Source organism: Siphateles boraxobius, unplaced genomic scaffold (genome assembly GCF_051911475.1).
Source record: "Siphateles boraxobius isolate OS27281-9 unplaced genomic scaffold, OSU_SipBor_1 26, whole genome shotgun sequence".
Taxonomy (NCBI): domain Eukaryota; kingdom Metazoa; phylum Chordata; class Actinopteri; order Cypriniformes; family Leuciscidae; genus Siphateles; species Siphateles boraxobius.
In genome coordinates, this window is record NW_027508876.1 from 7,020,713 (window position 1) to 7,164,891 (window position 144,179).

The following is a 144,179-nucleotide window of genomic DNA, read 5'->3' on the forward strand; positions in this document are numbered from 1 at the left end:
AAAGATGCTTTTTGTCCAAATTTCAATCTTGACCATTCTATTTCATCAGAAACGAGTGTAAAATACCGAACTTGTCCTTTAAACAAGACTGGACAATGAGGGAAGCCAAGGTGAGTGTTCTTGTATTGCTGTTGATGAGAGTGATCGCTGATAGGTGTGGGTGATAGTGAAAGTCGGGTAGGTGGGAGCCAAGGTCGGTGACGGGAGATGTAGTGCAGAGGTGCAGACTAGGCTGGTATCCGTGACAGAGTGTTTACACTATGAAAGCAAATCCGGTCTAATGCGTTTTCGACTACATCTAGAAATGTCAGAAAGTGGACAAGCGCAAACGTTTTAGACCCCATTTACACATGTACTTAGCGTCTTCCACTTGTGATCCGATCAGCCAAAATGCAACAGGGCCTCTGATGTTTAAATTTATGTTTTACTGAGCTCATTTTTGGAGTCACTCCAAATCCACAAAACCATTTTTCCATTCCACTGGAAAGGAAATACAGCAATGTTATCGTCATTCAATCGCCACTGAATATTACATTATATATAAAATTAGTATAGCATTTTATCAGTGTCACGGATTAAGCTAGTTTGAACTTTGTTTTCGTTTGCACCGTTTCTCCCTGCCTTGTTTGTTGTCATAGTTACTAATTTGATTTCATCATCTCCTTCAGCTGTGTTCCCCTCATTATCCTGTGTACATAAATTATTGTCCTTCATTCTTTGGTTCTTGAGTTTTGTCTAAGGTTGGTTATGTTTCCCTGCCAGTCACTGTCTGGATTACCTGTGGATTAAAGACTGCTTTGAACTTTCCTCTTCCTTGTCCACTAGAGTTGTGACAATCAGTGAGGGATGAGATGGAATAATACACCCACTCGCACATGCATACACACGCAGGGCCCACACGCATAGCTTGAGTATATTCTTTGGATAGCCTTTTTTACGTGCTGTATGGGAAAAATAGTCCTTTAGGGAACTGAAAAACCCTGCAGGTCTGGATGACATTCCAGCTCTTGCTGTGTCTGTGCCTGTCTAATACTGTTACACTCTCCAGAACCTCATGTTATCTTCACACATATACAGCACTTTCCCAGAGGGAAATTTTATTACTCAAGAGTTTGCTAAAAGATATTACGAGTTTGGAGTTTGGAAATTGTTTCATATAAGTATTACCTTTTTCCTAAGTCATCAGGAGGTAAAAAAATAGACACAGATGATATACAGTATAATGTACAACTACAGTATACAATTATTGTGATTATATCATTTGACTGTGGTAGAATTTACCAAGAAATATTTGAATTCACCCTTGTGAAAAAGAAATACACTCTAGAAATACTACTTACTGCAGAAATAATATACTTAAAAAGAATAAGTGCAAACTGATGTTTTCAGACAGTTAATTGCATGTTATTTACAATTAAAATTAAAATGTATTATAGTTTAAATTTATATTAAATACAATTCTAAAGTTGAACTTTAGAGTGAATTTTTGACCCTAGGAATTTCAGAATGATTTCTATTGCCTTTGAAATTAGTGTACTGCCACATGTACTGGTGCTGTATGTCGTTTCTGTTGAAATTTGTAAATTGCACTTAATTGTAAACTTCAAATCTAAAAAATTATATATAAAAAACTGTATTTGGAGGTAATATAAAATTAATAAAATAAGGCCAGTAAAGAGCCCCATAAAGAGAGTACGCTTTCATGGTTGTTTCTTAGCATTCATGTACACCTTAAGTACATTTTAAATCATGTTTTAATAACCTTTTGTGGTGCTGTTTATGTCCCATTATTTCAGGGGTGTAGTATTTGTCATGGTCATGTGATCATGGCAGCCACAAGGTGGACCATCCTTATGTAGAATAAAGGTGAACATGATTTCACCAAGTACAACATGTTCCTTGATCAACATCTTTGTTGATCCTGACACAACATTGCGATCAACAATCAATCAAATCAGATTTGAGGGACAAAATATTCCCCTCTGATTTCAGGCACAAGTTATGGGAAGGGTTAGGTTTAGTGGTAGGGATGGGAATAGGACTACATTTTTGGATTGGAATGACGTTCCAGGATTGACTAAATATGATGTTCCAGGAACATGTCTTAATTGGCAAAATCACAGTGAGCATAGAATAAAACATTTTTTTCTAGAGTAGACCATGGACTCTTAATCTTTAAATGTAGACTGTTTAAACATTGGAAAAAGGTAAGATCTTATTTAAGAATTGTTTTTATTTATTTTTTACTATGGGCTCCCATTGCAGGCCACAGGGTGGAGCACTGCTCTCCAACACACACACAAACACACACACACACACACAGACACACACACACACACACACACACACATACACACACACACACACATATAGAGCTACACACCGTGCAGGGGGAGTGTCAGTGGGTAAGAGGAAGGCAGCTGGCACGCAGCTGATTTGTCTGGAGGGTTTCACAGGAAAGTGTGGCATTCACGACCCAGCGCTCATGCAGTACAGACCGTCCATAGCCTACTTGCCAGCCTCTTCTGCTCTGGCCAGATCCCAAACACACAGAGAGAGAGAGAGAGAGAGAGAGAGAGAGAGAGAGAGAGAGAGAGAGAGAGAGAGAGAGAGAGAGAGAGAGAGAGAGAGAGGAGAGCAGATGTGGTTAGTGTGACAGAGGAGGGAACAGTTAGGTGAACTCTAGAGGGGAATCCTGAGAGCAGAAAGAAAGGCGAGTAAGGACACAGAACTTTCCACTGCTTTTATCCTTTCGCATTCCATTGATTTTACTAGATATTTAAGCTTTTCAACATGGAAGTGATTCAAGACAGCCATCTGCACCTGGAAGTGCCTGAGCTGCACAAATCCCTTACTGAGATCTCAGAAGATGAAATTAACCTCCCAGCCTCTGATGATGAAGATGAAGCCAACATTGAGAACAAAACAAGAGATGCCAGTGAGAAAGAAGAGGCAGGTGAGGGAGAGAAAGGTGAGATGAATGGAGTCATGGTCTTGGCGCTGCTGGACAAAATCATCGGAGCCGTGGACCAGATCCAGCAGACGCAGGCCGGGCTGGAAGCCCGTCAAAAGGAGATGGAGAGATCAGTGATGGGCATCCAGGGGGAACTCACCAAACTGTCCAAGAGCCACACCACCACGGCAAACACGGTCAATAAGATGCTGGAGAAGGTGCGTAAGGTGAGCGTGAACGTGAAGTCGGTGCGGGGGAACATGGAGAAACAGGCCGGGCAGATCAAACGCCTGGAGAGCAACGAGAACGAACTTCTGAAGAGAAGAAACTTCAAAGTCATGATTTACCAGGTGAGGGGTGTGCACACAGACGAAACGTAGGATTGCTCAGGATTCAGTTCTCAGTAACATTTCAATGAAGCATTAACATTGTCTTAAATGTTTCTCTTGAGATTTTCTATGATAAATAAAAGTGGAGACAAATGACAATTGTTGACATGCAATAAGAGTAAAGACCTAATGAATGCACAACAGATAGCTCATAGCTGAGATCTTGGAGGAAATTGATAAGCAACATTATTGTTATCTCTTCATTGTTGAGATCTCTTCTCAAACTATAGATTAGACGCGAGATTCCTGTTGTGTTTCTTTTTTTTTTTTTTAAAGAGAAACAAAGTAAAAGTCTCTATTTGCTCTCTATTTAATGGTAGTGGTGTCTGGGAGAAAAGATTGGGATATTGACAAGATCTCGTTTGTGTTTTTTCTTTCCATTATTTCCAAAGATATTTTGTAGAAGACATCACAACTGTGTTTTTTTAAATGAGATTTGCATTATAGACCTACCAGTGTAATGTAAAATGCAGGGTACATCACATGTCACAGTTAGTTGGTAGGGTGTGGCTTTTGGTAATGAGTATACCGGTAACACTTTAGTTTAGTTTAGTCCAACTCTCATTATTAACTTTAGTTGATTATAAACATGGATATTACTAGGATATAGGCTGTTTATTAGTACTTTAAGCATGTATTAATGCCTTATTCTGCATGACCATATTCTAAATCCCTTAATCTTACCCAGTACCTAAACTTAACAACTACCCTAATTATTAATAAGCAGTAATTAGGAGTTTATTGAGGAAAATGTCATAGTTGTTAGTTTATAGTGACCCTAAACTAAAGTTTGACCAGGATGTCTTACTATTTTTAAATAGTACCATTTTTATAGTGGCACTAAAAAGTGTTTGCATACTTAAAATGTATGAATGCCATTGCATTAAAACAAAATATCAAACCAAATGTTATTTGTTTTACAGAATAATAGTATAAGCAAACTTTTCAAGCACAACATATAACAAGACGTTTAAGTCACATATACGGTTACACTATAAGAAAACAATCTGTACAAAAAATTACCAATACCCTTTTCATTAAGTTTACAGACATTTCATTCAAACCTAATGTGTGCTTCACAATACGAGTAAAACACTTGTGAAAGATCTGTTTATTTGTTTATCTGTTTCAAAATCTTCCTATTAGTGCAGTACACTCTTTTTTACAGACTTTTCTTGTGTAAAATTAAGTGTAATAATTGAGTGTAAATTTAAGATTATAAAGATATTTGGTCATGTTTATAGTGAAATGTTGGTAGTTAATGCTTAAAACAACACCTGGTTACTCTATAGGAGTCTATAGAACTGTGAACTGACCTCATACTAAAGATCACCACATGATTAAAGACATTGGGCAAAACATAATGAAGAAAAGACTTCTGAGAAGAAGCAACTTCTTTTATACGTGACATTTTGTTATTTGATATTCAGACATTAAGGTGTGGCTTAAAGATAGTTCACCCAAAAATGAAAAAATGTGTCATCAGTATACTCACAATCAAGTTGTCCCAAATCTTTTTGAGTTTCTTTCTTATGTTGAACACAAAAGAAGCTATTTAGAAGAATGTTGGTAACTAGACAGTTGATAGTATCCACTAACTACCATAGTAAAAAAAAAATACAAAAAAATACGGATGTCAATGGCTACCATCAACTGTCTGGCTACCAACATTCTTCAGAATTTTTTTTAGGTGTTCAAAAGAAGAAAGCAACTTATGCAGGTTTGGAACAACATGAGGGTGAGTAAATGATGACAGAATTTTCATTTTTGGGTGAACTGTCCCTTTAAGTAAAAAAAACAAAAACATTTTAAATGTATTTTTTTATGTATTCTGATTTCTAAAGGAAAAACCTGTGTTAGTGTACACTGACGGCCACACATACTGTGTGTGTTAAGAGCTGGGCTACCTGCTGCTTTATAAAAGCAGGATTCTGTTTGATGGCCGCAGAATAAACGAACACTGACATGTTTTTACATGCATTCTCTTCCCAACATGGCAGTCATGCTGGATTAATGTAGAGAAGGTCTCTTTCTTTTTCTCAGAGATGGAAAATACCACAAGCAAAATTCAGAGACTATTTTAAAAGGGTGGGAGTGGTTTGTTAGGGAAAGAGGGAATGGAAGAACATGAACAGAGGGTAAAGACAGAGTAGAGGGGAGTGGGAAAAGCTAAAAAAATGGTAGCCTCTTGCAAAAATAGTCAGAGAGATTTACTCAGACAGTCTGTCTGTAGTTAGAGGTTTTTTTTCGGCTGTATAATGCGATATGTAATAGCTTGCAGCTTTGCACAGTGGCGCAAGAACATTCAGAGTTTCCACACAGTGAGTCAGAAGAGGCTGCTGCCAGCCCCACGCACACACACTTCACTTATTACTCTTCCCAATATCCTTCCTTCGCTCATCAGAGAGGGAGGGTGTGTCGCTCACAATTCCACCCTGTTATTTTGCAAGTTTAGGAAGATCAAATTCCTCTCTTTTCATTAATTTGTTCCTTCATTTTCTTCTATAGAGAAACAAAGTCAAATATGCAAATGGATGTGAATACTTGGTCGATGTATTGTGGGCATCACATTATAGAACTGTAGCCTTTGTGATGATAATTTTCTGTACATCCAAAATTACAGATTATTACACAGACATAACTCAAAACGAAAAATACATTTCTGCTAGTGGATTTCTCATTTACTTTAATCAAAGCCTTAATTAAAGTCCCCCTAGTCAATCATTGTATCCCTTAAAACTCATCTTTGATCACCAAAATTACATATTTTCCTTGAAAAAAAAGCCTTAAAATAGCTTGAATGTAACTCTACACCCTTGCCTCATTTAGTATACACTGTTCTATTAATATGCAAATTAGCCATGCCTCCACTCGCTTATACCAGCTCAGAGATCAATTCGTTGACGATTACACTTTGGCATGATTGGTTACAAGGTAGTTTGTGACATCAGAAACACCAGCGATTTCAAACCGCGATTTTGAGACTGTCTCTGGTTCACTGCAGTTTTAAGGAGAAAATACTCAGATGGTGTTGACTTACGAATTTGCACATGGTTTGTCTTAAAGCATATTAAAAACACCACATAGACATATAAACAACATTAAAAGCTAGATCTTCACCAGATGGAGACTTTATAACTAAATTTGTAACATCTTTCAAAGATTTGATGTTTATATATATAGCCTATATATATATATATATATATATATGATAAAGCAGTTCAAATGTTGACATTCATTAATAAGATGCGATTTTATATAGTTTATACTCTTTATTATGTACATAAATGGTACACCAAGGTGAGCATATTTGGACCCTGTTTTGTTTTTAGGCAATTAGAAAGAATATAACTTTTAAAAAAGTCTTGTACACACGTTACTGCCGCTCGTCAATGGCAGCTGTTGCAGTTGCTAGGCGACGAGAGCAGTCCCCCATAGGCTAGACCATAGACTGAAAAAAATGGACGACGCCCCTTCACTCTTTTCCATTGGTGAAAAGTGAAGCCGCCAAAGTTCTAATATGGCGCTGACATCTTGCGCTGATTTGGGAATTGATTCTGCGCAGTAGTGAGCGTGAAGGGGAGTCTCGATATCAAGGTCGCGACCCTCACTCCCACAGAAACGGTTAGTACAGTTTACTGCAAAACAACTCATTGTGTCAGTGTGAAATAAACAACTATAGGCATGTAAAAAATTCAAGTTGAAGCTCCAATCTCCTTCCGAAAATCCCCCAAAAAAGTCAGTTCGTGCCTCAGTGACTACTTTGTTTAGAGAAGCTGTCAATCACAGCTGTCAATCATGAAATCAAATAAAGACCAAACTTATTTTAAAAAACTGACACTTTTTGTTGTGTAATTTGATTGTTTAGTTTCCATCGCATCCCATTAGACTTAAGGCCATTGCACACTGAGTCCGAAATTCGCATCTGAAATTTTCGCACGTTAAAAAAAAAAATCGACCTCACGTTATGTCAATCACGCTTGCACACTGAACACGAAGCTTTCGTCCGTCATAAAAAAAATCGGATCGGGTTCGATTTTCTGCGTTTTTTGCATCCGTAGCAAGCAGTTTGAATGGTGTTTTGACAATTCAGAGCCACCGAATCATGAATACGAAAAAACGCAAACGAAAATTTCGGACTCAGTGTGCAATGACCTTTAATGGGGAGATGGGTTTATGACCTATACTGGGACCAACCACCTCGGGGCAATCGAGATGCTTTGGCTTCACTTTTCAGGACTTGTGCGGTATGCTTGGGCTAGACAGTCCCATTTAACAACGCTCAGTTCAAACTTCGGGGTCTTCTAAGGTATCACCTTTAAAGTTTGATTAATTTGAAGGATGTAGCCTTTGAATTGGGACACAACCATTGTATATCCGCAGTCCTTGCTCTTCCAGTTTACCTCTTTGAAAGACAGATACAAACTACTGCCACCTGCTGATATGGAGAGTTATTTCCTCTCACGCATGCACGAATGTACATGGTAGTTGGCCGTTTTCCGTTAGTCTTTGTGGTGCGTTCAGATGTAACATTTTAGCCCAGATACAAACGACGCGAGGTGAGGTTGGCACTAGATCTTTGATGTCGTTTTGAAAAACTGACAATAGAAGATATTTGTATATCTTTGATATTTCTATATAAAAAGACACCCTTTGTATAGCAATGCTTGTGTTGTGTTGTAAATTGCCTTCTGGTGCACTTTAGAGTGCAGCGTTGCTTGACATTAAGCTTCAGTACCGTAGAAGCGTTTACATTCAAACACATGCATATGTTTCAGGCGTAATGCACGTCATATGGAGAGTACTGAACTCATCAGAGCCAAGACGTTTCAGCAATGGCATGCAAATCTAACCATTAGATAATTACATACACATCTGATTTGCATGTTCCACGGGTGTGTTGCAATGGTTTAAAGGACAAAGAGCAATCTAATCGTTTGTCTCCTTTAGCACAGTAGGCCAACTTTCCATATTTCATAATTTGTGAAATGTGTGTCAGACACTCCAGAGTCACGAGTTAGAATTTGTTTAGGGGAGTTTTTGTGTCCCTGCCCAAAGGAGAGGCCTCTCTCTTCCCAACCTTTAGCTCTTCTGTTCTGTGTGAAATGATAATCCCCAGGGACTCTCATGTAATGTTGTGGAAGCTAGTTGGCAAGCTACTGGAAGCTAGTCGTAATGTAATGTACACTGTTAACCCTCGCTGTAAAAAAAAGGCCAAATTCTGACGGCATCATACCATTTTACATTAATATCCCGTATAAAAACAATGCATTCTGGGTTATATTTGTCGTTTTCGAAAAAATAGCCTACAGGCATAGGCTATACTGTGAATTAACAGCGCTCAAAGTTAACACTCAGAGGCTGTGTTCCAAAGCACACCATATATCCTCATTCACTATTCCCTACATTAGCTCACTAATATATTCCAGTTGAATGAAAAGAAGTGAGTAAATTGAGACACTGATAAACACCTGAGAAAGCAGAATCACCGGAGGACAGAGAAACAAGAACAGAAAAAAGAGAAACACAAGAACTAAAACTGACTTCCAGCAACACTGAGTGTGAAACCAGTTTACAAACCTGTTTAACATTATTTATTTCAAAAAAGTTAACTGATATCTAGTTGTTGATATTTTATTGAATATAATACAGTTTGTAGTCACCATGATGGAGATCAGGGTTTGCTTTAGTTGAGCTCTTGACCCTTGACTTTATAACATAAGTTTCTCTCTGGCTGCTGTAAATGTGTGTTTATAAAACACATTAGCTATTGCAAGAACAAGTCAAGAAGTTGATCAGATGTTTTTGGCTGTTGTGATGATGCCTGTAACGAGTTTAGATGTTACGGGAAGAAGGAGATGGGAACTGGAGAACATTTAAACAATTTAATAACAAAATAAAACAAATACAAAACAAAAGAAAAAGTAAAAGAAATATAACCAAACAAACACAACACAAGTCTAGGCCTGGCCTCTCTCGATCTCCACTGTCGACGCTCTTCCTTTTATGCTTCCGCTCCTCCGTGAGAGATCCGAGACCGGTGCGCAGATGGCACTCATCAGTAATCATGCCATCGGCCTCGTGCTGCTCTCTCACGGCCCTCGGCATGGTCCCGCTCACCACAATATCATAATCATATTGGACATGTCTGATTCTCTGATCTCTGTGTATAAGCTTTAAATTTATAGGTATTTCATAATTATCATATATCTGTGAATCTACAACATGAGACAAGCAACATTTCTATAATCAGTTACTCTAAAGGATATAGAAATCATATAGTGCATTAAAACATTTTGAACTGCTTGACTCAGACACACACAGACATCAACAATGAATCTCAACAATGGTGACAATCAAACGTTTTATGTCCCGATGCATGCTGGGTACCAGGATAGTATAAAACTCCCAGCATGCACTGCAGTATGGGTTAATAAAGACAAAATGATTGCCACCATTGTTGAGATTCATGTGCTATTTTTTTATATTTGTGCTAATTTTTGTTTCTACAAGACAGCGTAGCTCTGTTTCTTTTGTTGTGCATGACGTGTTAAAAAAAAATCGCCGTTGCTGTCAAAACTCATTGCTGTAGTTTTACAGTGGTGTTAATGTAACACTTTTGATACAGGGTTAAACTCTGAATGAGATTAGTGAATGAACAGGTTATATCATTTTGTCATCATAATCAATATAACAAACTGCATTCACAAAATCATGTGTGTGCAAAAGTGTTGCTGGCATAAACGCAGCAAGAGAAAAACGAATGTTTAAAAGTCAAGGGTCAGCATCCCAACTAAAGCAACGGATCCCCATCATAGTAACTTCAAACCAAACATTTTCAATTAAACATCTCAATAACAACTTCTGTAGATGTATGACATAAATAAAGTCATACTGGTTGAATAATAAGTGTAATAATGTGTACTGGCTGGAAGGCAGTTGTAGTTCTTGTGTTTCTCTATTTTCTGTTCTTGTATTCCCTTTTTCCTTCAGTGATTCTGCTTGTTAATAGCCGGTGTTCATCACTAATGCTCAACAATCACATACATCTTCCCTTAATAATATCACCGCAACACTGTGTCAATTTTTCTTTTTACTCTTTGTAGTGTGGATTATCCTGTGGGGTTGAAATGGTTAACAGTGTAAGATAAAAAGACACACCCACAAAATGTATTTTAACAGTAATAAACTTTAAGTTATAAAACGGGTATATACTGACAACACTGTTGCCAGTAGTTTACTGTAAAATGTTGTTTTTTTGGGACACCATTGTGCTGAAGAGTAGAGCTTGTCCTTCAGTCCAGGAGAAGATCTAGAAACATTGATGATATGCTGCATGTTGCTTTATTTAATTTTTATATAATTTATTATATAAATAGATTTCACCGCCTGTATAGGCGTGACTGTATAGTTGCTGGTCCAGTGGAAATATATTTTTTTGCAATAGTTTTTTAGTGGTCTCAAATGAAAAAAGTTCACAGTAATACTTTTCTCACATTATTAGTGCATTATAAATGTTAGTTAATACATATACTGTAAATGACATTTGGTCAATTTAAGGCAGTCAGTTTCTGCAAGTGAAATTAGTTAACTTGAGTTTTAATTAGTGCATTTTTACAGTAACATACTGTAGATTACAGTAAAGAACTATACAATAAACAGTAAATTACTCGCAACAGTGTTGCCAGTATTTTACAGTTAAAAAGCCTGGTAAGGTCTAAACATGTAGATAGACTACAGCAGAGATAGTAGTAAGAGGAGACAGGACACTTAAAGAAAAAGCAATAGGATCGATCAAAATGGTCAATAATGCAACTTTGTTTTTTTTCTCTTATAAGCAGATAGAAGCTGTAATCGTAGTCCTAGAAACTAGATGCCTGGGGATGTCACCAGTTAGTACAGAGTCTTTGCCTTTCTGAACCCTCTATATCATCACAAGCGTTCATCCTGTCATCTTCTGCTGCTACAACTGACTGTCTCGATCTCAGCTATACATCTTGTAGTAACATGCTTTTGACATAATTGAATATCAAACATATAATGAAAAGTGAGAATGAATTGAGTCGGACAAAAGTAGTTTTTTTTTTCGATCAGTTGGCATCAGCTAAGCATCATAGTTGCTAATGTAGAAAAAACACAGCAGTCTATTACAATTTGAGAAAACATTACAAATTATTTGTTGGGATAACATCCGTAGAATTGTTCAAAACTAGGACCGTGTATTAGGAAAGTAGGTAGACTACATATATAAATAATATGATTCAAATGTTTATTCCCTCCCCCCAAAAAATAAAAATAAATAAATGCTTGGATAACACTATTAATAACACAATTATTATTGTTATATTAGCTCATATGTAAAGAGTAAGATAATGTTTTTTATGCTTTTGAACAACTTATTAACTGTAAAGAGTTATCACTTTAGATTAGGTCTTGGAAAATGGAAAAATGTAATTGCACCACTTAATTGTGCTTAAAGTATTTGTGAACATTTTAAGGAACACTAAATATGAATGCAATTAATGTCTAATAAAGATTGGTTTAAAGCACTTAATGAAATTTCCCATTTTCCGTGAACTAATCTAAAGTGAGAACTATTTACTTCTAACCAATAAACAATTCCTTTACTATGAGCTAATTAAACAATAATAATTGTGTACAGGGACAGTGAATGAATAACTCTTCACTATAGCCTATAGCCTTTTAATATATTAACAGTGTAGAAACTACAATATATTAACTATGAATTAACTCAACAAATAGTTTGGTAATGATTTGTAAGTTGACTTATTATAAAGTTTTACCAATGCTTGATTACAATATACTCCTTACCCTTTAATAACATTCATTGTTGTTTCTTGGGCCCTCTGGGCATGGATTTAGAGGTGTATTCCAGTTCTTATTCTTCTATTCAGTGAAAGCAGGAAAGGGAATAAGAGAGAAGGGTTTTGTGGCAGGGTGTGGTGTTTTAACAAAATGGAGCTCATATTTACCGTGCTGATTCATTCTTCAGGCATCCTGACTCCTAAAACTCCCCTGTCTCCATCCAGCTCTCTAGCTTCTCATCCCATTTTGCAACCACCCTGACAGTATATCACACATTTATAAACCTGCCAGTACCTTTCACACCATGATACTCCCTGCCTCCAAAATCCTGACGGCTCATTGGCCTGAACTTTATCTCAAACTGTTCAATAAATTTGCTATGACTGTTACTGATAGCTGTTATGTGAGTAGTTTAATAATATAATAATAATAAGGTATGCAAGCTAATTAATTTCACAATAAACGTAAAAAGAAACACACACACACACACTGTGTATTAAAAATCATTCTAATAGGCTGATTTGCTGCTCATGAAGCATTTTATTCTTATCAATTATGAAAACTCGGTTCTCGGTTACTAATGTAACCCTCGTTCCCTGAAGGAGGGAACGGGAGACATAACGTCGACGTGGCGACGTAATTGGGATCACTTCAGGGAGCCCTATCATCTTCGAGTGTCTACAGAACGAGCCAATGTACGTTGGTTCACCCGCCCCGCATCGCGGGTATAAACAGGAAGCGGGCGCACGCAGTCATTGTTTTTCGCTGAAGAGCCGAGATTAATAACCGCGGGAATGGCTGCAGAAATAAGCTTGCTGTGAAAACAGCAGTTGTGTGATCCTAAACTCGCGGCCACTCGCTGATCTCGCCGTCACACCAACACTCAAGAGAGACTCTGAAGGAGTCTCCAACACAGTAGCAGTCTTGTAGATTTCAGAAGACAAACAGAAGCTCGGCTCCGAAGTGAAAGACAATGAGTGCATGCGGTGCGCCCGGTTCCTGTTTATACCCGCGCTGCAGGGCGGGGCGCGTGATGCGATTCGTGCACGCCAACGTTCATTGGCTCGTTCTGTAGACACTCGAAGATGATAGGGGTCCCTGAAGTGATCGTAAATTACGTCATCATGTCGACGTTACGTCGAACGTGAGCGGCTGATTGGGAACAGTTGTGCTGCTAAATATTTTTGTGGAAAATATGATAAATGTTTTCCTCCAGAATTCTCTGATGAATAAAACATCAAATACAAATAATATAAATATAGAATAAATTGCATAATTAAAACATTTAAGATTTTTGTTAGTAGCTGTTTATAGTGTATAAAATAGATCCTTCAGCACACCTTTGTTAGTTGTTAGTAGTTTCAATCTCTTCCTGTCTAAGTAAGTGGATCTTGTTCAGAATAGGCTGCAATATGAAAATAAATTCTCAAAAGTGCATGAGCTAAAATCATTGTGATTATGGTGAGAAATCTTTAGTAATGTTTATTAATTTAAGTAGAGATAAGTGAGAAATTAGAAGGAAAAACTTGGATCATGTCCACCTTATAGAGACTGGAAGTGTATCATATAACTTAGATAAAGAAGACTGATCACATACTGGAGTAATTTTATAACTAATGTATTTTATCTGCCTGTTACACTGGTAGACCATATATGGCAAAGTCAGAGAAATACTCCCGTTGTCTGCGTCATGTAGAAAAGCCCATTTGCCTTGTGTCACTTTGGAAGCAATTTCAGAGAGGCAGGGGCTTTCTCTACTGGCCGAAGAGAGAGAGAGAGAGAGAGAGAGAGAGAGAGAGAGAGAGAGAGAGAGAGAGAGAGAGAGAGAGAGAGAGAGAGAGAGAGAGAGAGAGAGAGAGAGAGAGAGAGAAGAGACACAGCGTATGAGACCAGGAAAACAAGAGCATTAGAGGAAAGGTTTGTGAAACAGACAGACAGTGAGAAACATGCAGGGTGAAGCTATGAGAACAGAATGACATCTGGGCTTCTACAACACAGCTAGCACACACACACACATCTGTGAGAAGGGAAGGAAAGGCACTAGTGGTTGCTATAAATAGGATCCGCTGCATAGTTGTTTGATTATGAGAGGGGAAGAGGACCAATGGATGAGGTTGGGTTATTCTCTGTAATTGATCAGAAAGCATCATGTCCAGATAAAGGGAATGGCAGAATGGATGGCTATATCCACCGCTGGCACGGCCCAGTGCTGTGTGTCTTTTTTGATTTATTTCTGTGCAGTTTATCTTCAGACGGGCATGAGGCATAGCAGCATGACTCTGGCTTTTGGCCCATGTTTTTCAGTTTGGCATAGGCTTTATCTCGTTTGCTCTCTATCTCCTACCCTTCATCTTTCACTGTGTCCTTTTCATGATTCTTTGAAACCGTGTATGAGCTACAAGCTACTTGTAATTTAAAGAAGTTAAACTACAGTTTAGATACCCTTTGTTAACTTAATTACAAAAAATAATAAAAACAAGCAACATAACGATTATGCATTTGGCAGACACTTTTATCCAAAGCGACTTACATTGCATTTCAAGGTACACATATACATTCTTATCAGTTCTTGCTGTTCCTGGGAATCAAACCCATGACCTTGGCATTGTAAGCGCCAATGGTCTACTGTTTGAGCTACATAAAAACAACTTTTAAAAACAGTACACTTCAGCAAACTTTAACTTATTAAATGTACTTGGTACAGAAATAATGTAATGTCTTTAAAAGAAAGACATTTTAATTGCATTTTAATTCAGAGTAATTAATTAAGTGTGTTAAAGGGGTCATATTTTACATATTTTAATATGTTCATTGAGGTTCACTTATAATGTTCACTTTTTTGCACAAAAACCACACATGTATGTGGAAAAATGATTATTTTCAACTCTCATTCTGAACCTATGTCTGAAATTATCAGTTTTTAGAAGAGGGCTGCCAGTAAACAGCCACTGTTATGATAGGCTAACATTACAAACATAATCAATCTCACTGACGCTATCCATATAAATCTGTAATTTCCAGACAAAGCTTTATGAAATTGTTTACTAACGGTTTGCGATGTAGCTGCTGTCAGATTCAATACAGTTGACTGCTGTCAACAAAGGCGTCTTTGCGAACTCTCCATTAGGCACGATAGCCATAACAGCAGATTTAAGTGCGTGGTGTATGTCAGAAAGTGAATGCACATCTGTATACAGTATCCAGTGTAGACAGCATCAGTGATTATAATGGGTTCTATTTGCTTTTGATGTAACTCAACACTCACATCAGGTGTAGGCAAGTGTCAACTGTTAAGCAACTGAACGCCAGTGGGCGGGGGCTATAATGCGATGATGTAGAAGTATTTGTTGATGTCTTGCTCTTGAGGCAGTCATATGCAAATGTATTTGCCCATGTGAAGTAACAAATCCCATGGTATCAAAACGAGCCATTTATGGAGCTTGATTAAATAAATGCTTGGTTTATAATCAGGAGAACGTTTTAAGCTATGAAATGGTACAAAATCCTTTTATATGTTAAAATATCAAGGGAAATTTAATTTCTCATATCATGACCCTTTTAAGAAATATAGTCAATGAAAGTGTTCTCTCTTTAAGTGGCCTTTTATTTTATTAAAGTATTTAATCGCAGTTACAGTATAAAAATGACCAAATGGATTTATGCTACATATAATTAAATGTATAAACTACTCTATACAAAGTACATGTAAAATGTTGCACATACTTAATTTGAATGAACTGAATCACTAACATGAAAACGATCTTCATTTGTGTACCAAAAATGAATGAAAGTCTTATGGGTTTGGAACGACATCATGGTGAGTAATTAATGACAAAGTTTTCATTTTTGGGTGAACTAACCCAAAGTTCTGGGAGTCAAAATATGTATTTAAATCCCGAACATGGCAGGTTTTCACAATGGTTGCTTTAAACCATTTGGTATTTCCTTCTTTTTTTCCTTTTTTTATTTTTTTTTACAAAAGAAATAGTAATGATTGGATAATGTATTATTATTTGCTAATGATATTTTTACAAAGGCAATCCTTTTGTGTTTGAAATTCGAAAGCCTCCGTATTCCTTTTCAGAGCTGTTTAGCGTTTGGTGCAGAGCAAAAAAAAAAAGTGTGTAAAAATAAGAGACAGAAGTCTGATCAGTATTTTGCTGTGGGGAGCATTTGGTCCATTACTATGGCTGTACAGAGAGGATGTGCTGATGTTCCACACAGTCATAAATCTCTGTGTAAACACTAACCTCTCTCCTCCATTGTTATTGGAAAGAGTAACTCAGCAGCACCATGGCAACCGTGATCGTGGTGCCAGACAGTGCTCTAAAGCAGCGGGCAGAACCAACCAACGGCGATGGCATGTTCTGAATAACAAGCTAAATATTTTTTCTCTGTACTGCATATAGGAAAACGTCAGGTTAAGAAATGATTTGCAGCTTACCACAGACTGGAAATTGCCTGCTTTGCTTATAAAACTCAATATGGCCACAAATGCATGAGTTTCTACATGCGCCATGCCTTAAACCTTTAGGAAACATTTTTGAACAGTCTGTTGTTGATGAATATGGAAATAAAGAATTGCTTTGTGAGTTCCAGATGCTGTATCGCAATGTTCACTTTCTCAGAGCAGCGTGTTCCAATGGCCATTTTATAGCATATAGCATATTGATTTCCTAAAGTTTACAGAGAACTCCACTTGGATGTGAATTATCGAGGCCAGACGCAATTGCTAAGCACACAGTTGCCCCAGTTGTCTTGTCGGTCACCATAAGGATATTGTTGTGCAGTTGCCATGGAAACTGCCAGTGTTTATGCCAGTGACATCAAAGAGTTTAATTTTGTGTTGTAACAGTTGACCAGCCTTGCTCTCTCTATCTCAACAACAGCCTATGATTCATCAAATATTCCCTGCAGGGAAAGCCAGCATACCATCACTTTATATAGTCAAATCTCTCTCTCTCTCTTTTGGAGAGAAAATAACTCAGCAAAAGAACAGCTGAAAAGAATAGATTCTCTAGAGTATGTCCACACAAATGTTTTCCAATTTCTCTCTCCTTCTGTTCCTCCATTAACATGATGAGGATTATCATGATAAAAGAACGGATTGTTCTGACTTTGAATTCAAACAACACCAATGCTATGTCTTTCGAGAAGCATGACACCCCAGTAGCGGAGGTTACAGTTTCAGGGACACAGTCCAAGGACTGACCCTAAGTTGTAAGTGTTGAATGTGACTCTAACCCTAACCTCTTAGCATCCAAGGTGAACTCATCAATGTAGTGAAGTGATCAATATTTGGTGGAAATACTGCCTTAGTTACACTTTTTAAGTCATCTAATTAGGTAGATGGCGCCATAGAAATAAATAGATGCCTCTTTAGCGGCTGTTTCTATTAGAGGTGGGCGGATCGATACTGACGTGGTATCGAAAAGGATCGATCCTCACATAAAAATATCGATCCAAATGTGTTTTTTTTACCAGTAATTTTTATTAATTTAGAACGCAATTCAGTGCGTAAAAAAAGCTTCTAAGTTTAAAAATAAGCGAATAATTGAGTAGGGTAGAACTATTTCTCCTAGTCACCTGGATACAAGGCGAAACCAATCAATTACAGAGAGCGTTTGCTGCTGGTGCTTCTGTCTCAGTGCGTTTGGGAAACGAAGCCTTGCTTAGATGACAGTGAAACAATCAGGAGTTATTTCGCAATAAACAAATTAAAAGTTTACATAACGGTTCAAAATGTTGACGTCAGTATGATTTGTTTAATGAAATTAATATTTTTATTCAACAAGGATCGATGCATTAAATTGATCCAAAGTGACAGTCAAGGGTTTTACACTGTTATTAAAAAAAATCTTTTTCATATAAATGCTGTTCTTTCGAATTTGTTCATCATGATACATTTTATGCAAAATGATTTGGTTTCCACAAAAACATTAAACTGTTTTCAACATTGATAATAATAAGAAATGTTTCTTGAGCAGCAAATCAGCATATTAAAATGAATTCTCATCATGAAGGATCATGAAGACTGGAGTAATGATGCTGAAAATTCAGCTTTGATCATGTTGGGGAATCTCTTCTGTCTCATGTACAAGTCTAAGTGCTGTAATGCCAAGCAGAAAAACTAGGTCACAGGGCATGTAAGGACAGCGCATATAAGGACAGGGATAAGAGAATGGAAAAGTATCCAAAAAACTTGTAGTAGACATGCAGGTGTTAGGAAGCACTGGAAGAGAAACATATACAATGTAAGATGTTCCACCAATAGGAGAAGGTCTAGGGGGAGATGTTTTTAATGGTGGCGAGATTACGAGGAAGAAAACAGATAATAATACAGATGCCCATTGTGTAATAGGAGACTAATACAGATGCCCATTGTGTAAAAGGATAATAATACAGATGCTCATTGGGTACCAACGATAAGAAAAAGGTATAAGACATGAATGTCGACCACTGTAAAATCAGAGGCCAGCTGGCATCTCACTTTGTTGAATTGCTCAATAAAGTTACTTCTTCTGAGACCTGGAACTTCGACTCTGAAAGATTTTCTCTGAAACCTGAATTAGAGAACTCTGAAATCTGCAGACCAGAACCAGAGCCCTTAAATCTGCCACAACAATCACAGGAATAAATGACAGAATAGCCCATGTTAAATTGTAATAATATTACAGTTTTTACTGTATTTTTGATCAAATAAATGGCTAGTGTACAATAGTGCGTTTACTATAATTAGGGTAGTTTGGTAAAAGTCACTGACTAATTCCAGGCGAGTTGAGAGCACAAATCACAAAATATTTAGTGGTCATGAAAACGTATTCAAATTTAGCATATTAATGATGCATTCACCTCATAAATCATGACACACTGCTCTAGCACAGGAAAGTGCATGTAAGTTAAAGTGCATGCTTTTAAAATGAAAAAGTATTGGTATCGGTATCGATATCGGCGATACTGGCCCTGTATTTACTTGGTATCGGATCGATACCGAATTTTGCAGTATCGCCCACCTCTAGTTTCTATGGGCCCCTATTGTAAGCCGTCTGCCATATTGGAGAGGTCAAAGCTGGTCCTTGAACACTCGAGAGCACTTTAACAGTGGAGAAGGGAATGTGGCATCTACGTATATGTGTGGTATTGTCACAGAAAAGAATCATACTACCATATTGGCACTTTCAAGTCGGGTGGATTCTGCTCTTGGTGTTTTTATTGTTCATCAGCTGGAAATAAACTTGTGATTCCAATGATATTGTTTCTATGTGTCGTTATAGTTGTGATGTAGACTTCCCCATTTTTTAAATCTATCTAAACCTTCCTTTTCTAGTTTTAATTATTATTAATTAGGGTTAGTTATTAACCTGTTCATTGTGTGATAATTTTTTGTCATCCTTTGGCTGTGCTACAGTATATGACCACACTATCATTCTTTCTAGTGCTATTAAACCATTCAAGAGCAATAAGACGCAAAAAATAACTCAAATCTTTACTGACACGCTGTAGACAGCGCACCAGCGCCACATTGGGCTCTTTTTCATGCTTAAAGAATGGACAAAAACAAACAAAATTATGTAAAAATTCCCATTTTATCGAGTATCATCGGAAGCACAGTCTGGATGTGTGTCTGATCCATGTCATGTCTGATCCAGCTCTTAAAGTGACAGCAGCCTAATAAACCTGCTGCTGTCTGTCATTATTGTTAATCAAAGAACAAAAGACAAAGAGAATATCACTCACTGCTCTTGACTGAATAACTTAGTACTGGCATCAGTGATTCATAGTACTTAGTAAAAATATGACATTAAACAAATATTTAAAATATACCGTCTTAAGTTGTTTCTACATTATTTTGTAGATTCAATTTGGAAGTATTACAACATAAAATTATATTAAAAACTTTAATGTTTGGTGTGATTAATCGTAAATTAACTACAAAAAAATGTGTGATTATTTCGTTAAAAAATGTAATCGATGGACAGCACTGTCATTAGTACATTTATTCATTAATATTTATAGCATAATAATACTCTTTCCTAACTTTCTTGTTAATGCATCCAGGATCCTTTTGTCTTGGAAGGGTGGATAAAAATCCTGATCCTGATTTTAGCTCCAACCCTTATTAAACCCCCGAATCAGCTAATCAGGTCTTTAGGATTACAAGAAGCTTCCAGGCTTCCAGGAATTTTTCTTTTTGCTAAATAATTTTAAATAACTTTTGTACCACTTTTGTGTGTTCTTATGTTTTTTTTTTGTGTGTGAAACTAAATCTTACCAGAGCCATCTGTGCTCCACAAACACATTCACATTCCACACGTACTCCCTTATCCTGGTGTTCCACGTTTTCATTTCCTGCCATGATGAAGTTATGCAACATGTCCGGAGGATTCCCTTCCACACATCCAGTGCTATATTCTTGGGAAAACCCCACACCCACTCATTTTCCCTCTGCCCTGACCCTGTGGTGTAGTTTGTGGCTTTGAATGGAAAGGTGGGGCGGAGGGTGTTATGGGAGGGAATCCCTCGTCGCTATAGAGACACGTCAGGCTGGAGGCAGGCAGATGTGAAAGAGCTCTTCACATGTGACTGAAAAGGGACGCTTCTGTGAGGCGGTGGAAATATTCCACCATGCATAAACAGTGTTTTCATTTATCAGTCTGCTGATGCGCAAACATTTTCAGCTCGGTTTCTTGTTCTAATGAGGATTAGTTCACCCAAAAATTAGAATTCTGTCATTAAACTCAACCATTATGTTCTTTCAACCCCGTATGGCATTCTTTCTTCTTTGGAACAAAACTTTTATATTTTGAAGAAAACATTGTGCAGGTTTTTACCATTCAATGGCTGTTCTTCATCAATCTCCAGAAGAATACAAGCACCATAAATGCAGTCAAGAATATTCAAAAATCTTCTGAATCCATGTGATGGCAACTGTGAGAAATAGAGTGAAATTTATACAGTATAATCAGAGTCAGTGAGGTGAACTCAAGAATCAATCTTCATTTTTGAATAAATTGTTCAGTTCACTAATCTGGACCTAAAGTTAAAGTTAAACGTTTAGAATTAGGTTCTTAAAAATTCTGCTTTTGTTTTCCGGCATATGGGTTTGGAAAGAAGAAGAATATATAATAACAAAATTTCCGTTTTTGGTCAATTACTCTGTGGTGAACCATAATGAAACACTTCATGACATTTTCACTTTTTTTATCTAATTTGTGGAGATATAAAGTTGTGGTATGTGAGGAAAAAAACTGTTTTCATATGAAAAAAAAATGGATGGATAAATGGGATTAAATCCCACCTGGAATTGAAGCCAGCTGATATCAGCATATGACAAACCTACCTGCAAACACACGAGAGAGACAGACAGACAGACAAACAGCAGATAGAGAGACAGTTAACCAAACCGCACACCATGTGACGCACACACAGTCAAAAGATCTCTTGTTGTTTCATTTTGTGTTTGTTCACATACACAAAACTAGCACATTAACTGTCTCAGAGACAAACAAACAACTCTTCTGTTCCTGTGCTCATAAATTATGTCAATCTCTGTAGCCCAAGGCCCTCCATGCTTCTGTGGTTGGCTCATGGAAAAGTCCAAGCAGTCTCTGAAAGTAATTCATACGTGTGTGTGTGTGTGTGTGTGTGTGTGTGTGTGTGTGTGTGTGTGTGTGTGTGTGTGTGTGTGTGTGTGTGTGTGTGTGTGTGTAGAACACCTTGTGTTTAAGAGGAAAAAAAGGAGAAAGCCGTTCCATGACACCATCTTTCTTCCCTGACCACGATGAGAGACAGAATGAGAAAGATTGTGGAGGAATTCATTTCTCATTCCTTAAAGCGTGTTGCTGCACTGACTCAGATACTGTGTTACTTGTTTCTAAGGCACTGTGTTGTGTGTGTGAAGGGTGAGATGGTGGGATTACACTTTAACCATATTTAAAGACAATTGAATTATGAAATTACATATAAAGGTATACTTAAGTCCTACTTAAATTGGTCAAAAAAGCACTCTAAAGTAAATATTACCGCATTTAATACAATTTAAACTATAATACATTTTAATTTAATTGCAATTAATATGCAGTTAAGTGTCCAAAAACATTACATTCAGTTCACACTTAAGTATATTCTTTTAAATTGTATTATTAGCAGAAGTATTCTTTTTTTAAAGTATGCTAAAGTGTACCATTACAAATGAATGTCAAATTTCGTGATTTTTAGATTTATAGATCTCTGTACAAACCGTGTCATGCACACATGAAGTCAAAATTAGTATATTGTTATTTCTCTTCTATAGGAGAAGAATATGCTAAAATCCACAGTGCAAACACCAAAATAGCCATGCATTTTACACAGATTACACTAAATATGAAGCATACTGTGTATAATAATAACGTATAAAGTGAGTTCTTTCTCATGGTTTGAAAGGATCTAGCCTTTCAAAGGGAATTTTTCTTGGGAATGTGAAATGTAACTCCCCAGCTCTTATCGTTCCGTTCATACTCACATTTACTCACATTTTCCAATGGTTTCTAGTGGTGTAGTGCGTGTTTCCCTTCCTCTCTGCTCGGCAGAACAATGCAACATTAACTTGAGAGAGGCACTTTGGGATGTGGACTCACCAAGGTGACTGCCTGACTTCCTCTAACATGTTTCCATCTTACGGATTCTTCCAGAACAGCTGCTTTTACAGAATGTTGTTTACACAAGACCAGCGACCTTCTGACCTTTGGGTCTTTAGTGCTTAGATTAGATGCCCTTCTTATATTCTAGTCCATACTTTTGATTGTGTAATAAAAATGTCTTGATACTTGAGACTTTTCAGTATTGTTTTTGTTAGCAAGCAAGCATTAGCATCTAGCAAAGTTCATTACCTTAAAATTCTTTAGGGTAGAGTGTTGTTCGTCATACACCATAAGAACGTATTTTACTTGAGGGGACCTGGATTTAAATCTGGCCTGTGACATGACCTCTTCTCCCTTCATTTTCCTGTCAGATCTCCACTGTTTTATCTGATGCTAAAAGACGATAAATAAAATGACAGGCTTTACTTTGACCCTAAGAAATAGCTTGACAAGCACATTTTTCTAAACATTCCTGATGTACTTACCATTGAACAGAAAGTTTGCTAAACTTGATATCGCTAAACTCAAAAATCGGTAAAATTAAATTAACCTTGGTTTAAGATGTTAAATTGAAACAATGGTTGGGTTTGTCCATTTTTGTCCATGGGTTTGTCCACTTGTCCACACAACCCCAAATTTTTTAGCGTGTAGTCAGGTACAGTTTTCGATTCTAGCAGGACAAATCAAGTCATTTCTGGAATCTGCACAATTAAAGATTTTGTGAGATGGCAAAAAAATTTCCCAAGCAGATTTTCCCAACCCAATCTCACTGCAATTCGTATATATTTTACTAGTTGCCCAATTCGTATGCCAATTTGTGCGAATTCGTACGAATTGTTCGTGAGATAGCGTTAGATTTTCCTCATGTTCAAGTTATACAGATTCAGAGCTATCCAGATAATCATACAGATTCGTAAGCTGCTTGGTTTAAAAGTGACTTCTGTGTTAGTTGTGCTTCATACATTGCTACTGTCACAATTATATTCTGTCTTGTCTGCACCAGTTCTTGTTAATCCCTGATTAGTTAATCTTCCTCCACCTGTGTCTAGTTAGTTTCCTGATTTCACCCTGTGTTATTTATATCCCTGTTCTGTTCTATCCCTTGTCGGTTGTCTGTGTGAACGTGTATGTTACTCCCGAGTTTACTATTAATACCTTGTTTTTCTGCATATCCTTCGTCGTTCGCTTTCTACAGCCCATAAACGTTACAGCTACACTACTGACAATGGACAGTAGACCTTTTTTTGCCTGTGTAATTTCAACAAATTTTCGCTAATTTGACCACACCTTAAGGGGGAGGAGCCACACAAGGCCATTAGAATGAAAATTGTCCAGAACATTGACAGAGCTCTTATTGATCTTAATAATTGGTTTACTCTAATATTTCTCTCTCTGTTTGACACAAAATAAACTCTTGAACTTAAATAAATCAGACATACTGTACATCATCCTAATGGTACAACCCAAATATTACGACATTAATATATTAATTTGAAATACGTCCACCCCCATCCCCGTATGAACAAGTGGGATGAATACCTGTTGTCCCAGTATGACACATCTGTTTTGATATGTGGTTACAGTAGATTAATCCAAATACAAACATTTTCAGCAGCAGCAAACACCTTTACACCACAATAAGCTAACCAACACTTTGTTTGCTTGTTTGTTTCCATGATTCCATGTTAAATGAGTAAAGAATAAATCAAACAATAAGAAAAGAGATCCTTGTATTTGTTAGTTTGGCCTGGGAATGTTGGCAAAGACATTATCGGAGCAAAACGGGATGACTCAATGTATCACACTGATGGAAAATATATCTCCTTTACAAACAAGTCAGAGCATTGTGCTGTAGAAAAAGAGTGTGCTTGGGAACGAGGGGCTTTACGGGATGGAATGCAGGGAATTAGGGTCGGGCAGGAGGGTGGGAGACAGGTCGGAAGGGAAGGGTGATGAAAGAATGGAAGAACAAAAAGAAAGAAAACAAAAACACTGTTGAGGAACATAAGAGGAACAGCAGTGTATTGTGCATATTCTCCCTGTGTCGAATTCTGTAGGAATTAATTTGTCATTTAAAAAAAAAAGCTCTTTCATATGCATTATCTGCATATGCTTGTTTGACATTTGACCTAATTTAAAAGGGCTATCTGTGAAATGGGGACCTGTTCGAATTTGAAAGTAACTTAACAGTTTATTACATAAAGAAGGCATATTACATTGTGCCAAATTAGATCATCTCAAATAAAAATGTAAAATATATTGATAAGACACAAGACTATCTTTTATCTAACATTTTATGAACATATTTACTAATACAGAGAGAAGTAAGGAAGGAATAAAAATAAATGATAATGCCAAATAGAAGGTGACACTTGGAATGACCTTTTAACGTGTTAGTAGTGACCCTACCCACATAAAATAATAACAGGGACCTCAGGGAAATCAAATGCTCTCCCTAATAATGGTCTTGCTGTGAATTCAGCATATGTGTGGGTGTGTTTTTGTGAGTAAGGTCACCATCAATGCTAGTACGGATGCTGAACAATAGGGCCATTAAATGGGTTAAATAAAGACAGGACATTGATTGTTTTTGGTGGTGCTTAGTTTGGGGATCTGTTACACACTTTTGGCTAAGGATGCTTATTATTTTCTCATTTCCTAAAAGGAGAGAGAAACAACTCTGGGGAAAATAGATAGTGGTGCCTGAATAATGGTAGCATGTTGGTAGGTGGTAGTTATGTTCTTTATTAGGTTATGGCTTGAGTAAAAGGAGCCCGCCACAGATTCCCTCTGCTTGTATACCTTGATAAAGAAAGACAATTGTTTTGAGAATTGTGTATGTGTGCTTGCCCTGATGGCAGTAAATTATATGACTATTTTGGTGTCTCTCTGCAGGACGAGGTGAAAATACCTTCAAAAGTCAATGTGGCCAAGTCTATGAAGTTTGCAGAGCCTGTGGAAGGACAAGCTGATGGTGAACTCAAAGCAGTCGCAGAGGAAGGAGGTGAGGACAGAGAGAAAGTCCATCTGGACCTGTCCTCTGATGAAGAGGAGGTGGAGATCGAGGAGACCATTGAGGAGTCTCGAGCAGAGCGCATCAAACGGAGCAGCCTGCAACGCGTCCAAAACATCAAAACCGCTTTCTCCAAGGGAAGTATGGAGAAAACCAAGCAAAAGACCAAGGATAACTTAGAGAAGACCAAAGAGAACTTGGAGAAAACCCGCATGAAGACCAAAGAGAACTTTGAAAAATCCAGGCAGAAAACCAAGGAGAACCTCGAGAAGACCAAACAGAAGACCCGAGAGAACCTGGAGAAAACACGTCACAACATAGAGAAAAAGATGGGCAAGCTCACCAATCGCATGTCTGTGAATCCCGAGCGCAAGGAGAAGATGAAGACCTCGCAGAAGAAGGTGATGAAGTCTTTCACTCCTGACCACATCATCTATGCCCGCTCCAAAACGGCTGTGTACAAGGTTCCACCGTTCACCTTCCACGTGAAGAAGATCCGTGAGGGAGAGTTGGAGATCCAGGGAACCGAGATGGTGGAAGTCGGCGGGGACACAGAGGAGGTGGAGAACGCAGTGATGGAGGGAGGAGAAGATGAGGAGATGGAGATGGATGGTGGAGACATGGTTGACGAAGACGACGAGACAGAAGACAGCCCTGAGATGAGGGCGCTACTGGAGAGGGGAGACGAGCTGGTGTTGGTGGAAGACCATGACAGAGACAGCGATTAGTGTGTGTGTGTGTGTGTGTGTGTGTGTGTGTGTGTGTGTGTGTGTGTGTGTGTGTGTGTGTGTGTGTGTGTGTGTGTGTGTGTGTGTGTGTGTGTGTGTGTGTGTGTGTGTGTGTGTGGCGCTTACACATTAGAACATTTGAATGGTGGGAATGCATCAAATAAGTTTTTAACCATGTTGATGAGCCGGCTCAGTTTGATATCAAGTGTCAATGCAGCAAATATGATTTCTGAAAGCACAACTCTCTTAGATTGTAATTGATAAAAAAAAAAAAGAAAAGCTTTTGGTTGCTAGAGCATCTCCATTTCGCCAAACCCAGATTTTTGTCCTCCCAGCCTTTGTGCCCATTAAAGTTTTGCAACATTCTTTGACATAGTGTAACCTCTATTGTGTAGGCGCCCTGAACATGTGTGCTGTACTGCTGATCCAGATGTTGGATGTTGCAGGAGAATGTGAATGTATCCGTTTCCATGTGTGTATTTACATATTTTCTAGCAGCAAAATGTTTCAAATATAAGGTGACTTCACCTGATGTATGTGCGACTGAGAGATTTACTGTACTAGTCCAAGTAACTTAGTTCCTTGAGTTCACCTTGTTTGATAAAGGTAAGGGGCAGGGACTAGGCGTGCTGACCAATAAGATGAAATACGGTTTCTGGAAACATTTTTTATGCTAGTTGGAAAGAATGAACTGAAATTTTTGACTATATATGAAATAGATAGGCTTGATCAAATGAACAACAGACTTCTTGGTAGTTCTGTTGTACTAGAAGATTATTTGGTGACACTTATATTAGGTGGCCTTAACTACTATGCACTAACATTAAATACCCACAAGACTATAGATTTACTGTATAGCCAAATGTTGTTTTGGAAAATTCCCACATTTCCTGCTAATGACTTTGAGGTATGGTTAGGTTTAGGAGTTAAGGCCACATAATATAAAGTGTGACTGATTCTTTTTCTTCTTGTTCTAGTCTCAGAGCTACAGACTGTTCTTCACTTTTCATAGAAGAAAAGTGAAAAAACAAACTAAGATAAGAAAACCTGAAGTATTGCTTCTAAGTGCTAATTTTTACATATATTTTATATAGCTTAGAGTTTAATGAATCATTTTATAGTCATAGTCGAACTGTTACACTGTTTTTTTCTGTACCAATGTGACAAATTACACAAATTATAAATAGTTAAAAAGGATGATTGGGGGTAAAAAAAAAGACATGAATACACTTTTTATCCTCATAATATTTTGCATTGGTTTGCTGGAAACTATCAGAATATATTGACTATAGAAGAAGTATAATGATCTATAAAATGATCTTGATTTCAGAATGGCATGTACTGCAATACTGTTTGTGTAACATTTGCACGTCCCCTGGTGGACATGTGTGGTAATGTTAAAATAGGTCAACGAGCGGTGAACCCTTTCTCATTTGTAGACCAAAGAGCACAAACAATAAGCAAAAATAGGTATGAACTGCAAAAAGCTAGAGCTAATGTCATCAGCACCTCCTGATCTTGAATTAAATGCATATGATTATGAATCACTGCTATTACTTAGAGAGCACAATCATTTCTCAGATGTTACCTTCATTGCTCTTAATTGCTCAGATTGTATCATTTCAGTAATTGCGTACTGCAGAACTTCTATTATAAGCATCTTAGCTTTTTTTTATTTTACGCATCTTAGCTTTCTTATTTTATTTTTGCTTGTGTAGCGGATGAAGTATATGAATACTCTCTTGTAATGTCACACGTCTTAACCACTAATGTGTTAATAAAAGCAATCATGCTTCACATTCCATGAGTTCTGCTTGACTGATCAAAATGAATGTATTATTTTTGCACTTTATTGTTGCATTGTATTGTATAATTACAAGTACAGCAAGTATTACTTCTTACTTTTAAAGTTCTGGTCAGAATGAATGGCTGATCAAAAATGGCTGTAAAAATAAATCTGCATTGTTTATCCTTTTGATCTTTCATTAAAAAAAAGTGCAAAAATCTAACCTTTCATTGAAGTAAAAGAATTGAAATTTTGCCAAGATAACAAGATAAATTGCCAAGGTAACAGCTCTGAGTTGTCTTCTATAATGCCTGATGAGTTTGGAGAACAACTGACATGAGATCAGAGACCATTCCTCCATACAGAATCTCTCCAGATCCTTCAAGTTAATGTTGGTGCTTCTTCTCTTCCGTTCACTCCACTTATCAGGCCAGGGAACTTGGACGTTCATGGCAGAAGCTTCCTTTTGTGCTCCGTAACACACTTTTGTGTTGATTTCGATGTTTGTTTTGGACCGCTGATGGAAGATCCAACCACGGCCCATTATAAGATTTCTAGCAGAAGCCGTCAGATTTTGATTTTTTATCTGTTGATATTTGATATCAACAGATAAATGTTGATATTTGATATTTGATGCCATGTATCTGAACAAGATGTCCAGGACCTCCAGCAAAAAAAATATGCCCACAACATTAAAGATCCAACGGTATATTAAATTGTACACATGGGGTACTTTTTATCCTTGTTTTGCACCAAATCCATCTAGCGTGCTTGCTGCCAAAAAGTCCTTTTTTAGTTTCATCTGACCACAGAACCCTGTGCCGTTTGAAGTTCCAGTCATGTCTGACAACTGAATTTGCTGGAGTTTGTTTTTGGATGAGCGAGGAGGATTTTTCTTGAAACCCTCCCAAACAACATGTGGATATTGATGGGATGAACAATGATAAATATTGATGGGAATATACTTCAGAGCTAATTTTACTCGTAATTCTAGGGGTGCCAATAATTGTGGCCAACATGTTTTGGAGAAAAACATTTATTTCATAATGCGATTTTCCCCCCACTTTCAATTCTTTTACTTCAATGAAAGGTTAGATTTTTGCAATTTTTTAATGAAAGATCAAAAGGATAAACAATGCAGATTTATATTTTACAGCCATTTTTGATCACATTTACCAGGGGTGCCATTAATTCTGACCACAACTGTTATATGAAAAGCCAATGAATTCATTCTGAATTATGCAAAAACCTTACTGTTATACATTGAAAACAGGAGGTGGTCCTCAGCATTAAAAGTGTGGTTAAATAGAGCGGACACAAGAAACAAGTGATACATCGGTTTAATTTGCATTTTCAAACACAAAGTGACTTTAGCAGTGGGAATATAAAATATCAATCTATTTATATAAATATAACTATCTGTCTTTTGCATAGCTATTAATGAATGCAGAAGATAATACATTAATTCTGATCTCATTTTATATTTGCCGAAAATCATAGACATCTCTGTACTGGTTTAGCTCTCACCAAAATGAGCAACAATCATCATCACTTCTTTAAAACAACAAAATAACTTACGAAACCATGCAGAGTGACAGTTACCATAAAGAAAACACATCTACTCCAAACATAAAAACATGCATTTAGAAATACAACTCATAACAAATCATGACGATCTTCACATAACACAAAATTACCTTGGGAGAGAAAACATTAAGTGTGAAGCTATAACTCTGCAATGCTTGCATGAAACATAAAGAGTATAGATCACTGGTCATGCTAGTAAAGTTGATGCATGCAGTGCTTATCAGTGCCATTCACTAAGTTGCTCAGTAGATGGACGATTCACTGTTACGCTGGATGTGAGTGTATATCCACTTGTTACCATGACGATGGTTAGCGATGTGGCCCCTTCAGAGTAGCATCCACCTCTTCCTCTGTTTGAAGAACGTGCCACTGGGCCACAGGACGCCGGGGATTGGCCAGCATGTCTGACCAATGGCGTAGGCCGACACCTGTGGCGCCATAACCAATTAAGGTTTTGCCGATAGGGTCGTTGCTGCCCAGCTTGTCGTAGTCAAATACAGTGATGACGAGTTGGACTTTCTGCATTTGAATAGATTTGGACTTTAGAATATGAATGTATTCCATTTTGCATGGTCATCTATAATTGTCCCATTCAAAATGTGTACATGTGCAGTAATGGACACACTATAGGATATAACAGAAGTAAGAATAATCACATATCACCTGAATTTGTTCAAATGGGACCTCAAAGCTGAAGCTTTCATTGAAGTATGGGTTCAGTGTGTTCTTTTTAACTGTAGTTTTCTTCTTTTTCAGACGCTTTCCGTTATGCTGTAGCACAATCTTCACATACGGATCTGACACAGGAAGTAGGATCATTATCAAAGTGGTTCAAATGCAAGCGTAAAAATATATATTAAGAAAATATTTAGCTAACTGTGAATACATGAAATGTACTATTCGAATTGTATACACATATATACAAAAGTATACAAATATATGTAATAGTAAAAAAATGAATTTAATTAAATTTTTATAAATAATTACTCAACACATCATCCATCCTTCTTCCAAAAGTATTTTTTTTGGTCTTACCCTGATTCACGATGGAAAGCCTATTATAAGTGTTTATCCCTAGCGGGATAGTTTTCGCAGGAAATAGTGGACATACGTGACTCGACTGTGCATGTCTCGTCCAACCCAATCTCACGGCAATTCATACGTATTTTACGAGGTGGCTAATTCGTACGAATTCATATGATTTTTGCTAAATCGTACTGTAAGAAGGAAGAAGGAGGCGGGAGCCATTCAACAAACTTTAATAAATAAATAAAAAATACAAAACAAAAGTAAAAGACAGCAGCCCCTCACGGACGACTGCTGTCACATATAATAAAACAAACACAAGTCCAGGCCTGGGCTCTCTCGATCTCCACTGTCGTCGCTCCTCCTTTTGTGCTTCCGCTCCCCATGGCTACATATTTTACAAGGTACCCAATTCGTATGAATTCATACGAATGACCTACCCTGACCCGGCCCCTAAACCTACCCATCACTGGGGTTTAGACAAATCATACGAATGCGTTCGTACGATTTGGTCGTGAGATAGCGTTGGACTCGTCAAATCCGTAAATAGAGAAAACTTGCTCCGGCTACTTTGACGTGTGGATGGTGTGGGATTGGCATAGATTAGTTGTCACAATGATCAATAAAGGTTGCAAGAAGCCAAACAGAGGAGAGTCTGCTGGCAAAAAGAAAACACAAATTCGTAATAAAACAAGAATCAACATTGGCTTGGCTTTTCAGAGATGGCGAGACCTGAGGGATTTGAAATGTGGTAAAAGTGATGGGGAGATGGTGTTTTTATTACTCAACAGGTGAGTATGGTATTATATTGAACAGACAAATTGCCAAATGTAGCTCTCTAACAGAGTTCATCGTAAAGCAGCATTATCTATTGTGAAGGGTCGATTCATTATGGTTGTTGTAGCGCTGTGCTGGAATTTATCTTCAAGGAAGTACCGTGTGATGGGTATAGCTACAGTAATGTCAAGGTAGTTAGCTTATGGCTCGTTTCCACTGAGCAGTACGGTACGGTATAGTACGGTTCGGGTCGGGTCGGGTCAGTAAACCCCGATCCAGCTAGCGTTTCAACCGCCAACAGTACCCTTACTTGATAGGCGTGGTGTTTGCCGGAAAGAAGCCATCAACGTCATTTTCGCGCGAAGAAGAAAGCGACAAAGTAAATACCAATGGATGGCATACAGCAGATCTTGTCCTTGCTTCTCGGCATGTTTGTCACAAGAAGACAAGCGCCGACATTAGGCATTTCTCAATACCAAGTATGTAAAGTTCTCAGCAGAAGGACTCCTGAGGACGCGAGTCCGGTAATTCTCCAAATGGAACAGCGCATTCGTGAAAGCGTCACTCAGCTCGCTCTGCATGTACATTTTAGGCAACAATAAAACGAAATATGTTATAAAACACCACTCTGCCTCTTTTCGTTTTCATTTAAATACATTTTAAACATTATAGGCACACAAATGGGGTTCAGGCAATGTATAGACCTGATTATATTATTCACTGCATGTTTAACGTTAGCCTATTTATAACAAAACGAAATATAAAACACAACCCTGCATCTTTTCGTTTAAATTTAAAAAAATATTAAACATATTACAGGCAATATGTGCATTTGTACAAATGTTGCAATAAACAACATTACAGTGATAATCTTGTAATAAAAAAATGACAAAACTCAACCCTATCTCTTTTTGTTAAATTTCAGTTTTATCAATAATAGCCATTATAAAAGTATAAGTAAAAGGTAACGTTACAAGAAGCTATACAATAAGAAATAAAGCAAACAATTCAGTCAAATATACAAATTCAGCGCTAGTCTAACGTTAACGCTACAACGGAAAAGTTATAGCCTAAATATATGAAACTTCACATAGCCCTCAGCCAAAACGATTGTAGCACGCGCAAGTGATGATACTCTGTCAACCATTCAGCGTTCTGTAGTGAGTCTAGCTCCACCCTTTAGTACCGTACCACTGTGCTAGGTACCCCAACGGAAGGGTACCCAAAAACTGGTACGGTACGGTTTGGCTTTTTGGTACCATTCACAACTTTTGACAGTGGAAACGCAAATAATTGCGTACCGTACCGAACTGTACCGTACCGTACCGCTCAGTGGAAACGAGCCATTGCTATCTCTTAAAACTAGTAGTGAATGTTTTATGAGCAGCAGGATTATCATATTCATCCGCACAGTCACACAGAGCCGAAGCACAACTAACAATGTTCTTCCACCAAAAGTTACATAGTGTAGGCTAACTTTAATTTATGCTATTTCATAGATGTGACTTAATTTAAATATATTTCAATATTTGAAATGAATTATGAATTGTACCTGATAAACCACCGACATCCATCTTCTTGAGATTTTTGGCCTCCATTATGTTGACAGTAAGTTTACCAGCAGTGGGCACATAACGCAGCGAAATACAAACGTCTCCAAGTTTCTCCTGTTACAGAGAAAAAAGAAAGTGAATAGGTACAACTTTAGAATGTATACAGTTTATTAAGATTAGATATAATAATAGATACAGAATAGATACAAATATTGACAGGACATACTATGTACCTCCTCCTTTTCTCCATTTTCGAGATCTCTCCATTCATGCAGAGGCTGTGCGAGATCCACGCAGTTCATAGGAATCTTTATCTGGCCAATAACATCATGTTTACCAAACCGATCAAAGTCAAAAACCTGAAGCACCAAAGTTTTACCGCCCAATTCAGCATAGGGAATCTATAAGTGAGTCACAAACATATTAGCTCAAATTAGTCTATCAGCATTTTGTGTAAATCAATTTTTCAGTGTTAATATGTCATAAAACATTAAGATGTCTTTACTAAAATGCTGAAAATCTGAAAAAGAGATTCAGCAATTCAGCTGATAATTAAAGGAATAATTCGTGTAAAAAAATGTACTTTTTGCCAGTATTTAGTCACCTTTATGTTGAAAAAAAAAAGAACAGAATGTAGAATATTTACGCAGCCCTTTTCCATTAATGTGGTCACTACATGAACTGTCGCTGTATGGAAAAGGACAGTGCGAACATTCTTCAGAAATGTTCTCTTTTCTTTTTAAAGAAAAGTCATATGGTTTGGAACAACATGAGGGTGAATCAATTATAGTTATTATAATAAACATTACTTTTTAGTACATTTTTATACGTTCATTTTTACGTGAACTATTCCTTCAAAAATGTATTTAACCTCAGAGATACCTGAATAGCTGTCAATCAAAAAATGAATGTCAAAACCAGTGTAGGGAAGCAGGGATTTCTGGGAACTTAAGATGCCACACAAGGAGACAAAACCCTGACACAAAACCTGAGAGAGAGAGAGAAATGGACAAACAAACTACAGGTGGAACTAAACAGACACTAGAACACTCAAAAAGACAAAACTACAGACAATAAAACCACATGTTCACGCTAACACATATATAAATCATCATGTACAGAATCCGGCTACGTACTACAGTATGTAAACAAACAACATTTAAGAAAAACCTTGAAGATAAAGGTCTCGTTGAAGACAGGGCAGAGGTTTTTGCGCTGGACTTTGGTTTCAAACTTCTTCTTTTTGTCTGGAAGCAGGTAAACTTTTACATATGGGTCAGATGTGCCGCCAATATCCATAGCAGGAAGATCTTGAGCCTGAAGAACTCCAACTATCAGCTGTTGACACACAATTCATGTTGATTCCATTTTCTCGTTACAGTGACATCATCACAATTTTAATAAGTATTTTCATACATCAGGAATGCACCTGAGCATCAGTGAAGTTGTAATCCAAAGAGAATTCCAGTTTCCCCAGATTTTCATGCTCCTCTTTTTGCTCTTCTCCCTCCTTTTTTTCTCCTTCCTCCTGCAAGATTGACACACACACACACACACACACACACACACACACACACACACACACACACACACACACACACACACACACACACACACACACACACACACACACACACACACACACACACACACAGACACACACACACACACACACACACACATATTCTATAATGAACCGTAATGAAAAATATTTAAAAAACTTGGAAATCGAGTTAAACTTTTTAAATCCAGTTATGCATAGAAGTATACCCCCCAAAAAACCTAACCCTATAGTAAGTACATGTAGTTCATTATTATTAATCAGTACTTACTTGTGTAATTATACAGTAACAACATCACCCTAAAATAAAGTGAAACATGTATTTGTTTTTGCACCTTTTGTTCTCCTTCACCCTCTTTTTCAGTCCCTTCTACTTTTTTCCGTGCTGCTCTCTTCCTCTCTCGAGCTTTCTTGGATTTCTTCTTCTTTCCGAAGCATTTCTTGAACATGCAATATGTAAAACACGCCACAAGGGTGAGAACCACCACCACGATGGCTCCTACAGCCCACATCGGCACTAAGGGGAGCAGAGAGCTGGTCAGTCTCCATGGAAACAGGTACAGGACAGCACACAGGACAATACTCGCTTAGTGTCTTCTGACATCAACTCAATGTGCTTTTAATTTGAAATTATCATCGTCTATAAAGCTGAACAAAAACATAAATCAAAGTGCTCCATTTATGTAATTTCACTTCTCATCAAATGCAGGTAATGACTCAGAGAATAGATGAAATTGAAGAATGATATTGTGTTCTGTCAGGTTACACAATCACAACAAGATCAGTGAATTCCGAATTTTAATGACATAAAGTGCAGTGAGTTGAGGAACTGAACATAATTATTTATAAATGTAATAAATGAACTGTCTGGTCTACATCTACTCTCTTCATTGTGATGGTTTTGTGTTTCCCCCCACACATTTATTAATTGATGGATGGATGGATGGATGGATAGATAGATAGATAGATAGATAGATAGATAGATAGATAGATAGATAGATAGATAGATAGATAGATAGATAGATAGATAGATAGATAGATAGATTCTAAACATTAGTATTATTGTTGGTTTAACTTAAAAAAGTAAGTAAGCTGGTTTCCTAATTTTTAAGTTCATTGAAAAAAAAAAAAAAAAAATATATATATATATATATATATTTATATATATAATGAAGGAGATTGGTTTAATCAACATAAACTAAAAGTATTATGTTATCTGAACCACATAAATTATCTAAGTTGATTTGACAAAAGAAAAAAAAGTTGTGATAACAAATCATGATTTTTATTTACAGTATAGATAGATAGATAGATAGATAGATAGATAGATAGATAGATAGATAGATAGATAGATAGATAGATAGATAGATAGATAGATAGATAGATAGATAGATAGATAGATAGAAATGCTATTCGATAAACTGAACACATTATTGTGCTGTATATTTACAATAATTGTGATGCAAGAAAGTAAACTCAACCAACTCTTGCTTACTCTTTTTTATGTTAACTTGAGTAAATAATGTAGGTACTTACATGGAAGATGTTCCAGCTCATTCATGAACTTGCTCTTCATGTTCTCATAGTCATGATGAGTTGGGGGAGCAGGATGTGGCTCATGTTCTGGTTTGGGCTGTGGTTCGTGTTCAGCTTCAGGTTCTGGTTCTGCTGGTTCAGCAGTCCTCCGAACACGGACACCCATATTCACAAACCTCATCCCAGCTGTGTGACAAGAATCAAATGCACTGAAAATAACGTAACACTCAAAAAAACAGAGGATGTATGGAAGAAACTGTTCAGTAAATCTCACAAAACCCATAAAGTAATACAAAATGCCTCAATTAGAAACATCTTTATCATAAAAGTAAATAAAATAAAATAAAACTCTTCAAAGTCATTCTTGACTTGCTGAAGAGTTTTTATAATCTTTTCTTTTATTAAGAAAAGTGAATAACCATATAAGCAACAACTAGTGCACTAAATTATATAAACAGCAATCTTTATTCTTGGCTCAGAATATGATTGTGATTACAGTTTTTTTTTGTTTTTTTGGGGGAAAGAGAAACCGAGTTTCCTTGGAAACATGACAGCACAGGAGTCCGTGCTAAAACCAGCTCAAACAATTAGTCGTATACAGTTATGACTAATGCTGTACTGTACACTGATTATAAAGTCTGTTCACACATTCAAAAGTTGAGCATTTGGTTCACATCTAATACCTTATGAAATAATATTTTTTGTACATGTATGTGCATGTATGTTCCCTAAAGCCATGATAACAAACATGGCTGATTCTAATCCATGATGTATTTACCCTCCTTTGCCATACCATCCATCCATCCACCCCCATCTCTACTGGTCTGTGTCTCTCTCTCTCTTTCTCTCTCTCATGCCTAACAAGATTATGGGGCGGTGGGGGGGATGAGGGGACGGGACAGAACCAAAGCTCAGATAACTCAGATAAACCAGGCCACTCTTTGAAAAATTATATCTTTCTCTCTTCATTGATTGACTGATTCATGAGAAGAAACACATCCATCTTCTTTAATACCTGTTAATCAATATGCACTGCAAAATGTTTCTAGTCCATGAGTAATTTGTGCAATGTCTAATTTTGTTTTCAGATTTATGCAGATTTCTGGAACTAAATGAAAATCCCTGAATGCATATGCTTTTCAGTTTTATTGGAGGTAATTAAATCAATATTTTATGGGGTAATGTCCTTGGGAGTTATGTTCCAACTGTGGCTAAAATTCCAACAAAAATATTGTTTGTAGGGACTATGAGAAGTACATGACCCAATAGAGCAATTCATTGTTTTCCATAATCATATAATAATTGATTTGAAGTAGTATGTGTTAATTATGTTGTCATTTGCAAACCATCATTGCTTTGAATAACTTAAATGTAACTTCTCAGTAACCCCTTCATCTACACTATCATATAGCGTGGTTCAGATTATTTTTTGCCATAGTTCTTTTAACCAAAATTATGTTACTCCCTGATTTGCAATAAAAAAGAAATAGCCTACCTTTTTTTCTTTCGCTCCATTTGACTATTTATACATCAAATGCAATCTACTTTGTGAGCTTCTACATTTCTCATAGATGCATTTAATAAATATCGCTATTAAAAGTTAATTATTATTTCTAAAAGCGGTGTTAAGTGTGGACGCGCCCTGCATGCGCTCTCTAAACGCGCTGCACCATTCGCAGGAGGAACGCGAGCGTTATTCGCGGATTTCGCGCTGATCTCCAGCAACAGGTTACGATGGTAATGCACACATTTATGAAATAATATCGCCTCGTGTAACATATTTCAAAAAAAAAAAAAAAAAAAAAAAAACGGAAACGATTTGTCCTTAAAATGTGTCTATTGCTGATGTGTGTCTAGTTTGATCTGCTAGTGTGATATGAAAATGAAAGAATGCCTCTGTTTGAGAAAAAAAGATCCTACCTGAAATGAATTCCTCTGGATATGTCGGGTAGGAAATACCTAAGTTAACATTAATAAGATGCCTAGGCTTGACTGCCCAGCAGCCCTCAGGCAGACATGCTGAATTGTGTATATTGTGATAAGTGTGCTGGTGGTTTAACCCCCTCCCCATCAGCTTTAAGCTCAAGTGCTTTCAAATCATTAAAGCGCCACTAATCTCTCTCTCCCCCTCCCCATCACATCTGTTATGCAGTTATAGAATGTTTCTCCATTAATTCACCAGTTATAAACCACTCCTCTATCTTTATTTTAGGTATGTTATTGATAAAAAAAAAGAAAGAAAATCCTCCCCAGTGATGAATATATGTTAATCTTGTGCTCATTTCCTGTGAGAGCTTGTATTTATGTGACTGCAGAGCATCAACTGCCCATCTAATCCACACATAACATCATGCTCGACATTGTTCCCATCTGGGACACATTGTGGATGAAAATAGCCTTTCTGCCCTGATAATCTTTGATCACAGATTACACTTTCATTTTTTTTTCAATCAATAAATCAGAAAGTATTGTTACTAAGCATGTTCACTCTTACAGTCATTTAAAATCAACCCTTTTTGATCATTTCTGTACAGCTATTGATCTAAATTTACTGCTTTTGTATGGACGTTTGTACATTGGGGTTTTATATAGCACAAGAACTGCTACAGTCAAGGACCATGGATGCTAGTGTGCATGCCCACAGGCTTTTGTTATGTTTAGTATAGCATACTGCTATACTACTACTTGCACATTTTGGGTTAGGTGGGTTGGATCTGACCTTGTTTGTGCTGTAAAGAGGCCTGCACTTATTTTGACAGACATACCAAAGAACATGTAAAGCACTTGATTGATCAATTGTTATAACTGTAATTACAAGTATATTTAAATTCTATATTTGCATCAAATATATTTTTAGTTTAAATGCTTGTTAGTACTTTAAAGCCAACAGAAGATGATGAAATTACATATAAATGTACATTCTACATTCTAAATTAACTAATTGTAAATGTATTATTTGAATTAACATGCAATCAAGCAACCCTAAAAATTACATTCATTTTGCATATAAATTAATTCAAGTGCATTATTTCTTAAATAAGTACTATTTAAAAGTTGCAGGAGCTTTATTGAAATCAACATAGGACAAGCAAGATGATTGGAACGGAGAGACACATCGGGTGAAACAGCACATGACGCAGGGAGGCTTTCCCCGGCTGAACAGGATAAAACACAGGTGGTTTTTCACAGGTATTCACAGGTAAGCCTATTCAAAGTCTTTGGAAGGATGCAAAACATGCAAACATAACTCAGGAAAGCATTCACAGGTAGAATCACTCACAGTTTGTGAAACGAGGGATCAAACTAAGTTTGGTATTCACAGGTAAAGTCTGTCAAGACTTTCAAGACAAGAAACCTTCTGTGAGTTTGGTCCTTTGCATATGAGCGCAGTAAGTATTCTTTACAGCATGCAAAGCCTGACCCGGACTTATTTTAGTTTCAGCCTTTATATCTGCTCCACACACGCTAATGACGAAAGTCAGGTGTGGCTCGATAAAGTCCCATGAAATCAACATTTAATTTTTTTTTTGGCTTTTGGGACGAATATGTTAGCCTTAAGGTTATCTATAAGCTAATGAGTTCCAAAACAATTTTAAAAAAAATCGCATTTAGAAATTTTCAACACCAATATAAATCAATGATTTTGATTACATCACTCTGCACTTCAGCTTCTCATCAGATTTTCTGTCCAATCAAATGCTCTCTAGAATCTAAAGCGCCCCGCCCCCTACACTAGTCGCTGAAGCTTTGTTTGAAGCTGTGGCACATAATGTATTATATAGGGGATAGGGAAGGATTCAGACAGTGTACAAAATGCTTTTCATTGGGGCGAATCAAGCCTGGTTTCACGTCAGTTCCACCTGAACCACCGCAGTTCGCACACAGTTTGCACTGTTCCAGAGACAGAGCGAATTGACCACAAAACGTGTCGGACTCGGACCAATTTGAATTCTACACAGAATGGTATATTTAAAAGCAATATGGAGGTGATTTGAAGGAGAAACGATTAAACAGACTCAGCATTAGCCTGTCTTTCTGTTTCAGTGGAAATTGTCAACACATTGAATAACACCGTGTGTTTCAAGGCACTTCAGTGGACCTTTAAAGCTCTGGGAAGCACAAGCGTGTGAATGACAGAACCGACTCCGAACCGAATTCTGGTCTTTATAATGTAAAATATAAAAACAATAATGTCTTTATATTTTAGATACACATCACAATGTCATGATTCAATACTTCACAATACATCATGTAGAATTTCTCTTGGTGTATTTTCTGTTGTCTGTCAGTGAAAAGGCTACTTTCCATTCTTTAAATTCACAAACTAAACACCATCAGATTGAATCAGATTTCTCAGAAAAACTTGATTTTATTTAACTCGATTTAATGATTTGAAAAGGAATATGCTAGACGTAAAAGTGTTAGCCCGATGTAGGCCTCATGCAAGACATCAAACACCTCTTTCTGCACACAGCATCCTTTACATTCATTGTTATTGAAAGGGTTAACTCAACAGTTTAATGGAGTATGAACCCATCCCTGCCAAAAGAGGCGGAGCTTAACCTCACAATCACTTACAATTGTCCTTCCGTTGCTGGTGACAACATTTCTTTCCTGCTTCCTGATTGAAACACCTTTTCTTAGAGGTAAGAGTTGTTTTAAGAGTTGTGTTACTAATGCTCATTACAGTGAGACGTGGGTAATTGAAAAATCATATTTTACTCATGATTTACCTATAGATTCACAATGAAATGAACAAGTGTAAATTATTTCTTGGGCACAACACTGGCAGAGTGCAGCATTCACCTGACTTTACTGGACTTTGACCTCTTGCTGAATGTTTAGTGATAAGGCAGCAAGATGAAACTGTGAACATGAAACACTAATGAAAGCAGAATTCACGAGAAGATTTAGCCATTTAAAAAGCCAGACTTTTTTCTCTAGTTCTAACAAGTATAAATGAACAATAGACAGAACACACACCCACATCATTAGCCAGTCTCAAAGGCTTTTTTGATGTGGTTTGTGCAGTGTATTCATACAATGCTCTGTGCTAATATTCTCCTTTGTTCATTTTGCTATTAGCAAAGTATGAATACATTGAGAGGACTAAATGTCCTCACAAAAATAGTAAAATGTAAAAATGTTGACATTGTGACGTCATTTAGGCGCCCCCACGAGGAAAACAGCTTATAAATCATACCAAGTGATGTTTTTTGAAAATGTAAAAGTGCAGAATGTTTTCTCTGATAGGTTTAGGGTTAGGGGGATAGAATATACAGTTTGTACAGTATAAAAATCATTTTGTCTATGGAAAATCTACGTAAAGATATTAAAATCTGTTCTGTGTGTGTGTGTGTGTGTGTGTGTGTGTGTGTGTGTGTGTGTGTGTGTGTGTGTGTGTTAGTGTGCTTTAGAATGTTAGTCAGCACATCGAAATAAGTGTACACCTTTAAAGCATGACAAAAACATTAATCAACAATTTCAAAAGAACTTTAAAGTAAAATGATAAGAAAGTATGTTAAGAAAACAAGTGTAGTCTAGTTTTGTCGTAGAATTACTCTATTTAGGTACACTTATTTGGCCTTTTATTTTATTAGTGTTATATTATCTGCAAGTATAGTTTTTAAAAAATATTCTTTTAAAATCTGAAATACACTGTGCATATTCAATACAATTGAGCACACTTCTTTTTTTTCACAAGGGTATAGTAGCTAGTAATATTTTTTTCTTTGAGTTTGAGGAGTTCCTGGTTGATGCCCTTTTTAATTTTTTTTTTTTAAGTTTAATAAACCAAAATTCGAGATGCTTGCTACCTCAGCAGATGTTTATCAAGAGGATTTTTTATTTTGCATCGTATTGCATATGATTTTACTGAAATGGATAGCAAGCCATCACAGCTGAGGCATAAAAAGAAAAAGAAAAATCACTGAATTAACGCTATAGCAAATAAACAAAAATAAAAGTTCCTGCTCAACAACTGGAGAAGCTTTATATGTATACATCCCTGATGCGAAGTGTTTCATAAAGTGGTGGGGGCAAATTTAGACAAAAATGACGCATATATATTCTATTCCTCCTTATTACTGTACATGGCTGGATGGGCCAAGTTTCTGAAAACCACAAAAGTATTGTTGATATGTAAATGAATACGGCCATGTACTCTTTTCAGATGTAAAGTGGTTCCGAAGCAGAATTTTAAAGGGTCTTCCACTGAAATTACAGTTTTGTTCTCGACTGCTTACACACATTTCTTGAAACTATGCCTCGTATTCTCAAAACAGTAAACACAAATCCATAACGTCTCACCAAATTCCCCAAACACCCCTTTTCAGGTCAAAAAGAAGCTCTATACTGAAAACCATTCACTCTTGCTGAAAAATCAAACTTTGCCCTCAGACATCACACACAAGCCCTCACAAACACACACTACAACATAGTCTTACTCACTGGTGCAATAACTTTAAAACAACATTTCCAAAACTGGTAAGTTATGTTGCTTGTGGCCCCCCCCCCCCCCCCCCCTCACAAACCTTTTTACATGATGAACACAAAAGACACAACCAATGGATACATTGGCACATTTTTATTCATTCATGTACTACACAGTGCAACACACACAAAAAAAATATGTATTTCTCTGTCTAGGACAGGCCAGAGAATCTCGTCCACATCACAGGCTATATTGGCCCTATCCCGGCAGCAGGGGTAAACTCCTCTTGCATGCCTGTTCCCCGCTGGCACGCATCAACTGAAATATTTGGCTTCCGTTTCATAGTCTCTGTGTCCTAGAAAAATAGAAGTACTGATTACTGTAACACATTCTTTTTTACAAAATGGAACCATTCAGAAAACTCTGTATGTGAGGCAATTTGATGCATTTATTTTTATTACAGTATAGTGCAACAGCTACAGTACATGCATGTGTTGTAACAGCACATAGTACAGCTCTCAAAAGTTACAGAACAGTCTGAAGTACATCTATTGTACCTTTTTTTTTCTTCTGGAAGGTTCTTAGAATTGAGGCGACGGTGAAGCGACTCTAATTTGGCCTTACTCGTAGCCCAGCCTCCCTCATAGTCATACTATGGACAAAGACATGGGCAACTAGAGTGTTTTGTCTCCTTGCCCTGGCCTGTCACCTTCCTCCTCCTCCTCCTCCTCCTCCACCTTCACCTCCTCCTCATCCACCATCTCCTCTTCCAACACCTCCTCCTCCTCCTCCACCTCATCCATCACCTTCCTCCTCCCCCTCATCCATCACCTTCCTCCACCTTCTCCTCCCCCACCACCTTCCTCCTCCTCCTCCTCCAGATCCTACTCCATCTCCTTCTCCACCACCTTCCTCCTCTTCCTCCACCACCTCCTCCTCCACCTCCTTCCTCCTCCACATCCTACTCCACCTCCTCCTCCAGTGTCCTCAACCTCTTCCTTCATGTCTTTCTGGATCCATTGTTCCAAAACTGAATGAACTGACTCTGGCCCTTTTAACTATCTACTTAAGGTTCTGATTGGTGTGTGATTAATTTTGACTCTTAGTGTTTCCTTTTGGATAATTGTGTGCTAACTGAGCTGAAGCTGTGCTGACTTGACTGAACAATATTGAATGCTAGTGCTTTCTAAATGAAAACATGGCGTAGGCAATGAGAAATGAAGGGATTTGTGTGTAGAGTTTTGCAGTGACAAACAAATCTGTGACAAAGCAGACAACAAATCTGACTCATGTGTCAAAACAGGGGAATAGTGTTTATAGTTTAGGGAAATGGAGGTGCTTTTTGATAAATGGCTTTATGGTTTTGAATTTTTTGTTCAAAAGCCTGGTTATAGTATAGCAATCAAGAAACACTGTAATGTCACTGTTACCTAGTCTATGTTATTTCACCGCTTAGCACTACTACTATTTATGACGTCACTTTGTTTTTCTTCCCTCCTTTACCATAGTGATGTCATCTTCCACCCCTTTCCTGTCTAAGGAGTTGTTCCAGTGCTCTGTGTGTCTGAATGTTTTCACACATCCCGTGTCCCTTCCATGTGGTCATACGTTTTGCCAGTCATGTATTCTAGCTCAGTGGACAGCATCTGGCTCCTCCCATTGCCCCAAATGCTCCGCAGTTTTCCAGGAAACACCAGAGCTCTGTGATAATTCTTTTGCTCGTGAGATGGCCGAGCAAATCCGTAAGCAGAAGGGTCAGAGGTCATCAGAATATCGTCCAGTCGCATCATACAATGTTTTATGTGACATGTGCCCTTTGGAGAAAGCATCCCATGCTGTAAAGTCTTGCCTTGTGTGTGTGGCGTCATACTGTGAGATGCATGTGACGTCCCACACCTCCAGGTTCACCAAGCACAAGCTGGTGCAGCCACAGCGGATGGACAAGCGAATTTGCAGGATACATGAAAGACCCTTAGAGCTTTACTGCAGATACGACCAGTCTGCAGTTTGTGTGTTGTGCATGAATACAGAACACAAGACACACCACACAATACCAGTGGAGACAGAATGGGCAGAGAGAAAGGTTTGGGCACATTTGGATGCTACTTGACTAATCAATTATTATGATTTTAATCAAAAACAATGGTAACACAACATAATATTTGGTCCCACTTTTTATTAGGTCTCTCTAACATTTAAATTAATCTGTTCATACAATGCACTCATTTTGTAAATACATGCTTTTACGTTGTAGGCTATGTATATATATTTAAAAACAAAAACCTGCATGTAATTCCATCACAAAGAATTGGTTTCTCTATAGAGAATATATATAGGAATTTTACTTCTTCTATTTATACTTCTTTTACTGGAAAACAAATGTTGTGTAAGGAAACACATGAACATGAATAAAAACAATGAAACATAATATAATCTCCATAGACATATGAAACATTTAAAGATCATTTGTTTTCTCAGAGAGACATTATTTTTATGAAAATTAGCATATTTTCATCTCTAGTTCTGATTACTATAATGAATTCAGATTTTTACATTTGAATTTGAATCATTATTCTTGATGATTATCATTAGAACCTGCTCTTGTGTCATTTATGTATTTTCATGAGACAGAATTGCGATCTGTGTTCTCTCTGTGTTTTGTCATAGACTCAGTTATTAAAGACACAGTCTGACCTGAAGCAGATGATTGTGGAGAGATGGAGTAAAGTTGAGGAACTCAAACACTCTATAAAACTAAACAAAGTAAGAAACTGCAAATCTTTATTTTTTGTTTTATTTTGGCAGATGCTTTTATCAAAAGCAGATTACAAAAGAACTCTTTAATACATTTAATTATTTTTCAAATGTAGTTCTTAAACGCACACTGTGGAGGAATTGTACCTTTATATTACACCTTCAAAGTAATTTCGGTGGTAAACAAACTCATAGTAGGGCGAATCATCCTGGTAGTAAAGCTTGGGCGGACGCCGCTGGAAAAACCAGCAATGTAGTTTGAGAGGAGCGCCCCCGACAAATCTCTCGAGAATCACGACTTGCCGTCACATACATCAACAAAGCACGCATTTCAGAATTGAATCTTGGCAGAGTCGACAAAGAAAACGCGGTCGGAAGAGTCAAGGAAAATAAAACGAGTAACTGACCGCGTGAGGAACCGGACAAGAGTCTCACTCGGCCAGGCTTTCACTCGTCGGCGATAGCTAAAAATCAGCAATGGATGCAAACGCGATGCTGACCTGGCGTTCTTGTTGATGGACTAGTAGACATATTCGGAGGCTATCTGTGCCTGTTCGATGTCCGACGCTTTGTAACGCGTTGTGTTACTGTACGTTCACACCGCCGCCGACTTGAGCGTCAAAGAAGCTCTGGCCGCTCTGTCAAGGACGCTTGTCAAAAAGCACGGGGAAGCTCGTTGACGCTTTGGACGCTCTGACGTAGCAGGGAGAAGAGAAGTGTCACAACATGAAATGTAATAAACAGAAAAAAACAAGCAATACATTGAAGAAACCTTTTATAATGACAGCATTTTTATAACTGTTTTGGTCACTTTTGGTCGGGGAAAAAAATAATAATTAGCTATTATTATTATTATTATTATTATTTGCATTAGGCTATTATTTGCATTAGTGCAATTGGTCAAATCTTTGTCACCGTGAGCAAATGAATTGCATTCCCATGCCTCGTTCTTTTGTAACTGGTCCCTGTAAGCAAACAACGTCATATCATATATGTTAGGAAACCCAGCAACAGCGATTATCAGCTTCTCCTCCATTTTCTCGGAACTAATGTTTTGGTAGGAACGAAAGTTCACATCGTATGTTTCTCCGGAATCAGCCAGAGTGAAGGACGTCTTTATTCTGATTGGTTTCTGGCGTTTTGCCGCTGCTTGCCGCTGAACCGCGTCATAGCTCATTACCATAAAGTTGAGCTTCTTTCAACTTTCTGATTGACGCTCAAAACGCTCAAAACGCCCAAAACGCGACGCCGAGGGATTTGACGCTCCTTGCAGCTGAGAGAAGCCAGCTTCCATTGAAAATGAATGACTTCCGGCCGCTTTGGAAGCTCAAGTCGGCGGCGGTGTGAACGCACCTTTAGGAGGAAAAATAGGGATAGCTCACAGATGAAGTTATTACAGAGGCCAGACAGAATCACAGAGGCAATTGGCATCTCACAACTTGCACTTTATTCCACAATCGAACTTGTGTAACTGTCTGTCACACGTTCTACCGTCCACAGCGTTACTTGATAAACAAAAATAGGATAAGAATGAGAATCAAGGCGCGCATACAATACAGACTGCTGACAGTTCAACAGAGCGCGCGCAGCTCTTAAAGGGGCCACGCCTTATTTCCACTGGTTACAGCTTCCATCCTACTGAACAGGTACCGGTATACAGGGGGAGGGGATCAGGCCGTGAGTGCAGAGACATCTCTGGTGAGTGGTATTTACAACAGTAACGTTAAATACAAGTACTCCACAGCGACTCAAGGGGTCGCTGTTTGACAAAAACGGAATTCCTCCACAGTGTGCCTTTAAACAACATACTGTGACAGAGACTGGAGAAGGATGCAATAGCAAAACGCTTTATTAGAGTAGGTAGGCTAAGTAAATGTATAACACGGTCAGGCACACAACACAGCTGGTACAGAGATGGTGGGTCGGACGGGCTCCAGCGCAGATGGTGGGTGACGCAGGGACCTCGGTGGACAACCAGTGAAGTGGTCCAGTACAGTGATGCATCTCCAGTGAGGTGCTCGGTGAATCCGTGGAAGTGCGAGGGAACTCGAAGAAAACACGACGACGAACAAGGGGAATCTACAGGAGGACGAACAGCTCAGGAACAGGAACACACCGGGAAGAACAACAATCTGACAACATGAGACACCGGTTACTGAACATATGGGACAAACGGATTGAAGCCACCTGGCGCTGCGTGCTAATCACAAATGATCAGTGACCACGCCCACAGACACACACACACACACACACACACACACACACACACACACACACACACACACACACACACACACACACACACACACACACACACACACACACACACACACACACACACACACAACAGCACGCAAGACTAGAGAGAGACAGTGAATTCATGCACCGTGACGCATACAAAGGTGACATCAACCATAGGCTTACTGAAATTAAATAGTACGTTAAAATGGATTATAAACCTGCCACATTTATAGTCATAAATATAGGTATGGAAAAAATTGCTAAGCTTACCATAGTATGAATGCATTTCACACAAGCCCATTCTTGCTTTGTTGCCTGTTATCTATCTATTAGGAAAACACAGAAAGAGAGATGGCATACAGTGTTGAGGTCTTCACTGCACTGCAGCAGTTTATTGAAAAGAGCCAGTCTCAGCTGCTCAGAAAGATGAAACACAAGCAGAAAACTGCAGAGAAACATGTAGAGGGCCTTATTAAAGAGCTGGAAGTAGAAATCGCTAAACTGAATGCAAGAAACTCTGAGCTGGAAAAGCTGTCATGCTCTGAAGACCATCTTTACATGATACAGGTGACTCTTTCTGTGCAACTTTTCAGCCAGATCATACCTGTTCTTCTTGTTAATTAACAATAATAACATAATATATATTTCAATATCAACTTAACACGTTGTTCAGTGTGTTTAGTGAAATATATTCAAATACTGAAGGTTGTGATTGTGAGGATGTTGACTTAAAGTACTTGTATTTTGACCCTTCCAGGCTTTCCGTAGCCCAAGTGAGTTGCCTCCGTGTAAAAGCTGGTCTCAGATCAGTGTGCACACGTGTCAGGGTCTGGAGGTGCTGAGAGAAACCCTGAATGCTGCAGAAGACCTGCTGAAAACACAAATATACACCGTCACAAAGAGAGGTACTTCTTTGTTATTTGACAGCTAAAATAACTTAATGTTAATATTCACACAAATGTTGTTTTTTTTATCATTATTGTGATGGTAAATATAATTTTGCTCAAACTTAATAGGAAATTTTCTTTTTTAACAGAACTAGAGGCCATTTCCAAGTATGCAGGTATTACAACATAATTAAGATATGGAGTTATGAATCTGACTACAACACATCTATTGAACTATTCCTTTCACTTTGAAACTTTTAGATTCATTTGTAGATTAATTCCTCTGAAAAGTCTAAATATTGTGTTTCTGTGGTGATATCAAAACAGTCAATAGTCTGAGCTTAGGGAACTACTTTTTTATTGTATTTTTATTTCAATTTTTAAAATTCCATTTGGTGATGCAAGTGCAGAAATTACACACAACAGCTTGGATTTTATTGTTATTACATGGAAATCTGAAAAACTTTCTTTCTTTGTAGATCTTTATTTATATATCTTTGAGCAATCTTGAAATTTTTATTGATTCTCTGCACTATATTGGATGTTTACTTGAATCTTTAAGCAATCTTTAATTTTTACTTGAATCTTTGAACCATCTTGAATTTTTACTTGAGTCTTTAGTCCATTTTGAATCCTTAATTGAAACTTTAAATCTTCTTGAATTTTTACTTGTATGTATATCTGAAATATATTGAATGTTTACTTGAATATTTAAACCATCTAACTCTTACTTGAATCCTTAATCTTGAATCCTTATTTAAATATTTGAACCATCTTGAATCTTTACTTGAATCTTTGAACGAACTTGAATCTTTAATTGAATCTTTGAACCTTCTTGAAATTTTACTTGTAGATCTAAAACATATTACATGTTTGCATGAATCTTTAAACTATATTTAACTCTTGAATCCTTAAACTGGTTTGGTCTTTTTATTTTTTTGCGTTTTATTGGATAGGATTGTAGCTAGACAGGAAGTGAGGTGGGAGGGGGAGGGAGAGGGAAAGGGGGAGGGAGAGGGAGGGAGAGGGGGGGAGGGAGAGGGAGGGAGAGGGGGGGAGGGAGAGAGAGAGAGAGAGAGAGAGAGAGAGAGAGAGAGAGAGAGAGAGAGAGAGAGAGAGAGAGAGAGAGAGAAAATGGGGAAAGCTCCACGGGCCGGGACTCGAACTTGGGTCGCCCGAAGCTCAACAGAGCTACATATTGGCGCACTTGCCCACGAGGCCATCTGCGCTGACCTTACTTGAATCTTTGATTCATATTGAATATTTACTTGAATCTTGGAACAATCTTTTATTTTTTCTTGAATCTTTGAACCTTCTTGAATCGTTTATTGAATCTATAATCATCTTTTTATTTTTTTCTTGATTCTTTAACAACCTTTACTTTTTTTTATCTTTAAACAATCTTTACTTGAATCCTTGAACAGTCTTGAATCTTTACTTGAGTCTTTGAACCATCTTAAACCTTTACTTGACATTTTAAACAATCTTTTTGTTGTTGTTGTTGTTGTTGTTGTTGTTGTTGTTGTTGTTGTTGTTGTTGTTGTTGTTGAATCTTTAACAACCATGAATCTTTACTTGAATCCTTGAACAATCTTGAATCCTTACTCTAATCTTTTAAATACATCTACACTTTTTCAACATATATCAACATTTCGCCCTGGTACATTTCCAAATGACTTCTTTGTTATAGTAAAATGTGGATACACTGTAAGAACAAATTCATACAGAGCTATCTTGGTTAGGGGAAAATGCATGACAAATGTCATACACCATTATTTAATAAGAAACTTACTTTGACTTTTCCTGATGTCAATTTTACAGTGGATATTACCCTTGACCCTGACACAGCAAACCCCTGGTTGGTGGTGTCTGCAGACAGGAAGCGTGTGACTGACAGCAACGTAGAACACATCGTCTCAAACAACGTTCAACGTTTTGACTCTGTACCTTGCGTCCTGTCAAGAGAGCCCATCTCAAAGGGAAGGAGTTATTGGGAAGTAGGAGTCTCAGGTAAAACAGCATGGGACTTGGGAGTGGCCAAGAAATCAGTCAACAGAAAGGGTTTGGTGACACTGAGCCCAGAGGATGGTTACTGGGCAGTTTGTCTGAGAGGGGGCAGAGAGTACAGGGCCTGTGACCGTGAATCAGTGCTTCTGTCATTAAAGACTCTTCCGCAGAAAATTGGCATATATGTGGATTTTGAAAAGGGACAGGTATCATTTTATGATACGAGCGCATGCGCACATATGTACTCATTCACCGGACAGTGCTTTAATGAGAGCTTACTGGCCTTCTTCAACCCAGACATGAATGACACAGGAAATAACAACGCACCACTTGTTATACAACCTGTAAATGTTGACAATGGGGATACAGTGACAATATGAAGACTGAAAATCAACAAAAACAGAAATTAACAAAGTTTGTCAGATTGAAGAAAATTTATATAGAGTAATGATAATTGTTAAGCTGTACAACTATTCTTTTTAATATGTGATGAATAAACTATATATCTAAACAGTTAAATAATGCAATGAGAACACAATGAGGGGGGTGGCGACGGGGGGGATATGTCACGATTGGTTGTGGTTTTGTGTTCATGCTTTCATTTCTTTTATTTTGTTGTTTGGTACCTGTTTCCTGTCATGTCTTTCTCTTGCTCTCATGTGATCATGTCATGTGCTTCCCTTGTCTTGTCATATTCTGATTGGTTGTTGTTCTTGTCATGTGTTCATCAGTTCTGTTTTGTCATTGGTTCATTGTCTTGATCATGCTCAGGGATGTCTTGTTAATCATTAACATTTTGTGTATAAATAGTCCTCATGCTTTTTTGTTCCTTTGTCTAGCTTTGTTTGTGTAACCGCTGTTGGTGAGTCCGTTTTTGTTTAGAGTTCATGTTTGTTTCAAGTTATCGTTTTGAATTACTTTTGGATTTAAATAAACTGCATGGGTTCTGTCAACTCGCCTACAGTGGACATTACACACACACGCACACGTGCACACACTACATAAGCTTCCTTTCATCCTTGTAATCTGATTTTCTCCAGTGACCTACTGTTCTTGTCTTTACTACAAACACAACAGCCAATCAGATTATTAGACAGCTACACTACAGCCAATCACATTAGACAAGGGTTCTCAAACCATATGCAGCTCATCTTAATAATTACCGTCTTTTAGCATTTGTTAGTGCATCAGACAGTCAATGAACAATGTTTTAAATTGTTTGTTCCAAGGGAAGATATGACATATTTGCATTTATACACAGCGTATTTGTTATTGAGAAATGCTGTGAGAAGGGCAGGAACATATTTGACAGGAGGAGGTACAGAGAGAGAGATTAAGCAGATTAAAGTTGGACTGATGAGACAGCGTCTTTCCAAGTAAAAGAGAAACTAACAATCATACCCAAAACAAGAGAGTTTTTTACACTGCTGCTGCTGATGAGTTGACTATGAGGAAGACCACAGTGAAGAGCATAGACCTGTTGAAGGAATATGAATGACACTGACAGGTGCTGAGAGGAGGATTAATACTCACTAAAACGCAGGAGACACACTCACACTCCATCAGGTATGTGACTGAGAAAACTTTGCAGTTTATCTGTCATTTATGTCTTCCTTTCCATCTGTATCAGTATCAAAATAATTTTCAGATTAGGATGTTTTCGTTTATTAAAGGAAGTTGCAATAATATTGTCAATCTAAAGCTTGTGTGCATGGACCTGGTTGCCTTCACTAGTTAATTAGAAATGTTTCTGCTGTGTGTCAAATTAATTTATCAAGTACTTGATTGCAGACATATTTGATGCAGATTCAGTCTCTCAATTAATATGAGGTCATGAAAGCATGCATATGAATAATTAAATAAATAGAAAAAAAGTTTTAAAAAATAGTTTTTTTACCGATATTTTTTAATGTTTTTTAAGTGTTGCTTTAAAAGTGTAAAATAAGAAATTCAGTAAAACAAAATTATATTATTAATAAATAATGTTTTAGAATATAATTTATTTCTGTGATGCAAGCTGAATTTTCTGCAGTCATTGCTGCATAATATGCTGATTTGGTGCTAAAGAAACATGTATTATCAGAGTTAAAAACAGCTATGTTATTGTTAATGTTATTGTGTTAATTTATACTTTAAGTTAAACTTTAATTAACTCTAGCGGTGCTTTTCAATACTCAAATTGATGCTTCCTCGTTTTTTTCGCTTCTCCATCCTGTAAGGTCAGGCCCTAAAGGTAACCTTTATAGTTTAAACCATACATGTCACATATTTCATCAGGGCATCTTGCTTTATTATTATTTATTATGAATTTATAAAATAATCAAACTTTAACAACATAAGAGCAGATCCCTTCAGCGCAGTTGATTTGCCCTGTTTACACCTGGTATTAAGATCAGACCGGATCACAAGGGAGACACATACCCGTTTACACCAGGTATTTTTATCCGTCTCTTTTGTCCACTTTCAACCACTTCTGTCCTGAATTCTTTGAGGGAAGTGTCTATGGGTGGGTAAATGTGTGGGTTTTTTCTGATCTTTCAATCTAATGAACAAAATAAGCTCACGTAATTTACAAATGAATGCGTCCGGAGTCGACATAAAACACACAGAAAGCAGCAGCTTTCGTTTCTGCACAGAAATCTGCAAGACCACGACGAACACTGTGAGTGTGTGTTAGAAATCAGGAATGGTGAGAAAACATTGTGCTTGGTATGTTTTTCGTCTTCAAATCAAACTTGGGTCTCCAGCCAACAAAGTATCACTCTGGCTAGCGTGTTGCCCTTAATGTTTACGCATTAGGTCAGAAGTTGAAGAGTAGGTCTTTTGTAGCTGTTCAAAAACATTCCACCACATGAGTATTCAATCCGGTCGAATGTGTTTTCAACTACCTCTGGAAGAGGTCATAAGTGAGCAAGCTCAAAACGTTTTAGACCCCGTTTACAGCTGTATTTATCGTCGTCAACTTGTGATCCGATTGACAAAAATGCATCTTAATACCAGGTGAAAACAGGGCCTTTGAAATGAGACTTGAGTGATCAAGAATATTCCAACATACAAACAAGACTTCCTTCAATTCCTCCAGCTTCCTTTTCTTTCATTGCATCCTTCCCTCACATCCTAAGGGAGTTGCTGAGACATGAGTGACTTTGGACTTTTCATTCTAGTACAGTCATTTTTTTCATTTACATACAATCACAGATGGTTTTATGTTGGAGGTCCATGGATTGGCTGTAAAGATGAAAATCCCAACTCTATAATTAACTGAATATTACACTTCATATGAGTTTAGGTTTAAATAATATGTTTTAAAATGTTAACATTAGTTTCATATTATCTTTTTAGTTTAATGTCATTTTTAAGTACTTAATTTGAAATGTTTCCTTATTTTCTTTGTGACGCAGAATAAGAAAGAAAAATGACCCATTGACTTCCTCCGTGGTGACATCACTTCCTGAATGCCTCGGCTCATATAAAGGCAGTGATTGGTTAGAGCTGTTAGATCTCATAATGTCATTGACGGTGGATGATACAGCTGGTGACCTCCCTGTGAGGGACGTGGGCTTGAGAGCAGGACTGATAACTGTTCTCACAGGTGTGTATAGAGCTAACATGGTGTGCGTTTATTTAGGTTGCAAGATCATATGCATTTTTATTTATGGTTTATTTAAATCAATGTATGCTTTATTTCAGACACAGATCAAGACACCAGAAGCTGGAGAAGACCACCACAGGTGCTCAAGATAAAGGGTAACACGTGTCTCCACACTCAACAACTAGTCCTATAAATATGCACTACTATTTCTTAGTAGGTTTAAAGGGATAGTTCACCCAAAAATGAAAATTTACTCACCCTCATGTTTCAACCCCGTAAGACCTTCGTTCATCTTCTGAACATTGATGAAATCTGAGAGCTGGATCACTCCTCCATAGGCTTCTAAGGGATTGACACTTGCCAGCCCCGAAAAGTTATTAAAGATATCGTTAAAATAGTCCAAGTGACTACAGTGGCTCAATCTTAAGTTTATCAAACGACGAGAATACTTTTTGTGCGCAAAAACAAACAAAAATAACGACTTTATTTCAACTATTCATTTCCTTCTCTGTCGGCATCAAGTCAGTTCACTAGTGATATAGCGCAGTTCTTCTGTTGTTGTACGTCACACGCATCACACACATGACCAGCGTCGGCCAATAGTGAGCCTACGTGTGACGTAGCACTACGCAATCACACTACATTAACTGACTCGAGGCCCATCCCTTAAGAAGCCTATGAGGAGTGATCCAGCTCTCAGATTTAATCAAAAATATCTTAATTTGTGTTCCGAAGATGAACGAAGGTCTTACGAGGTTGGAACAACATGAGGGTGAGTAAATACTGACAGAATTTTCGTTTTTGGGTGAACTATCCTTTTAATAAAATTTTTTACAGAAATATATTACTTTTATTTATTACTATTGGAAAGATAGTATTGCATTCTTTACAATATCTTAGCTGTTTTTTAAAACAGCAGTTAGATTCAAATGGAGAGCAAATGGAGACATTTTCTGAACTGAGAAAAATGCCTCAGTAATCTCACGTGTCTCCCTGAGAATTTCAAGGATAATTTGCTTGTTACATTATTAGTCCAACCATGCTCTTCATGTTTCATAGCTCTATACTCTAACTGTATATCAGCAATGATCTAATTGGTGCTTTATTTTTAGAAGAAGTATCTGAGACAAAGTCAATACTCCAAAGAAATGTGAACTTCTTTCTTCAGTATACAGTCCTGGGCTATAAAAGAACAACTTCTGAGCCAGGATTGTAAATAGTAGCAACCCTGGGTTGTTTTCTACTGTAAGTCTCTCTGTCTTTATACAGATCGTCAGCGATTGTTCAGAGTACCACGCGAGCAGCTGGAAGACCAGTGTTTGCGTCTACAGGAGGAGAACACACTTCTCAAACAACACAGCCGCACACAAGACCAAAAACTACGCAGGTACAGAAACACGCACTAACAACGAGATTCATAATACTTCGGGAAAGTTTTCCATCATCATTTCCATTCATCTCAATGGTAGTTACTCAGTTGGTGCATGCAGTCCCAGAACTATGCAACCTGAACGCTTTGCTTGGACACTTTTATCATTGTTTTTATACCCCAAAATACACTGCCTCAAGAAGAGTAAGACAATCTGTTGTCTTGGCTGTTCAGGTTATCAACTAAACTGCTGCGGTTAAAGCACGGACCTTCGTCTACAGGGAGGGATGGAGAGCTGGAGGACACCATTCAAGAGCTAGAGGCTCGTGTAGCGACTCTAGAGAGCCAGAAGGGGACGCTGCAGAGTAAACTAAATTTAGCCAAGCAGCATATCTTAGACCTGGGTATCAGAACACATAATAGGCCACGAACAGGTGAGGAGTCACTTACAAAAATCTTGGTATTGGTGTGTGTGTGTTACTGTTTTTGGATATGGTAAAATGGTAATATTGCAGAAGCCTGTTTTTGGACATGCACCATGTTAATAGTGGCATGTAAATACAAGGTCTATGGTACTTTGAATGACTTAATAATGCAGTATGGTATCACCACATACTTTTTAATAAGAGGAGTTAATTTGGTGTTGCAGTCCAGATTTTATTCAGTATCTCTCTCTTTCACTGTCTCAGGGCGAGGTGTGGATGGAGATGGAGGTGTCAGACGAGCTGCCCAAACCGCTCCTGCCCACTGTGGTATCAGTTCACTGGACGATACTAGAGGAGAGATAGACAGATTGTAAGTTGACCTGTGTGTGTTCTTATGTATGTTTTAATTTAAAGTTACTATGGAGAATAGACATAAAAAATGCAATAATGTAACAGACGTATGCCAGTGAGAGCTGAGCATGTAAACCTCACTCTCAAGAGGCGCTCTAGCGACTAAAGCTACCTTTCACGGTTCGAACTGGAGGGGCTACAGGGGTGCCATGACCCCTGTATGGGAGTGAGGTTCGGGGGGTGGGGGGGGGGGGGGGGGGGGAGTATGTCCTTCGAATGAAACGTTAAACCGAGGTCCTGACTCTCTGTGGTTATTAAAAATCCCAAGATCGGAAAAAGAGAAGGGGTTTAACCCCGGCATTCTGGCCAATTTGCCCATTGGTCTCTGTCCATCATGGCCTCCTAATCATCCCCATATACTGATTGGCTTCATCACTCTGTCTCCTCTCCACCAGTAAGCTGGTGTGTGGTGGGCGTTCTTGCACAATATGGCTGCCGTCTCATCATCCAGGTGGTGGTTGAACAGCTTTACCCTTCCATATGTAAAGCACTTTGAGTACCTAGAAAAGCACTAAATATATGTAATGAATGATTATTATTATTAATAACAGACGTAGGCCAGTGAGAGCTGTGAGTGTAAACCTCACTCCCCTAATCTCAGGAGTCGCTCTAGCATCAGTTGATGCTAACAAGGAGGCTAAAGACAGCAGTCTCTAGCGTCAGTTTCTAGAGCCCCTTTTGAGATTAGGGAAGTGAGGTTTAAACGCACAGCTCTCACTGGCCTACGTCTGTTACACTAATACGTGTAAAGACATAAAAAATAACTGCTCTTTAAATACCTCATAGAATGTTCACAATATGAATGTGATGATACTATTCACATCATCACAGTGTCTAAAAATGTCTTTGTGTGTTAAATGTTCTTATATGCGAGTAATTAACTGCAAACTGCAAAAAAAAAAAAAAAAAAAAAAAAAAGTAATCAAGGGATGCTAATCAGGTCACAAGTTAACAATGGTCGCAAATTCTGTTGTTACCAACAGAATTCAATAGAACTTACAACCATAGTTGGCTAACAATGCTTTTGGGAAATGCACCCCTGATCATCATTATTCAATCATGCTTTTATGAACTGTTTAGACATGCATTAATTATGTAATAGCCATGTTCAATACAAAACTATTGTCCTCAATCTTTCGGTCTCTTTCTCCTCTGTATAAGCAGAATTGCATTACTCAGGTTTGTTGGATGTTTTTGTGTTTACATAATTTGCAATTCTGCAAAACACAGTATAGTGCTGTGCTTAATACCTGCATCTCAGCTGAGACAAAGAAACAAACAAAGGACAGAAGGAAGGCTTTTAATGCAGTTCAAAAATGTAGGTCTGCGCTGAAAAGCATTTGCTTTATGACAATCTGCCCATGGCATCCCAGCATAGAGACTTCAGCTATGCAGTTCTGCTTTCAACCTTAAAGACTTTGCTAGTATATTTAGCTTGATACATAATTTTAATGCCTCTTGATAATCCATACCATGGTAGGTGTTACATACTATTTAGACACACAGGTTGAGGATCAGTCGTTTATAAGGGTAATCCAAGCAGAAGGTCAGAACCATTACACAGGCAACCAGAGACCACTCAGAAATACAGTGTAAGACTTCACAATGAGTGAATACACATGGCTTATAAAGGAAGAGTTAACAAAGCTAATGAGAAACAGCTGAAAGTAATCAAACATATTGAGTCCGAGCAATGGGTTATGGGAAATGCAGTCCATGATGAGATAACAAAGACAGAAGGAGTTCTCTCTGGTGGCTATCATAGGCACTCCGGCTGGCAGGCGTTACAGTAGGACATTGCTTCCATGCTATTAATAAGCTATTAAAATGCCATGCTGATCTGCAATATCGGTTTTTCCCTCCTTGTTTCTAATTTTCTGGCTTGTTTTCTCTCTTAGCAGATCTACCATCATAGAAAGCCAGCATGGGAGGGTGGCAGAACAGGAGTTGAGTACTCAGTCTCTTAGAGAAATGTTCAGAGAAAAAGAGAAAGAAATTGAGGGTATTGTGAAAGACCTACGCAAACAACAAGCCGACGGACACAGGTTGGAAAAGTTGGTGTGTGTTAGTGTGTGTGAGTGTGTTTGTGTGTGAGTGTGAGTGAGTGTGTGTGTGTGTCTGTGTGTGTGTGTGTGTGTATATATATATATACCGTGCTTTGCATAAGTGAACACACCCATGCTAAAGTTGACTAAAAAGAGGAATAAAAAATCATCTTTTGGAAATTGATCTTAATGCCTTAATTTAAAAAAAATTAGGAAAAATCCAACCTTTAAGGACACCAATTTTCTTTGTGATTAAGTAATGTATCGTAAATAAATCAATGTTCTTCCTTAAAGGTGCTCTAAGCGATGTCGGGTGACATCACTTCTTGTTGACGGTTAAAGTATTGTCAAACAAAACGAAGGCTAGCTAGACCCTCCCTCCTCCTCATCCGTGCACTAACCCCCCAAACCCTTCTTATCGGTTATTGGCTGGAACCGTTTGTTATGTTTCGTGGTGCGGGTAAGCCCAGTTTGTTTTTGTTGCCGTTTGTGGAGCCTGGGGTGTCTGCAGAGACCGTTTTTTTTTACAGTGTGTTCAGTGGACAGGCAGCTAGCGGATAGTGAGGAGATGTTTGTTGTATGTGACAAAAAATGTTTTGGCCTAAAAAACGCGTGACATCGCTTTGAGCACCTTTAAAATACAGGGTGCATAAATCAGGACATCCCTATGTTAAATTCCCATAGAGGCAGGCAGATTTGTATTTTTAAAGGCCAGTTATTTCCAGGATACTATGCATCCTGATAAAGTTCACTTGGCCTTTGGAATTAAAATAGCCCCACATCATCACATTCCCTTCACCATACCTAGAGATTGGCATGGTGTTATTTCAGTTAGGCTAATAGCTGGTTTGATTTGCATTGACAGATGATCTTATGGACAGTACCCCATGCTGATCTCTAGGTATGGTGAAGGGAATGTGATGATGTGAGGCTATATTGATTCCAAAGGCCAAGTGAACTTTATCAGGATGCATAGTATCCTGGAAATAACTGGCCTTTAAAAATAAAAATCTGTCTGCCTCTATGGGAATTTAACATAGGGGTGTCCTGACTTATGCACCCTGTATTTTAAGGAAGAACATTTATTTATTGACGATACATTATTCATTCACAAAGAAAATTGGTGTCCTTAAAGGTTGGATTCTTCCAAATTTTTTTAATTAAAGCATTAAGGTCAATTTCCAAAAGATGATTTTTTTTATTCCTCTTTTTAGGCAACTACTTTAGCATGGGTGTGTTCACTTATGCTAAGCACTGTATGAATATGTATATATATATATATATAAATATAAATATATATGTGCATGTGGTGTTTTTTATTCTTCTTTACAGACTCTATAAGTTTGTGTGTGTGTGTGTGTGTGCGTGCGTGCGTGTGCATGTGACATTTTTTTATTCCTCTTTACAGACTCACTATAAAAGATAATGTAGATGTGATCAGACTGCAGAAACAGCTCTCTGAAAAGACCTGCGCCCTTCTGGTCAATCAGGAAAAGTTTGTTTCTCTTCAGGAGGTGAGCCGTAAGACCAAATCAGAGCAACAAAACATTGAAATCTATTATCCATTTAAATCATATTTAAGGTTTGGGGTCATTTGGGATAGTCCATTCACTTTACTATTGGTTGGCTCTACTTTGGGCTTCACTGAACTAAAACGCACCAGTATGTTGATGAGAGGAGTGATTATGAGTGTAACCAGTGCTGGTTTATGCATCACATTGCATCACATTGGTGGCATTATAGTAACACAAGTTACGTAATCAGATTAGTTTTTTCAAATAACAAATGAAGTAAGCATTACTTATAAATTTACAACAAAAGTTAATGCAAGTTACTTTGTTTTCACATTTATTGACTAACACCGTGTTAAACTGGTCTGTGGCACGCATGATGGTAGAGTTCAATAAAGTCTTTATTTAAAATAATAAACGCTCATACACATTACACACCCCTCCTGTCCCCATGTTGAGATAAATGGAGAGTAAGTGCATCCATTGTGTGCACTGTGTGGTTATTGTAGTTCTAGACTAAATGTGAGCAGGCATTTACTCATATCACTAGCTCAAAAACAGATTCATTAATCATTCAAATGAAAAAAAAAAAAAAAATGAAATGTAAAATCAGAATACAACCCCAAATCAGAAAAAGTTGGGACATTTTGTTTAATGCATTAAAATCAAGAATCTGTGATTTGTTAATTCTATTTAAACTTTTTTTTAACTGACAAAAGTACAAAGAAAAGTTTTCCAATGTTTTCACTGACCAACATAATTGTATTTTGTAAATATGAACAAATTTTGATTTTGATGGCTGCAACACCCCCCAAAAAAGTTGGGACAGAGACCAAATAAAAGTGAAAAGATTATCCAAATTAGATTATCCAACTCTTTTGGTAATAGTTTAGGTTATCGTGTTTGGGTGTAAAAGTGCTTCTCAGTCTTTTTAAGCAAAGATGGGTTATGGCTCATCACTTTGTGCCAAATATCTTGAGAAAATTGTCAAACAATTAAAGAATCACATATCTCAATGCAAGATTGCAAAGCATGTATACCTTTCATCATCTTCCATACATAATATTGTCACAAGATTCAGGGAATCCAGAGAAATCTCAGTCTGTGTAGGGCAAGGCAGTAGACCTCTGTTGAATGTGCGTGACCTTTGAGCCCTCAGATGGCATTGCACAAGATACCATCATGCTAATCCGGTAAATACAGCCACATGTGCTCAGGAGTAATTTGGAAAACCATTTTCACTGAAAACAGTCTGACGCTGCATCAAGAAATGCCACTTGAAACTATGTTATGCAAGGAGAAAGCTTTACATCAGTTCTATATGGAGATGCCGGCGAGTTCTCTGGGCCTGAGCTCATCTCAGATGGTCTAGAAGACAGTGGAAATGTGTGCTGTGGTCAGATGAGTCCATGTTTCAGCTTGTTTTTGGGAGAAAATGGACTTCGAGTTCTCAGTCACAAAGACGAAAGGGACCAACCAGACTTTCACCAGCGACAGGTGCAAAAGCAAACATCTGTGTTGGTATTGAGGTGCATCATTGCAAACGTTATGGGTAACTTGCATTATTATGAAGGTACTATTGACATGGAGGCATGTATTTGGATTGTACAGAGACATAAACTGCCATCAAGATGACATCATTCCTGGGAAGCAAGACAATGCCAGGCCTCATTCTGCACATTCAAAAACTGAGTGGTTTCTAGACACTCTGCACCATAGAAGAGATGTGCCTGCCTGTTTACTGCAGTCCAGATATGTCTCTTATGGAAAATGTATGATCCATCATGAAAAGGAGAATCACGCAACGATGACCACAGACTGTTGAGCGGCTGTCTTGTAACAGACAAGATTGGGCAAATATTCCACTAGCAAAACTCAAACAATTAATATCCTCAACTCCCAAATGATTAAAAAGTGTAATTAAAAGGAAAGGTGAAGTGACACAGTGGTAAACATGCCTCTGTCCCAACTTTTTTGGGGTGTGTTGGAGCCATCAAAAACAAAATTTGTTCATATTTACAAAACACAATTATGTTGGTCAGTGAAAACATCAGGAAACTTTTCTTTGTACTTTTGTCAGTTAAAAAAAGTTTAAATAGAATCAAAAAATCACAGATTCTTGATTGTAATGCATTTTACAAAATGTCCCAATTTTTTCTTATTTGGGGTTGTATATCACGCAAATCATGGTTTTCAGTTCGTCTAAAAGTTTTGTCTTTTTTAGTCTTCAGTATATCAAATTAAATCATCACATTAAAAATGAAGGTCTTTTGAAGTTGTCTTTATTTATTGTAAGTAAACTAAATAAAATATTCACTAACAACATGTGTTAAGTTTTATGTTAAGTAAAATTTCAACTATCATATTATAGATAAATTAGATTTTGTTTGTGTTGAAATTAATTAGTAAAAAATATATTATATTGACCTACATCAAGTTGCATATTGTCTTCATAATAATCTTTTTAATTTGTATGAAAGTTTTTTTTAACTGGTTCATAAATATAAATTCATAAAAATAATAAATTTGCCTGTAACACATTAGAGTATTTTTAAGTTGGTCCAAAGTTTATGTGTGTGTGTGTGTGTGTGTGTGTGTATATATATATATATAATATATATATATATATATATATATATATATATATATATATATATATATACAAAACACACATATATATATATACATACAATCAGTGTAAATGGTGAATTGGATCTTAGATGGGGACTTTCACTTTGAAATAATTGGTGTAATGTCTTCCAAATTATATTTTGGCATTAAAACAAATCATCCTCATTACCTCCTCTCTTTGTGTTTTCTAGGCTTACGAGAACCAGCTGGAGGAGGTGAGCTTAACTTGAAAAGAAATATTTCCCATTGTCATCATTATCAGCTATTTCTTTATACTCAAGCAAACATTGTCTTGACCTGACAATAAAATTGTATAATAGAAGTAGCCCTATTCTGAACTGGACAGAACATTGATAAGTTAGACCCAGTTAATTTTGATAAATGCCATTGAATAAATGGGGTTCTGTGTCGTTTTTATTTTATATGGGTAAATATTATGCAGGGCCAAAGGTGTTTAAAAGAGAGCCAAGTATCACTGCTGGAGAAGGTGGAGGACCTGAGCGAGCAGCTGAAACAGGAGAAGCAGCGAGTCCTGACACTCGAGGGCCAGCTCAATGCTGCCACACGTTCACTGCAAGCTCTTGGGGAGGTACAGCTTGAGTTATTGCACTTTTATTCCAAGTTTTCTTCTTTGCAATCTTATACAATCATCTGTTCCTCAGCTTCAGGAGAGGGTTTCAGATCTGGAAGGGGAGAGGAACCTCTTGAAGAAGAGCTATGATTCCCTTCTGGAGAGGTCAGTATTTCATGTAGGTAGGGGCATTGATAGTGTGGGACAACCAGGGACATTTTCATTGACTGTGGGGCACAGGGGATTCAGGCAACTTGTCGGCCTGAATTGACCTTATGACAGCAGTTACTTTTCAAGGGTGGGTAATCCATGTCTGTCAAACAAAATGACAACGCAAGTCGCTTACTAACTGATGTGCCTGATATTTTCGGAAAAAAATATTTTTACTTCAAATGCAGGTTATCATTTCGCAGAAATCAGAAAGCATATGCTTTTGAATGAGGTTATATGTAACTAAATGGTAGAATACAAGAAAATACTGAAATTACAAGGTGACATTTTCAAGAAGTGTCAAGAAGTCAGAAAGTTGACGTCACACAGGAAAAATCTGTATCAGACACTTGGAAGATGCAAACAGAGGTGTGTGTGTGTGTGTGTGTGTGTGTGTGTGTGTGTGTGTGTGTGTGTGTGTGTGTGTGTGTGTGTGTGTGTGTGTGTGTGTGTGTGTGTGTGTGTGTGTGTGTGTGTGCGTGTGTGTGCGTGTGCGTGCGTGTGCGCGCGTGTGTGTGTGTGTGTGTGTGTGTGTTTTCTTTTCTTAAAATAAAGTAAAATTTGAATGCGTGTCACACTATTTATTACTTATTAAATCACAGAATGTTTAAACCAGCATAGTCATTCAGCATGTTTCTGAACCAAATAATCCACAAATAAAAAGTCAACAGATGGATGAATCCAATTTTTCACAGGACAATATCATAAGAACGACAAGTCTGATTCAACCCTTGCATTTTTTAAGATCACTGGATGATTTCAAGAATGGACAAACGAAACTCTATTAACTAGCCACTCTGGGTAACTAGTAAGTTCAGTAAGCTTTAAAGCTTGACGGACACAATGGCGTATAGCAACAAGGCTTCTGCGCAGTGAAGTTTTGTCCGTCTATTTGGGTTGTCAGTCATTTATCTGTTGTAAGGTCTTTATTCCAGGCTATTCAAGCTAGTATAAATGCTAGTAAAACTGGTTGTAGATTTGTCTTTAACCCCAAACCATCCTGTAAATAAGAGTTTGGGGGAAATCTGTAGTTAAAAAGGCCAAGTTTTAAAAGTTTTAATACATTGGTTTCCACCATAGCACTATGTCTGCCCAAAGCCATCAAGAAGGACAACATGAGGAACAAGAGAAAACAAGGGAACCGTTTAGAGAAGATAGGTGGAGAGAGGAGGTACAGAAGCTTGAAGAAAGACTGATGGAAGAAAGGAGAGAAAGGATAATGCTGGAGCAGGAGAAGGAACACATGAGACTTGAGAATGATCGAGTTCAGAAGGAGAAGGAGCGAGATAGAGGTAAGGCTCTTGCACTGTCAGGTTTATGTCTAGCACCATCAATTCTGGACCACATCTCATCTTATTCTGGAAGTGCTGATTATAGCAGCCTGAAAACGGTGCACAAAGTTCTCCTGAAAATTCTGTAATCATCAAATCAGAGCTCATAATTGCAAATTTGCAAAATACATCTGATGTTCATCATCTTCCCAACATGTATTTTTCTGTGTCCAGATATGGTTATGTTCCTCAGAGAAAAACATGACTGCTTGGAGCAAGAAGTCCTGCAGCACAGGCAGGAGGTCACATCTTTGCAAGAGAAACTGGACTCTGTTACAAAAGTAAAGTGTCCTGGATTACGCTAAAATTTCCTTTGCAAAGAGAAACTGGGGCCAGACATTCAGCTCATTAGAATCTGTTTTTCATTCTCTATCAGGAGTTTGATATGAGTGTGGAAGATCTGAGTGAGACTCTGCTGCAGATTAAGGTAAGATTTAAGTTTTAAATGTTGCAGATTTTTAGATATTCTAAATATTTGTTCTTTGCTTGTTTCATTACATCTTTCTGTTTCCCTGTTCATTCTTGTTCTCTTCTCTTAGGCCTTCAGAATGCAGCAGGAGACTCAAGGGCTGATGTGCTTCTTGAAAACGGATGGAAAGTTAGAAGACACATCAAGGGATTTGACTGCAGTACAAGCCTCATATGCAGAAACTGTTTTAGAACTCCAGAAAACTAGGGACTTATTATTATTGCAGCATGGCCTAAATGCTGACCTCCAGGTACACACAGTCGCAGTAAAAATAAATTACAACTCTGGTATATATTGCTCAGAATGTCTCTTTTCACTCCACATAATCCAAAACATCATCCGTTACACTTACAGTATTTTCTTTTATAGAACGAGATGAAGACAGTTATGGAGAAGTCTGAAAGAGAGAGGGAGGAGAATAGAAGGAGGGCAAGTGAAAAAGACAAATTGTTGAAAAGCAGAGGCCTTCAAATCAGCAATTTACAAGGTTAGAGGAACTGCTGTTGTAGCATGTACAATATCCAAACGATTGGGGCTAGTTGTCACAAGTTTTAAGTTAAAAATCTGAGTGTACCAATGTTTTTTTTTTTGTATGTTGGTTTAAAATATCTAGTTTAAAATCGTTTTCAGTTATATTTTGTTTAAATAAAATCATTATGTATTATGTTTTATTATTTAATATTTCAAAATAAAAATATTACATAATTAAAATGGTTACAAATTAAATAAGTATCAGATTTTAAATGATTTTAAATCAGTAATAATAATAATAATTCTGAATTTTATTCTTCAAACTAAAATTCTAATGCATCATCATTTTTGTAATTTAGTTATTGGATAAACAAGAAACCATAATAACACCACACTGACATGCAGTGGTGCGGTGATGGCGCAGTGGATAAGACACATGCCTTTGGTGTGAGAGACCCGGGTTCGAATCCACTGTGAGACACCAATGTGTCCCTGAGCAAGACACTTAACCCCTAGTTGCTCCAGAGGCGTGCGACCTCTGACATATATAGTAATTGTAAGTCGCTTTGGATAAAAGTGTCAGCTAAATGAATAATTGTAAATGTAATGCAGGGTCAACTATGTAGGCATATGTCTTTATAGAAACTACTGCGAAACAAGGAATAGATGGAGAGTAAAAGTGTGACAACTAGCCACCTTCTCCCCTATTTTCTTAATAATGCAATTATGTCATCATATTTTCCCTTCATGGTTTTAGCTCAACTCAAAGAGTTAGCGTACAGCCCTAGAAACAATAAGCGGACCATACCCATGCAGTATACCTGGACAGGCCAGGCACAAGAGTCAGTCCAGCTCACAGCAGAGGGCGCTATAGTCACACATCTGCGTGGAGGAGAATCTCTTCTGGAGATCCATCTCACAGGAGCCACCTTTACACCACTGGGACTGAGACTCATGGGACAAAACACAGGAGATCACCAAGGGGTTGCGACCTTTTGCACCTATGGATTTCTTGACTTTGAAACCCTCTCAACTCCATTAATGTCAGGTTGCCAGCCAAATTATGGCTTCACGTCGCATTACGCCCTCTCTGCCTTCGACCTGGAGAAGCTCAGGGTTCAGGAAGGGTCCATCACTGTTGAAATGCACCAAGCATTCGGAGGGGTACAATTTATAACCCGTGGGAGAGCGAGGATCAATCTGATGGGAGCGCTGCAATGCAGAGGTGAACGAATGAAAAACAGAACCAACATCACAGGTAAGAAAAATGAGGCTTTGCAATTAAATAAGAATATAAATGATGCTTATGTAAGAGAGTTTAATTTCACATTCTTTTCATTGTTGTAGCTCTTGACTGCAGTACTATTTGCCACTGCATTTTGTAAGTTGTCCTCTGTCCTGCAGGAGCTGAAGGAGAAGTTATAGGAATCCTTGAGTTTTGGGTGTGTTTACACCCTCAGGTGGAACTCACAGAACCTCAAATGGAAAGACCCACAAGCAGAACAGCTGTAAGACACACCAGAAGTTCGGAATGGGCTCATGGGGAAACAGAGGTAAATGCCACCATGTACATGAGGACAGCACTTTTTTGGACTTTAGTGTACTTATAATGGAAATAATATACTTTAAAAGAATATATTTAGAGTAAATGTGAACTGAGTGTAATGACTCAACTCAGCACGCCATGGGAATTTTCTTGTCCTCTCTCCTTCCCCAGCACCTCCTGCCTAGATTTGCTAGAGAGTTCTTCCTACTTTTCTTGCAGCAGCTGATATTCTATTCCCTGTGTTTATGTGCATGTTTTGGCTGTAGCCTTCACTCATGCCAGCAGCAGGAGCACATCAGATCTAGTCCGCCAAGACAAAGCTTATGCACATTCTATTCTCATAAAAAAAAAAAAACATGCTGTTTAAATCTACAGTATTCCAAGCATTGTGGAATGCAGTTAGCTGAAATTTAGTAGTTTTTTTTAACCACTAAATTAGGACTTAAGTACATATTTATATGTAATTTCTTATTTACTAAATATGGTTAATGTGTACTAGTCAACTAGTGTTTATGATAACCAAAAATATACTTTAATGTCAATTCTATGGAAACTTGTATGTCATGTATTAAAATATATTTGTAATTAAACATTTGTACTGATGACGTTGCAATATAGTACATTTAAATATATCAAATATATTAACTTTAAATGTATCAAATAACACAGTACAGGTAAAATTATAATCAAGTACTTTTATCTGCTTTATACGTTACACATCACAATCAGTGTAATGCTTTTAAGAACAAAAAAAAAGATTATTAAAACAATCTAAAATGAACTTTTAATTTGACATTATTATAAATTCAAAATTAAAAGTGTACTTAGATGTGTTGAGAAGTCATTGCATCATATATCTTTAAGAAGAAGCCTTTTATTTCATTAATTTTATATTATCTGCAAGTGCAGCTTTTTTAAAAATGTACTTAAAAGAGCACCTTCACTACCATTAGACACACTTTTTCACAAGAGTGTGGCTGCATCTGAAAACGCACACTTCTCTTATAGTATGTGACAAGAATAGTATGTCCGAATTCATAGTACTCTTAAAAGGTTAGCAAAAAGTACCCAGATGACTAACTACTTCTGGCAAGATTCTGAAGTGTGTGTACAATGACACTTTACTATCCCACTTTACACTTTACTATCCCACTACTCTTTTCCATACAGTGAATGTATACAATAACTAGGGGCTCCAAAAGAAATACCAAAAAGTATGTCATATGACTTGTGTAGCCTATAATCATTTTGTGTGAGTAACAGACTTTTGTGTGAGGTAAAAGACATTATTTAAATAATGCCCTCCATTGTATCCATACTGTCTTTCACACATGTACATATTTAAAAAGAATCAAATGGCTACAGATAACTTGTAATATTGTCATATGGACTACTTTAATATGTTTGATATACACTTTTTGTGCTTTTTGTCATTTTTGAAAATCAACAGCCTCTTTTACTGAATGGAATCAGAGGTTCTGCTTAATTTGACAGAAATCATTACCTCAAACTAAAAACATGTATTTTTTGTGTGTTCTTTAGGAGATGTATGATTATGGCGTAGGGATACCAAATGAGCTAGAGGTGGTACTGGAGCGCTGTGTGGGTCTGAGTACTCGCTGGCCAGGACTACTACCTGATGCATACCTAACGTACCGCCTTTATGACCTACCACCTCATTCTACTCCCATAATTCAGTGCTGCGTGGATCCTGTCTTTGAAGACTCAGCGAGCTATCCGTTAGCTGTTACCACGGATGTATTAGAATACCTGAATGTGGGCTGTCTGTGGGTGTATGTGTTTGATGACAGCGAAAGTCAGACTCCTCACACTTATTTAGCAAAGACACCAATTCCACTACGAGCCCTTGCTTTAGGCAGACCAATCAGAGGTAATCATTACCATCAAGATGCTAATAAACAAAACTTAAGGAATAAAAATACTGTTCCTTCATTAATGAATAACTACACAGGAACAAATGTGTAATTCATTATTAACACTCTAGTAACTTTTAACTAACAAGAAACTCTGGTTAACAAAATAGTAAGTAATAGCGCTCAGTCGAATGTGGTAGTTCACTATTAGCTAATCAAATTATCTCTCCAACCTCACTGAAGAATATAAAAACTACTATACACAGGTCCATAATTAATATTAATAATGCATAATTTATACTATAAGACAATGGTAGCCCATTAGTAATGAATCAAGTGTTACTACATCCTTCTAAAGGAACTACTAATAATGTGGATCAGTATTCTAAAGTAAAGATAGAGGGAACACACTAGTAATGACTAAAGTGTTACCAAATCCATCAGAAGTAATTCATATTCAAAATCTTACAAACATCTCACAAGCTTACAATGACTTCAGTCAATATTTAGGTAGTTATCATGTTTTTCACTTTAGAATACTGATCCAAATAATTAGTAGTTCCTTTGGAATGATGTAACACTTGAGTCATTACTAGTGGGTTACCATTAACTTTTATTATAAATTATGCATTATTCATGTTAATTATGAACCTGTATATAGTAGTTTTCTGGGAGGTATGAAAAAAAAGTAGTTATTGATTGGCCAATAATGAACTACTACATTCATCTGAGCGCTATTACTTACTAATTTGCTAATCAGAGTTTCTTGTTAGTTAATAGTAGTTACTAGAATGTTAATAGTGTGTTACTCTATTGTTCCTGTGTAGTTATTCATTAATGAAGGAACAATATTCTAAACTGTTACCCTGATCTTTTTAATGTTTTTGACAGAAGTCTCTTCTGCTCACCAAGGCTGCATTTATTTGATACGGTTTAAACAGCAATATTGTGAAAAATTATTACCATTTAAAAAGGTTACAATTTTAATATATTTTAGAATGTAATTTATTTATCTGTCGGCAAAGTTGTATTTTCAGTTGCATTTTTTATTACTGCAGTCTTCAGTGTCACATGATCTTTCAGAAATCATTTGAATATGCTTATTTGATTCCTTACAAAACATTTCTTATTATTATCATCAATATTTATTGTTTTTGCTGCTTAATATTTTTTGGAAACTGTGGTTACACTACCATTTAAAAGTTGGGGTTAGTTAGAATTTTATATTTAAAGAAATTAATAGGCTACTTTTATTCAGCAAGAATGCATATAATTGATTAAAAATAAAAGCAACATATATTTATAATGTAATACTTTTTTTTTAAAGTAAACCTTGTTCTTTCGAACTTTCTATTTATTGAAGAATCCTAAATAAAAAAAGGAATTTGTGTCGTTTTCACAAAAATATTAAGCAGCAAAAACTGTTTTAACATTGATAATAAGAAAAGTTATTAATAGTTGAGCCTATTATGATTTCTGAATTATCGCTGAAGACTGGACTATGGCTGCCGATAATTCAGCTTTGCCATCACAAAAATAAGTTATATTTTTATATATATATATATATATATATATATATATATATATATATATATATATATATATATATATATATATATATATATATATATATATATATATATATAACTTGTAATAATATTTCACAAATTACTGTTATTGCTGATCAAATAGGTGCTGCCTCTGTGACTTAAGCGACACAAACTACTTTTTTCAAAAAAAAGTCTTAATTATTTAAAACTTGATCAATAGCGTACATTTAGTAAGTTCATATTCTTTAAACCAAATATCCAATATTCAACCAAGAGAAAAAAATAAAAGTAACAAAAACATTATATTACCATGGGAATCAAATTTAGAACAATAAGCAATATTCACTTAGGCAAAGGTTAACTGATGAATAATGTTCCCTGCTGTCAGGTGATTATGTGCTTAGAGACCCTGCTGGCAGTCCTAGAGGAATGGTGAGGGTCACTCTCAGGTGGAAGTACCCCTTTCAGTCACCTGAGAATCCGTCAAGGCAAAGAGAAGGAGCAGAGAAAGAGAGAATGGTGCCGAGCGCTGAGCTGTCACAGAGACCTATTGCAAAGCCCAGGGTGAGTGCCTGTGAAATAACAATAACTGCCCAGGGGTGCGTTTCCCAAAAGCATCATTAGCCAACCATGGCCACAAGTTCTGATTCGGTGTTTCCTGAAAACATAGTCTTAACGAACATTCACAAACAACATCCGAAAGTTGTTTGTTTAGCACGACAGCTCTCGACCTGTGGTTAGAAGCATAGTTTCTTGTTTGCATGGCATGTGGACTCAATAAATCCTTATCTTGAGCCGAATAAGCAAGCTGACATTCAGTACAATCTATATCTTTTATTCAGAATACATACAAATGCAATTTACGTCTTTTAGTTTGTCAAGAGATTTAAAGCGTCGTTTCTGAAGCGTGCGCATGTGCGAACGTGCTCTAGCAAGAACCAGCCTATGATTGAATCTGAAAATAAAGCAAAATAACTGAGAAAAATGAGAAATAGTCCTCAGGTCTCAAACAAAAGTTTACTCCAACACATTCGTGACATCATTAACCAGCGTGGTTGAACGACCACTCTGTGATAATATGGTTTCGGGAAACTGTCGTGACTAGTTGATTTCTTCACCAATGCATTGTATACTATGGTAGTGAAGCAGCGAGTTACGTCGTTGCACGGGAAATGCACCCCAGAGTAATTCAACAATAATATAAAATAAATCTTTCAACTTAATTTCACTCTCAGCTTCGGCCTCCACCAGACCATGGAGCCAAGACCTCTGACATTCACCCATCCACACCCATTAGAATCCCTCAAAGAGATTCGACCTTGCCCCCTCAGTCTCCAATCATTCTGGTATCTGAACCATCTTCGAATCATCGGAAACCTCTATCTAGTGCAGGTCAACCATCAAAGTCAGTTAGAAGGAAGCAACAACGCACTGCATCACTACCCATTCAGGACAAAGTCAAACCCAAAACCCCTGCCATGTCTGTTAAGTCAACTGAGTCCAATCAATTTATGGACTTTAGACGATCGGACTCAGAGCTGAGCACCCCTCGTAGACAAAGGAGCTATCGAAGCCATTCAGCACAGGTAAGGAACTGGGAAGGTGTGACAGGAAGATTTATGAGTATTTAAATGTGTCCTGAATATGTTTCTTTTGAAGCAAATCAAGATAGAGGATCAGGAAGATGACGAACAAGAGGATGAAACAGAAGATAGAAGTGAGATTTTCAAAAGTCACTTATTCATTACACAAGTTATAAAGTACTGAGTTAAAGCTTCATTTTATATCTTTTATCCAAAATAGCTCAGAGTGACGTAGACGCCCTTCAGTCTGATGAATCAAGAGATTCAAATGGAAGTGATGTCATCATAATTCCTCACCCTCAAAAACCACGTAAAAAGGTAATGATCACACAGTTGACTAATAGAAATGTTACATGCAACAGAATCTCAAAAATTTGAAAAAGCAAAAACATACTTTATTTCCAGAAGAGAACATTTTTGTACAAGAGAACATCACCAAGATTTTAGTTTTTCATGCTTTGCCGCTGTCACCTCTGGCTTGTTTACTTGGGGATTAAAGCATTATGTGTTGACTTTCTGCGTATATAATATTTAAACTACTTATATTGTGGTAAAGATTTTGGTCATATCGCCCACCTCTAAGTATTTTTCAACCAAAAATCTTTTAAAATTTTTTTAAATAATTTTCAACCAAAATCTTTACTACTTTACAAGTCATTTCAAACCAAAATCTTTACCAGAATATAAAGTCATTTTTAACCAAAATCTTTACCAAGATATGTCATTTTCAACCATGATAAGGAATGACATCACAATATGGTAATTCTACCTGAAATCAGAGACGCTACTAATTGAAATTAAACCCATGCACTATATTTCTCAACATCCTTGCTTAAATGACTGCAAATAAAATTTGGAAAATGTTAAACTCACATCACATTCTTTGACAACCAGCTGTTTCAGACAGCCAATCATATCTTCATTGATGCTTTCTGAGTATAGTACATTGTACACTTTTGCTTGGTAGAAAACTCACCATTATCTAAATCCCTTAATTACTTCTGAACGCTTATGCATTTGCCAGAGCATCAGAGCACATTTGGACCATTCCGTGAAATCAAGTTGGCGTAGCTGAAACATTTGTTTTCATGTACTTTCATCTAGCCTTAAATTGGAACAGTCAGTTCTTTAATAACGTTTGTCTTTGTGTCTCACAGGGAGACAGACTCAGAGTGGAAATCCTGTCACTCTCTTTTAACCCTTCTTCCAGTGTTGCACTTGACTATTCAGTGCACCAGGTGTATGTAGAATACCGGCTTCTAGGTATTCCCATGGAGACGACAGAAACGCCCATGTCCCTGCGTAAACCAACAGACGGGGAGGAAATACACTATAACTTTACACGAGGTAAGGTCACTGAAGGAAAATTAATTACTTTTATGTGTCTTAAACAGATGTTCTTCCATGGTAAAAGTCTTTGTCCTAACCATCCACAACCTTTATTATCACACTGTGTAGCCCCACCCACACTGACGTCTCATTGGTCCAAACTTCTGTTCAACATACAGTAGCTGATATTTGATTAATTTGATATTAAACATCAAATATTTTTTGATTGACTTTGATTTGCACCAACTTTCAGCATGGAATAACTTCTCCCTGGAAACTTGCAGCACACTCGGTTAGGACAAATGGTTAGCAGGTTTAGTTTTCAAGTTTTGAGTAGAAGGAATAAAAATGCCACTTACAAAGAGAAATGCTATTGACCCACCCTTGTAAAATCAAGTACAATTTAACATACTTTTAAAATGAGTACTTAATACAGAAATAATACACTTTAAAATATAATTATTCTTACTTATTTGCAATTAAATTAAGTTGTATTATATTTCAAATTATATTAAACTCAATTTGGTAGAAGTTTAGAGTGCTTTTTTGGCCCACTTCAGTGTGACTTATGCACATCCTTATATGTTAATTTCATATTTCATATGTTTATAAAATATGGTTAAAGAATTTTTCGGAATGTAGTGCGTTTATGGTAAATTAAATATTGAATGTCATTTCAACTGAAACTTGTATGAATGAATTTAAATGTATTTATTATTATATTTATAATTTTTTACACATAATTACACATTTGTAAAGAAGAAGTTCAGATTAGTAAATTTAAAATATATTAACTTTTAAATGTATTATTAAATAACACATTTCAGTTAATATTCTAATCAAGTACTTTACATGTGCTTTAGTATGTTAGTCAACACATCAGAATTTTTTTTTAAAATGATGACAAAAGATTACGATGATGACTTTAAATCGTCTTAATCTTTAATTAAGATAATTAAAGTTGTATACTTTAAAATACAACTTCACATTTGTCAGGATCACAGTGCATTTTTAATAGTGTACTTAATTATGTTAAGAAACATACTGTAGTCTCGTTACTGAAGTGGCCCTTTATTTAATTTATATATATTATATAAATTAGTAAGTTTAACATGAACTTGGTATAATGAATTTAAAAAAGTGTGAAGAAAAACAAACACATAATTAATCATGTATGTCTCCTTATTTGTTGTCAGTTATTCATGTGGATTCATTGGAAGCAGCTCCTCTGAGACATTACCTCTACACCATGCTGGAAGGCACTGACCCCAACCAGGGCAGGTAAACAGAGAGAACATGAGAGATACTGACAGATGTAAAAATAATAATTTCGCATGGCAATACAATGAAAGATTCGTAAAGAAGATCTAATCTCTAGGTTTCTTTCCTCCAATCATCTAGGTTAAAGTTCACAGTAGTCAGTGAGCCCATGAATGAGCAAGAAGATTGTGAAGATGTCGGCTATGCCCACTTGGATTTACGAGAACTTCTTCTGACTGGAAATGATGTAATTGAAGAACAGATCGATGGTAATATTCATTCATTTTAAAGGAGATGAAAATATACTTGAAATATATGCATAAGAAATACATGAATTATTGCCTGTTTTTATCTCTCAGTTGTCAGCGCAGATGAAGAGCAGGATGTGGTTGGAAAGCTGAAAGTGTCTGTTGAGGCCGCACAGGCTCTGACTGGAATCTATCAGGAATATCATCAGATTGTGAAGAGGGATAGAAGAGAAACCAACAGCACAGCGGAGGAGGAGGAGAAAGAAGCGATACAGAAGAACGTTGAGTTGCAAGTGCTTGATTTTGCAGTTGATGAAGACAGTGATTTTTAATGAAACTCTACAGTCTGAGGTTCTGCTCAAACCATGCCAGGCTTATAAGGAACATCACTGGAATTTTTTTTTTTTTTTTTCCTACAACACATATTTTGTTTGTGACATTCTAAGCTCATTCTAAACTTTCATACTGTCAAATGTTTGAATGATGCAAAATATGGAAGTGGCTTCAGCCGCAAAATGCATTTATAATATAATATAATACTAATATATTTAATAAAAAAGTTATGTTTTGGGTTGTGCTGGATTAAATATCTAGAGTTAAACATGTGGCTGGTACAACTAAGGAAATGAATTAACTTCCTTTTGACTCATGAGCTGATGTTTTGTTTTCCAATCTGCTGTACTGTGAACAGAAGAATGGTGCTTAATTGTGACGTTTGTAGCAGATGGTAGAATAAACATTTTATTTGGATATACTGAATGCATGTAATTAGATTGATATAGTTTATTTGAAATCCTGAGGATTGGTTTCCAGCTGTATCAAACATGAATCATCATCATTAATGATAAACAACTCAGGTGAGCAGGCTTGTGTTTGTCTGATTTACACAACATCAGTCAGCAACACTATATTTTTTCAAAGAAGGCAGGCAAATTAAAATCATTTAGCTGCAAATTTTACAATAGCCTGGAATATGGCAAGAGCTGTAGTAGCAAATTCTACCAATGTCTGGTTTTCTCGGTGAGTCCAGTGGAGTGAGGTACCAGTCGTTGAGTCCAGTCGAAAATTGAAATTCAGTCATCTTGGTCCTCTAAGGCATGATAAAGTAGTCACCAGGGTGGAACTCCCATACGTGCAGAAATGTTTTTCACTTGCGCATGCATTTCAAAGATGTGCTCTGAACCAGCATCATGATTGGATCGAGTCCATGCAGCCTGTGTTCAATCACCAACACAATCATTGTGCTCCAATGGTTTAATGGACATAGGCCAGTAAGAGTTGTGCGTGTAAACCTCACTCCCCTGGCCTCAAGAGGCGTGCTAGCAACTGAGGTCTTTAGCGTCCTTGTTAGCGTGCCCGCCTCCCACGCTGGAGACCTCGGTTCAAATCCCGCTTGGAGTGGGTCGAGTAAGACCGGTTACATTTGGTGCCGTGACCCGGGTGGGAGTGAGGTTTAGGAAGGGGAGCATAAAGGACCTAGGCCAGTAAGAGCTGTTCGTGTAAACCTCACTCCCCTGGCCTCAAGATGTGTGCTAGCGGCTGCAGTCTTTAGCGTGCCTGCCTCCCACGCCGGAGACCCCCGGTTCGACTTTTTTACGTTTTATGAAATCATCTGATTAAACTAGTGTAACCGGTCTTACTTAACCCGCTCCGAGCGGGAATCGATACAACTAGTAGGCTATGAGTTCCCTTGATAACAGTAGCCTGGGTATGATAAAAGATTTGTATTTTGGTGTCAACAATGCTGCTCATGCAACATTAAAGGGGTCATGACATGAGAAACCAAATTTTGCCTTGATCTTTTGGTATAAAAGAGGTCTTTGCACCATTAAAACTTCCTGCAAGTTTCATAGCTTAAGACATCCTCCCCATTATAAAGGAACAATTTATTTAAACAAGCACTAAATACAGCTCGTTGTGGATCCATGTTATGAAGTGACGTCACGGTATGAAGTGACATACCAGTCGTTTGCATATGACCGCCTCAAGCGCAAGTCAACTACGCCTCATTTCGCATCAACGCAGCGTTGTCACGCCCACAGGTGTTCAGTCGACGTGCAGCGAGTGGGTCTGTTTACAAGAAGATTGCAATGCCATGCAGATGTGCTGTTCCTGGCTGTGGACAAACAACATGTTTGAATTGTTTGGTACAATTGTCTTTTTGCTGTGAAAATATTTAGTAATTTTATAACTTAAACATAATAATTAATTTTTATATTGTTAGTATTTCAAGATGAACACTTGAAGCAACAGAAGCAACTTAAATTTACTTGATTATCCATACATACTTTTTTTTTTTAAATCATGTTAAAATGTATCAGATGAATAATACATCAGGGGCCTGTTCTTCGTACGTCGCTAACTCAGTTAGCTGGATTTGATTGTTGGCGATTTGGCATGATCTTGATATCATGATATTTCATGTTAACAGGATTAGATCGCGGCTTTTTAAGCGGAGCTGATACGGGAAGTCTTTTAGCGCAGTGCGATAGTGTACTTTTTGAAATATATCATTTTTCTCATGATTCGTGAGGATGTCGTTTAAATCATTAATTTGTTGGAAACGCATAAATGTTCGACTCGTCGGAGTCGGGCTTTAATAACAGTGCAGGCAAGTTACTATTGCGATTCTTATCCAGATTAGTATTATATCAAATTTTAAAAAGGCAGTTGACTGACTAAAATCTCTTAGATGGTGTGTGACTGGGTATTTCCCAGAATTCGGGCCTATTTCTGTCCAGAGGGCGTAATTCTATTAAAAACTAATTCAATCTAATAAATTTTAGCACCACTAATTAGTATAAACAAAAACAAGCCTAGACTTATTTTATGGCTGCTCTTACTAATGATTTTAACACATTTTATTGGTGTTTTGTGGTACAATATCTGTGTTTTGGTGTTGTCCGCCACCAGAGTTTTCACTTGTCGTAACAAATCTCAAACATTATTTATCACAAATCAATAAAAAAAAAAGCAAATGAATTAAATGTTACCTGAACTAATAAACTACATGCACAGATTAAGCATATATATGCATTTTGTACTTTATTTTGCTTAATTTCTACCTGTCCCATGGTTTAGCTGTCATTACCAAGATGCTCTGCATAAAGGCACTTTTTAACAGTTTTTTCATCAAAGGTTTATTTGGTAGCCATGTTAACCTAATAGCATAGTGGAGCACATGGATTTCAAGCTGCAAGACTGATGCCTTGATGTCCAGAAAAGTAATAAATCTACTCTTTATTCTTTGTGTTGGGCATGTACACTTATTATGCGTCATTACCATATGTGTTGTATTTTTAAACATTTTTGGATTCTTTTTTATCACTTTATTAGTTAAAAAAGTGTACATTACATGTAGAAAGCTAGCTACACTTGCTTAGTCATCATCTTTGCTAGCAAGGCTAGTTTTTTGACTAAATTGTCATTTCCAGCACAGTCATTACCAGCACATTATAGCTTGTGCTGGTAATGACAGGTTGTGGTGGTGATGACGGCAGATACACACAGTTCCTTTTTGGTCTTCCATAATCAGATTAAACTATGTTTTGATGTTTAAACCAATTAATAGCTGGTGGGTTTTTTTTTGGTCTGAAGTCACTTAGGCTCTTAAATTACAATAGGTTATGATCAGTGATTTGTCATCGCCGCAACAAACTGTCATTACCAGAACTGCAATGTCATCACCATCACCATTAACATACATATTTTTGCCAATAAATGATGTATAAATTACAAAAACATCCTACAATTATATATTTCTGACAGAGTTGGACAGTCTTAATTATCATTGTATTAAAAAAGTTTTGATATATGGCATTCACTTAAAATAAGCTTATATTCCAAGCCAGGGTAGATTGATGAATCAGAAATGTAGATACTTAAGTGACTATAATTCATCTTGCAAGTAAAAATCAACAATCCCATTAAGTTCAAGATAAAATAGATTCCATGTGAAAGCACAAAATGTTTTAAAAGCACTGATTTATCAGTAAAGTTTTATTTTTTTACATACATTCGATGATGTGATGGTAATGAGTGACACAATTACTTGACATAGTTAAAAAAATGGCAAAAAATCATAAATTCCCTTATCTTATGGTCTCAACCAAGCTCATAACATTGTACCTGACATAAGGACTGATAATTTGATGTATACCAATTAGTCAAATTTTCTAAATTGCAGCAACCCAATTTGGCCTTTAATCTTAGAAATGCCCGACTATGTTCCATATCACAAATATGGCCAGGATCTGTGCATGACTCAAGAATTTTCAGAGATTTATGCACATTATTTGAACGTGGTAAGGAAAAATATAAATGTCAAGCTCACTGTATTACATACACATATGCTTATCCTAACAGAACTGAATTTTTCCAATAAACAGGTGATTACAACAGGATCCTGCTTGGAGACAGGTGTTTTATGACCCCATTCCCTGACCCAAACCCCAGACCAGTTACAATGCAGCTCTAGCCAAGACAAGGGCACACAATGAAGTGAACTTTAGCCAACTAAAGTATCTGAAAAGTCTGAGGGTTGCACCTGACAGGGCCTGTGACATTGCATGGGCCATATTACACAACATTGCACCATCAGAAAAAATATAAAACATATCATAAATGTTTAATAAAAGACAAGACAAATATGCTTAGTTCCTTGATTTTTATTGTTCTTTGTAAAGAAAAGCCAGTGATCAAGTCATCTTTTGCCTGCAAATAATATATATTGTACTCTGTGTGAAATAATATATTAGCACTTACTCTGAAGTTCCTATGAAGCAACTCGATCTCTAGTGCCATTTTTTTTCCCTTTAAGTTGTCAAGTATTTTCAAAATACTCTGTTTTCTAGGGGTAGGGGTAAACCTGTCAAACACATGGCTTATGCATCAACAATTAAAAGGAAAAGTAAACACTGTCCACCTCTGCATCACTGCTTTGTGCAGACTCTTCTGTAGATGTGGACTCCTGCAACTCATATTAGAAATAATAGGTACTCAAGTGTAAATTAAGTAAAGTTATTTATGCACTTAAAGATGCCTGAGAGGGTTTCTTCACTGTCCTGTGCATTGGGGGGAAAATGGGCATTACAAAGTGTTGTAGATACTTTCTTCCCTTTTGATGTATTAGAAAAAGTCCACTTACTGCACATGCTTCAGCCACTTGCTTGGGAACACATAAAAGTGTTGGTGTATTGTTTAATACTGCACAAAAGAGGAAAACACAATTTCATTACAATGAAGTACACTGGGGGGAAATGTGATCAATAACTCATGGCAACATATATTTTTTTTACATTAACTATGTAGTTTCACAGTCACACATGTAGACTTTCACAAGTCAAAGCAATTCACTGCTACTCAAGGTTTAACAGCTGATATGACTGACAGCCATTTGGATTAAAGGCCTACTTAATTTAATGCAGCAACAAATTATTTTACAGTGTACTAGGATCCTTTAAAGTTCATTTACCAGCAGTGAAGGTGTTCTGCTCCTGGCTTCTGGCTGTGGGTCTGAGGAAGAGCTGAACCCAGGGATGCCCTCCACAAGGTTCACACTCAACCCAAGGGTCAGCTCTTCTGCCTGGGTATAATGTGGGGGTGCAGGACCACCACCGGTTTGTTTTACTTTTATTTATTTTTTTCTCAGCCTTTTTCTTGGTTTCTTTTATAAACAGGCAAACATTTATTAACAGTGCCTTTTTAAAAGAGATTTAGTACAAATTACTATTATGTAGAATATTCTAGTACTTCACTTTTACTTGTTCCCATGTTCTAGTAGTGGGTGGTGACTCTGACATTACAATGAACAAAGTTATTAATTATTTAGAAATTATTAAAAAATCAAAATATATACTTTAATAAGTGATAAAAACATCTAACTACAAACTTAATTTGTCTGCTACGTTTTGCCAGCCCTCTCTCTTGGCTTTTGCACACTTTGAGGTGTTCCCTGGCGTTTTAATTAAGTTTTCAAATTCTGCATGTCCTTCAAGCAATAACTCTTGCTCTTCTGTGGAGAAAAAAACTGAGCGCTCTCTTGTGGCTCATCGTGAGGCCACGGTGAGCAGTCAATAGCAGCGTTGCTGATCAATGTTTCTACTATCGATACATATCCCCTTTTAACCCAGCGCATGAACGCGCAATTATCTCAGATAACTCAATCCAGCTATACTAATCATAACCGGCAGGAGTGTTCGAAGAACCTAATTAGCCGGATCATGATGAGCACGTTGATATTATCTTGGATGTTTCGTTTGTTTTAAGCAACGTACGAAGAACGGGTCCCAGGAGTGATTCGAGGTTTGAGATTTAGCTTGCTCCATGTCAACCTTTCTCACTCGTTGTGACAACCAGTGTCAAGGGGACAAGGGGACTCGCACCGGTGCCCCAGACACCCTACAGCCCTGGTGACAACTAACACCACTTCCACACCATACAAGCATACCGTAGTGAATCAGGGTAAGACAAACACACATTTTGAAAGAATTATTGATGATATATTGATTCATTTAAACGTTGGTAATTTTGAACAAAAAAATATTTTTGGACTATTCTTTAATATGTCATGCTTTACAGGGTTTAATCTATTGCAGTAAATAAGTCATATTTTCCACTCTGCTTTGTGTCTCATTAAATGAAAAAGCAATTCTATTACAACTCCCTCTTGCTTTATTTAACTGGTTAAGCAGTGTGGTGTATATGAATTTTATATAAAGCTTACAAATTCATTCTTTCAGTTAGACCTAGGCAAGGCAAGGCAAGGCAAGTTTATTTATATAGCACATTTCATACACAATGGTAATTCAAAGTGCTTTACATAGAAGAAATTAAAATAATCAGAATAATTAAAACAGTTTAGAATAAAAGATAAAATACAGAAATCAGAATAATTAAAACATAAAATAAAATACAGTGCAAACAGTCGGACGAACAGTGGCACAGTGCTCATTCAGTAAATGCACAGCTAAACAGATGTGTTTTGAGTCTGGATTTGAATGTGACTACTGTAGGAGCACATCTGATCTCTTCTGGAAGCTGGTTCCAGCTGCGGCTGGCATAGTAGCTAAAAGCAGACTCGCCATGCTTAGAGTGAACCCTTGGTATTTCTAGCCGATGTGATCCTAATGATCTGAGTGATCTGTTGGGTTTATATTCACTGAGCATATCTGCAATGTATTGAGGTCCTAGGCCATTGAATGATTTATATACCAGTAATAATACTTTAAAATCAATCCTAAATGTAACTGGCAGCCAGTGTAAAGACCTGAGGACTGGTGTGATGTGTTCATATTTTCTGGTTCTGCTCAGAATCCTAGCAGCAGCGTTCTGTATGAGCTGCAACTGTCTTATGGTCTTTTTGGGAAGGCCAGTGAGAAGTCCATTACAATAATCCACCCTACTGGTGATGAAAGCATGCACAAGTTTTTCTAAGTCTTGACTGGAAACAAAGCATCTAATTCTTGCAATATTTTTCAGGTGATAATATGCTGATTTAGTTATTGCTTTGACATGACTACTGAAACTAAGGTCTGACTCCAGAGACACACCCAGATTCCTGACTTGATTTTTAGTTGTTTGACCCCTAGACTGAAGGTATGCGTTCACCTTGAGAACTTCATCTTTGTTTCCAAACGCAATGACTTCAGTTTTGTCTTTGTTTAACTGAAGAAAGTTTTGGCACATCCAATTGTTTACTTCATCAATGCATTGGCAAAGGGAGTCAATGGGGCTGTAATCGTTAGGCGATAGGGATAAGTAGAGCTGTGTGTCGTCTGCATAGCTATGGTAAGCGATTTGGTTCTTTCTCATTATTTGGCTCATTGGGAGCATGTACAGGTTGAATAGGAGTGGCGCAAGAATTGAGCCTTGAGGGACTCCGCATGTCATGGATGTCCACTCAGACTTATGGTCTCCTATACTCACATAATAACCTCTGCCTCCTAAGTATGACCTGAACCATTTTAGGACTATCCCAGAAAGCCCGACCCAGTTTTCCAGCCTGTCAAGAAGTATTTTGTGATCGACAGTGTCAAATGCAGCACTGAGGTCGAGTAGTACCAGCACTGATAATTTGCCTGTATCAGTATTTAAGCGAATATCATTTATTATCTTTATGAGCGCGGTCTCTGTACTGTGGTGCGGTCGGAAACCAGATTGAAAATGGTCAAAGTATCCATTCGAGCTTAAGAATTTGTTCAGCTGATTGAAGACAACTTTTTCAATGATCTTGCCTATGAAAGGAAGATTTGAGATCGGTCTATAGTTGTTTAATATGGTCTTATCCAGATTGCTCTTTTTCAGGAGGGGCTTGACAACAGCAGTTTTCAGGGAGGTCGGAAAACTCCCAGAGAGAAGTGAGGCATTTACCACTTCTAGGAGATCTGCTTCTAAGCTGTGTAACACATTTTTGAAAAAAGATGTGGGAAGTGCATCAAGGGCGCAGGTTGATGTTTTTAGTTGCTGTACGGTTTCTTCCAAAATTTTGCCATCAATTTCTTCGAAATCAGACATAGTGGCTACTTTCTCGTCCTGTTGTCTGATCTGCCTGACCCCAGCGCAACTCAAGGATGAGCTGATCACCTTTCTGATATTATTGATTTTCTCAGAGAAGAAAGAAGCAAACTCACTGCACTTTCTCACTGAGAGCATTTCACTGGGAATCTGGCTTGGGGGGTTTGTCAGTCTCTCTACAGTAGCAAAAAGAGTGCGCGTGTTGTTTATATTGCTGTTTATAATATTCGAGAAAAAAGTCTGTCTAGCTTTGCTTATTTCCTTATTGAAAGCATGGATGCTGTCTTTGTAGATGTTATAATGGACTACAAGTTTTGTCTTCCGCCACATGCGCTCTGCTTTTCTGCATTGTCTTTTCATATTTTGCACTGCTGTTGAGTTTCTCCAAGGTGCTTTTTGTCTGCCACTCTTCTTCCTGACTTTCACAGGAGCAATATCATCAATTACACTCTTAACTTTTGAGTTAAAAGAATCAAGGAGAAAATCAACAGAGTCAGCAGATATGCTTGGTGTTAAAGATATAGCCTTCATAAATAGTACACTAGTGTTCTCATTTAAGCATCTCTTCTTGACAGACACAGATCTAGCTTCAATGGCAGGAGAGACCAATATATCAAAGAAAATACAAAAATGATCAGACAGTGCTACATCCTTAATAACAATTGATGAAATGTTTAGACCCTTACTGATAAGTAAATCTAGAGTGTGTCCACGATTATGTGTGGCTCCATGTACATGCTGAGTCAGATCAAAAGTTTTTAAAACAGTTTTGATTTCTTTTGCCATATTGTTTTCTGCATTATCTATGTGAATGTTAAAATCTCCAGCAATGGCAAAGCAGTCAAACTCTGAGGAAATAGAACTTAACAGTTCTGTTAAGTTCTCAGCAAAAGCTGGAGAGTATTTAGGAGGCCTGTAAACAATGATAAGTAAAATGCGTGGAGCACCTTTTAACACAATACCCAGATATTCGAAAGACGGGTAATTCCCAAATGATATTTGCTTACATTGATAGACATCTTTATAAAGAGCAGCTAAACCTCCGCCTCTTCTGACAGCTCTGCAGACACTCATAAAAGTAAAGTTAGGAGGGGCTGTTTCATTGAGGACTGTTGCACTGCAACTTTCTTCTAGCCAAGTTTCATTTAGCAACATGAAATCCAGGTTGTATGTGGTTATTAAGTCATTGACTAAAAGTGATTTATTTTTAAGTGAGCGGATGTTTAAAAGTGCTAACTTAACAGTCTTACTTTTTTTCCCCACAGCAATCTTGGTATGTCGTGTAATAGGCACCAGATTAGATGGGTTTGCTGTACGGCTTTTGAAGGCCTTAGACTTTCTATCATGTAATTGAACAGCAATAGAAAAAGATACAGGCACACCTACGTATTTATTATTCATAAAGAAAATTGTTTGTAAGTAATTCAGGCCAGTTCAGTGGTTTTGATTACTTAAACCACACAGAGAACAATTCAAGTGCAAGAACGCCAATGAATGCCTTTCATATCTAAAAAACACACATAATGAGTCAGCAGTTTCAAAGTCCTTATCTCTAGCTGACACATTATAGCTGCCTTATTCATAACTGCCTTTAGGGTCGGTTTAACAGCTGCTGTGTTTAGGAAGATGTGTGCAGTGTCAAATAAGCAAGAAGAGCATTTTATTTTCAGTTTTCAGAGACATTAGAACTTTAAAGAGGAGGTCCATCTAGTTGGAAATTACTGTTTTACTGTAATATTATATTTTGTGCAAAATGGTAAGTTAATGACTTAAGGAGTAAATCTTGTTTCCTGTTCATTCAGTTCTTCCCAATTGGTAACACGTTTGCTGAATCATTCCCAAATTTTCCCGAAGCTCTAAACACAAAAATGTCAAGGAAAATCAAACACTGCATTCACTTTATCCCTTTCTGAAATGTTTTTTACACCAAAATGATATACTTCATATGACAAGATCTGTCCAAAAACCAACAACACACTGATGTGACGTGAACACAAACCACTATGAAATCCCATCAGTAAGTTTATACCTTTTGCATTGTCAGTAACACTGCAGCTGGTTGTGATATAAATACCTTAACAGTAATACCTAGTCAAATGTACAACACACAAATGCAATATAGACATTTACACTCTAAAATTGGAGCATAAATTGAAGGCAGGAATTGTACCAACAATTTTGCAGACTTGGTTTAAGGCTTTGGTAGCTTCAGGTCCTGTTGATTTGGTTTCAAGAACTAACATTAGTGCGTAAACAACTGGAAAATCAATACCAGCCTAATTGGATTCACACTTCAGAGGAACAGTGTGGAATCACATGAGAACATTTCTCAACCCAGCCGCTTACTGGTTTTACTGATCATGTTGATTTTACTACGGCTTTCATATCCTGGAATGATGAATATGCTTTTTCAGATTCTCAAATTATAAATTTGCCCCTGGTTTCAATTTACAAATACATGAGCCATTAACCCCTTTACAAACGCTCCCAGTTTTGGCAAGGGCAGCATTTTACAATCATTTTATGAAGAGAACAACAAGTTCCAGTGTGTCGAGTTACTCTGAGATATGTTAATGATTTACTCAATTTTCATTGTCAACTGACAACTGAACTACATGCTTGAAAAAAAAAATGTACAAGTGTACTACATTAAAGGTACAAGAAAAAAAAAAAAACCTTTTTTTTTGGAATGCTTTATTTATGAACATTATGTTTGAGGTACAGGTCCTTCTCAAAAAAATAGCATATTGTGATTCAGTTCATTATTTTCCATAATGTAATGATAAAAATTAAACTTTCATATATTTTAGATTCATTGCACACCAACTGAAATATTTCAGGTCTTTTATTGTTTTAATACTGATGATTTTGGCATACAGCTCATGAAAACCCAAAATTCCTATCTCAAAAAATTAGCATATCATGAAAAGGGTATTCTATTAACCTAATCATCTGAATCAACTAATTAACTCTGAACACCTGCAAAAGATTCCTGAGGCTTTTAAAAACTCCCAGCCTGTTTCATTACTCAAAACCGCAATCATGGGTAAGACTGCCGACCTGACTGCTGTCCAGAAGGCCATCATTGACACCCTCAAGCAAGAGGGTAAGAAACAGAAAGAAATTTCTGAACAAATAGGCTGTTTCCCAGAGTGCTGTATCAAGGCACCTCAGTGGGAAGTCTGTGGGAAGGAAAAAGTGTGGCAAAAAACGCTGCACAACGAGAAGAGGTGACCGGACCCTGAGGAAGATTGTGGAGAAGGACCGATTCCAGACCTTGGGGGACCTGCGGAAGCAGTGGACTGAGTCTGGAGTAGAAACATCCAGAGCCACCGTGCACAGGCGTGTGCAGGAAATGGGCTACAGGTGCCGCATTCCCCAGGTCAAGCCACTTTTGAACCAGAAACAGCGGCAGAAGCGCCTGACCTGGGCTACAGAGAAGCAGCACTGGACTGTTGCTCAGTGGTCCAAAGTACTTTTTTCGGATGAAAGCAAATTTTGCATGTCATTCGGAAATCAAGGTGCCAGTGTCTGGAGGAAGACTGGGGAGAAGGAAATGCCAAAATGCCTGAAGTCCCGTGTCAAGTACCAACAGTCAGTGATGGTCTGGGGTGCCATGTCAGCTGCTGGTGTTGGTCTACTGTGTTTTATCAAGGGCAGGGTCAATGCAGCTAGCTATCAGGAGATTTTGGAGCACTTCATGCTTCCATCTGATTTCATTTTTCAGCACGACCTGGCACCTGCTCACAGAGCCAAAACCACTGGTAAGTGGTTTACTGACCATGGTATTACTGTGCTCAATTGGCCTGCCAACTCTCCTGAACTGAACCCCATGGAGAATCTGTGGGATATTGTGAAGAGAAAGTTGAGAGACGCAAGACCCAACACTCTGGATGAGCTTAAGGCCGCTATCGAAGCATCCTGGGCCTCCATAACACCTCAGCAGTGCCAAAGGCTGATTGCCTCCATGCCATGCCGCATTGAAGCAGTCATTTCTGCAAAAGGATTCCCGACCAAGTATTGAGTGCATAACTGAACATAATTATTTGAAGGTTGACTTTTTTTTTGTATTAAAAACACTTATTTTATTGGTCGGATGAAATATGCAAATTTTTTGAGATAGGAATTTTGGGTTTTCATGAGCTGTATGCCAGAATCATCAGTATTAAAACAATAAAAGACCAGAAATATTTCAGTTGGTGTGCAATGAATCTAAAATATATATATCATTACATTAAGGAAAATAATGAACTTTATCACAATATGCTAATTTTTTGAGAAGGACCTGTATATAAATTCACAGTGGCCAGAGTTCAACAACATGCACACACAAACACTCATTTTCAGTGGTGCGCTGTACTAAACCTCTCCTAATGACGTTCAGGACTATAGGCTTGTTTTTGATAAGATAAGGTTTTACAATAGCACCAATACAATTCTGTAAACAGACATGGGGTAGTTAAGGCTTGAACACCAAAGTACCATCTTTGGACTGGCACAATTCACATTATAGTCCCACTTATGCATGGAAAAAGTACAACACAAATAGTTGTTAAAAACACTGCGTGATTCTTAAAGAATTGCCCATTGAAAGGCAAAAATAATTAAATGAAAAGTTGTGCAGAATTCCTTAAAATAATTCACTTGTACACATACTGTTTGACATGGAAGGTTGGCAGCCAAACTCATCAGATCAGAGCAGATCAGAGAGTGTGCTTGTCGAACAGGTACTCCCCCATTTTTCCGTGTGGGTCAGAATTGATGAGACGACTCAGACTGCCGATGTGGTCCCCCAGAGTCTTAATAAAGTCATGACTGTCAGTAAAGAAGTTGCCCTCTAGGAAATCACACAGCTAGAATGATGGGGAAAACACACCGTTATTCAAAAATAATATGCAATTATAATTACTGGTTATCAATTCTTATTTTAATACAAAAAAACCCCAAAAAACCTTTAGCTACTCACATGAGGGTCTGAGTTTTCTCCAGCCGCGTGATGGATCTCCAGCAGGGATTGGTTGAGAGATTTCTGATGATCCAGAGAAAAAGTAAATGCATCCATACCTCCACTCCAATCATCACGACTGGGCTTCTGATCAGTGACAGGGAGAAAGAGAAAAATGGACAGAAGTTTTATGAACACATTTATATTGTATTATAAATATTATACAGTAGTCAACATTTGAAGTGGATCAAATAAGTTCATCAAAGCTGTCCTAAGACAAGAATGGGTATTGTTCAAAATTCATGTATAACTTTGATGAAAGGTTTGACTACTGTAGATATTGCTGATGCTCAAATAAGCTACTTTTCCACCGTCAAGCCCAATGGTTCTAAGAACAGTAAGGAACGGTTTCAGTTGTATTTCCACTAGAGCCTGGTACGGCACAGCACGATTACAAACTGGTTTTCGGCCCTGCATTCTCAGCACTGTTGGCTAACCGTGCTAAACTGTGCTGGTAGAATGCGTGTAGTGACACAGCAACTCAGGATTGATCACTTGTCTGTTGCCTGGCTAAATATCCGATCATCTTCCATAATGCGGTCGCTATTTATATCTCATATCATCTGTAAACTCTTGCATTAAAAGGCAGACGACTGATGCTGTTGCATTTCATTCCAAAGAGCCCCACAATGGAAAAATCAACCCATATCCATGCTGGCTGGCCCGGATCGGCACGGTTAAGCAAAGAGAACTGTTTGGATCGATGTTGTAAATGCGGCTATTGATACATCATGACATAAAGATTATCCCAGATACATATAAGACACACACACAATCAGATTATACACACAAATGTGTTTGAATACACTAACATCCTAAAGCAAACGTAAAATACTGAATTATAATTTTAACTGTAGTAAGCTATAGTCAACTGGCTAAAAACACTTTTGTGGACCCGGACTTGTCCACACTAATATGTTTTCATTTGAAAACGCTTTTTCTCTGTTTTGGCCTTCCGTCCACACTGAGACGCCGTTTTTATTACTGAAAACGAAGCTTTTTGAAAACGCTCTCCAAAGTGGATAAATTTGAAAACGCCGTTTTCGCATTGTAGTGTGGACTGTCAAAACGTAGGTATTTAAAAACAATGTTGTAAGTTTAGTCATGTGACGCATATTATACCAATAGATATGTTTACCGAATTGTGCCTGTTATGTGCTATACACTTACACACTGTTGCTGAAAGTGAATTTTCTGTCATCTTTGCAGGACTGTGATATGAAGAGTGTGCACTCTCTTTTGCTGTGGTGCGGCAATACATGAAGCAGTTGCGTTTTAGACCAAACCTATGGTGACTGAGTGTGACCTGGATGCATCAGTGAATGGTGAGATATTTAGAGAAATAAAATGATCTTGTCAGAAGAATTACACGATAACTTTATTTATTTTTTCGTCTGTGTCATCTCAGTTAGCTTTTACGCATGCGCAGAAAGGTGAATTTAGCATTTTCAGGAATTTTCCAAGTTTATCAACCACAATTAAAACATCAGAAAACACTAGTGTGGACGGAGAGCGTTTTTAAACGAAAACGCTGTTTTCGAATCTATCCGGATTAATGTAGATGTAGCCTAAAACTCAGACCGAGATAGTGTGTAGAAGTATTCGTCCTCCTCTCATGTTTTGATACTCCAGCAGGTGCTCCGCATGATCCCTCTCCTTCTGTGAACGCTCCAGAAAAAACTTGGAGAAGTTGGGCAGAGCCACATCGTCCCTGTCAAAATACATTCCCTATGAGACAGAGAGAAACACTTTTAGTGTTACAGACTAAACAGACATGCAGAGGTCAGTCATTAATACAACATGTAAGCATCAGTGCTATAACAGACAGTATATTAAATTATAAACGCTCTAATATTTAGAATTATTCAATATTCACACAATATTCTTGAGCCCGCACAACGCACATTTGGCATTAAGTAATTGCGGCAATGTAATACTTTATGTTAGTGTATTTATGCAATAAAAAAAAAAAAAGGAAAATTATTTTTTAAAGAATAATTACATAAATAGACAAATTTACAACTGAAAAGGTACAGGGAAGGTACAAGGTGAAAATTATGCAAATGTAAATACATAAAAGTTGTCAATATGTGTGAACAGACCAGGGAGAGATACACATATGAGGCCGTCAATTTGAGGTTGATCAGTTTGTTGATGTTTGCCTCATTATTCGGGTGAAAATTCTGCTTGACTAGAGACATTTCTGAAAAGAAAAAACAACAAAAAAAGATTAACTATATAACACAATTAAACAAGGTTAGTAAATCTGCTTGACAAACTGTGGAGCAGAGGTGGATTCAAGACAAACATTACATGTTCTAACAAAATGCACAGAAAACATACAAGTCAATGCATATTGCACAACTATCTTTAGACCTTTCTCTTACCTTGTAAAGCGTGTGTTCACTGTTCAGTGCTGATACTAAGTGAGTGTATGAAACGGAATTCTATTTGACAGGTTTTATAGAATTATCAGCTGTGACGCAAGACTGGGGGAAGTGATAAAAGACATGAAACTCTCCTTGAAGTATGTCTCTTGCTCCACACCAGGGATATCGCACCTCATAAATCATGCATATATATATATATATATATATATATATATATATATATATATATATATATATATATATATAAAAATGTAATGCGTTCCCAAAATGGAGTTTATTATATTCCTCACACAGTAATTTTCATTTTGGGTGAACTAATGTTCTACAGATTATCACTATCCACGATACATATTGTTGAACCCCTAGTAATGGTGGGTAACTGTTAATGTTGGTAAAATAAACAAAATAAATAACCACGATACAGATATGTAAACATTTTCCAGATAATATTGTATTTCTAGATAATATTGAATTTCTAAGAAGGTTTTACTGTATACGTGATCATATTTAGGGATCCGGGTCAACAAAAATTACACAAGACCTTCAACAACAAAAAAGAACACACGGAGGGTTACGCGAACTTGTTGCGCTGAAAATGTACGTTTGCATTTCCTAGAACATTTCCTTCAGACCATTCCTGTAGATACTGAAGCCTAAGACAAAAACTGTTATCACAAATGAAACTCGTCTAATAATGTCTAAAAAAAATTAAACCGCAAAGGAAGGACAAACAAACAAAGAGACTGTTGTAACGCCTTTCTGCATAAATGTCCTCGGATTCTCTTCAAACAGGACCTGTAAGTTATATCATCAGCTCACCTGTTCTGCACCGATACACGTCAAATTAATGCTGGAAACAGAAATACTTCAATTGATTGATTTATAAGTCCCGTTTATATCCCGGTGTTGTTGTTTCCGTGACAATAGGGGATTATCACGCTTCCGGGTTTCATGGGCGGTATTTGTCAACTTTGTGCATGTCAACTTCCGGCGCAGTTCAACAATGGCGGAAACGAAAGCTAGATGTCACTGCTCTGTTCCACTTTGTAAATCGAACAAACAACGCCAACCCTACTTAAGTTTTCATGGATTCCCGACTGAATTGAGTCTAAGGAAGAAGTGGATTAAAGCGGTTCGCCGGGATGAAGGGCCAAACTTTAAAATAAAACAAGGTAGCACGTTTGTTTGTAGCCGGCACTTTAGTGAGTCAGACTACACTAATGTTACAGGTAGTGCTAGCAGACTAGCGTTAGCTGACGAGGCTAACTTTACCAACCGGGGTCGAATCAAGCGTCTAAAAATCGGGTCTGTACCCTCCCGTTTCCAGTGGAACAACTGGGGACTGCCAAGAAGGGAGTCCGCTTATAAAAGAGCGTCAACTCGCTTAGGCCATGACGTTTGCCCAGCCCTTCCTCTGGAGCAGCCCCTGCCATGTGAGGAAGAGGCGATGGAGGAGGTCGCAGCTTCGGTGGTGATGACAGAACATGATTACGCTTCTGCTCCTAAACCAGGTATGTCATTGTTTAATAAGAAGCTTTAATAAGAATCAGTATATGTTTAATTTATACAGTGAAAACTAAGCAGTGTTTTATTTTTACATTTGATTATTTAATGTCTGTTGTTAAACTAATGTAGGCCTTCCTGAAACCCTAAACCCTGTGGTTTACTGATGTTAAAATAACACTTCTTATGTGACAGTAAAACACTGATGTTAACTTTCAGAAGCCGTAGAGATGTTTTCGTGTCACAAAAAGAATGTGAAACACATATGTAGGTTATATAATTTAAAATATATTTTAAAGATAATTTACGTTTATTTTACACACTTTAAGCATTATCGTCTCGCATATCGAATATCACATTTTTTAATGAGTTATCGCATATCGCACTTTTTTTCACAAATATCGTGCAGCCCTAATACCGAGGAGGTGTGTGTAACTTTTCAGAGCACCGGCACAAAATGTTTAGACTTACTGATGTCCCAGCATTTGACCAATACCACAATGTGAGAAGCTTAATCACAAGTACAATTGTTGCATTTTATATCTTACCTGATTAAACGTAAAGGTGAATATTGAGCTATAAAAAGCTATTTCATGTAGCTTTAGAGGTCCAAACTACTTCTAATATGCAAGTCACAGACAAAATGTGATGTTTAAATTGTTTCTCTCATCTCATACAAGTGCACTGGATGCTGCTGCTGCACGCATACATCAATTGGAAGAGAAAATCAAGGAACTGACAACAGAGCTGTCACAGCTGAAAGTGGATCAAGTGCATTTTCACAGATTTTGTGTCTCAGACAAGGACATCCTTTTTTACACAAGATTCACATCAAGATATGTTTTTTGTGACTTCTGGGAGGCTATTCAACCATCTGCCTCCATGCTGGTTTATTGGTCGAAAGCTCAGAAAAAGGGACAAACATTTGAACCCATTTCTCCCAGTCCAACGCGTAGACTGCAACTGGTTGATGAGTTTTTTCTCTTCTGCTGCCGAGTTGCTGCAGGCCTGCAAGAGAAGGTGCTGGCTGACATGTTTCAGGTCAGTGTGTCCACTGTCTCCCGTGTTGTTATAACATGGACCAACTACCTTTACCTGCTTCTTGGCTCCCTTCCCATCTGGATGAGTAAACAGCAAGTCAAGAACACCATGCCAAGCAAATTTGTGCAGTACTGTCCAGATGTTCGGGTAATCATCGACTGCACCGAGGTACGATGTCAGAATCCATCATCCCTCACTCTCCAGTCAGAGGTTTTCTCATCGTACAAAAATACGACAACCTTTAAGGGATTAATTGGGATTGCCCCATGTAGTGCTGTGACTTTTGTGTCAAGTCTCTTCACCGGCTCCATCTCTGACCGAGAGCTGACTGAACGAAGTGGACTGCTCGACTTACTGGAGCCAGGAGATGGCTGCATGGCAGACAAGGGTTTCACTATTGAGAAGCTGCTAGATGACCGTGGGGCAACGCTGATTATACCACCCTTCAAGATGACAGGTAGGCATGAAAGGAATGAACATTTCAAATTAAAACTGTGAAATGATAATCATTAAGATGTGCAGAGAAATGTTTAAAAAGTACTGAGGCAGTCACTGAAATAATAGAAATTAACTTATTTCATCTCTAACCACAGCGCAGTTCACCAAAGAGGATGCTCTAAAAACACAAGCAATCGCCCGACTTCGAATCCTTGTGGAAAGAGCAATACGCAGAGTCAAGGAATATCACATTTGGGAACACACTCTCCCTCTAACCTTGTCTGGGACAGTCAACCAGCTGTGGACCGTCTGCTGTGTGATGACCAACTTCCAGGGACCACTTGATTTAAAAGGCTACATCCCTGTTGAATAGTGTTCCCCCGATCACATGCATTTAACTATGTACTGAAAACATTGTATATATTGATGTATATAATTGAATAAGTTGTTCATCTATAATCAATTCTAAAGGGTCAGTTTGTCCTGAAAGTATTCAAAATGATGTATATAATTTAATAAGTCGTTCATCTATAATCAATTCTAAAGGGTCAGTTTGTCCTGAAAGTATTCAAAATGATGTAAATATGTAATGTAGTAAATAATGTACTCAGAAAAAAATGTAATAAAGTCCTTTGATTCAATTCCTTTATTAATTTAGTTCATTTTACTTTCTGTTGAAGATACACATTCATATATGTACCAAAGAAGTACAGGTCCACGTTCTTTTTCATCTCTTTTATCATTTCATCATCCCTCCAGACTCTTTCAACTGTGAAGTCTCCCTCAGTGTCTGTTATAAAATCGCACCAACTCAATCCAGTTACTGCCAATTGACCTTGAACCTGCCAGTGGTATTTATGATTCTGCTTCAGTTTTGCCTGACCATTCACCATTTTTACATGTCCTGCCTCAGAAATGCTAGAGATGTCTGGGCATTTAACTTCAGCAAGGCCAAAACACGGAATGGCACTAGGGTCATATACCCTTGCATCGGGGCTAGCCCCGAGGTGAGGAGCATCGGGATGGATAACAAATCCACAGTGTGAGACATTTACATTGAAATGTTTTGAATATTGTTCCAGCACCTGTGGCTCGCGTTCAAGGCCCCTTTTCATGGCGGGAGTTTGGAGTACTCCCTTTAGTATCCGCCCTGCCAGGGTCTGACCTGAAGATGGCCCTTTCACATGGCTAACCTCATAGAACCTACTAGCTGTCACTCTAGGCTTGCGTAAAGCTTGCCATAATGGGCACTCGGACTTCTCACGTGTCTGCTCCTCTCTCTCAGCTGCCATCTCGTGTGTCACCGTTAAGCTGTCCAAATGGAGAGACTGCTGAGAGTTTGGGTCAAAGTTTGGGAAAGTAGTGGGAAATGTTGACCCCTCTATAGGCAGATTAGGGAATGTTGGTGCATCTGGGTGTTGAACATCATTTCCGTGTTTGACCACAGGAGGACACTGGTAGGACAGGGGTGAACCTCGCGGCACAGGTCCGAACCTGGAGTCGACCATGGAGAGTTGAGACAAGCCATGCAGCACTGAGGATATTAGTGGTTGCAGCCTGAGATTTTTCAGTCGTTTCCCAAGAGACAAGACTTGCGGGTCAGGGAGGGATCCTGAAACGTAAAATTAAAAACATTAAGTGTTAAATTATCCCCACATCTCTTTCAGCTTGTTTTGGTTTTCAATTCTGATGGCAAGAGTCTTTCTGGGGAATTGCTCACTGCAGTGTTATATTTGCTACATAATCTATGTGTATAAAAGTGGAAAGATATAATTATATATTATACGGCAGCCAACAGTATGATATTAGTTACAGTAGTAACATTACCTGTGTATGCTTGATAGAGTGTTGATTTGCATACACTCCTGGTGGATGGCTTTGGTCTCCTAACAACCAAGTCCTGAACCGGCTCTGCATGGATTCCCTGGGAATGATATTAACAAGTAGCCATGATTGTAATAGTATCTTGCTTGTAATGGTGTAAACACAGCTTCCAATTCACTCCCATGTTAATCAATGTAGCCAGACGTACAGCTGGGCAGCCCCATGCGCTGCACCGCTTTGAATAGACTTTCAGTCTATTTTTCAGCCACAGCGTGCACCCAGTGTGTCCCAGGCGTAACGTTTGGGACACACTGCTAGTGGAGCGAAGGGTGGCACGCAAGGCAGCTCACGCCCCGGCTGAAAAATAGACTGGAAGTCTATTCAATGCGGTGCAGCTCCGCGCAGCTACAATGTTACCTTTGTCCTTGGTCGATGCCATGTTTGCAGAGAACTTGTGCAGGCCACAGGTGGTGGAACAGCTCTCACCTGCAGAACAAGAGATAGAAGAGCAAAACGGGATTGAGGATGTGCTAGGGCTGCTCGATTATGGAAAAAATCATAATCAAGATTATTTTGGTCAGTATTGAAATCACGCTTATTTGACTTTGGGAACGTGTTGCATTTATTAAAAAGACACCTTTCAACAATTCTTAAAATAAATCTAAATTTGTCCATTTATTGTACTTTTTGACCTATTAAACAGAACTGCAAAGTCACAAGTGGTAAAAAATGTGACATGTTTACGAAGTAATTTGTTGTAGGGGGGTCACCAGAGCGTTATTTACCTTTATAAAGGACAATCTTTTATGTCAAATTCTTACATTTGATCAAATTCAGTTTTAAATAAACAGGGCTGTTATCAATCAAATTAATTAATTTACACTGCAAAATTACAACTGTAATAATTTTATGAGATTAATGTTTAAACAATCAATTAAAAAAAGTACTATTTAGGTGATCGTTGTGAGCCAAAATCGAAAATGAAATCGAAATTAAATTAATTGCACAGCCCTTGTTAACAATCAATGGCAGTGTCACTCCTGCCCATGTAAACATCATCCCAGACCACAGCTCTCACCTGCAACATGCTGTAATGGGCACTCTGGAACAACAAGGCCACTAGATGGTTGCACAGAGCCTTGCCTGCTGTACAGCTGCATGAGGTTTCTTGAAGTTCGGCTGCATCAGCTTGGAAAAAAATCTACATTAAAGACACAACACAATTTTAGTTGATAAAGTCAAACTAAAATGAAAATCGTTTTCAAATGATATAGAAATGTAAGGAATAACATTACAATTAACCAAAAATTCTAGGAAATCTGCAACCGCAGTAGAGTAGTTAACCCCTTACACCATTAACATGTTGGATTGTACAAACAGGATATTAAAGAATTTAAATGCAAAGTTACATTTTCATGATATTGTATGTCACAAAGGTATAGCAATTTATTGCACATGGCTGTTGACTGACTTGATGTAAACAGGCAACAGTGGAAGGGGTTAAACTTCTTGCCTTAGCTTCCTAAAATAACCTTCAAATAATGTGACTGTTCTCGCTTCCTCATTGACCTGTAACACCTAGACCTGACAGCAACCGCCCTGTCAATGATGTTGGACACTGGTGGACAAAATTATAATTAATGCATATACTGTGGATTGTTCATTCTAGCAAAAGGGACACTCGTATGCTGACGTTATCTAGTTGACACTGAGAGGCTAACCTTCTTCCTTTCAGAATACAAATGAAATGGGTGAATTGACTCAGCCTCATGAATAATCTTAATTTATGTGGGTTTAACCATACGAACATCTGAGCTGACGCCAAACTGACATTAGCATAAACTAACCTACCTAGCTAATCTTATGTTAGCTAGCGTTAGCTAGCTAATAGCCACTCACCTTCGTAGTCGTAGATGAAGTTCTCGAAAAAGAAACTGTATCCCTTGTCCACTTTGGAGCGGGCTGTGATGGAATGTTGTTCAGTTAATCGATGTACGTCAGAAAAAGTTATTTTGGGTAAATTTACGAGGGATGCAGTATAAGTAAACGGGTCGTCCATCATGGATTCGCCAGAGTGATTCACCGGAAGTGACAGTGCACAAAGATCACTGAATGCGGAAGTACTACGTATCAGCGTGATAATCCCCTATGCGCCTCCCTATTGGTTTTTACTTACACAGCGGCATCTAGAGTTTAGGAGTCTTCTTCTTTTATGTTTTATGGCGGTTGGCAGACCAGCTTTTGGTCCATATTCCGCCATCTACTGGGATGGAGTTACACGTTACCTGTTGAACCTTTACCTCTGAAAATGTCTACAATCGTAGACTATTCTATATGGAAAACAAAATAAGAAAAACACCTTTGAACAAAAATTATGACATAAAAAGTCAAAGTCCTTTATGACATAGAAAGTCACATTTTCGACTTTTTATCTAATACATTATACTTTTTAATCTCTATGATTTAGTAGGCTGTCATAATTTTTGCTGGTGAGTGTTGTTGAGTTTTTGATGGAAAAAAAGTGCGGTGACCCTAGGTGTTTATTAAAATAACTTTTTTTTTTAACTTGAGCACCACGTTTTTATAATGTATGCAATCTTGTTTCCGCCACAGAACAAAAAATAAAAAAGGTAATTGCGACTTTTTATCTCACCATTGCGAGTTTACATCTCGCAATTCTGACTTTTTTCTCAGTATTTCGTGATATAAAGTCGCAATTGTGTGTTATAAAGTCAGAATTGCATGATATAAAGTCAGAATTGTGAGATATAAACTTGCAATTCTGAGGAAAAAATTAGTCTTTTTTTCATTAGAATTAGAAAGATTATAGATTAAAGCTCCAGTAGGTAGCTTTTGTAAACAAATATTTGTTAAAACTCTCATTATGTCCTGAAAGTAGAATATGAGACAGATAATCTGTGGAAAAAATCAAGCTCCTCTGGCTCCTCCCTGTGGTCCTACTGCCATTTGCAGAAATACACCGCTCCCGGTCAGAAACAATCAATCAGAGCCAGGAGGAATGTCTTAGCAGTGTCAATCACGCTCGTGTACGCGCTGATCACCCCTCTCTTGCACAGCGCGAGCAAGTACCGTCGTTCGTGACTCTCCTGTTCAAACTCGTTCATCCAAATGAACAAATCTTTTTTCGAGTCATTTCGTTCATTCAACGAACGAAATGACTCGAAAAAAGATTTGTTCATTTGGATTGTTCACAGAACAGAGCAAGGCGAGCATTTGTGCTTATAAAACTAAGTTTTTTATTTATTAGTGAAATGACCGATCGTTTCACTAGATAAGACCCTTATTCATCGTCTGGTATCGTTTAAAACCCTTTGAAGCTGCGCTGAAACTGTCATTTGGTCCTCGAAACGTTTGTGTCCTATTGAAGTCCATTATATGGAGAAAAAGCCTGGAATGCTTTCATCAAAAAACTTAATTTCTTTTCGAATGAAGAAAGAAAGACTTGGACATCTTGGATGACATGGGGGTGAGTAAATTATCAGCAAAAGTTTTTTTTTAAAGTGAACTAATCCTTTAACGTTATCTTAGTAGCTATAACTTATAGAAAGAGTGCAACCTTATAAAGTTACATGTTTGCAAAATACATAATGATTTGAGGACCAAGTTTGTAGTAAAATTATGGGCAGGCCATAGTCAATGTAAAGCATATTGTTGATGTTTCGTCCCTATTAGTGAATGTTCCATAACTGTTTATAATCCGCCGTCATTGGTGGTCCTGCTTACTAGCCTGCGCGTTCACGGCAGGCTCCGCTGTGTGGGAGGAGCTGTGGAGGGAGGACTGTAGTGCAGCAGAGAGCAAGGGGGTTAGACCTGTAAGTTGTGCTTCTTCAAATTTTCAGGCTAAGTCAACATTTTCTCAAAATTCCCTACTGCAGCTTTAATAAAGAATATAAAGATAACTCTCAAGTGCGAGTTTATATCTCACAATTCTGAGAAAAGGTGATTCGCAAGATATAAACCCGCAATTGCGAGAAAAGAAGTCAGAATTGCAAGTTTATTTTTCCCAATTGTGAGTTTATATTTTGCAATTGTGAGTTTATATCTCAGAATTCTGACTTTATTACAAGCAATTGCGACTTTATATCACACAATTCTGACTTTATATCTCGCAATTCTGACTTTATTTCTCAGAATTGCAAGATATAAAGTCAGAATTGTGTGATATAAACTTGCAATTGTGAGATAAAAAGTCTCAATTATCTTTAAAAATGTTATTCTGTGGCGGAAACAAGCTTCCATTAGTCATCCGCGAGACACTGCAAAAGACGTGAGATGCAAGCGCCACGGTTAAAGACGTCAATCAAGTGCATATTTCAGAGGAAGCACAATAACTATAGTTGTGAAACATTATAAACTATGCACTTATACATTATGTACTTATGCACTGTATCATCTGTGTTGTGTATACATTTTATAATATATGGTTAATTTGTCATTCACCGTCGGAGACAGATCCCCTTCAACTTTTAGAGCTGCGACCCTGTCCCAAATGGCACCCTAAACACTGTCTTTTGTAGTATGATTAACATTAAGAACACAGCAGCATGAATATTAGGCTGCTGTCACGTTAAAGGCGAATGCCAGGTTCCAATGTAATGATACACATGTGTTCTTTCTCTACTGTTTACTTGGATACTCCCAAAGGTGGGCATTTTGAGATAAAATTGTCTGTATTTATCCGTTTAAAGTCGCCATTAAATCAAAATTGACCCTGTGTTAGCACACATTACTTGTCTTAGGGTTACACTGAACAATTAATCAGTGCAAGTTAATACACAGAAAAAATGGTTTCTCGTGGTAATCTTTAATTAAATTCTGAAAAGTTACTTCCATTCTGGAATGGCGTTCCTTTTACGATGACGTCAGTTTGACGGTTTAAAACACTTAACCACTCCCCTCCAACTAGTCTGCTATGAGTGAGAGATGGAGAGGTGCGCTAAAATAAAACCCTGCCCCCAATTCAATATCGAGTGTTTGTAGTCAGTTTGTAGGTCAAAACCATATAGGTCAAAACGCGGAAGGAGTATTTTAGCACTTCTGGTTCCATCGTCCCAAAGTCAATGGTTTTTTTTAATGGGATTTTGGTTAAATGGCTGAAATAAGGTCTGTGGTGAACACAAGCTCAAGACACTTTCAAGTTTTATTTTACGACATAAAAAAAAACGTAATAACCCACTCGTGATTTTACAGCATCGTTATGCTTATAATTGTCCTCTTATAAACTATTCTAACTCAGATGTTCTGGGAAAATGTTTTTTAGATAAAACTGAAAGAGTTGTCGGAAGCTTAGGAGTGGTGACGTTGAATTCGTGGGACCGTGATGCAGTTTGTTTATAACCTACCTTTAACTTTTTATCTTAATCAAAACTTGCCCACTGGCCTCTGTCCATCATGGCCTCCTTATCATCCCTATGTACCGATTGGCTTCATCACTCTGTCTCCTCTCCACCAATAAGCTGGTGTTTTGAGGGCGTTCTGGCGCAATATGGCTGCCGTCGCATCATCCAGGTGGATGCTGCACATTGGTGGAGGGGTTGAGGAGATAAATGTAATGAATTATTATTATTATTATTAATCAGATAGCGGGTGTTTCTCGTAGGCTGCATCCTACGAAGGCTCCATATCTCGGCTGCCACGTCATCAAAAGTCACTGAACGCCATCTCAATTTGAAGGATGCTTGGAAGGCAGCTTCAGATTTTATGATTCGATGCCTTCAATCACCCACAATCCTTTGCACACATTCCAATTCACGAAAATAAACTGATGGAAAACGAGTCGGTAATGAGCTTGTATGAGTTTATTATAAAAATGTAAGACAAAAATAATGTTTTCGGACATGAAAGCAAAGATGTTATCTTTTGTTTTGCTGTAAGTTAATCACTTACACTAAACTGTCAATAAAGTAAGCCACTGGGAGACCGCAGACGGCTGTCATTCACTGTATTGGATTAATAAAAAGCCAGTTAATATAAAGATTTGTAATACAAAGTATTTTTCCAAAATTAAAGGTCCCATATTGTACAACTTTCTGAAGTTTTATTTTAGGTTTTGATGTCCTTAAGAATATATTTGCGGTATAAGTACCAAAAACCACGTCAATATATTTTTACAGCTCCTTTCTTAGGAGCTCTGCCAAGAACAGGTCGATTTTGGCCTGTCTACTTAATATTCAAGAACCTCTCTTCTGATTGGCGTGTTGTTTTCTGAGTGACCCACCATTGGTGACTGAGTAGTTCTGACATCACAAATATACAGAAGTCACAAAGGCTTGTGAAAAGGAACAGCTACTTTATGCAGGCTGTGTGCATTTGTTTGTGGATCGACTGTTTTGAAACTTATATGGTAGTTTCATAGCCCCTAGACCTCTGTTATCATGAAAAAAGCCAGGAAATTTCAGTTTTGACAATATGGGACCTTTAAGTTAATAGTATTTTCGTGCCGTGACCGTGGGGGCGGAAACTTTACTAGACTGTCTCATTCTAGCGTTTAATTGCTGAGGAGGACACTAGCCTCTGAAGGACTGAACTAGGAAGGACGCAATGAGAAACACTCATTATGTTCAATGTTTGCAGAAATAATTACGGAAAAAATATCAACTTGTGGCTTTTGAGAATCGATATCGAATCGACCACATTTTAAAAGACAATTAATTGAAAAATTAATTTTTTTTTGCATAGCCCTAGAATGAGAATGTAATACGCATGTCCATGCTTTCACGTTTTTGCAAATTCGCGTTTTTGTAGTTCAGACGGAGATGATTACTGTACTGTTTAAAAAACGTGCACTTTTAAACCCGTTTTCAAAAGTTCAGTTGTCATAAATGCGCCAAAACACAAAAAAGTTTTTATTTCTTATTTTTGAAAACAGTGTCATATAAGTGCCCCCTACATATTAGTTGGTGGAAATAAAAAATAATAATTATAATTATTACTATAATTATTATTATTATTATTACAGTAATTGTATGTTTTAAAACTAGAAATTTGTCATGTTATTTTGTATGGTGGATAATAACGAAACGGGATACCAATTTGTACTCCATCCGTGGAAAGTGCCAGTTGACAAAACAAGTGTTGTGTTGATCATAATGACATCAGTACAGTGGAAGGTTGCAAGGCAGGTGTTTGTTTTTAGTGGAAGAACCTGTTGCGCTGCTTTTGACAAATATACGTCATGTCTGCAATGATTTTCTCTCAAGTAATCATGGTTAAACTTTTCTTGTTCACTGCCTGTTGTTTGTTTGTTTGTCCATATTCAGCTATATAATTCTGCATCACACTTTCACATATAATGTTTGGCAAAAAAGGTTACTTTATTTCGATGGTCCACTTTAGACATTCTACTAACTATAACTAACTTTTCAGTTCTATTTACTAACCCTACCCCTAACGGTCTATTAATAATCTGGGAGTTAGTTGACATATAATAAGAGTTAGTTGACTAGTTGCAAAGGTACTGTACTTACAAGTTATTAGTAGAGTGTCTAAAGTGGAACAAAAAATAGTGGAAAAAAAAGCAAAAGCAATTCTGTAACATGAGAAGTGAAAAACCGAGTGGGAAACAATTACATTAGTGCTGACAGCACTCCTCCTGTGTTGGCTGCTAATTAAAAGTAAACTAAACCCTACACAGTTCATTTCCTCCACGTCTTATTAGACCACAGACAGTTTACATTTAAGGGAAGTTGTTTGTTAATACATTTTATATATTTATATGTGTGATTTACATCATCAGGGGAAAAAAATACTCTGCTATAGATTAGATAGAAATACTCCCTGTGTTCACTTTACACAAAACCTATAACATGATGTGCACATTATCAGATATCAAGACACACCCATCTCAGCCATGGAGCTAAAGCCTTAACGTTTGTCTGTTGTTATTATAATAAAGGCAAGAATAATAAGGTATTTGTCTGAGTTTGATCATTTGAGAGGATTCTAGATTATTTTGTTAACTTGCCAATCCCCAGCATGCACCATTCATCCAAAGGAGAAAACTAAAAACACTAAGTGATGACAACTCAATTGTATTCCTTTTTTGTATTTCCTTTGGTTCATTGTGGTAAGAAAGTTTATCCCAAAATAAAGAAAATAAAAAAATTTAATAAAAAAAAAAAGGTAAAATAAGTGAAAGAGGAAGACCAACATAATAATAAAGCATAGAGAAGGGTGAGGGCCATTTAAAACGGGAGAACAGTGAGTTATAAATAGTTGGGGGAAAGAATAAAAAGGAGGAGTTTTAAAATAAGGAAGAACTTTGCTTAAAGGTAGGACAAAGGTTGTTGTACATTGTTTTCCCGTCATGAGAAAAAGGAGAAGTGGCAATAAAACAAGTCATTATCAGTCAGCTGAGAGAGAACAGAGGCAGAGAGAAGCGACAGAAACCAAGAGTTTAGAGACTAAATACACACTAAAGCTGTCATGTGTAAACGCTGTAATGCCAACAGGCTTGACTAGTTCTTTTGGAAACAATTTGTGAATGCAAGGGTTAATTAGGTAAAGCTGTTTACTTTGACTACATACCGGGTTGATCATGGAACGAGTTTTGACTTTAGTTTTGCTGTGTGCTGTTTCTGCATTGGTAAGTCACTCTTACTCTATATACATACAACTGTTATTTGTGGTATCCTGACATTCGGGTGTCAGATTGTAAAACCATAGCCATATGCAACATGACAAATACACCTGTGGCCGATACCAGTGAAATAAAGCACATCAAAGTCAAAGATTAGCTCTGTTTGTAAAGACTTAAAGACTTGTATAAATACAAAGGGAAACTATGAGTCAATGTAACTCTCCAAGTATTGTCAAAATGGTCTTGGCAAAAGGTTAATAAAAGTTTAGGAACAGTAATGTTTTTTAAATAATACTTTTATACAGCAATCATTCATTAATTTGACTAAATTGACATACAGACTATAATGTTACAAAAGATTTCCATTTCAAATAAATGCAGAAACTTTCGTTTCATCAAAAAAGTATTATAAAAATAGTAGTAAAACTTGCTTTTCATACTGATGGTAATAAGAAATGTTTCTTGAGCAATGAATCAGCGTATTGAATAAGCTGGTTTGCAATGATGAGTAATGATACAGATTTTTTTTAATTGTAATAATATTTTACGATTTTTAGTGTATGTTGATCAAATAAATGCAGACTTAATGGGCATAAGAGTCTTCTTTTTAAAAAAACAATAAAACTTTTGAACGTGTGTGTGTGTGTGTGTGTGTGTGTGTGTGTGTGTGTGTGTGTGTGTGTGTGTGTGTGTGTGTGTGTGTGTGTGTGTGTGTGTGTGTGTGTGTGTGTGTGTGTGAAAAACAAAATACTGTTTGTATTTTATAGGCTTTGAAAACAAACAAACAAACAAATGTAATTTGTATTTGATTAGTTCAGACAACCCCAATTTTCTCGCACATGGGCATCTAACATTGGGTTAGTGAATTTTCTGCTAGAAAATATGAAGTAGGGTTGGACTCGATTCCAAAAAAGAAGCAATTTTTCAATTCCGAGGCTTTTTGTATTAAATTTAGCACTATGGAATGAAATTATGACTTCATAAACAATGAATATGCCATCCATCCATCCGTTTTCTAAGCCACCTGTCCTTTGTAGGGTTGCCTATCGCAGCGTCTCAGTCTGGGACCTTCCTGTTCAGATGCAACAGTATTGAGGCGCCACAATGAATCGCATTTTTCACAATTTGACGTGTTATTTTCACAATTCAACTTTTCATTATCAGTTCAAGTTTCAATATTTGTAGTGATGCTACTGGCCCACACTGTTTTAAACAGTCCTTAAAAATAGCACACACTCTGTCACACAGTAACAGTAAACTCAGTAATCAATAAAAATTGGAAACATTAGTTTGGAATACATCCTTCGAATCAAATCTGAAATCGAATCGAGTCAAAAAGTTCTGGGAGTAAGGCAAGGTGAGGGTGTGATGGTTGATTCTACTTGTTGCAAGAAAAAAATAAATAAATAATGGAAGCACCCCTATTGTGCTATTACAAGTTTAGATGCATTCAAGGTAAAAAAAAAAAAAAAAAAAAAAAACACTTCTCATGACATACATTTTCTCAAAGAGTTTAAAATGATTCATTCGTAGTTTCAATTTCCCCTTAAAGGATTAGTTCACTTCAGAAAAAACATTTCCTGATAATTGACCCACCCCCACGTCATCTATGATGTTCATGTCTTTCTTTCTTCAGTTGAAACATTCCAGGATTTTTCTCCATATAGTGGACTTCAACGGTGTGGTGCCGAATTCAGACCCCCGCCAAATTATTACCCCCCTAGTATGGTAGGTTTAGGATTAGTTGTGGGGGAGGGGTTAGGATTAGGGGTTGGGTTAGGATTAGGCAATCAGATACTGATTTCAACCAAGGGGGGTAATAATTTTGAAGGGAGTCAAAATTCGGCACAACAACGGCAACCAATGGTTTGATGGTCGAAATTGCAGTTTCAATGCAGCTTCAACGGGCTCTACATGATCCCAGTCGAGGAATAAAGGTCTTATCTAGCGAAACGACCGGCCATTTTCAAAAAAAAAACATTTATATACTTTTTAACCACAAATGCTCGTCTTGCACTAGCTGCGATGCGCCACGCATTATATAATCACGTTATGTAGGTCATGCGTGACGTAGGTGGAAGTACAGATCTAGTGTTTACAAAGCAAATGTGCAAAGACGTGCAAAGTTAAACGACATTTAAAAAAATTAAATAAAAGGAACAACAATGATGTTGGACAATTTTGTAGTTGGAGGAGAAAATTAGATGGAGTTTTTCCACCCTGACACCCTTGAACCATAACACTCGTGACCTTTCAACGTGATTATGTAATGTGTGATGTATCGCAGCAAGTGCAAGACGAGCATTTGTGGTTTGAAGGTATATAAATGTTTTTTTTTTTAAATGACCGATCATTTCCCAAGATAAGACCCTTATCCCTCGACTGGGATCGTGTAGAGCCCTTTGAAGCTGCATTGAAACTGCAATTTCGACCATTAAAGTTGCTGTAAAATTCCACTATGGAGAAAAATCCTGGAATGTTTTCCTCAAAAACCTTGATTTCTTTTTGACCGAAGAAAGAAAGACATGAACATCTTTCTTGGATGACGTGGAGGTGAGTAAATTATCAGAAAATCTGAAGTGAACTAATACTTTAAACCCCTCGTTTCCCCGAGCCTACTCTGCTCTGATTGGTCAGAAGGCTCAGTGTGTTGTGATTGGTCTACCGCTTACAGCGCGTGTCTGAGCTTCTTCAGCACTTGATACACCAAGATGTGAACAGTATGGAGTTTTCCGTATCAATTTGAGTCCTCATCATTTTGCATGCAAAGTGGATTTGCAGCGCTGAAAACAGCGTCTTCTCGACATGTCGAAAACACGAACCAAACTCTTCCAGGCTTCAGATACAAGTACAGTGTTTGAGGGTGGGGCAAAATAGGCGTTGTTCGCGGGCAGCCAATGAAGACCATAGACTGGCATTATGCAAATTTGTTACATTGTTACATAGGTCCAGAAACGTGTGTGTGTGTTTGTGTGTTTGTGTGTTTGTGTGTTTGTGTGTTTGTGTGTGTGTGTGTGTGTGTGCGTGTGCGTGTGCGTGTGAGTGATTTCTTATTTCCTAATAGGCAAGGGAAGCAGTAGTTGAAATATAAAGACACATTTCTAAGCATTTGTTAAATATTTTTCTTTGCATTTTTCATGTTGTTGTGCCCATCTAAATGGCATGTGTTGAGATAAACAAATCTGTGGATTCATATTTTATATTTATGGGTCTAATGTTTCACTCCTGAAATACCATCCCAGTCCAAAGTTCTGAATGTAAATGATAGCCAGGAATACTGTATCTGTTATCATTCAGCTGATCATAAGGTCTTACTGTAATGGTTATAACTTTATTGTCTATAGTGACCTTTTATGGTCTTCGGTGCAGAAGGCATTTAAAAGAGAATGTAATACATTTGTGACTAAATATACTGGATGTGCTGTAACTTTCAATCAGGCCATTTATTCTAAACACACAAAAAAAAAACATCTTATGATGCAATATAATATTTTATTTAGTTGGCTCTTCTGAAACAGATTCTCAGATAGTGAAGCCATTGTCCAGCATAATGGGACTCTTTCAATAATTATAAAAAATCATCTCAGGATTCATTTCATGATGCTGGATGAGAGAATAAGCTGATTTTGTAAAGGGTGGCTGCTTCAAAGAAGCTGAAATATTAATAATTTGTTTGTGTACATCATTCTACATAATGTTCTAAATAACTTGTATACCTCCGCTTTTTATGATCCTAGTATTTCAAAAATGTTTATACAATAGTGCACGAGAAGAGGCTACTAAACTTTTAAGTACTTTGTGTTTCAAACAAGCTGCCAGATCATCATGCCCTATTTTCGTCAGCATACGATATTTGTTGTGTCAACATCTTTTCTATCAATCCATGTGCTGTTTTCAAAATGACTTCCATGTTACGGTAAATTGTCAAAGATAATCATTCAGTACTAGTTATAGATTGTTTCAGTGACGCGTCCAGATAAGTGGTTGAAATTTACTTTTTATACAGGACCGTTTTGAAATGTCAAATGGAAAAAGAGATTTTTAGCCTATAGTTTATGATAAGCTGTTGGTAATATTATGCAAATATATTTTACTGTTTATTTGCCATGCCACTGTGTGTGCATTTGTGTAGCTCAGTGTCATGAAACATCAGACGTCATTCACACAATGGCTTTTGTGTTTGATTTTACAAGCCTATATCATGCAATATTGCGATTTCAATTTGCATCTGCCTCAAGTAAACACATTCTGAACATTTTATTGTGTTTGTAATAAATATCATAGTAAATGACCTAAATGAACTGTAAAGAGTTAATTTGAGTAATTCTAGTGATATTTTGATAACCCTTTACAAATAAGCTTTCATTTGTTATTAGTAAACTACCCCCCAGTTTCACAGACAATTAAGGCTTAAAGGTACAATATGCAAGGATTTTTCGCCACCAGGGGTCGCTAACCTCTTAAAATAACAAAGGCGTATACTGATGACGTATATTCCACATTAAGCTGAATTATGGATCTTGTCGTCAAGCTGATGGATCTTTTATGGATGAGTGAATACATTAATGTTTTTAACATGACTGTGGTATGAAGCAGGGCGCGATTGCTAGACGTATACCCGCGGATATAAAAGAATAAGGACATTTCATTCTACCGAACTACACGCAAGTCCTGAAATAATACTCACACAGGACAGTTTATTAGACGAATCAAATTTGAGGTAACGCAGCGCTGTTTCACTTGCTCTAACAGTTACACTATCACACTAAACGGCATTTGAGTGTGTTGAATGTTGTTAGTTAGGTTGTGTGTTGGCTGTATGAGACTAAGTACGTTAAGCTAGATCAACCTTAGAATAACATACAGATCATATTCTAACATTTCATCATGTTGAACTAAATAACATTGATAGTTTTATGTACATTTGCTCACCTGTCTAAAAGTACATGCAACACTCTGTCAAGTCATGCGTCTCTGTCAAGTCGAAGTTAGTCGCAGACGTGGAGCTCTCGGCATCTCGAAAGATGCTGATCTTCGTTTTAGTCCTCTTTTTGTCTCAAAGTCTGTTTGCCATGATCCAAAATGTTTGAATAAAACAACAACAGCACGAGCGTTTTGCTAGGCATAACAGGCCAGTTGTCAACTTCTGTCGCCATGGTTACTATGGCAGTACGAGGTCAAACCTGGCGGAAACCGAGGGTAACGCGGATATGACGTCATTGACTGGCGACTCCTCACCCCTGCTCACACGCCCCGTTTCCTTGGTTAAAATCGCAATTTTCTCACGATTTACAAATTGTTTGAAACATTTGGGATATTGTAAGTAATCAACTAAACAAAGTATATAACATTGGCCTAGTGGTTTTTGGATATTTTACTGCAAAAATCCTTCATATTGTACCTTTAAGCCTAGTCTAAAATGCAAGTTGGAGCTGTCTTAACTGAAAGTAATTTGTACTGACAGATCTTAAAATATGACAGTGCCATTGTTTTGTCTAAATATGCACATCATTAATGTTTTTTTTTTTGTTTTCTAGGGCACATTTATAAAAGCTATTTAAATGTCCTAACTGAACCAAGGCCAAATCCTGGCTTAATCTGAACCCTGTCTGTGAACCAGGCCTACACTAATTAACCCTAATGAATACTTCTAAAGCCTTTATTAATCTTAGGTAATGTTAATTTCAACATTTATAATACATTTTAAAAATCAATATTATTTAATGGTTCTGAGCTAACATGAATTATTAATGAACAGTTGTATTTTTACTAACTTTGTAAACAAAGATTAATGCATTACAGATTGTGATAATATTACCTATATTTTTTAATCATGAAAATAAAATTATAAATATATTTTTTTTAAGATTAAGCGCGTTATCAGATGTTAGCCTGCAAGTGCTCATGGAAAAGTTATGTTTTCAGCTGTTCTCTTGGAGTGGGAAGATAATTCACCATCGTAGTGAATATGAGAGTTAGGATTAGTGATTTTTTTTGCTGTTCACTCACTGACCACATCAGGAATTTCTAAATTAATAGAGTGTAGATTCAGCAACAGTACCAAATGTAAGCCACAGTGACTTAAACTGAAGTCCCTCTTAAGGAAAGTCAATTCACTAGGCGGACATATTTCAGGAGTGCAAGACCGACTCCTATCTACTTCAATGAGGAAATAACAAAATATCAAAAACTGCTTGCCAAACTCAAATTTCAATAACTTTCAAATCAGCAATAAAATCTGACATGAATCTTAAGCTCAAACTACATTAAAAAGTCTATATTACATGTGATGTATCCTTCAAATATTGCTGGATGAAAGACGCAAAAACGAAGGCCGCCTTCCAAGGATCCTTCAAATTGAGACGACCTTCGACGGCACTTGATCACAGCGCTTGATGATAAAAGATTTGGTCACACTTTATGTTAGGTGGACTTAATAAACCACTTGAAACAATACAATTTTTATAAATAGTAAAATAGTAAAAAATAGTAGTTAAAGCCATCTAAAATAAAGTGTGACAGAAACATGGATGCCTCATAGTACTGGTCAAAGAAGGTCAGCCTTAGGATACAGTCTTCCAATTGAGAAGCACCCACAGTCTTCGCTTAAACTTGGCAGCTAGTGAAGAGAGGTGTAATATACTGTAGGTTTGATGATTTCACATTAGGATGAATGGCTAAAAGAGCACTGCAGTACTGTCAAGAGCCTTGGCAAAGGCTTGTGATGTGATAAGATAAGATGGAGTTGTCTAACTGTACTCCAAGTTTCCTTGCTGACCTTGATGGGGTTATAGTTAATAACCTCTTGTTCCATTAAGACAAAAGGTTTCATTTAGCTCTATTTTTTTTTACTCATTTAAATTTCTTAATGCGTAATATGAATAATACTTAAGAATTATTCAATTCAATTTGATATAATTTTACTTTTACATCTTTTTAAAAAAGGCTTTATTTTATGTGTTGTTAGTGTGCCCATATTTTATATCAGTGCTTCACAAAGCCCCATCTCTTCACATATTGTATGTTCCCTGATTAATCTCGTCAGTTGAAAAGTAGAGACTCCAAGAGTTGAATTGGATGTGACTGACGAGGGAAACATACAAGATGTGCAGAGCAGTTGCTCCATAGGACCAGGATTGAAAACTACTGAATTTATCACTCTCATTTTTATATAACAAGTAGGCTGAAATATCTAGAATTTATTAACATAATGATTGTTTTGTAATTTTGTTTCTTTATAGAATATTTGATTATTTAATGAATGTCATTTCTTCCCCTTAGGGACAAATGCAACCCGCTGATGTTAAAAATGTTTCATTAACTAAACGAACAGAGACTGAATTAACATTCCGATGGGATGTAGTTGACGGCAACACAAGTTACAGTTATAAACTGACGAACGGCAGTGTCCAAATCGGTCTGATCACTGTAACAGAAAGAGATACTGTAGTAACTTATACAGTCTCCTCTCGGTCTCCTGGAACTAATTACTCCTTTACACTTCACACTGTGTTTAATGAGATTCAGAGCGATGGATATAAATTCTCGGCTGTAACTGGTAAGTGAGTCATTAAGGTTTTTGAATATATAAAGTGTTTTCTCTGTAGATCAACTGAAGAATTGTGGTAATATAGCTACAATTCAAATTCTTCTACATTAAAATGAAAATAGATTAAATAGACTGTAAACCTTATATAAATATTATCATTCTAGCATTTAAGCTAAAATTGTATTTGAGTTAATTGTTAACTTTTCCTTCTTAAAAGTTAATGTATTCTTCACAATTTCAGCTACATGTTATCTATTTGCAAACCGCAAGTAAAACTAAATGAAACATTCAATTAACTCTTGGATTTACTTAATTAAAAACAGTACAGAGAATAAAAGTATTTGAAAACTAATGCACACATAAAAATGTATGATTTTCATTACATTAGGTAACAAATTATCAAACTTAATCCAATTAAATAAAAACATATAGTAGCAACATTTTAGGTTTTACTGGATTCTGTTAAATTTTAATATATAATGTATATATAATAAAAATTATTACAATTATTTCAATTTTCTTTTAAATAATTATTTAAAAGAAACGCCTTTAAATGTTATTTTAAATTAAGTTATGAATGTACATAAGGAATATAGATATATAATCACTGCTTATTTGTGAGAACTTCAATTATTGACCATATTGCATTTGCAATGTACAGTGGTTCAGATTTGGGAATCAGTCGCATGTTGTACTCAAATGTTGCTAGAGCTTTTCTCTGAACTATCTTCACACAGGCTCTCACAGTAATTCAGAACAAATATGATGTGTGTAGTGAAACTCAGCGTGGGTGTAGGAAGAAGAAGACAGGACCGGCGGAATTGGGACTCGCACTTTATTTATAAACAAAGAAATAAAAGAAACAAAAAGGGGCGCTCGTGCACATTCACCGTAGTGAAACACTACAGCACAATATATGAGACACTCTGCCCGCTGTACCAGCTCACGCTGTATGTCTCCAGCTCTCACAGTTCAGTCAGATGACTGCTCTTTCCACTTTAGCAAAACTCAGTCCGTTTGATCGGCAACTCTTTCCCCTTGAGTAAACTCAGTCCGATCTGCTGCGGGTCGCGTGCGAGTCCCAAGCCTCTCTCTCCCCGCTCACTCATTCCTGGCAGCTTATATGCGGTCTCCACGCCAATCACTGCAATCAGACACAGGTGTTCATCATCTGCACTTGACCTACTTACTCACCGCACAGCTCGCTGACTCGTCTCTCTACAGACTTCGCGAGACCACGCCCCCCTCGCCACAATGTGCTTGTTCAGTCTTTCTTTAAAATAAATTTTGATTCCTTGATTTTTTTTAATTTTTATAATGCAAACATTCAGACATTTGTAGATGTGATTTCTAACTGCTACATGCCAATTTCTGTTTCTTTCTTTTTCAGTTCCATCTAATGTTGGGAGTGTTACGGTCTTCGATCGGAATGAGTCTGATATAACATTAAAATGGGAAAAAGTCGACAACCGTGACGATTACACTTATGAGCTGAAATACTGGAATAAAGACGGGCCTCCAATAGATGTATCAATATATGATTCTTTAGTGGAACATACGGTCACGTCTCTGTCTCCAGGGACTGAATACTCATTTACACTCTATACTGTGTTTGAAGATGTGAAGAGCAGTGGATACAACTTCTCCAATGTAACCGGTGAGTCTCAATACATCTGGTCTGTCTCAAAGACCAAACTCTGTGTGACAGACAAAACAACTGTATGGAGTGAAAACAGTCTCTAAACCTTCCACAAATACACGCGAGAGATCCGCATGCGCGCGCACCAATCCACAAATGCACGCGAGAGATCCACACACGCAAACCAATCCACAGATGCACACCAGAGATCCACACACGCAAATCAATCCACAGATGCACACCAGAGATCCACACATGCAAATCAACCCACAAATGCACACCAGAGATCCACACACGCAAACCAATCCACAGATGCACACCAGAGATCCACACGCAAACCAATCCACAGATGCACGCGAGAGATCCACACACGCAAATCAATCCACAAAAGCAGCTGAGAGATCCACCCACCCACACACACACACACACACACACACACACACACACACACACACACACACACACACACACACAAAGCAATCCAAAGATGCACGGGAGAGATCCACACATGCAAATCAATCCACAAATGCACGCGACAGATCCACACACACACATAGCAATCCACAAATGCAGGCAAGAGATCCACTCACACACAGCAATCCACACATGCACGCGAGAGATACACACACACACAAAGCAATCCACAGATGCACGGGAGAGATCCACACACGCAGCAATCATGCATTGTCGTCCTTACTCACTATGCTTTGCTCACAATCCACAAATGCTTTATCTGTACCTGTAATTTCATGCACAGCAAATCACGTGACTTTTGAGACTTGTTCCGTGGCCTTGATTCACAAATGCACACAAGCCTATCAGTCCACATTACATGCAAGGATGCGATATGGTGTCTCCCTCCAGAGGGCGCTGACCGGCCTTCGAGCTGAATCTTTCAAAGGGCTGGATTCATTTTGTTGTCGGACTTGCGAGACAACTGAAGTCTAAACATTTTTCACTAAATATCATATACATATATGCAAATATAGTGTAAAACCAAACCTATTTTTTGATTTTTCAACATATAATCAGAATAAATAGCCTATTAAGAAAACCATTCGGATAACAGGACAGCTTTAAAGTCTTTAAATTATTTTATAAATTATTTTCTTTTTTTATATATTATTGTAATTCTGAATGTAGGCTACTTTGTGTATTACTTTGTAATAACCCCTCCCCCCACACAAATATTAAATGGAAAATAATATATTTTCAGCAATTACCTATATGTTTTGCTTTCCTTATTTTTAAAGAAAGGATGAATGCTTTCACATATTTTAACCAACAAAGTAAAAGATTTCTTTCTAAAGAATCCACAAGTATTACCCTCAAGTAAACAATTCTCAAGCAAACCATTACGTGCAAAAGTTTGAGATTTACCTCAGTTGCTCCTTTTGTGGTGAATCAGATAAACCAGTTGTTAAATCTGTCCATTTACTAAAAAGCTTTGGCAAAAGTTTATTAGGAGTTAAATAGTAAAAGTGGGGGGAAAGTATATTATTTCAACCAACTAAATAATGAGACTGAATGATATACTCAATTCAAGGCAATATTTATTATAAAGCAACCACAACACGAAAACCACTTTAAATTGAATGTTTCATTTGCCAAACAACATGTTTTTTCAATCTGTGTAAACAGGTTGGTAAGGCATAAAAAAAATTCCGACCGACCCTGTCAATTTATGTGCGACCCAAATTTATTTTATGAGCTTGGGGAAGAAATAATACAAAATAAATAAATACACAAATTAAGGATGCTCATTTCGGTTAATTTTCCCGACCGATAACCGGCGTTAGTTGATCGATTATTACCGTTAACTAATAAGATTAAGATGTTGAATTGGCATTAAATAAAAATAAAATTGATTCGTATCTGTGACCAGTTAAAAATACAAACATTTTATTTTATTTATCAAAGGGTTTATTTTAACGTGCAAACGGCAGCATACAGATCAACAACAGAACCTGGATTCAGATCAAATTTTTACGCACCTGCAGCATTTCTGACAGTGACAACAGAGAAAAACAGAGTAAAATAATACAAATAAAAAACATAAAATAGGACTGCACTAAATATATTTTTTAACTGAAATAGTTAACAAATTAAGATGACAACTAAAACACTTTAAATCCGTTTGAACGAAGCTTTTAAAAACCAGCTGTAAAAAAAAAAGACTATAAACCTTATATAAATATTAACATTCTAGCATTTAAAAGCAAAAATTTTATTTGAGTTAATTGTTAATACAATTCTCAAAAGTGAATGTGTCATAACAATGCATGTACATAAGGAATATAGATAAATAAGCACTGCTTGTTTGTGAGAACATCAATTATTGACAATATTGCATTTGCAATGTACAGTGGTTCAGATTTGGGAATCAGTCGCATGTTGTACTCAAATGTTGCTAGAGGTTTTCTCTGCACTATCTTCACACAGGCTCTCACAGTAATTCAGAACAAATACAAAGTGGTTCTATTATCTAATGTGATATGAAAGATGTGCTTGTTCAGTCTTTCTTTAAAATAAATTTTGATTTCTTGATTTTTTTTTTTATAATGCAAAAACATTCATACATTTGTAGATGTGATTTAGCCAATTTCTGTTTCTTTCTTTTTCAGTTCCATCTAATGTTGAGAGTGTTACGGTCTTCGATCGGAATGAGTCTGATATAATATTAAAATGGGAAAAAGTCAACAACCGTGACGATTACACTTATGAGCTGAAATACTGGAATAAAGACGGGCCTCCAATATATGTATCACAAACTGATTCTTTAGTGGAACATACGGTCACGTCTCTGTCTCCAGGGACTGAATACTCATTTACACTCTATACTGTGTTTGAAGATGTGAAGAGCAGTGGATACAACTTCTCCAATGTAACCGGTGAGTCTCAATACATCTGGTCTGTCTCAAAGACCAAACTCTGTGTGACAGACAAAACAACTGTATGGAGTGAAAACAGTCTCTAAACCTTCCACAAATACACGCGAGAGATCCGCATGCGCGCGCACCAATCCACAAATGCACACGAGAGATCCAAATGCGCACGCACCAATCCACAAATGCACGCGAGAGATCCACACACACAAACCAATCCACAGATGCACGGGAGAGATCCACACAGGCAAACCAATCCACAGATGCACACCAGAGATCCACACACGCAAACCAATCCACAGATGCATACCAGAGATCCACACACGCAAACCAATCCACAGATGCACACCAGAGATCCACACACGCAAACCAATCCACAGTTGCACACCAGAGATCCACACACGCAAACCAATCCACAGATGCATACCAGAGATCCACACACGCAAACCAATCCACAGATGCACGGGAGAGATCCACACAGGCAAACCAATCCACAGATGCACACCAGAGATCCACACAGGCAAACCAATCCACAGATGCATACCAGAGATCCACACACGCAAATCAATCCACAAATGCACACCAGAGATCCACACACGCAAACCAATCGACAGATGCACGCGAGAGATCCACACACGCAAATCAATCCACAGATGCATACCAGAGATACACACACGCAAATCAATCCATAGATGCAAACCAATCCACAGATGCACGCGAGAGATCCACACACGCAAATCAATCCACAAAAGCAGGTGAGAGATCCACCCACACACACACACACACACACACACACACACACACACACACACACACACACACACACACACACACACACACAAAGCAATCCAAAGATGCACGGGAGAGATCCACACATGCAAATCAATCCACAAATGCACGTGACAGATCCACACACACACATAGCAATCCACAAATGCAGGCAAGAGATCCACTCACACACAGCAATCCACACATGCACGCGAGAGATACACACACACACACAAAGCAATCCACAGATGCACGGGAGAGATCCACACACGCAGCAATCATGCATTGTCGTCCTTACTCACACTGCTTTGCTCACAATCCACAAATGCTTTATCTGTACCTGTAATTCCATGCACAGCAAATCACGTGACTTTTGAGACTTGTTCCATGGCCTTGATTCACAAATGCACTTTTTTTTTTTTTTTTTTTTTTTTCGTCTCCCGCGATCCAGATTTTCTTCGTCGCGGACGTGAGAGGACGCTGGCGCTGTTTGTTCGCCGCTTCTCTGTCTGCTATTCCTTCTTGTGTTTCTGTTTTGTTTATGTTCACTGTAACCCTTCCTCTGGACAGCCTCACAGCTGGTTCCCGAAGCCGCTTGGGCACCTCGACCGGACTGTCGCCTCGTCGGTTAGCCGCTTGCTGGCTGCCCGCGTTCATTAACGCGTGCCTGCTAATTCTAATTCTAGCTGCAATAGCGGCTAACCCGATTGCCTACCTCTTTCTCACAGGCAACCTCCACCAATTGCTTTCATCTCCTCCTGTCATGCCATGGATCATTTCGGCACTTACATCAGTCATCCATTTCTGTGTTCCTAGTCCATCACTAACTGCTATCACGGAGCTCTCAGTCCCTCCGCTCGGCATCATGTTCAAATATTCAACTCTGCAACTGGTCGAACTGATCAACTACTCAATTCCATCCTGCATCCCAGTCATCAAACAGCTCGGACTTCTACGCCGACCCCGTTACATCCACAGAAGTTTTCGCCGCAAGTTTGTTTACTTCCAACACGGACAATCCATTCCATCCATCTGGTCACCTGCACGCTCTGTCGCACCTCTGCCACGTCATCGGAACGCTTCCCCCGCTGGATCACATAGAGCTGAGCGCACCGACTGGCTGCACAGAAAACCCGAACTGGACTACAGTGCTATTCATACTTCACATATACCTATTCTCCATTCACTTGTAAATCCACTCACTGTCCCTTCTCAACTGCATTACCCCCTCACTCGCACTGCTAATCGGGACAACCTCAGATCTTTCCAGCCTGCCCCCATCTCACCACCCTCTCACCATGCCAACTTTGCCCTCCTCAACACCCGATCCCTTAACAATAAAGCCCCTGCCCTCCATGAATTAATCCTTGACAACACGCTGGATTTCCTTCTGCTCACCGAAACTTGGCAACAACCCAATGACTTCTTCTCCCTCAACCTTGCATCCCCCACTGGCTACAATTACATCTGCAAACCCCGCCCTTCCCGCCGTGGAGGTGGCCTCGCCGTTATTTATAATCAGAACTTCCGGATCACTGAACTCACCCTCCCTTCAGTATCATCATTTGAATATCTCGTCTTCAAAGCTCTTTCCTCCATGACAGTTATCCTCATTTACCGGCCACCTAAACCAAATCCCTCCTTCCTCTCTGATTTAACTGAACTCCTCACACTAGCTTCATCTCTCTCTCCACGCCTGCTACTACTCGGTGACCTAAACATCCACATAGACTCCTCCACCTGCAAGCTGTCATCAGAATTCACAATTTTATTGGACAACTTTACTCTCACCCAACATGTCACATTCCCCACCCATGAAAAAGGACACATCCTCGATCTGGTCTGCTCCACTAACCAACCAGTGCTCAACCTCCATCCATGCCTCTTTCCCCTCTCTGATCACAAACTGATACGGTTCACCATTCCGTCTCCAACCCCCCGCCCCCGCCTCCTCAGAGAAATCACCTTCCGCAACCTTAAATCAATTGATCCCCATCATCTCTCTGACCTGCTCTCCACCACTCTCCACATGGACTCAACCCTCACCTCACCTGATGATCTCACAAACCACCTCAACTCTGTTTTGTGTACCTCCCTTAACACTCTGGCCCCCCTCAAAACAAAAACTGTCACTTTTAACAACTCGTCACCCTGGTACACACCTGCACTCCGGAAAATGAAACAAACTGGACGCCAACTTGAACGCCTGACAAAAAAATCATCTCTCACAGTCCACCATGAAGCCTATAAACTCCACCTCATTGCCTACAAAGATGCCCTCATTGCCGCCAAATCTGCCTACCTCTGCACCATCCTCACCAACCCCTGTCTAAACCCCAGAACCCTCTTCTCCACATTGAACAACCTCATCCAGCCTCGGACCAACACCTTCCTTACCTCTACTCCGGATCTCTGCAACTCATTCCTTCACTTTTTCGCTGATAAAATCAATATCATTTATCAATCTCTATCCCCTGCATCCGACCTTCCAGTATCTACTCCAGCACCTATCACGGGCCCTTTTCCCCCCATCCCTCCTGACCTCTCTCCCCCTTCTCCACACTGCCTCCTCTCCCAGTTTAATTTGGTCACCACTCTTGAAATCTCTAAACTCATCAGCTCTTCCAAACCGACTACCTGCTCACTTGACTCCCTCCCTACTCCACTCCTGAAGTCCTGCCTCCCCGTCCTTTGCCCCTACCTCACTAACCTCTTCAATTCCTCATTGTCCCTTGGAACTGTTCCCTCTGCTTTCAAAACTGTCGCTGTCACCCCTATCCTCAAAAAACCTGGTCTGGATCCCTCTTCCCTCAACAACTACCGCCCAATTTCCACCCTCCCCTTTCTGTCTAAAACCCTGGAACGTATAGTCGCTTTACAATTACAAACCCATCTTCATGCCAATAACCAATTTGAACCTCTCCAATCTGGTTTTCGCCCCCTCCACAGCACAGAAACTGCTCTCCTCAAAGTCCTTAATGACCTCCTCACCTCCGCTGACACTGGTTCCCTCAACATCCTTATTCTTCTCGACCTGAGTGCAGCCTTCGATACCGTGAGCCATAACATCCTGCTCACCAGACTCAAAGACCTTGGTATCGAAGGTATTGCACTCAGCTGGCTCCGTTCCTACCTTTCCAACAGATCCCACTTCATCTCTCTTCATAATCACACCTCTGCAACAGCCACAGTCACCCAAGGCGTTCCCCAAGGATCCGTACTCGGCCCCCTCCTCTTCATCATTTACATCCTCCCCCTTGGTCAGATACTTCGTCACTTCAAACTGAATTTCCACTGTTATGCCGATGACACTCAGATCTACCTCAGCACCAAATCCCCCCACAATCCTCCCCTCTCCCATATCAACTCCTGTCTGTCAGCTATTAAAACCTGGATGCAACATAACTTCCTCAAACTCAATAGCAATAAAACAGAATTCCTCCTCATAGGCTCCAAATCCACTCTCAGCAAAACCAATAACATCACTCTCACCATTGATGACACCATTGTCTCCCCATCCCCCCAGGCCCGCAACCTCGGCGTGGTTTTTGATTCAACCCTCTCCCTTGAACCTCACATCTGTCATGTCATTAAAACCTCCTTCTTTCACCTCCGCAACGTCGCCAAAATCAGATCCTCACTCACACCTCTGCTGCTGAAAGACTCATTCACGCCTTCATCTCCTCACGACTGGACTATTGCAACTCACTACTCCTTGGTATTAGCTCAAACTACATAAAAAGACTCCAACTGGTCCAGAATGCAGCCGCCCGACTCATCACCCGCTCCAAATCCTGGCACCACATCACTCCAGTCCTAAAAAAACTACACTGGCTCCCTATTTCCCACCGGATCACATACAAAATCCTGGTCCTTACCTACAAAGCCATCCACCACCTGGCCCCCTCATACCTCACTGACCTCCTCTCCCCCTATCAACCCTCACGGTCCCTCAGATCCACCTCAGCCGGTCTCCTCTGCATCCACAAGTCCAAGCTCCGCAGTTTTGGGGAGAGCCTTTTCCAGGGCAGCTCCCAGGCTCTGGAACTCCCTCCCCCATGAGATCCGCACCTCTGAGTCCCTCACCATCTTCCAGTCCCGCCTCAAGACCCATCTCTTCACCTCTGCCTATCCGTAGCCCCACGCCCCTCCCATCCCTATATGTGCCTGTTTTTTTTTTTTTTTTTTTTTTGTGCCTTTTTCTTTTTTCTTTTTTTTCTCTCTTTTTGCCTTTTTCTTTTTTTTCTCTTGCTTATTCACCTGCCCTGTAAAGCGACTTTGAGTTCGAGAAAAGCGCTATAAAAATTCAATTTATTATTATTATTATTATTAATATTATCATTATTATTATTATATTATTATTATTATTATTATTATTATTATTATTATTAAATGCACACAAGCCTATCAGTCCACATTACATGCAAGGATGCGATATGGTGTCTCCCTCCAGAGGGCGCTGACCGGCCTTCGAGCTGAATCTTTCAAAGGGCTGGATTCATTTTGTTGTCGGACTTGCGAGACAACTGAAGTCTAAACATTTTTCACTAAATATCAAATACATATATGCAAATATAGTGTAAAACCAAACCTATTTTTTTATTTTTCAACATATAATCAGAATAAATAGCCTATTAAGAAAACCATTCGGATAACAGGACAGCTTTAAAGTCTTTAAATTATTTTATAAATTATTTTCTTTTTTTATATATTATTGTAATTCTGAATGTAGGCTACTTTGTGTATTACTTTGTAATAACCCCTCCCCCCACACAAATATTATATGGAAAATAATATATTTTCAGCAATTACCTATATGTTTTGCTTTCCTTATTTTTAAAGAAAGGATGAATGCTTTCACATATTTTAACCAACAAAGTAAAAGATTTCTTTCTAAAGAATCCACAAGTATTACCCTCAAGTAAACAATTCTCAAGCAAACCATTACGTGCAAAAGTTTGAGATTTACCTCAGTTGCTCCTTTTGTGGTGAATCAGATTAACCAGTTGTTAAATCTGTCCATTTACTAAAAAGCTTTGGCAAAAGTTTATTAAGAGTTAAATAGTAAAAGTGGGGGGAAAGTATATTATTTCAACCAACTAAATAATGAGACTGAATGATATACTCAATTCAAGGCAATATTTATTATAAAGCAACCGCAACACGAAAACCACTTTAAATTGAATGTTTCATTTGCCAAACAACATGTTTTTTCAATCTGTGTAAACAGGTTGGTAAGGCATAAAAAAAATTCCGACCGACCCTGTCAATTTATGTGCGACCCAAATTTATTTTATGAGCTTCGGGAAGAAATAATACAAAATAAATAAATACACAAATTAAGGATGCTCATTTCGGTTAATTTTCCCGACCGATAACCGGCGTTAGTTGATCGATTATTACCGTTAACTAATAAGATTAAAATGTTGAATTGGCATTAAATAAAAATGAAATTGATTCGTATCTGTGACCAGTTAAAAATACAAACATTTTATTTTATTTATCAAAGGGTTTATTTTAACGTGCAAACGGCAGCATACAGATCAACAACAGAACCTGGATTCAGATCAAATTTTTACGCACCTGCAGCATTTCTGACAGTGACAACAGAGAAAAACAGAGTAAAATAATACAAATAAAAAACATAAAATAGGACTGCACTAAATATATTTTTTAACTGAAATAGTTAACAAATTAAGATGACAACTAAAACACTTTAAATCCGTTTGAACGAAGCTTTCAAAAACCAGCTGTAAAAAAAAAAAAGACTATAAACCTTATATAAATATTAACATTCTAGCATTTAAAAGCTAAAATTTTATTTGAGTTAATTGTTAATACAATTCTCAAAAGTGAATGTGTCATAACAATGCATGTACATAAGGAATATAGATAAATAAGCACTGCTTGTTTGTGAGAACATCAATTATTGACAATATTGCATTTGCAATGTACAGTGGTTCAGATTTGGGAATCAGTCGCATGTTGTACTCAAATGTTGCTAGAGGTTTTCTCTGCACTATCTTCACACAGGCTCTCACAGTAATTCAGAACAAATACAAAGTGGTTCTATTATCTAATGTGATATGAAAGATGTGCTTGTTCAGTCTTTCTTTAAAATAAATTTTGATTTCTTGATTTTTTTTTATAATGCAAAAACATTCATACATTTGTAGATGTGATTTAGCCAATTTCTGTTTCTTTCTTTTTCAGTTCCATCTAATGTTGAGAGTGTTACGGTCTTCGATCGGAATGAGTCTGATATAATATTAAAATGGGAAAAAGTCAACAACCGTGACGATTACACTTATGAGCTGAAATACTGGAATAAAGACGGGCCTCCAATATATGTATCACAAACTGATTCTTTAGTGGAACATACGGTCACGTCTCTGTCTCCAGGGACTGAATACTCATTTACACTCTATACTGTGTTTGAAGATGTGAAGAGCAGTGGATACAACTTCTCCAATGTAACCGGTGAGTCTCAATTCATCTGGACACCAAAGTCTGTGTGAGACAAAACAACTGCCTCTGACATTTATCTCAGATTCTGAATTAGGATTCAATTCTTAATACAATATGTAACCTTGCTGAATTTTTACTGTCAATAATTTCCCACCTGTCAAAGGCTCCCTCTGCACCTGTGTTTTTTTTTTTTCGCGCTCTTGTTTAATTTGTTAATTTGTTTGAAGTTTGTGTGAGCACCAGAAGAGTCTCCCGTGTGTTGTGGTCTTAAAGAGATTGTTGTCTACATAAACTCAATTCTTGTCAAGATAAAAAAAAGACACAAACGCCAATTGTGAGTGGGATGGCCAAGCTTCGGCTAGTTGCATAAACGGAGCCATTTTGTTAAGACTGCAAGCCCTATTTTAAGAATCTAAGCGCATGGTCTACGGCGCATGGCACAAGTGCACTTTGGGTGTCCGAATCTACTTTTGCTAGTTTAACGATGGGAAAAATGGTCGGCGGGCCAAAAAGGGTTGTCCCTATTCTCTTAATGAGTAATGAGTGTGTTTCGGAAGTAACGTGAAATAAACCAACCAGAGTTTCATCTCCCAATCCCTTTAAAGGCCAGTTGCGCTCGCACCATGGCGGATTCGCTATTTATATGGCGGAATTTGCAAGCGGAAAAACTGAACGCGTCTCCAGAGAGGAAACGGATCTGCTCGTGCACGAGGTTAAAGTGACCATCTACGGGACAAGCCGGATTTCACCATATCTTTATGTACACAATAAAAATCTTTTTACATTGTAATCATTTTATTTTTAATATTTGGCATGTTTGTGTCCAGCTGTGTGTGTAATAAGCATAATGTATGCGCTTTGTGCACCTGCCTAGGCTCATATTAGGCTCAATGCGCCCTAACAACAAATCAGTCTATTAAAACCGCAGTCTATTTCAGTTGCCTCAAAATAGCAACGCGCCAACAATGTGCCTGAACACACCTCATTTTCAGACCAGCACGCCCATGGGCACACAAATGGGCGCAAATACATTTGCTCTTTAAATAATGTGGCACAGGACGTGAAAATGATAACTGCGTCGGGCTGAAACTAGCAAAAAACTACTGCGTCACGCCTTTCGCTGCATTGCACCGGGGGTATGATAGGGCCCTGAGTCATAAGAACTAGTATGACCAGCTAGCAGTTAGCCTATCGAGGGGTAGTAGTCAGTCTTACTTTTCGTTATCAAATAAGACCAACATTGACTTTTATTTAACTGACTTAAAGTTATGAACATTATGCAATAAAAATGAAAAATTCTGAAAAATTTGATGACTAACTTATAAGAGTCTTAGCAGTTTATGCAACGGGCCCCTGATCAGAAGTAGCCTTTCCAACCCCATCTCACGGCAATTCGTTCATATTTTACGAGTTCCCCAATTCACATAAATTCTTACGAATGACCAACCCCTTACCCTGCCCCTAAACCTACCCTTCACTGGGGTTAAGACACACACACACACGCACACATACCTACCCATCACAGAAACCCTTTGTATTTATAAAACATTGTTTAGTATGTTAAGCCATATTTATTATGATGTCCTCATAAACCACATTTACATTGTAATAACAGTGTAATACCAGCCCGTTCTCACCCCAAGGCGTCATATACTGACGCTTTTGCCAAAGCGTCAATATCCAACGCACATGGCACCCTTTAGCGTCAATATGATACGCAGATATATGGCGCCTCCTAGTGGTCTAACCCTAACACTACCCCAGACCTAAACCTACCCATAACCGAAGCGTGTTATATTGACGCTAAAGGGTGCCATGTGCGTCGGATGTAGACGCTTTGGCAAAAGCGTCAGTATATGACGCCGTGGGATGAGAATACGTTGGTAATACCCATGTCATTATACAAATATGTGTCTATAGATGGTCTACACACACACACACACACACACACACACACACACACACACACACACACACGCACACACACGCACACCATCGGGACATCGGCAACACATATGACAGTAAAATAATGCATTGATCATTATTTACACAACACAAGATGTAAGATTAAAAAAAAAAGTAAACCTAAAAAGCAAACAATAGTGTGAAACACAATTAGGAAAGGGCGATATCGCTACGATACTTTTTGTTGCAATTATAACGATACCAATTTCGAAAGCGATACTGATTATTTCTTAAATGGGTATGTGATTTTTCAAAGTAGTTTTCATTTTCAGAAAATAAAGATTTCAATAAAAGGTAAATCATATGACAAATACTGACCATTAATAACAAATGTACTAAAAAAGCAAATATGAGCACAATTAAATAAAAACATATTTCTATATGTGTAAAAAATAATGTAGACAAATATTGTGATTAAATAATAATAAAAATAATTTATTACAACATAAATTTGAATAAAATAAAATATCTACAACATAAAATAGGTGGTGATGGCGCAGTGGATAAGACACATGCCTTTGGTGTGAGAGACACGGGTTCGAAACCACTGTGAGACACCAATGTGTCCCTGAGCAAGACACTTAACCCCTAGTTGCTCCAGAGGCGTGCGACCTCTGACATATCTAGCAATTGTAAGTCGCTTTGGATAAAAGCGTCAGCTAAATGTAAATGTAAAAATATGTGCACTTTCTTAAATATTTCTCCTTCTTAAACAAGCCATAGTTTTTTGCCGGAAGGCCCAGCTAAATATGTTAGAGGTGGTTTGGCGTAAACACGTTTGGGTTTAAGCTTTTGCCTGTTTAGGTTCATTGTGTTTTGGTTTCGTTTTCCCTGCTCCTGTTTTACCTGTTTTGGTCATTAGTTTCTGATTAATCCCACACCTGTTTCTTTTCTGGTTTATTAACTCTCCCTGTGTAGTTAAACCCTAGTTGTTTGTTCTGCCTTGTTGTGTTATTGTGTAGTTGCTGTTCTGATTCTCCTGCATAGTCTCCCTGTTTATTAAAAAAAACTCTTGATTCTATTTGGATTTGTGTGTTTTTAACTACACCTGACAAATCTCACTATACTGTATCTGCTTTTGTTTCAGTGCCATCTAATATTGCAAATCCACCAATAGTAGTGCATTTCAATGACACTGACGTGATCTTAAAATGGAACACGAGCAACAAAGCATACAACTATTCTCTTGAAAGCAGCAACACATCAATTGAAAACATAAATATCATTGCAGAAGGGAATGAGGTTAAATGTCATATATCTGATTTGAGTCCTGCAACAAACTACAGCTTCACTCTATACACTGAGTTTTTCGATGTGAGAAGTACTGGATACAACTTCAATCACACCACGAGTAAGTAAATGATACTAATAATGGACGACCACATTACCAGGGTTGGGCAATGCATTCAATTCATGATTTGGCTTTTGAGTTTGACATGATTTCGAAATTGAAATTTACTTTAAATGCAATTTAAAGACAATCAACACAACAGAGATATTTCATTTGTCCAAGACAAGACTTGTAAATAATTACATATTGATCTGACAGCAGTTTTGTAAAGTTCTTTCAATTTCATTAATTTTTAATTATGAAATAAAATTCCATTTTGTATTGCAATTCTTCATCTGGTTTGCCTCAGTTCAAATTCAGATTCTCAACTCAATACTGAATGGTGCACAACCCTGCCACGTACCAAATTATCAGTGATGGATTTGAGAGGAATGTGCCTTATGTTCTACAGTATTTATATTAATAACTACCAACTCTTGTGGAAAATGTATCTCTTCACAGGTCTATCTCGCGTAACTGAAGTCAAAGTCACTCGATCACAGACACAGTTGAATATCACATGGAATAAGTTGAACAAAAACAACATCTACAACTACATTTTTCAAGAAAGTCATCTAAGTGAGACATTTTACAATGGATCTTCTGAGGGAAATGAGATTACACATATTTACTCAACCCTCACACCAGGGACAAAATACAATTTTACTCTCTTCACTGCGGTGAATGGTCTCAGAAATGGGTCCCTCATCAAGAGCATCACCAGTAAGTTTTGATAGTATTACTTTTGATAGATTTATCTACTTATTTGAAAAGCAAATAACGAGTTACAATTGAGTGAAGCTTGCTAGTCATGGAAATGACTTGTGTGGTTATAAATGCTTGAACTCCATATACAATATTTTGGTAACACTTTACGATAAGGTTTAATAAAGCATTTATTAATCTTAGTTTGTTAATTTCAACATTTACTAATACAATATTAAAATAAAAAATACATATTTGTTAATATGATTTAATGGCCCTGAGCTCACATGATCTAACAATGAACAATTTTTTTTGACTGAGGTTAATAAAGAATAATACATGTATTGCTCATTGTTAGTTAATGATATTGCTTTTTTTGTGCATATTCAATTGAATTTTAAAACATCTTTTTAAGACCCCAAGATAAAGACTCCGGCTGAGTTTGAAGTCAGCGTTCATATGTTTTTGTGTTTCTGCAGCCATTGACTGTGTGTCCTTTAAGTGGGACGTCACCAATTCATCGATAGCTGCTCACGTGAATGGAAGCACTGATGTAACAGCTGAAAACACAACCGGCAATGTTAAAACTCTCCCTGTAGTAAACAACAGGGCGAATCTGCAAGAGCTTACTCCTGGAGACACCTACAATGTCTCACTGTGGTATGAATTGGACTCAGTGAGACTCCTACAGTGCTCACATCTCCTGACGTTAGGTGAGTTTACATGCTCTGTTTTGGACTGTGCCGAAGACTGGCTGATATTCGGTATAATGTCTTTGTTTTACTATCCTTCTGTTTCTCTTTCAAACTAGTTCCAAATAGTGTACTTAATCTTCGCTGTGAACATTTTTCTGGAGGATATGGTCTGGCTGTAGTTTGGGTTCGTCCATATGGAGTTGTGGATGTGGTGCAGGTGGACGTTGCTAAACAAAGTTTCAATATTAGTTCAAGCACATCAACTAGACAGGAGGTAAAGAACCTGCAAGCTGCCCAATGGTACACAGTGACAGCGACATCATTCTCTGGAGCCATGAAGAGTGAAATAGAATCACTCAAATGTCAAACTGATCCAACAGGTAAAATAAGGTCTAAATATGTTTAAATACAACTAAAAGGAATAGTTCATCTAAAATGAATATTCTGTCATTATTACTCACCCTCATGTTCCAATCCCGTATGATATCATTCTGACTGTCATGAGCTCAAATGGAATTTTCACTGAATAATGACTTAAATTTTGGCATATTTTTCACACAGTTGCTATCATGTGACTTCAGAAGACTTAGAGGCCCCACTTTATACGTTTCTTTAACTACTATGTACTAACATTTAAATTAATCTTTTGATAGAATGCACTTATTGTGTACATACATGCTTTTACACAGTACTTATTTTAAACCTACCCTACCCATAGTAATTTAGCGCAGAACACTAATTAATGCATTAAGTATCATAAACTGACAATGTCAGTCATTTGACAGCTGAAGAGTGTGGGTTATGCAACAACAACAACAACAACAACAACAACAACAGAAACTTTAATTAAGTGAGTGTTCATAAATATATCAATCAGAGCTTCTGAATGATATGTGAAAATCAGCAGCATTAGGATCAGTTGAGCAGGTTTATCTTCTCAGAGAATCAGTCAAAACAAAAAGAGGAATAGGAAGTAGCCTAATATTAACATTCAGCAAGATTAATAAATGCTACAGTAGTTCATGATACCAAGAAGTCAAACCATTTCTTGACATTTGTGATGGCAGTGCTGAGGAGACTTTGAGCTCCTCTTGTAAATTTGTATTAAATGGAGAAAGATGCTGTTTTATCAAATGTAAAGAACTCTCTTCTGACTGAACATGACCATAAAAACTTTATGATGGCATATAAATCAGTAGAGCTATATCTCTAGGTTCTAGGTTCTTCATCCTTCATTGATGAAACAAGTTTGCACATGTGGACAAATAATCAATCATTCTTTTCTTTCTTTATTTTTTAATATGTGAGTGTGACAATCTTATCGATTAACTATAGACTCCATAATAAAATATTTGAAAGTGACTCCTTAAAATGCTTATGATAAGTTACTTGTGTGATGCTTGTGTGAAAGCCCTTTTCCACCACATAAGAAAACAAAAATCATGCTCTGGAAAGTCATAATTATGACAAAAAGTCAAAATTATATCATACCAAGTCATAATTATGACATACTAAATTGAAAATATGACTTAAAAGTCAAAATTATGAGATTAATTTTCTTTAATTATGAGATAAAAAATGTAAATTATGATTTAAAGTCAAAATGATGGCAAGTCACAAATTGAAAAATTAGCTATTATATTCTAAATGATGACATAATATTGAAAATTATGACATAATTATGAATATTTATTTTATTCAAAAAACTGAATTGACATAATTATGACAAAATGTTGAGATTGCCATAGAAAGTCAGAGTTTTTTAACAGAGAAAATTATTTAAAAAGTCAAAATTATGACAAGTCGAAATTGACATACTAAATTAAAATAATTAGATAAAAAATAAATTATGATTTAAGTCGAAATTTACACTAAATCAAAACGATGACATACAAAGTTGAAATTATAACTAAAAATATTGAAATAATGATTTAAAAAATATAAATTGACACTCAAAATTATTATAAAGCCAGATTAAAGTCAATTATGACTTAAAAGGGCAATATTATGACATACAATGTCAAGATTTTGACTTTCCATTTTTATCTCATTTCTGCCTTTTTAAACCCCGTCAGGCTTCAGTTGAATAGAGCTTCGCCTTGTATTTAACCTGCAATATTCCTTTAAATCTTTGAGATATTAAGCTGTCACATAGTTGACCGTATTGACATGTGCACTGTTTGTTTCTGTCTGTGTTCTGCAGGCGTTATAGCAGGTGTCCTTGTGTTTTTCCTGTTGGTCATCATTATTTGTGCTGCAGTCTATTTATGGCTCCGCTACGGTTCTACAAAGTGTATTAAGTATGATTTTGATTTATATTAGTTATATTAGTTTTTGACTGTATTAGTTTTATCTCTAATGACTTTTCTCATCTTTAGAAGTCACAAACCACCAGTGGAGCCAAAAGTGACTAAACGAAACTACAAGTATGTGTAACACTTCTATTTAGGAAAATGTGCATGTGTGTGTGGGGGGGTTGGGTCTTTTGGACAATTAAGCCACACTTAAAGGGATATTTAAAGGGATATTTTTCTTTCTCTCCATACAATGGATTTCAATGATGTCCACAACTTAATGTAATGAATATTTTATCATCTAATGCAATTTCAATCAGACTTTTTTTATTTTAAGTGTGCAATAAGTGTCTACGTGCTTTTGGGGCCACTGTATATGATGTTATTATAGTATGATAACAAACAATTGTGAAATGTTTTTCAGACCGATTCCCATGGATAAATTTCCTGAACATTTTCGAAACATGAGTTGTGATGAGAATAGAGGTTTCAGTGAGGAATATGAGGTAGGGTTAGCAAATATGAAATATAAGAGTAGCATTTTTTGTAATTGCTGTTGCAAAGTATTCAAATACTGAGAATGTATTTCTGCTTACATGTAAGAATCATCAAGTTCATTTAGAAAATTTACAGTGTTTGTTGAGTATGTTTTTATTGGACATGTTTTTAACAGGACTTGAGTTCAGTGGGTATAGAACAGTCAAGTTCTGCGGCTACTCTGCCTGAAAACAAGGACAAAAACCGATTTTCAAATGTTTTACCTTGTGAGTGTTTCACAACACACACACACACGCACGCACGCACGCACGCACGCACGCGCACACACACGCACACACACAAACTGTATATTCTATCCCCCTACACTAACCCAACTCCTAAACCTACCCATCACAGAAACGCTTTGCATTTTTAAATATTTCATAAAACATTGTTTAGTATGTATTTAAGCCATATTTAATATGATGTCCTCATAAACCACATTTACATTGTAATAACAGTGTAATACCCATGTCATTGTACAAATATGTGTCCTTATAAATCATATAAACAAGCACACACACACACATTTTATGGGAACTTTCCATAGACATAATGAATTTTATAATGTATGAACAGTATATTGATAACACTGTTCCATCATTAATGAATAACTACACAGTAACAAATGAGTAATGCACTTTCATGGGCACTATTCCATCCCATAACCCTCCATAAACACAACACAGAAAACATTTGCACTTTTATATTTGCAAAATAATATTATTTAATATGATTTATAAGCTGTTTTCCTCATGGGACCAAAAAAAAAAGTCCCCACAAGGTAAAAAAATATTGGTATTACTATCTTTGGAGTTTGTGAGGGCATTTAACGAACTAGGACCACACACACACACACACACACACACACACACACACACACACACACACACACACACACACACACACACAAACGCACACACAAACGCACGCACACGCACACAAACACACAAACACACACACACACACACACACACACACACACACACACACACACACACACACACACACACACACACACACACACACACACACACAGTTTTTCTGTCTTGGAAGTTTTTTATCCTCTCTCTCTCTTTAGATGACTCCTCCAGAGTGCATCTCACTGTAGAGGATGAAGATGATTGTGATTATATTAATGCCAACTACATGCCTGTAAGTTGTACAATATATATACTAGTTAACATCAGCTGTAAAATGCCCCTGGTGGACTGAGGTTTGTTTATGATGTGTATGTGTTATATCAGGGATACGGTAATGCAAGCAAACAGTACATCGCTGCTCAAGGTCCGCTGCCATCCACCATCAATGACTTCTGGAGAATGGTGTGGCAGAAAAGGTCACAGGCCATCGTCATGGTAACCAACTGCACTGAGAATGGAAAGGTAAGGTTATGTTCAGAACACTGCTTACAGTAGTATACAACCATTTTTTTAAAGGTATATGAAACTGTACATCATATAGTGAACAGTAATATGCTACATTCTTGTTGCATCAAGTTTAATGCAATGTTTGTTTAGCATTTTTAATCCAATTATGTGTAACAATACAGTGTTTCACTCAGAGTGGTCTGGATTTAAACTTTCTATAGTTTTCAACACTACAGCAGATTTGCCATTTGCACCTGGTGCAGTTATTTTTTAAATCTTTTTTTTCTTTCTGATATAACTCCTCTAGGTCAAGTGTGAGCAGTACTGGCCACTGGACAACTCGCCGTGTCTCTATGGAAACCTGGTTGTGACTGTGAAATCAGAGGATAAAGCTCAAAGTTGCACTCTGCGAGAATTTAATGTCAAAAATGTGAGATATTTCGATCGCTCTTTATTGTGACAATAAAATAATAATTTTCTGGGTACTCAAAACACTTTACATATGGAAGGGGGAATCTCCTCAACCATCACCGATGAAAAATGAAAACAGTGCAGAAGTTTTCAGCATTAATTATGATATTAGTTTTTTCTGGAGGGCCAAAACATTTGTAATTTAGTTTTAGTAAAAAAAATTGAATCTAAATTCTCTCTGACCCTGCCCATTTTTTTATTATTTCACACCTTTTAGAAACACCCCCTTCACATGTAATATAAGCATCAGCACTTTTCCCTCTGCTGGTTTGCTGTTGGGTGAATATCCACGTGACATATTGAATTCTTTTCCTTGGTCCATGTATAGACCGTGCGTGTATATTAGCACTGCTTGTTTGGATCTGATAGAGCGTTTAGACCCAGACACGGTGAACTGTGACGTCAGATTTAACAACCCCCCCATTCTTCGTCAGTGTTGGGGAAAGTTTCTTTTAAAAGTAATACACCTGGCTTTAGTTAAATTAGGACATTTAAGTAGCTTTTATAAACTTGCATGGTGTGCATCTTAAGACAAAACAACGGCACTGACATATTTTAATATATTTTAATATTTATTTATTCAAGGTTTGCGTTAAATTGAGTTTGCATTTCACTGTTTTTATTCATTTTGAGGATAACTGGATCTGTTTTTGTGCAAGTAAGATGGAGGTCTGTGCACCTAAGTGGAAAGAGATAGAGCAGGTTGTGAGAAAGGCAAGGGCTTCATCATCTCCAGGGCCTAATGGAGTTCCGTACAGAGTGTACAAGAGTGCTTCAGGAGTTCTACGAATTCTGTGGAAATTGATAAAAGTGGCTTGGGAAAAGCATGTTGTACCTAGAGCATGGCGCAGAGCAGGGGGAGTCTTTATACCCAAAGAAAAAGATGCTACAAGCATCAGTCAGTTTCGCCCTATTTCACTATTAAACGTCGAAGGAAAGATTTTCTTCAGCATTATTGCTCAGAGATTGTCAACCTACCTATTAAAGAATGGCTTCATTGACACTTCAGTTCAAAAAGCGGGCATTCCAGGATTCTCAGGATGCTTAGAACACATCAGTGTTATCTGGCAACGAATTCAATCAGCTAAAAAGGAGAGGAAGGAGCTCCACGTGACATTCCTGGATTTGGCTAATGCATATGGTTCAGTGCCACATGAGCTTCTTTGGGCATCATTTGATTTTTTCAGGGTACCGATGTCGATAACAAATTTAGTGAAAGCCTATTTTGGAGATTTGCAATTTAGTTTCTCAACTCCAGAATTCAGCACTACATGGCAATGCTTAGAGGTTGGAATAATGGCAGGATGCACCATTTCTCCACTGGCTTTTACCATGGCAATGGAAGTAATCATTAGGGCATCAAAATGGGTAGTAGGAGGAGAGCGCTTGGCTTCTGGGATGCGACTACCACCAATCAGAGCATACATGGATGACATGACAACCATGACTACAAAGGTAGCCTGCACTAATCGGTTATTGGGGAAGTTAACAGATAATATTGAATGGGCACGAATGCAATTTAAGCCCTCTAAATCAAGGAGCATCTCCATAATTAAAGGCAAGGTAGTAGATAAAACATTCTTCATTAATGGTGAGGCAATACCAACAGTTTCTCAGAAGCCAGTGAAGAGTCTAGGGAGATGGTACGATGGGGATCTAAAGGACACAGTTCGAGTGGGAGAAGTTAGACGACAAGCAGTGGAAGGGTTGAAGAGCATAAACAGCTGTGCTCTACCAGGCAAACTGAAACTCTGGTGCTTTCAGTTTGGTCTACTGCCAAGGTTGCTGTGGCCACTGACTGTGTATGAGGTTTCTTTGACAACAGTGGATAAGCTGGAAGCGTTAATAAGTTCATACATCAGGAAATGGTTGGGAGTTCCACGCTGCCTCAGCAGAGTGGGACTTTATAGTAAAGGAGTATTGCAGCTGCCAGTCTCTGCTTTAACCGAGGAGTTTAAGTGTGCCAAGGTCAGACTGGAAATGACTTTAGCAGAGTCACGTGACAAATGTGTAAGGGAGACAGCCCCTGTGGTAAAAACTGGTAGAAAGTGGTCAGCAAAGAAATCTGTAGTAGAGGCAAAGGCTGACCTTCAAATTGGGGATATCGTGGGACAGGTACAGCATGGAAGAGGGGGTTTTGGGCTCAGTTTAGCTCCTCCTAAATGGCACAAGGCAGGCCCAGCCCAAAGGAGGAAGCTGGTAGTCAACGAGGTGCGAAAGCAGGAGGAGAGGATGAGATGTATAAAGGCCATTTCCCAGGCCAAGCAGGGAGAGTGGATGAGATGGGAGAGTGTGGAACAACGCAAAATGGGCTGGCAAGACCTTTGGTCAATGGAAGAGAGTAGGATCAGTTTCCTTATTAGGTCAACATATGATGTTCTCCCATCACCGCCAAACCTAAACCTCTGGGTAGGAGAGGATCCATCTTGTCCTTTGTGTTCATCACCTGCCACATTAAGGCACATTTTGACAGGATGTAAGGTGGCTCTTAGCCAGGGTCGGTTTACTTGGCGCCATGACCAAGTATTGCGATGTTTGGCTTTAGCATTGGAAGGCAAGCGTAGTATGACCAATACATTGCCGCCTGTTCTAGCAAAACATTACACGCAGAAGACAATATTCCTCCGCCCAGGCGAGCAACCACCAAGAAAAGGTGCTAACACCAATTCTCGCCCAGGACAACTGGAAGCTGCTAGGGACTGGAAGATGCTGGTTGATCTTGATCAACGGCTTATTTTTCCACCTGAGATTGCCACCACTAACCTACGGCCAGATATTGTTTTGTGGTCTGGATCAGCACGCATTGTTCAACTGATAGAGTTAACAGTGCCATGGGAGGATGCGGTAGATGAGGCATATGAGAGGAAGAAACTGCGGTATGCTCATCTGGCCACTGAAGCAGAACAGCGAGGATGGAGAGTCCAGGTTTATCCAGTGGAAGTGGGTTGTCGTGGTTTTGTGGCACACTCTACAACCCGGTTCCTCAGAGACGTCGGATTCAGTGGCCAAGAGTTGCGTCGTACAGTAAAGAACTTATCTGAAGCAGCAGAAAGGAGCAGCAACTGGCTGTGGTTGAGACGGAAAGATTCTAGCTGGCTGTGTACAGGCCGCCATGCTACGGTTTCGTAGAATTCTTGAAAACTTGAAAGGTCTGTTGGTTTATTTGTATAGGTTGTATAGTATTTACAGTCATTACGTTCCTGTGTATATTGCGTGAATGACGGGTGGTTGGGCAGATATTGTGTTTTGCGGTAGGTGGTATGCCATACGGAACCGTTGCCACTGAAACTGCATATTAACGCACCAGTGGGGCTCGACAGCCTTAGTCAAACGGGTTGGCGCGTATGGTTGGGTTGCGGAGAGATTGTGAGATTGTGGTTAGGTCTCAGCAGCAACTGTTGGTTTATTGGTATAGGTTGTATATTATTTACAGTCATTACGTTCCTGTATATATTGCGTGAATGACGGGTGGTTGGGCAGATATTGTGTTTTGTGGTAGGTGGTATGCCATACGGAACCGTTGCCACTGAAACTGCATATTAACGCACCAGTGGGGCTCGACAGCCTTAGTCAAACGGGTTGGCGCGTATGGTTGGGTTGCGGTGAGATTGTGGTTAGGTCTCAGCAGCAACTGTTGGTTTATTTGTATAGGTTGTATAGTATTTACAGTCATTACGTTCCTGTGTATATTGCGTGAATGACGGGTGGTTGGGCAGATATTGTGTTTTGTGGTAGGTGGTATGCCATACGGAACCGTTGCCACTGAAGCTGCATATTAATGCACCATTGGGGCTCGACAGCCTTAGTCAAACGGGTTGGCGCGTATGGTTGGGTTGCGGAGAGATTGTGAGATTGTGGTTAGGTCTCAGCAGCAAGAGGGAAGTAAAGGTCAGTAAGCTGGGCTGAGTTGAGTGGGGGACGGAGGGGGGTGACTCTGGGACGCCAGAGTCACTGTCGAGCCCTCTTGAGGTGTCGTGGCCTAGTCGACGAAACATTGAGGACGGAAGGTGCCCACTTGAAGACCCTAGAGATGTTCCCTTCTCCGCTCAATCCAGAGGGTTGTTATGGGGGACCGCACTGTGGTTGCAGCCGTTGTGTGTGCTGACGCGCAATACACTGTATTAACACCAGACAGATTCACGTCACTAGATGGAAAGAAGCGTAAATGGATGGAGAAGCATAGGTTACTGTAAAGCTACGTCTTAGTTGGTGATTATCTTGGCGAAAGCCGAGTACAAATCAGCATGAAGTTTTAACATCTACTCTCGTGTAATGGAAATAATGATGAGTAAATGCATGATCACATGTCTAGTCTTAGTCTATTTAGTCTATCATTTAGACAGATTTTAGCTAACACATCTAAGCTAAACTGTGCTGCTAAAACTGGTATGTTTAGGGATCTTGTTAAAAACAAAATGCTCACGAGAGAAAAATGATGCGCTCGTTTTTTAGGAGCCTTCAGTAGGATCTGCACACAGTCAGAAATAGCAATAGCTTCGACAGACTTTACCATATTTTACTCTTCTTTTTAGTTCTCCTGGTTTAGGAATAATAATAGTATTCTGATTTCTCATTTTTACTCAGTCTGAATGGGTAGGACAAGTTTCTGTTTACCAAATAGACATCATTGATGTGTAAATGTGGATGAATGTGATTTCACAAACTTGTCAAGGTTTCCACTTAGTCCTAACCCTATCCCTACCCATAATTTATCCTCAAAATCAGAGGTAAACGATAGGTGAATAACACTGATGTAGAAGCACCTAACCCTGGTTGTAAGCCTAAACTTGACATCTGATTGGCTGATTGAAATGTTGTTCCAGGATCAACAAAGATGTTGATCAAGGAACACGTTGTACTTGGTAAAATCACATTCACCTTGTTATATTAGCCCTTTAACTTATGAATAACAGAAGGCATCCATGGTCAGGTAACCTTTAGACAATCTATTTATGTCAATTTCTTTGTTTGTAACAGAAAAGCACCTCTGAGACACGAACAGTGAAGCACTTCCACTTCACAGCGTGGCCAGATCATGGCGTTCCCTTTGGCACAGATGAGCTGATCATGTTCAGAGGACGTGTCCGTCAGCACATGGAGAATTCCTACACTGCAGGGCCAACAGTCGTACACTGCAGGTGACCACTAACTTTAAAACCCAACTCAAACATTAAAGGGTTAGTTTACCCTAAAATGAAAATTCTGTCGGTAATTACTCACCCTCATGTTGTTCCAACCTCGCAAGACCTTCGTTCATCTTCAGAACACAAATTAAGATATTTTTGATGAAATCTTAGAGCTGTTTCACTCCTTCATAGGCTGCTAGGTAATTGCATCTGCTGGCCCAGAAAAGTTAGTAAAAACATTGTAAATATTGTCCAAGTGACCACATGGCTCAATCTTAAGTTTATCAAGTGACGAGAATACTTTTTGTGCGCAAAAAACAGGCAAAAATAACGACTTTATTCAACTATTCATGTTCTTCTGTGTGGGCCTCGCCATGATGCATGCGCGAGAACTGAGAAGATGACACTCAGGTAAGCCATTCATATTGTGGCTTTGGTAAGGCACTTTTACGCTTTCTCGTTGGTTTCTCACGATTCGGACATCCAGGAAATGCACACTTAAGAACCATTTTAAACACTACATCGAGACCCATCTGCATCATCTCAGTTCTCGCGCATGTGTCGTGGGGCTCTCGTGAACTCATGTCAGAGGCCTACATGGAAGAAAATTATAGTTGAATAAAGTCGTTAATTTTGTTTGTTTTGCGCACAAAAATTATTCTCGTTGCTTGATAAACTTAAGCTTGAGCCACTGTGGTCACTTGGACTATTTATCAATGTCTTTACTGGGCCGAAATGCAATTACCTATAGCAGCCTATGAAGGAGTGAGACCGCTCACAGATTTCATCAAAAATATCTTAATTTGTGTTCTGAACCCATTTTTGGGTGAACTAACTCTTTAACTTGACACTAATAATGAGTCACACTGATTCAGAGAGCTGACAGCATTATTAAACAAACCACATAAAGCAAATGTTTATCGTCCTTGTCTTCCTCAAGTGCTGGAGTGGGCCGGACAGGTACACTGATCGCACTGGACGTTCTCCTGCAGCAGCTGGACAGAGAAAAGGCAGTGGGTATTGCAGCGTTCGTCCAGCAAATGAGACTCTGCCGGCCACTTATGGTGCAAACTGAGGTAACACTGTTTCAATCCATGATGGTAAAATTGATTGCGATAGGAGGGGTTTATTGGCAATCTGGCATAGAATTGGGTCTGGGTGTTATTATTAGTGTAGTGGTGATTATGATAATGATGAATTTATTTGCGTTATGGCTTACTTTTTCCTGGAGGATTCAAACATCTGTAAAACAAAACTTTAGAAAAAGCAATTTATAGAAACTTAACCATTTAAAAAAATAGCTGCTGTGGACACCTGAATTTTACCTTAAAAAAATAAATACAAATTTTGGTGATTGTATATTTTTATCTGTATATCATGAAATAATGCTACAATTATTACGACGACAACTACTTAACTAGCTACTTAAACTTTTTTTTAAGAAGGTTAATATACTAATATTTAGTATACTAATATTTTGGGATATAAAATTTTGGCTTTTTGTTTTTTACGTCATCAAAAGTGGCCTTTCCAGCACTCATTTCAATGAGTAAAGTTCAGCAGCTGTATAACACAATATTCAATAACTATGCAACATGAAATGAAAACAGCAATTTAAATAGCAATAAAATAAATGTAACTAGGCTTAAATGAAAAATATAGACAAAAATTGGTCAAGACAGGCAATTCAGGTAAAACGCTAAAATTAAAGAGTAACTTTGTCAATTTACAACTCGCTTTGTATGGTTACAATGTCGGTATGTAAATGAACAATGTTTACTCGTTCTCTGTGTTACCTGGACTGAGAGATTCACATTTATTTGTCAGCAAAAGTCCGGCAGGGCTTTGTTAAAACTAGATTTAGCTAAATTTTTGTATCACTGTCCATGGGCAGTTGGATTAATATGGGTTATTAACAAAAAAGAGTAAGTTTATCTCCAAAAGTTGTATTGTACTATGTATACTCTTTAAGCAATATGTTAAAAATGGGAACACTGTGGCAACTGATTTCTTACCTGTAAGCGTAATTTGGTATAACATTATGTTGTGTTCGTAGTCATCCAGTTCGAAATGTTAAGTACAAACACGGAGGTTATTCAGATTTTCCGTCACAACGTTCTCTCCATATTAACGATTCTTTACAGCCACTGCCTACAACGCGCTGGATCCTTCACTGGAAACCAAAAGTAACCCCCTCCGAGTCCCGCTAAACGTCTTTAAATTCCTGCACCCGGGAACACTACAAGTCGACACCATTATGAATAAAAGTTTGCTAAGAAGTATTTCCTACTAAAGCAAGGTGGTATTTGACTCTATAAGCATGCTAAGCATATAGCAGACTGGTGGGTAGTGGCCTTGGATAACAACATGCATTATGGGTGTTGAAGTTTTCCTTCCTATTTGTCAAAACGGAAGGTAGCATTGCTAATCAGGTAGCAATGATTTCCAGAAAAAGATAACAAAATAACACCTGTTTTCTACTGCATAGGCAGACAAGTTTTATTGAAAGCCCGTTTTGCCAGTGTTGAAGTACCACTTAAGTTTTACAACTTGACAGCAGCTCTTAGAATTTATAGCAAAATACAATAAATTGCCTGGTTTCACAGACAAGGTTTAAGCCTATAGTCCCAGACTAAAATGCATGTTTGAGCTGTTTTAACTGAAAGTAACTTGAAAGCAACATTTTATCTTAAAATATGTCAGTGCCATTGTTTTGTCTCAAGAATCACACACCAGTAATGTTTTTCTATTTTTCTATGGCCCGTTTATAAAAGCTACTTAAATGTTCTAATTTAAATAAGGCCTAATCCTGGCTTAATCTAAGCCTTGTCTGTGAAACCAGGCTTTAATTTACAAATGTTCTCAAGGCATGCTTCTTTTTATTTAGTTTTGAAGGCCATTTAAAAACTTTGGTATAAGGACAATAATATTAACACTTGGAGATGTGTATCCCTGTATGGTAGACACCTTTCACCCTCTTCAAGTGTCTTATGCTTCTCCTCTCTGTCTCTTACAGTCTCAGTACGTGTTCCTGCACCAGTGCATCATGGATTCTCTGAAACCCAAAGTCGTGGCTCAGTCAGAGTCTCTCTATGAAAACTCAGACATGATCTACGCCAACGCAATAGCGTTAAAACAATATGAAAATGGAACTAACATATGAGCAAAAATATAATAACATCTTAAAATGTAACATAATTCATGTGTGGTTAGCAAAACTGTGTTCTTATAATAATAACGTAAGATCTTACACAGTCATGGAATTTGTCAGTACAATCTTGAAGCCACATTGGTATATTTTTTGAGCATGACTTTCAACAACTTGAATGAAATATTTCAAACCATATTTTATGTGCATTTGTTATTAGAATTATTTTATTTAAAATAGTAATAATATTAATAACATTCTACAGCTAACAAGACTGAAAGATACTGGTATTATGAGTCTCAGCTAAAGCACTAAGAGTCTACCATTTCAACTTAACTGCCAGACTTTATTTATCTAAATAGCTGTGTATATAACCTTCTTTCATTTTTGTTTGTTAATGTTTTTAATGCTTGAGCTGTACTTAATGCTGCCTATTTTGCACATTACTTTTAAACAATGAGACATTTGCTATGTTAAAATTTAAATACAAGACAGTCTATTTAATATAAGTTGAATTTGATTTGTTTCAGATGAATGCTAAAAACCATGGCCAAATGTTATGAATGCTAAAAAACAATGATCATCAATTAAAGTATTTTTCCACTATATTTTTTTTATGATGCCAGTGACATGTATTCTCAGCTGTCTGTAGCTTAACAAACTTTAAAAGAATAGTTTGTCTAAAGACAAAATAGTGTCGTTATTTACATCAGGGTTGCTCAATCCTGTTCCTACCAGTATTTTAAACATGTATGTCATTATCGAGCGTTCCTGAAGATTATGGCTGCATCTGAAATCACACACTTCCCAACTATATAGTAGATGATAAACAGTATGTGACAAAATAAATATCTCCAAATTCACAGTACTCATAAAATAGTAGACAAAAAGTACCAGAAGACCTACTACTACCGGGGAGATTCTGAAGTGTGCATACGATGCACACTTTACTATATCCCATGAGGCCACGGGAGAAGATTTGTGATTGGCAGTGAAGCGACACAACTGACGCTGGTATATCATGTGATAATGACAAGATGGTGAATGCAGTACGTCAGGATTACATTCATACTATATAGAAACTTTTTTTAGCGGTTGTGAAAGAATTACTAATTCAAAATAAGTACCTACTCAAGAAAGTATAAGATTTCAGACGCAGACCAGGTGTGTTTAATCAGATTTGGAGCTGATTTTGCAGGAAGGTAGATCTCCAGGAACAGGATTGGGCACCCCTGATTTAAATAATTTTCAAATCTGTATGTGAAATAGAGAATTATGTTTGAGAACTGCAGGGGAAGGAAATATTTGTTTTTTTGTCAAGGTTACTGTGAACTATTGTTGTATGAAACGGACACAGATTATTCAAACATTTTGTATTTCTTAATACTTTTGTATTCCACAGAAAGACAAAAAAAAACCTCCAGATTTTAGGGTTAAGGAGCGGTCAAATTAGTGAAATTTCAGCTACTAATTCAGTCTAATTTCAGTCACTTTCAAATCAGGCATAAAATGTACTGTATGTTAATCAACGCTGCAAATTCATGTGACCAACTAGAACCCGTTGCGAAATCTGCATGTGGAAAACTCTTGCACAAAAAATTCCAGATCACGTTAATTCCTATTGAAATGAGATGAAGATTGTGATGGAGTGAACAAGGGTTGATTGTTTGACAGGAACATTGTTCCTATTGTTTGCACCGCAAGTCAGTATAGGAACTGACATTTAAGCACTTAACTTTTAAATTCGTCTGCTGTTAATATTGTACAAATACTGAGCTGTCTTAATGAAGAATCATATATTTATAAATATATTCAAAGCAAAAGTCATGGAATAGGAGTACGTTTACGTATGTTACGATGACTAAGTTTTTCCTTTGCGGTTTTGAAGTTTCGCACACAGACGTCAACGTTGGCAAAATGATACCCGTTCACATGGATCCACAACAACGATTAAAAACGCTGTTTTATGCATGATAGGCCAGTCGTTTGCAATGTCACTTTGTAAAGAAACACTACACAACTCTAGACTGAACACGTAATAACATCATCGTTTTCACAAATTTGTGTTTTTGTAGTTTACACAGAAATGAAAACGTTTTCAAAAGCTTGCACTTTGAAACTCGTTTTTTTTTTTTAAATATGTTTTCAGGCCCCAAAAACTCTATTGTCTTGCAAATGAATGGCCAATTGCATAAAAAGGTTTTCCTTTTAGTTGAAAATAGTGTTGTGTAAACGACCCCTAAGAAAACAGATTTACATCATGTCATATTCAGGCACAATGTGATATGTTTCCAGACATAAGCAACTTACAAGTAATTTACTTACAAATGATTAAAAAAAAACAGGTATTAACATCTTTTTTGGACATGGTACTACAATTTTTGGTATAAATATGGTAATCATTTAGTATCATGCTGTATGTCAAAGTAGCATATTAGCAACTGACAGCATCACTGAATTATGGTACAACCGCAGTACTTTTTCTTGTTAACAGACTTGTATTATTAAGCGTGCTGGGTTTATAGCCTTACACAGACACACATTTTGTTTTTATTCATATCACTTGTTTACAAATATAAGTGTACTAGCATTAACTATCAATTATTGACAAACTGAATAAAGCTTATGAATATGAAGAATCAACTGTCATTTTTGCATGCGTTTATCTGTGTTCATTTCATTTATAGCATTCAGTACACGGTTTAAACTAACGATCTCTGGCTTCTTGCTATCATTACTGTTCTTTTTCACATCCGGACACATCTCATTCGTTTCCATCTTCTGAAATATTAAAAAACATTTCTATCATC

The 144,179-nt window shown here is 37.6% G+C and overlaps 8 protein-coding genes across 14 annotated transcripts in view; 5 read left to right on the forward strand and 3 right to left on the reverse strand.

Moving 5' to 3' along the window:
* Window positions 1-2,400: 2,400 nt before the first annotated feature.
* On the forward strand, window positions 2,401-28,330 carry cavin1b (caveolae associated protein 1b). The gene is made up of 2 exons (XM_077244256.1): window positions 2,401-3,303; window positions 25,686-28,330. The coding sequence occupies exons 1-2, from the start codon at window positions 2,794-2,796 to the stop codon at window positions 26,529-26,531; spliced, it is 1,356 nt and encodes a 451-aa protein (XP_077100371.1). The 5' UTR covers window positions 2,401-2,793; the 3' UTR covers window positions 26,532-28,330.
* A 1,311-nt stretch (window positions 28,331-29,641) lies between these two features.
* Window positions 29,642-38,474, reverse strand: syt5b (synaptotagmin Vb). Of its 2 annotated transcripts, none has more exons than XM_077244251.1 (9): window positions 38,278-38,474; window positions 36,358-36,543; window positions 35,157-35,338; window positions 34,690-34,788; window positions 34,431-34,598; window positions 33,494-33,661; window positions 33,260-33,374; window positions 30,568-30,701; window positions 29,642-30,423 (listed from the first exon to the last, which is right to left on the reverse strand). In XM_077244251.1, exons 1-9 carry the CDS (start codon window positions 38,426-38,428, stop codon window positions 30,214-30,216), a joined length of 1,413 nt encoding a protein of 470 aa, XP_077100366.1. In that variant the 5' UTR covers window positions 38,429-38,474; the 3' UTR covers window positions 29,642-30,213. The 2 variants fall into 2 exon arrangements, with proteins under 2 accessions (XP_077100366.1, XP_077100367.1); XM_077244252.1 differs by having other exon boundaries at window positions 36,358-36,566; window positions 38,278-38,406.
* Window positions 38,475-40,949: 2,475 nt separating this feature from the next.
* Window positions 40,950-51,632, forward strand: btr33 (bloodthirsty-related gene family, member 33). The gene is made up of 7 exons (XM_077244263.1): window positions 40,950-41,003; window positions 44,299-44,873; window positions 45,458-45,553; window positions 48,119-48,352; window positions 48,543-48,690; window positions 48,822-48,848; window positions 50,494-51,632. Exons 2-7 carry the CDS (start codon window positions 44,301-44,303, stop codon window positions 51,057-51,059), a joined length of 1,644 nt encoding a protein of 547 aa, XP_077100378.1. The 5' UTR covers window positions 40,950-41,003; window positions 44,299-44,300; the 3' UTR covers window positions 51,060-51,632.
* A 234-nt stretch (window positions 51,633-51,866) lies between these two features.
* Window positions 51,867-75,966, forward strand: rpgrip1 (RPGR interacting protein 1). Of its 3 annotated transcripts, XM_077244257.1 has the most exons (27): window positions 51,867-52,245; window positions 54,081-54,271; window positions 54,370-54,426; window positions 55,541-55,658; window positions 55,875-56,074; window positions 56,330-56,435; window positions 58,375-58,521; window positions 59,930-60,035; window positions 62,855-62,878; window positions 63,106-63,252; window positions 63,326-63,399; window positions 64,525-64,736; window positions 64,950-65,056; window positions 65,152-65,202; window positions 65,315-65,494; window positions 65,614-65,731; window positions 66,473-66,973; window positions 67,120-67,268; window positions 68,804-69,152; window positions 71,074-71,249; window positions 71,921-72,271; window positions 72,345-72,402; window positions 72,489-72,586; window positions 73,426-73,615; window positions 74,794-74,878; window positions 74,999-75,126; window positions 75,217-75,966. In XM_077244257.1, the coding sequence occupies exons 2-27, from the start codon at window positions 54,187-54,189 to the stop codon at window positions 75,435-75,437; spliced, it is 4,038 nt and encodes a 1,345-aa protein (XP_077100372.1). In that variant the 5' UTR covers window positions 51,867-52,245; window positions 54,081-54,186; the 3' UTR covers window positions 75,438-75,966. The 3 variants fall into 3 exon arrangements, with proteins under 3 accessions (XP_077100372.1, XP_077100373.1, XP_077100375.1); XM_077244258.1 differs by lacking the exons at window positions 51,867-52,245; window positions 54,081-54,271; window positions 54,370-54,426; window positions 55,541-55,658; window positions 55,875-56,074 and having other exon boundaries at window positions 56,331-56,447; XM_077244260.1 differs by lacking the exons at window positions 51,867-52,245; window positions 54,081-54,271; window positions 54,370-54,426; window positions 55,541-55,658; window positions 55,875-56,074 and having other exon boundaries at window positions 56,339-56,453; window positions 58,378-58,521.
* Window positions 75,967-81,646: 5,680 nt separating this feature from the next.
* Window positions 81,647-92,418, reverse strand: LOC143751636 (ferritin, lower subunit). Of its 3 annotated transcripts, XR_013207280.1 has the most exons (6): window positions 91,834-92,351; window positions 90,727-90,827; window positions 90,206-90,352; window positions 88,586-88,711; window positions 87,853-88,472; window positions 81,840-86,445 (listed from the first exon to the last, which is right to left on the reverse strand). XR_013207280.1 is itself a non-coding variant. In XM_077244255.1 (5 exons), the coding sequence occupies exons 2-5, from the start codon at window positions 90,823-90,825 to the stop codon at window positions 88,323-88,325; spliced, it is 522 nt and encodes a 173-aa protein (XP_077100370.1). In that variant the 5' UTR covers window positions 90,826-90,827; window positions 91,012-91,099; the 3' UTR covers window positions 81,647-88,322. The 3 variants fall into 3 exon arrangements, 2 of the variants coding, with proteins under 2 accessions (XP_077100370.1, XP_077100369.1); XM_077244255.1 differs by lacking the exon at window positions 91,834-92,351 and adding an exon at window positions 91,012-91,099 and having other exon boundaries at window positions 81,647-88,472; XM_077244254.1 differs by having other exon boundaries at window positions 85,260-88,472; window positions 91,834-92,418.
* Window positions 92,004-94,637, forward strand: LOC143751635 (uncharacterized). Its single transcript, XM_077244253.1, has 3 exons — window positions 92,004-92,525; window positions 93,198-94,015; window positions 94,152-94,637. Exons 2-3 carry the CDS (start codon window positions 93,400-93,402, stop codon window positions 94,367-94,369), a joined length of 834 nt encoding a protein of 277 aa, XP_077100368.1. The 5' UTR covers window positions 92,004-92,525; window positions 93,198-93,399; the 3' UTR covers window positions 94,370-94,637.
* Window positions 94,638-103,766: 9,129 nt separating this feature from the next.
* On the forward strand, window positions 103,767-141,977 carry LOC143751641 (receptor-type tyrosine-protein phosphatase H-like). 2 transcript variants are annotated; one of them, XM_077244261.1, is made up of 19 exons: window positions 103,767-104,425; window positions 111,701-111,977; window positions 113,359-113,625; window positions 116,232-116,498; window positions 123,474-123,740; window positions 126,781-127,044; window positions 127,486-127,746; window positions 128,208-128,441; window positions 128,540-128,803; window positions 130,627-130,723; window positions 130,802-130,849; window positions 131,142-131,223; window positions 131,391-131,481; window positions 132,336-132,409; window positions 132,502-132,639; window positions 132,932-133,054; window positions 138,073-138,233; window positions 139,162-139,297; window positions 141,238-141,977. In XM_077244261.1, exons 1-19 carry the CDS (start codon window positions 104,378-104,380, stop codon window positions 141,382-141,384), a joined length of 3,246 nt encoding a protein of 1,081 aa, XP_077100376.1. In that variant the 5' UTR covers window positions 103,767-104,377; the 3' UTR covers window positions 141,385-141,977. The 2 variants fall into 2 exon arrangements, with proteins under 2 accessions (XP_077100376.1, XP_077100377.1); XM_077244262.1 differs by lacking the exon at window positions 103,767-104,425 and having other exon boundaries at window positions 116,232-117,247.
* Window positions 141,978-143,847: 1,870 nt separating this feature from the next.
* Window positions 143,848-144,179, reverse strand: part of LOC143751644 (putative nuclease HARBI1) — a 5,967-nt gene continuing 5,635 nt past the window's right edge. The window contains exon 2 of the mRNA XM_077244264.1: window positions 143,848-144,179. This exon is cut by the window's right edge and continues 355 nt beyond it. Coding sequence (XP_077100379.1) covers window positions 144,134-144,179 — 46 coding nt within the window. The 3' untranslated portion in view covers window positions 143,848-144,133.

Coding starts and splice junctions, on each gene's coding strand:
- btr33 (XM_077244263.1), top strand. CDS start 44,301: ATGTCATCTTCCACCCCTTTCCTGTCTAAGGAGTTGTTCCAGTGCTCT. Junction 48,691..48,821: donor ATACACCGTCACAAAGAGAG/GTACTTCTTTGT, acceptor CTTTTTTAACAG/AACTAGAGGCCATTTCCAAG. Junction 48,849..50,493: donor GGCCATTTCCAAGTATGCAG/GTATTACAACAT, acceptor TCAATTTTACAG/TGGATATTACCCTTGACCCT.
- LOC143751635 (XM_077244253.1), top strand. CDS start 93,400: ATGCTGGTTTATTGGTCGAAAGCTCAGAAAAAGGGACAAACATTTGAA. Junction 94,016..94,151: donor ACCACCCTTCAAGATGACAG/GTAGGCATGAAA, acceptor CTCTAACCACAG/CGCAGTTCACCAAAGAGGAT.
- cavin1b (XM_077244256.1), top strand. CDS start 2,794: ATGGAAGTGATTCAAGACAGCCATCTGCACCTGGAAGTGCCTGAGCTG. Junction 3,304..25,685: donor TCAAAGTCATGATTTACCAG/GTGAGGGGTGTG, acceptor GTCTCTCTGCAG/GACGAGGTGAAAATACCTTC.
- rpgrip1 (XM_077244257.1), top strand. CDS start 54,187: ATGTCATTGACGGTGGATGATACAGCTGGTGACCTCCCTGTGAGGGAC. Junction 64,737..64,949: donor GGAGAAGGAGCGAGATAGAG/GTAAGGCTCTTG, acceptor TTCTGTGTCCAG/ATATGGTTATGTTCCTCAGA. Junction 73,616..74,793: donor ACACTATAACTTTACACGAG/GTAAGGTCACTG, acceptor ATTTGTTGTCAG/TTATTCATGTGGATTCATTG.
- LOC143751636 (XM_077244255.1), bottom strand. CDS start 90,825: ATGTCTCTAGTCAAGCAGAATTTTCACCCGAATAATGAGGCAAACATC. Junction 88,712..90,205: donor TACTTCTACACACTATCTCG/GTCTGAGTTTTA, acceptor GTCACTGATCAG/AAGCCCAGTCGTGATGATTG. Junction 88,473..88,585: donor GAGAAAACTCAGACCCTCAT/GTGAGTAGCTAA, acceptor CCATCATTCTAG/CTGTGTGATTTCCTAGAGGG.
- LOC143751641 (XM_077244261.1), top strand. CDS start 104,378: ATGGAACGAGTTTTGACTTTAGTTTTGCTGTGTGCTGTTTCTGCATTG. Junction 113,626..116,231: donor CAACTTCTCCAATGTAACCG/GTGAGTCTCAAT, acceptor TTTCTTTTTCAG/TTCCATCTAATGTTGAGAGT. Junction 138,234..139,161: donor CCAACAGTCGTACACTGCAG/GTGACCACTAAC, acceptor GTCTTCCTCAAG/TGCTGGAGTGGGCCGGACAG.
- syt5b (XM_077244251.1), bottom strand. CDS start 38,428: ATGGGGAGGGGGTTAAACCACCAGCACACTTATCACAATATACACAAT. Junction 33,375..33,493: donor AAAATGGAGAAAAGGAGGAG/GTACATAGTATG, acceptor TCTCTGTAACAG/GAGAAACTTGGAGACGTTTG. Junction 30,702..33,259: donor GGATGTCGGTGGTTTATCAG/GTACAATTCATA, acceptor TTCCTGTGTCAG/ATCCGTATGTGAAGATTGTG.